At 46.1% G+C, this 122,602-nt stretch overlaps 3 protein-coding genes across 16 annotated transcripts; 2 read left to right on the forward strand and 1 right to left on the reverse strand.

The window, feature by feature from the left end:
• The first annotated feature begins 8,192 nt into the window (after positions 1–8,192).
• On the forward strand, positions 8,193–19,956 carry LOC146208840 (prostaglandin reductase 3-like). The gene is made up of 2 exons (XM_084596339.1): positions 8,193–8,809; positions 16,485–19,956. The coding sequence occupies exons 1-2, from the start codon at positions 8,459–8,461 to the stop codon at positions 17,253–17,255; spliced, it is 1,122 nt and encodes a 373-aa protein (XP_084452465.1). The 5' UTR covers positions 8,193–8,458; the 3' UTR covers positions 17,256–19,956.
• A 632-nt stretch (positions 19,957–20,588) lies between these two features.
• LOC146208841 (solute carrier family 41 member 1-like) lies at positions 20,589–61,503 on the reverse strand. Of its 14 annotated transcripts, none has more exons than XR_014705627.1 (12): positions 61,047–61,502; positions 51,252–51,674; positions 49,597–49,704; positions 47,578–47,649; positions 45,271–45,562; positions 43,955–44,105; positions 35,493–35,566; positions 34,795–34,929; positions 30,166–30,314; positions 29,365–29,538; positions 24,696–24,755; positions 20,589–23,509 (listed from the first exon to the last, which is right to left on the reverse strand). XR_014705627.1 is itself a non-coding variant. In XM_084596303.1 (12 exons), exons 2-11 carry the CDS (start codon positions 51,645–51,647, stop codon positions 24,724–24,726), a joined length of 1,587 nt encoding a protein of 528 aa, XP_084452429.1. In that variant the 5' UTR covers positions 51,648–51,674; positions 61,047–61,503; the 3' UTR covers positions 20,589–23,509; positions 24,696–24,723. The 14 variants fall into 14 exon arrangements, 9 of the variants coding, with proteins under 9 accessions (XP_084452429.1, XP_084452422.1, XP_084452425.1 ...); XR_014705624.1 differs by having other exon boundaries at positions 20,589–24,330; XR_014705628.1 differs by having other exon boundaries at positions 24,692–24,755.
• Positions 61,504–61,678: 175 nt separating this feature from the next.
• LOC146208842 (putative RNA-binding protein CG14230) lies at positions 61,679–100,492 on the forward strand. Its single transcript, XM_084596271.1, has 14 exons — positions 61,679–62,059; positions 62,143–62,221; positions 64,825–64,885; positions 66,114–66,308; positions 69,262–69,579; positions 72,558–72,767; positions 73,656–73,755; positions 75,092–75,224; positions 77,291–77,368; positions 79,189–79,367; positions 83,300–83,486; positions 95,891–95,994; positions 96,779–96,861; positions 99,924–100,492. The coding sequence occupies exons 1-14, from the start codon at positions 61,873–61,875 to the stop codon at positions 100,038–100,040; spliced, it is 2,031 nt and encodes a 676-aa protein (XP_084452397.1). The 5' UTR covers positions 61,679–61,872; the 3' UTR covers positions 100,041–100,492.
• Positions 100,493–122,602: the final 22,110 nt, after the last annotated feature.

Genomic DNA, 122,602 nt, shown 5'->3' on the forward strand with positions numbered 1-122,602 from the left:
CTAAAATAGTTAAATAAGTCAATTAGGGTGACGTCGAGATGTATCAAATACTAAATACTTAATTAAATCGGTCAATTAAGCTGACGTCGCGCAACCTGAAGTCGGGCCAAAAAAATGGTTTGAAGGGATTGGCGAGCAATTTGAAAGTACCAAAGACTAAAATAGTTAATTAAGTCAGTCAATTAGGGTGACATCAAGTATGTGACGTCACGCAACCGGAAGTAGAGCCGAAAAAGGGCATAGGAAGGGATTGGCGCGCAATTTGAAAGTACCAAATACTAAAATGGGTAAACAAGAAGTGAATTAAGCAACTAGAAGCAACCACAAGCAACCAACAGCAGCATCCATGCATGCTTTAGCATTACTTCAATGCAGATTCTGCAGTGCTCTTTAATTGTTTGTGATACTTAGCTTGCTTTGTAATGGTTCTTCATACAAGAATACAGTACTGGAGACGGAAAAATGCTAGACTTCTTAAACCATACTGGTAACAAATGTTATCTTCACCGAAAATTCCAGTTTATCGTAAAATATCCGTTTTAATTTCTGCAGCATGTAAAGACCAGCTTTTATTATCTTGAAAAATAAGTCCAAGAATTTTTTACAGGTTACTGGTTGTAGGTGTTCACCATGAAATTGTAAGTCTATCGATAGCTTCATTTTGTGGTCCAAAAATAATGTGCTCTGTTTTATTTGTATTCACATATAAATGATTAAGAATAAGCTATAATGAGAATTTGCTTAGCCAGTTGCCCCTCAAAGATTATTTATGTAGGTTCCTGAAAAAATTGCTTCTATAATCTGCATACGGTAGTATATCAGGCGTAAGTTGAACATCAACGATATCATTGATATAGAGCCCTAAAATGGACCTTCATGAGATCTCGTATCTTATTGCTCTGTAACCTGACTTTAGCTTCTGAATCTATCGTTTTGTTTTCGACTGTTTAGGTAACCCTTTATTAATTCGGACCCAATGCTATATTTGTATAATTATGTAGTTTTATAGTTTTATACTGTGTTTGAGAGAAATAAGTGTTTTCTTGAAGTCAAGATGTACTCTTAAATAATATGTTCGTTCGAAGTTGGTTCCTTTATTACTTTTTATGTTTTTCGATAGACTTTTCTTTCTGAAAGCTGCATCGCTGTTTTAAAAATTATGCACTTTTGTTTGGAGAAATTTAGTAGGTGACTATTGTTAGCTAGGTCCTTGGTTTTCAAAAATACAAGCAAGATTAATGTTGGTCGGCAATTGTTTATATCGTTATTATTTTCCACTTTGAAATTTTCTGAAACTTTTGCAATTTTAATCCAGTCAAAGCAGAAAGCTGGGCTAGTTGGTGAGTCATGATAAATAAAAAGACTAGCGCAAACAACACAGACACAGACATATAGGCACAGCGCTCGTCCTGTCTTCTCCTATGTCTGTGTCTGTGTTATTTGCGCGTCTTTTTATTTATGATGCAATTTTAAGCTCGTCAGCGAACATGGCAGTGGACAAAATTAAATTGCGTATGTGTGACAGCGGGTTACTGGTACTGCTTGCTACTTATTTTACGAGTTCGACACTGAGATCATGTATTACAGAAGATTTGGCATTTTAACTGTAGTATAACGGTGCAGATTCCTTTTGAGTTTATAGGAACCAGCAAAAATCAGTCGTTAAATGTTGATATTATACACATTCTGTGATCACCATTATTATCTATGTTGGGGTTAAGTGCTCCGGCTGCAAAAAAGTGATCGTCATGTCTGCTTGCACGTAAACATCCTGTGTAGGATATACCTTTGACTTACAATTCAGTGATGTCCTTTTGTCATTTAGACATAACTTACGGTGTTCCAAATCTTTTGAGGATTGCTCGACATCTCAGTAAACGTGTTTTCGTAATAAACCGCCTCGCGTCGCATGCTCGCGGCATAAAAGTGAATTCTGCTTAGAACGCCGGTGAACTTTGATGCGTTCAACGGAATGCTGGTTGTGTTCAATGAAACGCTCGGTAGCCAGCAGCCAAACCTTGTAGGGCTCGTGGCGCGCCGCGCATTCGAAGGCCGCGCCACTTCCCAATGCTCCCTGCGCGGTGCCCGTTTCCCTCTCCCCGCTCGCTCGGGGATAACCGGTCCCGCGCGAGGGTGCTATAAAAGAAGGCACGCGCCGCCGTCTCGCCCGTCTTGGTCCCTGGCTCCTAGTTGTGGGCGATTTCTCTGCCCGAGGGATGCGCACGACAAACACACAGTGGGCCGTATGATAAACATCTTTAATCTCACAGGGATCGTCGAAGTCGGTGCTAGGTCGTCGTCCGGGTGGCTGCGGGTCATTTCCGTGGAGAGCGCCAGGAGCGAAGCAGGAACGAGGAGGCAAACGGCCCACTGTGTGTTTGTCGTGCGCATCCCTCGGGCAGAGAAATCGCCCACAACCTTTCGCTCCACATTCGGTTCAACAGCGTTGAACTCCTCTATTATTTCGATTATTCAAATAAATAATTCAATTACACGCTCTATCTTTTAGCTGGCATCATTAAGGCTTTTCATTGTCAGAAATATGACATATTTGAACCCATTTTTTCTGTTTTCATTTGTTTAATTCATCAGTTGATTCAATAATTACAATGTTTTCATTAACTCTCATACACTTATCCAACGCCAGCAACAATTAATCACTGGAACCACAAATTACTGTGATACGATTTTTTACGCAGCCCCCGATTATTTCCGACACGTGGTGCTGACGACTACCGCGACCAGCACACCGATGCCGCTTCCGCCGAACGAGGTTTATAAGCTATCGCTTAAAATTTCTAGTATGAAGCGCCAACAGTTCAGAGAATCGTGTCACTAACTAGCCCGCACGCAAGTTTTATTGATGCCCCATATTTCGTCTTGAGCCGCCGCGCCACTCGAGCTAAGCCTACTCCAGACGCGACCTTCAAGCACAACGTCATCATGGAAGGCGAAAGTGCCAGACAAAGCTGTTGACTCTCGCGAGTTTCATCCGCGGGACTGCTCGGACATCTTCAGCTTTACCACCCGCACCCAGAAGCGTCCACTGCAGCAGAATCACCAGATATCCGCCATGCAGACCGATGAGGCTGGCAAGCCTATCACAGATGCTATGCCCGCAAGCGAGACAGGCAAAAAGCATTTAAAGCCCAGGCATTAGAGTAGCGGCACGCCGCGCGCGCTGCCGCTCAAAGCTCACGCCAGAAGCCACCACTACCGACGAAAGATTACAAAGGGATTTTTCGCTCCCTGAGGACTTCACCTCGCCTTGGTACCACCACGACAGCTCCGCGTTGCAATCTTACAAGGAGCCCACCCGCACATAGCTGTCCACCCTACAAATCACACCTGCACTATCAGCATGCCACATACTGGTCCAAGTCACCCGAATGCAATGCCAAGACATCAACTACGCCATAGCAGCCTGGATTCCGGTAAAAAGGTCCCCAGAAAAAAGGTCCCCGGAGGAAATGTCCCCGGAAAAAAAAACGTCCCCTGAAAAAAGTCCCTTTGTACGAAGTAGGAAATAAATGTGTCGATGTATCGTCGGTCTTTCGCCTGGCCTGTGGCTCGGCTGCCCGGGGAAAAAAGGTACTTGGCCTAACTTGGTGGGAAAAAATGGCCGCAAGTGAGCTTTCACACGATGGCTTAGCAAGAGGACATTAATGGCGTCGCGCCTTTTCGCTTATTTGACCTTGCATCTTCTTTTTGATTTTAGCTTGAACCTGATTTGATTTTTTTTTCGACGTGTTTTCTGGTTCCACGTACTGTAGCTCCTCATTTTGCTATAAAGGTGTAGACTGTGATTCTACATGGCGAGCTGCAATGATCTATATTCACGCGGGGTGTTCACAACAAAATTGCGAGGGACTTTAGCGACTAAAGTAGTGAAAGCCGAGTGCCGCATTCTGCTACGCAGCTGTTGCGCATGTAGCGATGAATGCTGCCAAAGTAAAGTGAGCGACTAGTGTTTCACATTCTGCTAGTGCATTAAGCTGTCAAGTGGTGACGAGTTTCTGAATGTTCCAAGCATTCTCTACACAACGCCTAGGAACGTCTAAGTTCGGTTAATTAATTAGCTATAATTACGCTTTAACTAGTTAATTAGTTATTATTTAATCCTTAATTAGTAATTGATCGTTAGCAATTGAAAATTAGATCAATAATTATTCATTATCTGGGCATTAAGTGAACTAATTAGTCATTAATTAGAGCGAAAGCTGCGAGTGTTGCCGCGAATCTTTCTGCAGACACCTAGATTTAATGTGCCGCCGTCACAACGTTCGAACGAACCTTCTGTCCGCCGAGATATCTGTCTTCTTCTGCTACTTCCTCTTCTTTTTCTCCTTCTACTTCCTCCTCTTCTTCTTTTACTTTCTCTTCTACTTCTTCTTTTTCCCCTTCTTCTTTGTCTTCTTATTTTTCCTCTTTCCTCAAATTCCTGACCCAGCCCTCGATCTATACCGCGTGATAGTTGCTACGCAACGACGCATACGGTGCCACGCCAACAGCTTGAAAACCTAGCCAGTGTAGCTTTCACTACAAAAAGATGATGGCAGCGGAAAATAGGGACCAAAGGCAAGTGCGCATCTGGATCATTCTGCGCTTCAACGACGTTCAGTGCTAGAATAATCGCTTTGTAGTAGGAGTATGCTCATGGCTTGACCTGACTACATGATAGTGGCAAGATCTGATACTCCGACAGCGACCTTGTATTTATCTTGCTTGCTTGCTGACCATCGCCTTCAGGGGCGGACGCTGGGAATGGTGTTTCAGGGTGGCCATCCTAATTTCCCTCTCAACCCCTCTAATGCAGACGTGGCCACCGGATCGGTTGACCCTCATCACTAAAAGATCTGCAAGGGTGTTTCAGTAGCACTTTTTCTTGTTAGGGGCGACTGAAAGCTACTAATCACGCATCCAGAAGACCCACACCCTATAAAATGGTTACATTTGTTATCGAAGTTGGCACAGAATGCAATAAACTGTTCATTTTTTGCCAATTTAGTTTTTGGAAGGTTATATTCTCTGGACAAAATTTCTCCTTGGGGACCTTTTCTCCTAGCAGCCCCTTCCTCGGGGGCATTTTCTTTCAGCAACCTTTTTCGGGGCCGAATTTTCCGGTCACGTTTTTACCTATACCCTAGCAGCCTATACATCCCTTCCCCGGACGGCGCAGTGAGAGGGGTGATCTCGATGCCTACTCAAATTAAACCCCTAGGGAGCTACTAGAGGATCTCGTCAAAGGCAACCACCGTGCTACCATATAGTCACCATAGGCACTAGACGCATGTACACTATTATGTATTAATTACATTTAGAGAAGGACCGGTTCCTCGCACAGTACTTTATGAAGTGGCTCCACCGGTTACAGAGGCCACATGAATGCTTGTATCAATTACTGCTGACAACCAGGCCACAGAACAGATGTGTGCTCGCTTCTACGCACGAATAATTGCTCGATATGTGACCAACCATACCACAATGAGCCTAACCGTTCCTGTATTCCACAATGTATATTATGCGGCGACGCACACATGACGGGCACAGGGAAATGCAATGCAATGGGTCGAAGATCTATGTACATCCACCCCTGCACTTCAACACCTCTCTCGCAAGGACAAGCCAGCAGGAAAAGCTACTCAGAAGGTGGAGCACAACGTCACTCACTGCACGTCGCGTCGCAGACAACGCCCAAAGGAACCATAAAAGATGTCAAGAACCGACCGAGCGGCTGGAGCCATTTCCAAACTGACCCTGCCACCCCAGCTAACGCGACAAGGAACTTAGGGCTCTGTGGGTAGAGGCGAGCCGCATCTCTTCCGTCATACAGACCCACACCAACCCTTAACAATTCGTAAAGATCCCCAGACATAAAACCTCAATCGTGGATCCATATCCCATATCCTGGATGCTAGATATTCGCATGCCAATGAATGACCCTACACTCCTTCCCATACCTCACCATCCACCGAGACCTTCTCACCAAACCTCTTTCTCGCAACATGCATCCCCGGCATCACGGGTTGCACCGCCGAGCCCGAGCAGAGACGCTCCATAAATACTATGGCTCCGAAAGGGACGCCATATGGGTGTATTAGGAGGATGCTGTATGCACAGGCATAGCCTCCTTGTATAAAGGAGACTATGGCACAGGTGAGGGAGGGGTTAGTGGTCATCACCAATTCCTCCCTACAACATCTTGCGACTGTCCCAGTCTCCTCTTTAGAGACAGCCGAGGAAGCAGCCAGACATGGAAACAAGATATAGTTCATTTCTAAAGCAGCGAGTCTGAATTTCGCGCGCGGTTGAGTTAAGTCTCCGCGTTTAGCCTACTGAGCCACGGCCGGTATCGAGGCACGCGCATTCAGTCTGGCCGTGAAGCTCGCCCGCCGCCAAACCGCCCCGCCATGTGCAGCTTGGTGCCTGCGCTCTCTGGGAATCCGAAGTAACGAGGCTGCCAATGCACTAGGCCGAGGTTCTCAGGCGCCGGCAGCCTCCCATCCGGGATTCACGCGAGATCGCATGCATTCCTTTAGTGATAGAGCTAATGCAGGCCTTTCTGACCTCACAACTGCTCTACCCGCGCCCCTTCTACCCATCTCTAGATAACTACCACCAGACGCGCAGAGCGCGGACGGTCCGCGCGCGTCAATTACAGACAATGTTTTTTTTTAATTTTTACACACGTATTTCTTCAAGAAACACGCCACTAACAGTTCTTGGCTTCATGAAAGAAGCTTTGTGGTCGGAGAAATGAAGAGAGCAATTGAGTTATCGGGAGGTTGCGGGAGACAGCGTGTGCGCGACGAACAGATAGCAGCGACTGACTGATGCCGCTGACGCCGCTAGCGAGTGAAACGAGTGAGAACGGGATGCACGCACCGTGATCCGCTGATAGCGAGCCGGCGTTTCGGCAACCCGAGAGTACCCTCGCCGCCACGCAGGTTCGAGAGGGGGACCCCTCTTCTTCTTTCTGCATGGCTGCGACGGTGTTCTACGTTCTACGCAGTCACGTTGTCTTGACTCGCTAGCGGCGTCAGCGGCATCATTCAGTCGCTGCTAGGGGGCGGAGCTGGTTACGAGGCCGACGCGGCCGACGCCGACGCGTAGCCCAGGAAAGGGTGCCAAAGAGCTGCGCTGGACCGGAGCGTGGACGGTCCGCGCGCGTCAGCACGGATCTGCTGCCACGTGACCACGCGTCACCGTGCCCAAGTCAGCGGACCATCCGCGTGTACCCTCCTTCCCATCGGTGACGGCGCACTGCCGAAAACCTTTCTACCGAGAGTTTCAACATGGACGCCGAGCGAAACCGTCGTCTCGCTGCTCTGGCTGTTCTACGTGAAGTGTGCGAGGACGACGAGGAATCGAAAAAGCGTTCATTTATTGCAAGCATCTTCAATATTCCATATCGGTGGGCAGCTCCCTACGAGCGCTAAAAATGTGACTGTCGCTTCATCATTGAGCGCTTTTTTCGCTGCTTCACCCATAATCAGCACTAGAAACGAGTAAAGCTACAACTCTGGCACACCCACCAACGCACAAAAAACGATGCACTGCAGTGAACACAGAGCGAACGACGCAGCGCATGCACAACAAACAATACCCGCTCGAACTGAATACGAGACGAAAAGCGCGGGCGTAGTAACGCGGAGGTAGCAGCGATAAAGCAAAAAGCATTCCTCCATGGCGTATGCTCGGTCCGCACGAGTGCTTGGCGATCCGGCTTGGCGATCCAGGGCCCCGGACGGCCACGCCGCTCTCTCGCCGTCGCTCAGAGCAGTAACGTCGGCGTCACTTCGGGCGCGGGTAGCGAGGACGCGCGCGAACCATTCCCGTGTGAACCCGCCGGATCCGTCCGAAGTGCCCGAAAAAAAATGCACTGGGTCCGTCCGAAGGAAGTACTTTTAGCCTTTTAGTAGCCACGTCCTTTTGTAAAAGCAGATCAACGGGCGATTTCGAACTTTACAAAGTCTAAATGAATTAGAGATAGCTTGAATTCGAAAGATAATTAATCTCCGATTTGATGTAAAAGTTAAATATAACATGTGAACTTGATAAGCAATAATGCGACTGTTCAAAATTCGCGCTACTCTTTTTTTACTGCTGGGCAATAATGTATTGGCACAGCTACAGCACAGCTGCCGGTGCTGTGGCTGTCAGCTTCATGCCAGTTTCCTTGATATATTCTCGCTATTTAAAGAGTTAGCTGTTTGCCTACTGATGTCTGCTGTAAGGACAATAGCGCCACAAGGGGCGTCAAAGGCAAAACAAATAGTTGTGTTTGAGCACGTGCGCCGCCGCCGCATCCGCAGCATACGAGTCCGTCAGGAACAGGAGTCCGCGCGATATCAAGAGATACAAGGCCAGCAAGGGGCGGGCACTTGTGCTGCAGCTAGTCCCGGAAAAGTGTTGCACCGACGTTGCGCCCACCTGCTGATATACGACTGGGAGTGCCATGCTTGTCGTTTGCACTTCGGCCCGAGCGCTGTTCCGGCGCTGCACGGCCGCCGACGTCCGCAGAGCGACCATGGCTACCAAGAGCAAGGTGCCTGCCGAGTACCGCAAGCTGGTGTGCATCAAGAAGACACCTAAGTTCCGTGAAGCTGTCTCCATTGTGACGGTGCCGACGCCGAAGCCGGGACCGGGCGAGGTTTTGGTGCGCACCTGCTACGCCGGCGTCAACGCTTCGGACGTGAATGCTACTGCGGGACGGTACGAAGGCGCGGCCAAGGAGCTCCCGTTTGACCTCGGTTTCGAGTCGGTTGGCGAGGTTGTCGCGGTCGGTCCCGACGTCGAGGGACTTCAGGTAACTTCGGCTAACAAATATCTGGGGTTGTTGAGTGTGTTGGCCTGTGGTTTCTTCTAGAACCAGCAGCAAAACTACTTTGTTGCTTTGTAGATGAACACTGCCACCTAGCTTTTTTGCCCAGTGGCAGTGGGTACAACATAGCCATGGTTTTGGGCTGGCATCTACTGGCTTACGAGAAAACCTTCTTTCCCTGTGGGTTACCAAATTGTGTGCAGAATGTCGATGGTGGTTCCAGCTGATAATTATTTTAATGTTCAGTTTCCATCTATGTTCAGGCGGGAGCAACTTGTTGCCATTGAAGCAACCGCATGAGAATGTATCATATGTCGGAGAGTAAAACTGGAAAAATTTGATGCATATTACAAGCATTTTCCTCGTAGAAAGAAACGAGAGGTCAGGACAGTCAGAAAACCATGCATTTTACTAGAGCTACTTGTGTACATGAAGCAAAAAAAAACAACAAACTGTACATCTCCTTTGTGGCATCGGAAAACATTTTCATTCCAGAGCAATTCCAGATATACGAAAGTAAGATAAAAATGATATAAAGATGAAGTTAGCAGTGCATGATTTACTTCAGTTCAGTTGATCGTCCCTGCCTACTTAGAAAATCTTGCTTTTTCTAAATGAGTTAAGCGAATACAGGCTTTCATAAGGTCGCCCATGATGAATATCAACAATTACTTAGTCAAAGCATTTAATTAAGACTATAATTTCATGTCAGGTGTTCAGCCTGCATCAGACTTCCACCAAACTTTCATCACTCGGTGTCCTACCATTTTCCTTCAATTCGAATTGACGAAAGAGAATGAACATTCCATGGATTATCTAACTCCACCTGATATGATGTCAGTCAGCAGTGTCCACACAGATTTGCCCTGCTAAACATATCTTTGAATACATCTTTGCCTTTCATTTATATAAATTTAACCGTGTGTAGGAAAAGCAAATTTATCATCTAATATGTAAGTAGCAAAGTTAATTTCACTTTACAGCAAGTTCAACAAGAATGACTTTGAGCCAAATAGTATTCATTATTTTCTAATGGGCTGGGAAAAAAAGATCATACAAAAACGAATGGAAATGTTTCTCCAATTGCATAACATCACCACCACCACCTCATCATGTATTTGCCTGCAAAATATTGGCATATTTTATCCTTCCTCATCAAAAGGTATATATGTTGTAGCATTTTGAAAGCAACATGTTATTACCAAGAATTTTTCTGGGCTTTATGAAAGTGTTTGACATAAATGGTTGATCACTATGAATACTTTCAAGAAAGTATGCATTAGGATGACCATGTTGATTTTCCTGCTGAAGGCATCTAAGGTTGTAGGTTTTTTACTGTATCGCAGAGATAGATTACCAAAAACAGTTGAACAAGTTATATGGTACACATTATTTTGCTCCTACCTGAATTTTACCTTATATTAGTTTGGGCAACAACTACGCATTCAGACTCAAATAAAATATCCACTGTGTACTAACCAGCAGACACAGCCCAAGGTCTGAAAATTAACCTTGGTATCGTTACATAGTAAGTCTTCATACACTGTAGCGCTTGAATAAAATTGGGTAAAAAAGGTGTTGGTACCATTTCCTTTACAGCTTCTTTGCATCAGTCTGATTCGCCTTATCCTCACTGCCGTAGACCTAAGCAGTTTGCATCCATTATAAGAACCTAATACAGTTAGTAAAGAGTTTGATACCAGCTACTAGTCTCACTGAATAGGTTTATTAAGACTTGTGTTAGCTTCCCTGAAATCACTGTGTCCTATCTCTAAAGTATAGTCGTTCATTTGGGTCATTCGTTTACATCCTGTGGTCCTCTGTGATGTGCTTATCAGCTTTTATTTGTTCCTTGATGCCTATAGCTGCATGCTGCATTTTCATCAGTATATAATTCCTTATATTCTGCACTGTTGCACACATTATTATGTTTATTTCATTGAATCGACTGCTGCATATTGAATGTGTCTTACACGTTGTACTGAAAAATATCAATAGAATTGTGCTTCTTGTCTGATTGCTTTACAGGAGGTGAGAACTTAAAGTGGATTGCTGCCTTTTTTTTCTAACATCCTACTACAACCAAATCATAACTGATGGAAATAACTTGATTATTATAATGAACTAATAGGATTTTACCGTAAACTTTGTGGCTTTTACTTGCTTAAACTGCTAATCATTGCCAAAAGTTGAAACTTATTATGACAGTCAGTCAAATGAAAACCATTGAAGGGCACTAAAAAAAGGGAAAGATGGTGCTAGTACCCTGCACTTTTGTAGACATGTTCCTAGCTGTTTGTCTGATGTTCACTAGGTGGCAGCATGGCACAAGCACAGAAATGCAAGCACACTAGCAATGCAAAAATGGCTGCCCCACCTGTAGAAGGATGTGCTTCTGCAAGCACGAATGACGTGATGCCACTCAGCGGGCAAATGACACTCAGGCTTTATTGAGCGCAAATATATATATATAGCCAAGGAAGCAATTGTGCCACCTAGCAGCACATGCACATGCTACATCCCCCCTTGTTTTAGACATCACAAGTCCAGTCTTTTCGCCCTCCAGATTGGTCTACTAAACCTCGACACACGAATGGATGAACTTGAAAGTTGTGACTTGGGTGAAGCCGATGAAGTCGAGGTGGGAATAACTCTCGTCCTGTAGTAGTAAGTTTGCTACCGGATGGCTTCACTTCGGGCTCCTCTCTGGCGACAGGTTCGGCAGGGCCCTCAGACCCTGGGGACGAGGTGTAGCTGATTATGTTGGAGGACATTCTCGCGATTTCCACGGCGTATGATCGGGGATGTTGGGCTGGTTCCAGAACTATCGAAGACTTGCTCACCAGTCTGAAGTGGGCACTGCACTTTAGCTGCATGCCTCCGGTTGAAGTCCCGTGCCTGCATCCTCCGATTAGCTCAATCACGCAGGTTAAAAGCCTGACGAAGGCCAGCCTGGCTCAAGCTGCTGTGCTGTCTTAGGAACTCTGGTTTGTAGCCGTCTGCCCATGAGAAGTTGTGCAGGGCTCACACCTTTGATGCCAAGAGCGTTCCTGTTGGCTAGCAATGCCAAGAAAGGCTTTGTGCAGCAGGTCCTTGACGGTTCGCACCATCCTCTCCACCTCACCATTGGACTGCAGAAAACATGGGCTGCTAGTGACATGCCTGAAGCCATAAGCCTGTGCAAAGGTAGAGAAGTCTCATAGAATTAGTCTTATGGATTTGTCTATGAGATCTGTGGACTATTGTCACTGCGGACGACCTTTGGGATGTCGTGGTGTGCAAAGACGCCCTTGATGGTTGCGATGACTGCCCGTGCTGTTATAGAGCGTAGGCTGATGTCTTCAGGGAAGTGTGACCTGTAGTTGACCAGCAACACATAATCTTGGCCATTCAGATGGAAAAGGTCTACTCCTACATCCTCCCAGGGAAGACTTGGAGTCTGCGAAAGCAGCATCGGTTCTGCGCGTTGGACTTGTGTTTCAGCGCACCTGGTACAGTTAGAGACTAGCATTTTGATGTGGCTGTTGATTCCAGCCCACCATACTGACTCTCGAGCAACGGCTTTGCATCAGTTAATACCTTGATGCCTGTCGTGAATGGGGTCAAGCATGGATCACCGAAGAGCCAACAGCACAACAGTGCAAATTCTCTTCAGACATAGCCCTTCACAAACACTGAGTACCTCCTGATGCTGCCAGTACTCCTTAACGTGAAGCGGCAGCCTTGACTACCGAGCCAGCCTTTGGTGCAGTATTCAAGCAGAGTGTTGCACTCATCATTATTGGCTTGGGCCTGGCAAAGCTCTTTTTGACTTGTGGAGACAAAGTCCCGGAATCAGTGAAGAATCCCTTCAACAAAGAGCTTGACTTAATAAGCTTGCCCTGACAGTGAACCAGCCAATGGTGCACGTGAGAGCGTGTCAGCAGTGGCTAACAACTTGCCGGGTATATACAGTACTTGGTATTGGAAGCGCATCAGCTGCAGTCGAAAACGCTGAATCTGCAAAGGAAGCAAATCGATAACCATGGTCCCCATGAGCGCCAGCAGTGGCTGGTGATCAATCTCAAGGAAGAAATTTAGTCCACGGACATATTTTTCGAAACGAAGTACTCCCCAGCTTATTGCTAAAGCCTTCTTCTCAGTCTGACTGTACCGACGTTCTGTTGCTGTGAGTGAACACGATGTGAAGGCAACTGGATGACGCTCACTAGATGGCTGTCCCTGTAGCAAGACAGCACCAAGACCAAAGGAGCTGGCATCGGCTGATACTCTCGTTTAATACGCAGTGTTGTACCGAGCAACACAATGGTCTGAGCAGAACAGTTCCTTAAGCTTGGTAAAGGCAGACTGTTGAGCGTGGCCCCAAGTACACTAAGACTCCTTCAGCAGCAAAATTTGGATCGGTACTGTCATTTCTGATACGTGATGCAAGAAGTGTCCAATGTGGTTAACAAGGCCCAGAAGTCTACGGACACCTGTGACTTTTTGCAGCGCCGGAATGATTTTTATTGGAGCGACCTGGTCTGGGTCATGAGAGATTCTGTCGGCACTGACGATAACACCCAGAAACGTAATGCTGATGGCTGTAAAAGTGCACTTCTTGCGGTTCAACATGGCCCCTGTTTTTGTGAGCCAAATGAGAACTTTTTAAATCGACGGTCATGCTCTACACGCGTCTTGCCAAAGACGAGAATATCATTGATCATGTTCACAACACCCGACTGCCTTCCTGGATATGGGACATCTGTCGTTGGAAGTTCTCCGAAGCAGTCGCGATCCCAAACAGGAGCGGGAGAAAACAGTAACGCTTGAATGGAGTTATGAACGTTGTGCACACTTGCAACTCTGGAGACAGCTTGATCTGGTGGAAGCTTGACGTGCATTCAACTTGGAGAGAACAGTGGCATCCCCCCTCAGACCAAGGCATTTTTCGACTGTGGGCAACATATAGCCTTCCCGCAAAATGACTTTGTTGAGGTGGGTCAGATCTATGCAAGGCCTGTGGCTGCCGGTAGCCTTCGGGACCACAACCAGTCCAGCACACCAGTCCGTAGGTGTGTTGAGGTGACAGATCACACCATCCCCTTCCAGCTTGTCCAGTTCCTGCTTGACCGCATCCCGAAGTGGTAGCGGCAGGTGCCTGAGTATGCTTAATGAGAACAGCATCGCATTTGGTTTTATCCGGATAGTGTAGGCACCTGGAAGCGTTCCACGTCCTTGAAAAAGACCACGTTCAAGGCGCAGCTGCCCGGAGGCTTCTGAGGTGCCACCTAGCGGCACATGCACACACTACAGCAACTTACACCACGAAGGAGCAGCATTTTATTTGATTTCTCTGCAGTGAAGGTATGATACGTGTCGAAGTACAGTGATACAGTACAGTACGGAGGTGCATGTCTGTAACGGAATCAAGTGCTTTAGTGGGCAAAGAAGTTGGTGAACGATGTGACATCCATAGCTGACGCTTCTGGTCTGGGCCAGACAAATTGTGTTGTAACTCCAGAGACCATTGCAGCCTTTGAGGCCATCATGATTGAAAACCAGTGAGTGGTACTGAGTGACATTGCAGCAGTTGTAAACAGTATTCATGGTTCAACATTCACGATTGTGCATGGTGTGCTCCAATTTCACAATGTGTCTGCAAGATGGTTGTCCCGACAACTGATGCCCAAATTGAAAAGGGGATGTATGTCAACAACTCTTGTGGAGCATTGAAGAAGGTAGTGGTGCCTTCCCTGCAAGAATCATCACCGGGGCGAAACCAGTGTCCGCTGTCATCAGTGAGAAACAAAGATAGAAAAGTAAGAAATGGAGCTATTCTTCATCGCCCAAACCAAAAAAGTTCTGAACACAACGGTTATGTTGACGCTCTTTCGGTGCTCAGAAGGTATTGTCCAGGAGGCTACACTTTGCAAGGGTCCACTCTGACTTGTGCATCATACTTTGACCTTCTAGATAACTGTCTCCCACCTACTGTCAAATCAAAACGAGGTTGACTGTTGTCTGAAGGTGTTCCGCTAAAGATGCACGGGCCTCATACCGCCCAAGCAGCAGTTGAGAAAACAGCAGACTCGAAGTTTGTGTCTTCCACACCCACTGTATGGGCCATACTTGCCTAAGTGACTTTCATGTGTTTGACCCCATAAAGAAATGATAGATCGCAAGAAGTTCTATTCTGACTAAGAGTTATATGACATGACATGATGCATATGTGGCTGTGTGTACCTCCCCCCCCCCCCCCCCCCCTCTCCAAATTTTTATCTATGGGAATTAAAAGACTTTGGAAGCATTGGCAAACTTGCATTGAGTGTGGGGGCGGGGGGATTGTGTCGAAAACTGACAGAGCGTTATTCCACGCATGAACAATAAATAATCATTCAGCTGATCATCATATTGGCCATTATTTCTCCATGAATGATTGGGACACCATGTTTGATTGTGAGTGTACAAGCTCCACATAAATTATGTGTAGGGGCTAGACTGTTCTGTGAAAAAATTAGACTGGAAACAATAAAAGTAGTCCAATTAAGTCTAAAATTTGGATTTGACCAGGAAAAAGGTCAGTTTTCTTGGAATGCAATGCATAGGTAGCTGACTTACTTTTAAGTTAGGAGCTAAAATTGAAAATTAATTGGGTAGAGAAGCAGCAGCAACATAATCCGAAATTTTTGTATAAGCTATGCAGTTGTGCCATTTATCCTGTTGGCCCATAGTTTACATGCTTCTGCAAGCCAGGAAGCTCCACATCCACACAACCTGCTAGCTAAGCAGGTGTCATCATTTGCCTCGAGTAGTTAGTCTGTTAAGTAGGTTTATCAGCTGCATGGAGGGCATTGGCAGGAAACTGTCCACCCCAGTCATAAAGATGTTTCATATGCTATCTACCATGATGATTGAGTGGCAGTTACATCATTGCCATCAACACACAGACCCTGTCACTTCACCAACAACCAAACAGTCTAGATCTCAAAGAACAGAACTTTCACTTCCATTTTTGTTTGCCAACTATGTCGTTCAACTTCAGCTTCTTTTTAAAAGATAGCATCAATTGCTTGTTCAAACACTGCTGCAAGTACTGCCTATTGCTCGATTATTAAGAAGTAGACTGTTTGTGTTGACAGAAATAGCTGGTGCTACATAGAGTGCTACTTTGCAGTGGTAATTATGGTTTTAATTAACAATTTTAGTAGTTGTCATGTAATGCGTAGCTACTGTCTGGCTACATGCAGTATGAAGAGTCACATAAGGCATCTTAATTATTGCACTGAATGAAGGATCAGTTCGGGTCTGCTTAACCATTAATTTCTTTTTGAGCAAACCGCATTTCCTTTTTCAGAGGCACTTAGGGATACTGTTTAGCTGAGGGTGTAGCTCCGTAGATAACGCCACAGCACTGCAGAACCCTACCATGTCACCTGCCAATGCGGCTATGAAAATTCCTGATTGTTTGGTAGGTTGATGGTGCCACTACTCACATGACCCGATGGAACGCTGGTTGGTCGTTGGTATGCGTGTCATGATGAGACCGCCGACCTTTTGGCTAATAAAGAATTTCATAACACATGGCACCAGCCTTTTCTCAGAATGTGGGCTCTAATGTCATCTGGAAAAAAACCTGGCCAACTGCGCCAATTAACTGCATGTGCACTTTTGACCGCAGGTGGGCAACTCCGTGGCAACGACCAACTTTCCCCGGTACGGCGCGTTCGCCGAATATCAGTGTGTGCAAGCGGAACGTGCGTACCGCGTGCCGCAGGCTATACCTGAGGTGATTCCCCTGCTGGTGAGCGGTCTGACTGCATCCATCGGGCTCGACCAACAAGGTCGCATCCGTGCAGGTGATGTGGTGCTGGTAACAGCGGCCGCCGGCGGCCTGGGCCACTTGGCTGTGCAGTACGCACGGGCCGCCGGTTGCCGCGTGGTGGCCACCTGCTCATCAGACGAAAAGGAGGCTTACCTGCGCAGCTTGGGCTGTGAGGCGGTCATTAACTACCGCACCCACGACCTGGCCGCTGAGCTGAGCAAGGCGTACCCCGACGGCATCGACGTTGTGTGGGAGACTGTCGGCGGCGAGACCTTCAATGTGCTCTTCAGGAAGCTGCGCCCGCGCGGCCGCCTCGTTGTAGTGGGTGCCATCCAGGGCTACCAGGGTGACCAGCCCTTCCCTGAGGTAGACCTGACCAATCTGCCCTACAAGTTGCTCGCACGCTCGAGCACCTTGGCGGGCTTCTTGTTGAGCCACTATGCCGACCTGTTTCCCGAGTATATTGGCAAGCTGTACATGATGTTGCAAGATGGCAGCCTTGTGCCCAGGGTCGACCTTGGGCAGAACGCTGAAGGTGGAGAGCTCAAAGGCATCGAAGGTTGTATCAACGGTGTCGAGTACTTACACTCAGGCAAAAGCATTGGCAAGGTAGTTGTCAAATTTTAATGACTGCCCACAGATATGCCTTGACCTGTAATACTGGCTGCTGGAGGTAAAAGCTGGAATTGGCCTAGGACAGCAGAGTTCACTGCACTGCATGTAATAGGCATGGCCTACCTTTGATCAATCTGTTAAAGAAGTCTGGTGGTGGTGGATGAACTCCCTTTCATATCCTTGGCATGAAACTACATCTCACTGTGGTTGTGGGCCTTTTTGAAATGGTATGCAGTCTTCGTGGCAGCATGGTATGAGGAACCGCGTTTGTTGTCCAAGGTTTAATGTGACATGGCACAGCTCAGGCTGTATGCATAGAGTATTCAGATTTTTAATGCTAAGGCGAGCTTGGGAACCTGACTCTTTCCAGTTCTCGTATCGCATTCTAGCAGTTCTGGCAACTTGAAGATGTTCAATGTTTCCTTTTTGTCCATGCCCATGTTTGACCATGGGTAAAAGCCACACTTTACAGAAATAGCCTTGCACGAGACTCTGTCAAGCAAATTGCGGCACTGCCATGTGTTGCAGCTGCAGCAGTGCTGCTTGGTCAAGTCATGTGTGATGCCGAGTGGACGCTTTGAAGAAAGCGCCGCCATGTGATTCCACTTTTGTGGCGATTGCTATACCGGTGTTGCTGAAACTTTTTTCTTTTACCTGAGGAGACTGTGAGGAGTCTGGTTGTTGTTTTATGCACTGATCACCCATTAATTCGTTCCTTGGAAATTGGCATCATTTTAATACACTGTTGTGGATACCAGGAGAAAAAGGCCACTACTGGTTGTGCAAGCTACATATTTGCTTTGAATGGCTGTGCTGTTGTGAATATTCCAAAGGGTGGTTTTGCATATGGACATAAGAATGAGCACGGAGTGCTATGCCTTGTGTACTCATTCTCCATCGTGGCTTGCATTTGTGCTAGACACCCGAGTGCCTTAACCAGGGAGTGTTATATTGAGCTCACCATTACCTTACTGCACCTCAAAAATGTGCTTCATACATGTGCAATGTTGAGAGAGTGCAGATTTGCTGCCCTTTACCTTATATTAGAATTGTAAAGGCTCATGCATAAGGGTAAGTCGTGAACATTCATGGCATGAAAAATTCACAAAGAAGAGCAAACATGGGCCTTGTTTTCTTTTTTTTTTTTCACACATAGTGACAAATTTTAGTCCAATGAATAATAGATTGTTGAGGGAGATTTAGTGTGTCTTATAGAGCATAGCCCTTGTGCAGTGGTTCTTGAGAGGATTTGCTGAACCTCTCAGAGTATTATTTATAATATCACAGAGGCCCGTTAAGTTGCTAATGCTGTTCCCACTTTTCTATGCAGCATACACTGTATACCCGACAGTTTCATGCAGCATAATTATGTGCAATATATATGTGATTTTGCAACATGTCCAACAGGTAGCGCCTTGTCTGTCATTGTTTTGTTTAGGTAAAAAAGATGACCAGGGAGTTTAGATTGGGGCTAAGCATGAAATTATTGCTCGCTAACACTATCAGCCTTGGTTCTGAATTCGAATGGGTTATCTTGCTTGTATGGTTTTGCCTGATTTAGACTGGTTTAGCATGGTTGACATACCTGATGTATGTCACTCAAGCTGGCAGGAGCGACACAGGGTAGAAAGCCCCACTTTAACCAAGTTGTAGGAGTGTGCTGTGCATTGACCAGGGGCAGCGTGTCTCATGGTTCCAAGGGAAGGGTCTCATTCGGTTCGATTCTCACCGGAAACATGCTGCTCGAATTGGCAGCCCCTGCCTGTTTGGCCACCTTAAGTGGTCTCATGATGTCACACAATCCGCCGACCACTTAGTGTCCGGCCGTACCACCTGCCAGCTGCAAGAGGCATGCTCTTGAGGAGGACCAGACAGGACAGACAACTGTGTTTCAGTGGAGCGGAAGCCGTAGTGCTAATTCGTTAAAATAGTTAGTTTTTCCGTGTTGGTGCAATGTATTCGCAGACAAACCACGTCTGAAGCGTCAGCGTGCGTACAAGTAAGCTCACAACCTCCTTTTGCGATAAAAGATCATCGCAACATAGTGATCAGAGTGCCTAGTAGGTAACTTAACATACTGCAGTTACATGTGGGCTATGAGCGATACTGTAGTGGAGGTCTCTGGGTTAATTTTGACGTGTTCAAGTTTAAATCTGACTAAGCAGACGCATAGATATTTTGCACTTTGCCTCTATCAAAGTGTGGCTGTCGCAGTGATGATTTGTTCTCACTGCTTCACAGCTGGCAGAAGCAGTAGAGACAGTTGAGCAATGGATTCGAGCAAAGTAGATTCTGGAACTACAGTTGTGCAGTATGGAAGGGTTTAACATACTGAAGCGGCATGCAAGCTTAATGAAGGACACGGTATTAATTTTGACCACTTGAAGTCCTTTGATATGCACAGACACTGCACAGCACATGGGTTCCTTATGTTTTGACAGAGGCGAAACGTGGCTGCGGCAGCCAGCCAAAATCGCACTCTCGTTCCCAAGCTCAGCCTCCGAGCACCCCAAGCACCGGGTTGTCGCGGTGGGTAACACAAGGAGCCAAGTGGGGCTGTCCTGGTGCGCGAAATGTCCTTAATGCATTTCGAGTCTAAATGTGAGCAAACTGTTAGTCATTATGCATTTTCTTAAGAAATTGGTATGCCTTTTTGTGCAAATAAAAACAAAGGCAAGTGATCAACTGAGTGAAATAAACATATTTGCATGAATCCCTTCAGACTCACTTTCTCTCCTTTCAGGCAGAGGTTATAACTATATAGCAGGGTAGATTAATATTACTAGTGTTTCAAGACAGGGTATTCAGATTTTAAACCATTATCTTGTAACATGCATTGCCTTTAAAAAAGTTATAAATGAAAAATTAAAATTTTGTCAGCTTTCAAAGTTTTGCTGTGGGCACTGAAGCTTGCTTTATGCAACATGGTAGCTTAACCTTCAAATGAAGAGTGGTCATAAAATGAAATGAAGCATGGTTCAAATGAACATGCTCATGGCAGGTAATGCTAATTCTTTGCTTTTACGAAAAAAGAAATGTGAACACGAGAGCAAAATTAGCTGAGTATTTAGGCTCTGGTAATAATGCTGAGCCTGCCAGAGCTGTTCAGCTGTATATGGCCCTGCAAGTTGTAATGCCAGCCACACGTCCTTACACATACGGACTGTGTGATGGGCCATACTAAAGAAAATGCCTGCACAAATGGAATGTGATTAAACGCGCAAACAGCAGCAGCAAAAGCTGATGGCATCCATTTCGAGAAGTGAACCTCTGCTTGCAAAGACTGACCAGCAATGTTTGCTATGGTATGGCAGGGAGCCAAGGTTGTATTCAGACAACACGACACGAGTGAATGGAAATGTTTACTGGCTCAGGTATGCTCCACACCTGAGATGTTTGCTACGGTGTGGCAGGGAGCCAAAGTAGCATTCAGACAACACGACACACGAGTGAACAGAAACGTTCACTGGCTCAGGTATGCTCCACACCTGAGTTGCTGACAACACAAGCATGTTGGTAACGAGAAACAGAAAAAAAGTGGCCACAAAAGGATAGACGGGGTGCGGCGTCGCCAAGCTGGGAATGTATGAATAAGGCTGGCTTCAAAACAGTCCGTTTCCCGAGGGTACAAAAATACATGCTCAACAACAATGGTACAAAAATATCTTTGAATCTGCTGTTCAGGAACAGAGGTGGCATGGCAAACGTGCCTGCTGACTAGGCAGGGGAAAAACAAAAAGAAGAAACAGCAAGGTGCAACACGTTGTAACCGAACAGCTGAGATTGAAATTAACACAGAATGGGAAAACGAGAAGTGTACGCAGATTCATGTATCCAAGCTTTGGGTGCAGTAAGCCAGCACAAATGAACACCGACCGCTTCCAAAAATATTTTCGCACTGACCGCTCATCCTTGCTGCACGACACTCGAATACCAAAACTTGTCTGAAAAGTCTGGTGGCAAAACATATCTGCCAAGTGTTCAACACATCAATTGCAGCAGTAAAAAGCATGCAAATCTTTCTTCCTCTCGTGTTATTTAAATCAGGGTTTTACCATTACATACGTGCATACAAAAGGAGAATGAATTAACACTAAAGTGATGCACTCATTGGCTAGGCTAGGAACATATGACAGTCTCAAGCAGAGCCAGCTTGAGTGTTGAACAATGCCCATGAAGAACATGTGATGTCTGCAGTGACTAACCGTCTGATCTCATAACAGCATGTGCAATGCCCATCATCATTAGCAGCAGCAACCCAAATGCGTTGTCATGATTGTGTTCTTTCAACGGTACAGTCCACAGCTTCGGCTAGCAGCGCTACCTGGCAGAAAAAAGAGAAATGTAAATATAGCCATGTGCACAATTAACAGCACTTACTTCCATTGGCTTTTCAGCTGAATGATTTAGAGTTTTGGTTTTGAATGCAGAAAGCAGTGGTTCGAATATTCGTTTTTGTGATTTTATAATTTTGTTTTACACAACATTAAGAGCACACAAATCATTTAACCTTCCATGGATGTGTGTGTGTGTGTGTGTGTGACCTTTTGCACTGTCATCTAAGATTCTTTTCAGTTAAAATCATAGTTCGAAAGGCTGTCACGCTAGTTGGGAAGTGAGACCTGAAATTAAAGTACTGTACAGTTGAAAGAACGCATTTAATGCAACTTGCTTAGACACAAGTTGCATTACCTTTCCTGTCCCCCGTACCACACCAATTAACCCTGTCCCATGCCAGTTTATCCCCGCCAATGTCCTATTCTCATCTGAACTGAAAGCTGAACAGCAATTCTGAAAGTAAAGCAACATGTACATGCAAAGCAAAACAACAATTTTCCAAAAACCATGCGACCATCTTCTGTAACCCTGTCACAGGAATGAACTGCATTCATACTAGTACAGTGTCATGACGGCAGTTTCGCCCTAAAGGTTCAGCAGAATGAAGAGCGTCATTAAAACTGTGGGCATGCTACACTGTTGGTAACCAATTCACTTGGTGCAAGAGGAATAATACCAAAATGCCTTTCAACATTTCAGCATCTCGTGGCTGTGACAGGAAAAACAGCCACTCAACAAGGACACGCAGACCTTTTGCTTCAGATGCATCTTGAAAACCACACCATTAGTTATGACTATGCCCCCTCTGCAGAAAGAATGAAGGCCCCTCCCATTTCCCTCCAATTAACTCTGTCCTATGCTGATTATGACCACATGAATCACCACCACTTCTTGTTGTCATCTCTTGGTATACACTACATTGCCCTTAATTTTCCCTGTCTCCTAACCTAACCAAAAACGTTTCAGCAGTTGCAGGCCTACGTGACAAGGTGACAGATTGCACTACACCAGTTTTCTCTGCAATATGGCCACATACACACACTGAAGGGCCTTACCGCACAAGGCACCGAGACATTTGGTGCGTGTTACAATTCAAAACCGTGGGCATCATTGCGCTGCAAGAAAGCACTGCTATGCACCAGTTCAAAACTCACGTGCGCATTCAGGGTGCTAATACCGGCACCTGTGGTGAGGAACTAACAGGTGAAATTTTGATGCATGCGATTGTCCAGTATTGGTACTGTACTGGGAATGCAGTGGCCTCACATTGGACCGGCCATTACCAGCACATTACCAATATTGGGTCAATTGTTTGTGCTGCCTGAGAGAGTGCAGTGGGTGAGTCAAGTAACTATTGACTTGGGTGGCAAGCGGGACAGATTACAGTGGCCATGAGCTCGCAGCTTATGTCTGAAGTACACACCACCCCAGCCAGAAAAAAGGATCCAAACGCTTTCAATAAAACCGAGGTTATCACATTCAAGGAAAAAACAACATCCAGCAAAAATATGGGAAGCAACGTAAGAAAGTACCGCGGCAGGAAATGATCAACAATCCTCCAAATATGTGCAACAAGAACTCTGGCAAGCACCACTGGTGACCCAACAGATGCACGCTGATACAGCAAAGGTGGTGCATAAAATATTAACAGGTGCACATAATCAGAAACTCAGTGTGTTAGAATAAGTTAGTGTAAATATTGCTGCTACACAAAAAGCACAAAAGTCACTAATACAGCAAACAACAAAACAACTTTGAGCACCAAGACTTGGCACTCAAATATAACTTGAGCGATTAAAACCATTCTTCCTGTACAGAAAAAAAAAATCGTGAGGAGGCGGTGGGGTGCAAAAATATTACAATGAACAGGACGCAAGTAACGACCCCAGAGTCCCAGAGATAAAATTCCTGTGAACTGCCAACTGCACCTGCAAGACAGATTTAATAGTGTCAGTGGCAGCAAGGAATAGTCTTGAGGCCTAATGAAGGCCAGTGCAGGTATGCCTGAACTAGCATGCTAAGCCATGCATGTGCTTCCAGCTGTGCATAACATCAAAGGAGGGGAAGACTGACATACTATCAACATCATGCACATGACTGCTGCTTTTGCTAGGAACTCAGACTGCACTCGAGAGACCCCGCACAAGACCTTGGAACATGCAGATCTTGCAGGCTGCAGGTTTAGCTTGTGACCTGCATCTTGCATCAGTAGTGGCACTTGGCACAGCGCGGTCAATCGGGAAACAACCGTGATGGGAGCAGTGGTGCCTGCTCAAGAAATCGACACCACTTGAAGACAAAAGCGCTTTCTGGTGTTCCTCAAGGCTAGCCTTGACGAGGTGACAGCAAGCCATTGCCAAAGTTGAGCACTTTACATGCTTACACAGAGTTCAGCACTTTAACTGAAAATTTGGCAAATTGATGAAAGTTTAGCTTAATGAACAGTTCAGTCCAAAAGAACCAAAAGAAAAAAAAACAGAGAAACATAAAAATCAAAAACAAAAGTGGTGCTGTGCGTGTCTGTCTCCTCTTCCTAGTTCTTTTGTACTGTTCATTTTGCCAAGCCTGCTGTGCTAGCTGGTGCTGCTCCTTGATGACAGTGCCACACCTAGACCAGGCTGCTGGAACCACTGGAACAAGCCTGTTACCTTCACGGTACCAAAGGTTCCAGGCCTCTTACACATTGCCAGAACTATGATGAAGAGGGGAACAGCAGGACCCAAATTGCACACTTGCTTGAATTCCAACTCTGCAAGCACACACTTTCTGTGTGAGGGTTTTCTTTTTGCACAAGGGCAAGGTGGCATACTTATAACTAAACACTTCTGAACAACTGAGACATAACCAATAAAAGTAACCACAAGTGCAAAGAAAAAGATAGCATTCTGTGAAACCCATGAGCTAGTGCACATGCCTTTTACAGCTGTGCTTTGGAAACCACCAGTGAGCCATCGAGCCCAGCCGGTCTGCATGAGCAGTGCCACAGATGAGTTCCAGAGCCAAGAGGGCCAAGACGTTGTGCATAACATGCAACACACAAGGCCCCCCACCAGTGACCATAGTGCTCCTGCACCCGACCACCAGAACATCCAGGGTTACAAAGCACTTACTCACAGCTCTGAGCACCTTCTGAGAGGGAACATCAGATTAGCGAATGCGGTAACACTCCTGTCACTAAAAAGAGAGAGAGGGGGAAGAAAGCAGGAAAAAAGGCGTAAGCAATGCAAACCTGCCAGAATGGTTGAGAGGTTAAATAATTTTTGCACAGCAGAAAGGATGGGGCAGCATACGCACTTAAAAATGATACTACTACAACATGTGAAACGCAGCAGGGTCAAGATAGCTTTAGCAGCAACAGAACAACAAGGATAGTAAACAGCGGGATGCGGGACACGGGTGTAGTACACTGTGGCAAGAGCAAGAACTAGCAGAGCCTCTCATCTCGAAGTCGACAACCTCTTTCGAGCATGTGAAAGCTGCCCAGGCTGCCTTTGAGTTTCAGGATTAAAAGCAAGTTCCCTAGAAATTTCTTGCACAAGAGAGCAAAACACTGCTCGTACAACACCAAAGCTTTCGCAGAGAGATTTCCTCCTTTTAAAGACAGTCCTCGAGCATGACAAGCATAACGAGTAGTAGTGAAAAAAAAAGGGGGGCAGGGGTGGCAGTAGTAGTCAAGCTCGGGGTTAAGGGTGCTGCTGTGCGTATAAGCGAGAGCAAGTGCTATGCCCTGCAACAGCACCCGAGATACAAAAGTACAGATCGCCATGGAAGAGTTGCGAGGGGAAGACAATCGACTACCCCTGAATGACTTAGTGCTGGGATTCAGATTTCGGCCTACAAAGAGATCGGCTACATCTTTCTTGGCACTCCTGACACTTTACGTGGCAATAAATAAACTCAATCGTAAGAAAGCAAAAGGCAGGCATTTCAGCTGCTTGCTGCAGGCTGAGGTGCAAGCCACACTGCACCTTTAAGTACTGTGATCTGAGAGATTACAAAAGCACTTAACGTGCTGCTTAGCAGCAAACACTGCAAGGCCAGCGGGAAAGGTAAAGAGATGAAGCTGTCCAAGTAACAGCAAGACATCCGTAGGCAGCACTAGCTTCGCAAAGACAACCCAAGGCACCAGCACACCAGTAGCCACACACCTTCATCTCTACAACACAGGACACATAGTCAAGACTTCCCCAAGGTCTTGTCACCACATAAAGCTAAAATAACATAATTAAAAAAAAAAGAAACTTGTGTGGCGACATTTGCCACCCAAGCGCAAGCATTTGCAACTAAACCAAACAATCCAGCGACAGCCACCAGGACATCAGGGCTGTCTTTGAGTTGGGGCTTTTCTTTTTCACGTAGAGCTCCACTCTCAACCCCAACTTTAAAAATCAGTTAAACCTCACTTCCAGCCAAATCCCTTCTCTCTTAAAATTCACATTTCCATTGAAAACAGAGGTTCCAAATGGGAGCTAGGAGCTGGTGCAGGCCTATGTGAGAAAGGCCTTTGGCTTTTGAGGTTGACGAAACTGACCATCGACCACACCCACCTCTGAAGGCCAGACTTTACCACTAGATGATGCTTTACAATGCCAGCTACAAAACCAGCCCTCGATAAGCTAGATGTCACAATTTTTAAAAATCCATCAATATTATGCTGCCCGTGCTCAACCGTGTCCTTGAGCCATTGCTGTTCTAACCCAGCGACCATGTGCCCAAAAAGGGCGATTTTTTTCCATTCAATTTCGTGCGTGAATGTGAATAAATAATGAATGCAGAAATACTATGAATGCAAGCGATAATGAACACAGAGAACAAAGAACAGTAGGAAGAAACATGCCAGCTCGTGAGCAGTCGCTGCACTTGCTCGTGTACAAGTCCACCTGCTTTTTTTTCAAAATCACGAGCTTCAAACTCGGGGAGTCGAATGCAGTAATCACAGCCAGGACAAGCTGTGATCCTGGCTCCGAATACGACAGCCCTTGTGATCCATTACTCATGGCTTCTTTGCGTAACAAAGGCATTGTGTGCCTTGCAACAGAACGAATGCCTCTGGTTACCTCCCTCCATTGTAAGAAGAGGGGGAAGGTCACATAAAAAGGGGTAATTACTAGCGGTGTGCGAATGCCTGAAATATCAAATACGAATAAGAGTATGATATTCGCTTCAAGTCCAAATATAAAAGTTGATGCTTGTGAAATCCCACCACTTTTAAAATTCCCGAATATTTGCTAGTGACAGAACACCGCGCTGACTTTAATTTTATGTGGCAAAACCACATTACCTCGGCGACGAAAGACCGAGTACAAAATGCCAAGGAAAAAGTATGTTCACTGCGTGGGCCGATCGCATCCGAAAGCTCCTGGGCTTGACCTCGCATGAAATTCCACATATTACAGCTGATGAAGATGTAGGTCGCCAATCATCTTCTCCCAACAATTGCAACACAATAGTGAACATATTTTATCTCACTCTTTGAAACTGCACACTTCTCATGAGCTATTCAATAATTGTGCTATACAGCTTTCTCATAAGGCTTCACCGCGTTTTCATATTTTCGGCAGAATTTATATGCGGGGGAGGGGTGCACTTGGCATTTTACAAATGAACTCAAATAACTCTTTGGATGGTCCCTGGAAATCCGAAATAATGAGGATTTAATAGTTATTATACTCTTTTTTTGTTGCCTCATATGTGTCAATCATCATCATCATCAGCCTGACTATACCCACTGCAGGGCGAAGGCCTCTCCCATATTTCTCCAATTAACCTGCTTCTGTGCTAGCTGCATCCACTTGACCCCTGCGAACTTCTTAACCTAACTTTCTGCCGCTCCCTGCTACGCTTTCCTTCCCTTGGAATCCAGTTCGTAAAATATGACAAAATCTTGAAAGAATGCGAAGTAGTTTATTGCATGTGCATGCAACCGTTTTCAATTGGATCTTGGGACTTCTGAGTTCCTTTATGTTATCTCTGCACATCTACGAGATCACTGCTCAAAAAGCCGACCGGCAAAGACTTCCCATTACGTTAAGTGATAAAAAAAAATTTTTTTGTCCATTACTGCGGTTTGAACTGATTTGTTAACTACTTCACACTTAGTGTAGTAGAAGTCTACTCACAGCAAGTAATTTGCCTTATGTGTCACTATAGGAACGAGCCTGGGCTGGGCTTCACCCCGAGGTTTGCGGGCCGGGCTCGGACCTTAAATTCAGGCCCGTGCAGTGCTTTAATTGAAAGTCCCCCATTGCTGATATAGAATACAGCATCATAGTTTGCTTTGCTTCTCTTAAATTAATGCTGCCCCGGTACTGCCATCAATTGTATTGGGTATTGGCCATTGTGATGTTTCGAAATTTTATTTCCGCTCACTGTTCTTCTAGGTTAATTTTTTGATGGGGTTGCATCGTTATAACACCTATGAATAATTTTTTTTTTCTTGCATCCATGTGTTATCCTCGCTCTGGGAGCATGCTGAACCATGGCATTTTGACGCAATGTGGAGAAGGTATCGGCAGCCTCGACAATTTTGAAGAAATTCTTTGACATTCCCTACACCTCGCACAAAGCTAAATCACTTGATGAAAACGACAAAGTGTTGTTGTTGCGCTTAGTTCCCATCTCAAACGTGCAGACAACCGCATTTCAGACAATTATTAGATAGAATTATCCTGAGTTGTAAGCCGTTTCCAGCTGTTTTTTGATGACATTTGATAATTCAAAGTTTCAAATAATTCGGTAACTTTCCTGGTCCCCGGAAAGGCAAATTAACAAGATTTTACCGTACTCGAAAATTTCAGCATCCACACACCATTAGTAATTACTGCCTATCTCCTGAGTGGGTGCCTGAACCAAACGAGGGAAGTGAACAGGAGCGGTGAAATTAGAGGGCAGAAAAAGGTACTGCGATTTGCAAGCACACAGCATGTGCAGTCTGAGATGGGACACAGACGTGGACACGATTGACACTCTTGAGCATGGGTCCACGTTGTTGTCGTACTGCAGGAGCAAAATAAGCCGACAGAGCACCAAGCTGAGAAGAAGCTGGAAGAAGAAAACTTTCCACCAAGATTTCCAAAAAGGAGAAATCGTGCCCAACATTTTCTACCTAAAGTTTTGTATATGAGACCCTCAGTGCTGTTGTTCTGAAGTAAACGCTTGCAAAGCTTAGACACCTAGTAGAAAGTGGATGGCTGAGCCAACATGATGGCGGTTGCAGTTTGCCAGAGTCGCCGTTACCCCATCTCGGGTTGTTTTTCCTGTGCCAGGAAGAAGGCGACCCACATGACTGCATCGGCTAACACACAGACCGCACAAAACATTGGCCTAATGTTGGAAGTATGTTGGCAGTGCCTGGTCCTGCATAGGACCAGTACATTACCAACACATTCCACTATTGGGCCGATTACATCAGCTTCCTGGGCAAGCTTTTGCACAGAAGCTATGTAGGCTTGGCTGCACCAACCAGGCCCAGAGACCCAATGACATTAAGCTAAAAGGGCTGTCTCATCAGGCCTCCACAGCAATGAGCACCAGTGGTGTCAGTGTCGCCTTCCCATTGCATGACTTTTGCGCGATATCTCTTGTTGCCGAAGGGTGCTGTGCCGCTGAAGGTGGGGAAGCCCCACTCTAGTGCCAGTGGTACAAGGATGGGACTGGGCTTGCGGGGTGGTACCAGAAACGGGCATAATCGTGAAGAAGATGCTATTGGCCAGGGCCAAGGGCCCGACGAAACACAGACTTGGTGCCACAGGGCGGAGAGAGGAGCGGGAGGTCAGTCACCCACGTCAGAGTCACCGTCCCCGATGGCGTCAAGCAGCAGGAAGGAGAGGGCGAGCAGTGCGGTGCCTGCCAGGTCCCCGAGGGCTGTCAGGTAAGGGATGGCCGAATTGTCCGGGTCCACTGCCCGGCTCCACATCCAGTGAACCATCACGTGTGCCATATACAGAAGCAACAACACCTGCACCAGAGGCAAAGTTCTCCCTGTTAACGCTTCTGAATCTCTAAAAAGCCCTAAGCATACAGTCAGCTCCATAAGTTTAGAATACAAAAGCAAAAAATTGCAAGGGACTTAAGCGACTAAAGTAGCAAAAAGCGAAAGCCTGATTGCCGCATTCTGTCACTACGCAGTAATTAATTAGTTAGGCATTAATTAATTTGTTGTTAATTAGGTAATCATACATTAATTGGCTTCTTTATGAATTAATTACCCATTATAAGTCATTATTAAATTAGTCATTTATTGGTGTATGGCCATATAAGGCACGCATTCACACATACTGTGGTGGTGCTCTGTGATTGGCCGAGACCTCTATGACATCATCCCACCTCGGCCAATCAGAGCTGCCGCAAAAGCAAGACGCGCTTTGTCCACGACAACATGAGCCATTAAAGGCTTTCGCCTTAAAAAAGAGGTCACTTCCTACGTGGCCCCATTTATGAGGGCCTTCTGCCGGTACTCTAGACAGGTGTGGGTTGCAGTTTGCAGTCAGTGGGGGCAATTTGGCATTCCTTTTCTTTGTAACTGGTTGCACAGGAAAGGAATGAGTGAAGAGACCAAAAACGAGGCAGTCTCTGCCTTTCTCACCTGGAAAACAGCGGCAGTGAGGTAGACAACGAGGAAAATGGGGGTGACCGACGTGTGGCCAGCCTTGAGCAGCCGGATGCCATAAGTGAACACCAGGTGACCCGGCACCACCATCAGCAGCAGCACACGAGCTGTGCGTGCATGCACACCTACACATGCACAGGACAGCATCAGGAAAATGATGCAGTGCAAACTTGCTAAGGTTCACTCACTTACTTAGCACTTGAAAGATCCTTAACTCAGTTTTCCTTAAACCTCATGCATTTGATGCCCACTTAGAAGACAGTGGTTTATTGGGAATTTCTCGGCTCGTGTGTGCCCATCAATTATACAAGGCTGGTGGGATCTCTCATAAGGAGCCACATAACTACACTTTGCACCGCAAGGAAATTTTTCTGGTGTTCCTTAGACAGTGACTATGGTGACACATACTGTATTTACCCAATTGCAAAGCGCACCTTTTTAGGCGAAGAAAGGTGCTAAAATCGCATGCAATTTAGATTCAAGTACAAACTGAAGCTGGCCTATAGCTGCTAATTGTCATCACCACAATGCCAGTGCAACAGCTCACACATGGTTGGCAAACAAAGCAACACATGTGCTCATTGTTTTCGGCATCACAGGAACCATTTGCAATCGCTGTGTTGTTGCTGTCCGATTGGTAGGCTCTGTTGTCCGAGAATCAGTGACGCAGTGGCGATGAAGACACGTCGCATCAGCCATGAGAACAGTTTTAAGAGTAAAGTTACTCAACGAGCTGAAGAGAGTGGCAATAAGGAAGCAGGCCGTCATTTCAGCATGCCTGAGACTTGTGTCCATAACTGGCTAAGACAGAGAGTCAATCTTTGAGATCAAGACATCAAGCAAAGACCGCCACGGCCCGCAAGCGGGGAGGTTCACAGACCTTGAACATGAGCTGGCTGATTTCACGAGGTAGCTGCGGGTGATCACATGCCCGTAACTGCCGAGGTGCTGAACGTGAATGCCCTTGAGCTAAGCTAGTAAGAGCATGAGTGAACAAGTTCACGCGAATAAACAGCCCGTTTCTACCTAAATATAGGAAAATTCTTACGTGCTTTATTTCATTCGCGGAATTTATATGGTCAGAGTTTGCAGTTGTTTTTTTTTTTGCTCACGGCAATCGGCCATGTGCACGTTAAAATCATCCATCTTTATTCCCTAATCCCCCCATGCAGAGTAGCATGTCAGCGAACATTAACACTGGCTAAAATCTGTTTCATTAAAAAGTCCTCTCTCTTTCTTTTTAGAATCAGGGCTTCTAGATTTTTTTTTTTTTTCTCTTTACATCACGCAAATTGGGTGGGTGTTAGATTCGGCTGCGCGTTAAGACTAGGGTAAATATGGTACGTTCGCATAAGGTGCATCAAGCAATGAGCATGCTTGCAGCTTGAAGAGACAGCCTTCTCCGCTCCTGCAACGAGCTGCCCCAGCATATCCGCACAGCCCTGCTGTTCACAATAACCAGCGCACGCTAGAGCCAGAGCAGTAGAAACAGAAACTCGCTCGCGCCGCAGGAAGCATGAAAACAGTGGAGAGTAATAAGCCATTGACTGGCAACGACCACGTAGGTCTCCACTTGGCCCAAAAGCTGCAATGCCAGGCTAGAGAAGAAATATCTCATGCCCTTTGGAGAGTACTCATCACCCATCACTGTAGCTTGACACATGACCTGGCTTTTTCACAGTTCTGACTGCAGCAAACTTTTGTTTTCCTCCACGCGCCGGTAGCTGCCAAGCTGCGTTGCTGGCTGATTGGCGTCGCTACCAGCTATGAGTTAGCCCCATCTCCTGGAATTGTCGCCTTGACGCTTTCATATGCATTACAGCCATCCTAAACCTCGGTTCATATTCTGAATTTGCGTCAATTTCAGAAGTACCCAGCCTTGAGCGCCATCAGCAACAATGCTTCTAGCTGCAAAGCACTATTCGCAGAAGTTCTGCAGCGAGTAGGTGCTGTAGAAACTGTCGCCTCTCATAAGCTTAGAGAATTTTACAGTTTGTTCTGATAGCAAAACTGTTAGCTCTACCCAGATTCAATGGAATCGAGTGAAAGTGACTCCAATAACGAAGCTGAAGACGACCCAAGTGCTATCAATACACGGTCCACATGTGTGCAAGACGTGCTCTGCATCTCTGCCCAAATAAGCTGCCCAACAGAGCATCTGGGAATCGGTTTAAGTGCCTTTGGAGCTGCATTGCCATAGTAGCTGCAAGAATGCCCCAATGGCAGACCAAAATTACGGTCTCCTGAGGTCATATGTGAAAGAAGCAAGGAATGAAATGTGGGCTGTGCAGCAAGGCTGATTTTCAGACGGGGTGAATACCAGAAAAAAAAAAAAAAAGAGAGAAAGAAGACGAGAACACAAGAGGAAACAGTTTAAGGGACAGGGGCTGGCCTAGCAAACTAAGGAACAGACTTAAGGGTAACAGCCATGTAGGTGCCAAACCAGGAAAAGGATTAAAGATTCTTTCAAGAAATCAGTTTCCCTCATCGTCATTGCTATAGATGATGGGCTCATATGCACAAGAATCACCAAGTTTTGATGCTTGGAAGATCTCAAAAATTTTATGTGCCCTGCGCATTCTATTTTTTTGGCCAAGAATTGTAACACGTTTGAAATGTGGAGTACCATTGCCGGTATTAAACCTACCACAATGTAAAGCAAAATTACCACTTTCCCCAGCACCTTATTCTGTGCTTGAAAATTTCTTTTTCATGACACGGCCACCTGTCTGGCCTATGTAAAATTTTCCACAGGTGAGAAATACCTTATAAAATAAAGGACCTAAGTTTTGAAATTCATGTACACCACAAACTGATGTATTTCGATTGTATTTTTGTCCCAAGACAGTATGCGATTAGAACAAATTGCCATATGTCCAAACGATGTTTTCTTTTCTGTTATAATAACCACTTCAGTCTTGTGGTGCTGTGAGATTTTTTCTGTTTTGCTTTGACTTTGGATGACACTGCTTATATTATGTTTTCTTTTATGTATACACCCTCCCCACTGTAATGCTTCTTGGTGCTGTGGGTAAATAAACAAATAAATTAATAAATGTTTCTGTACTTAGGTGCAGCATTATTTTTCCACCTGATTATACAGTGCATCCACTTATAACGATATCAAAAAAAAAAAACAAAAACTTCCCTCATTATAACCTGTTATCATTTTACCTGAACTGTCAAAGAAAAGTCTTGTAAAACCACCCGCATATGCTTCGATCACAGTTGCCATTACTGTTACTGGGTGGTCGAAAAAAAACAGACAGTAATGTAAAAAATCTATTTTGTCATCAATTAAATTCACCTTGTTGCGAAATTGTTTTTTGAAGTCTTTTTTTATTTCTTTTCAATGATTCAACCATTGCATAATTTGGATGTTTTTCTACATCCCTGAGGTTCCAATTAATGCTATTTTGCTTTATTGAGAAACCAGTGCGTTACCAATAATTTCTTTATCAACCACGCAGGCAGTTGAGACTGCTGGTTGAGTAAACACACTAATGACTTTCCCCCATATTTTGTGCTGCGCTGTGCTTACTGTATGCATTCGTGTGCACACATATCCACAAACCTAATTGCATTTAATCCCGGATCACATTAAGGTGGACTTCTGACGATTTGAACGAAACTCCTAGTCTATCGAAGTTTGAAGTACTAACGAGTCAACTATTCAGTTGATGCTGAGTATACTGAACTGAAAGGGGAATGCAAAGCAGTTTGATATATATACAGTTGATGCCAAATAAGTCGAATTCGAAGGGGATTGTAATATAGTCGAGATATATGAAGTACACCGAAAACATGACACGAGCTGAGATTACTTGTAACCCAGAAGTGTGAATATGGTGCACTTAAGCTGGCGGTGCGCTGGTACCACTCACTGGGTGTCCCTAGGCCTGGCCCACTTTACATCGAAGCTGCAGCTGACAGGGCTTTGAGAGAAGCCACTGCCCATCAAGATAGGCCTGATTCTGATATTGGTACACTATAAACACATTGTATTATGTCAATTAAAATTGGGGCAAAATTGATCTCTGTGTCACATTCAGGGGTGAAGCAGGACTCACGAGAGCTGCTGTAAGTGTTCGGGTAGCTAGGCTCGCTTTGCAGCATCATAACAGATTACACTATATTAAAGGTTGATAAATATATGAACAGTTTAATAGTTCTGTGTGGGATTTTCAGAGTGTGTTCTAGCAGTTTGGCATAAGCAATATAATTCTATATACCTGGGATCAACTGTATTTAAGCTGTTTTTGGTTGGGGCGTAGCGCCACTTTGCGTGTGGTTTTTCTGCAGCTCCAAGTGGCACGCCTTAACGAGGTTTCACCGTATCTGTATGAGACACAGAGTAATGGTCAAGTTTAATTGGTGTCACCCCCATGAAGGCTTAGACAGACAGAACCAGGAAACAATACTGCGCCTTAGGAAAACCCTTCAAGAAGTTATCCTCATCACCACCACAACCGGGTATCAGTTTGCTGTGACAGCAAACAGCACACTATCTCACTATAGCTCAGGTTGACTCCGCTGCTTTAGTAGCAGCTTTTGAAAAATACTCCCGAGGCTATTCCCCATGGGTGAAAGTTCAATTCGACTCACTCTTGCCAAAGAAGGCGGTGCAGGGGTTGAGGCACACGTCTGGGTCCGAAGCGGGCAGGAAGCCCAGCGTTGCCCTCTGGTGCAGGAAGGTTGAGATGCGGCTCGCCTGCACTGCCACAAGGTTGCCGCCCACGCCTGCACATGCACACAATGTAGCCTGCATTTCATACTCCCGACCTCTCGGTTGAAACAACAAACCGCCATCGCAAACATTGTATACTGCTCAAGCGGTACGAGTGCCAGTAGGCAAAACTGGTGCAATGTGTCGCTGTGCAGCCCATGAGCGAAGAATCAGAACTGCCTGCTGATGAAAAGAAAGACCTGCATCGACGGAGAAGCAGGTACAGTGGCACCCTCAAGAAGTGAGAGAAAGTAGTGCCTCTAATGAGCACGAGTCGGTGGATTACATCATTGAGTTTATGCAATGTGGCATGCCAAGTAAAGGAAAATGTGTATAATGAAAGAAATATAAAGCGTAAAACATCAGAAAGCCAGCCAAAGTACTAAAGCAAAATCAATGGGCGCAGTTTTCAGGCAATGAGATGTGTCAAAAGGAAAAAGCACCACGTGGAAAAGGCCATCTGAGCATCTGTCAGTTTTCTAAAGGCCACCAAGAGCACCTGCCTGTCCGGTTCCTAACCAGAGCCGCCTTTAGGAGGACAGCAGAAGGCGTAAAACAGGGTGCAGAGCGTACATACCGTTTATGACGGGCTGGAAGACAGCAATGCCATGGAAGCGCGTCACTGCAAAGTCCAGAATGCAGCCTCCCACGCTGCATGCAGAAGAGATGCAACCATCAATACTGTCAACAATACATGAAGGCTCTTTTATATGCTGTACACAAACACCCACTGTGATTTCTCATGGGAAGCATGTCCAATTTTTAACTCACAGTTTTTTCAGATTTATGGGCTAACCTCCATTATGACTGCCATAAAAGAAGTGCAGCTTTTGTCAGAAGTTTCGAGCCTCGAAGGAAGGTGGGGGGGGGGACTGTTAACTTTTCTTGCCGCCTTTATCATATGCGAAAGTCCTCGCCGTTGGAGAGGGCAGAACAGGTATAGCTCTTACTTGAGGTGAGCTGAAAGACTGGGAATGCATTACAAGCTGTACGGTGTAGCTCTGAAACAAACTCGCTGTGCTCTCAACTTTGGGCAAAGGGTGTACTATCGCGCTCAGTATGAGCTACACCACGCAAGCGCGTGGCCGTGCTCTGCAAGGTTGTACAGTGGCGCCAATTTTGCTGCGTTTTCGGGTTATCTAGAGAGGGTATAGCTGTTCCAGCAAGCGCGCTGGAACCCCTCTGTACCATCGGCCCCATTTCTATGAAACACATGTCATTTGTTTCTTGTTCACTTGGTTTTCGCTGAAGGAGAAATTGTAAGATCATGCAGCATGTTTGCCACGGATGAGATATAGGGTGCGAAAGTTATCAAAGGCTGAACGCTTCCTTTGTCCAAGAAGGCCTTGTGTCGGGAGGTCACTGGTCAATCAAAAAGGTTTGGTTGGCACTAAGACAGCTTACATGCTATGAATGCGAAAGACAGAGATGAATTAAGAAGTCGACTAATGTGGAATGAAATGTGCATTAAGAGGCTAAAGTAGGTTAGTAGTTCTTAAAAGGATTTGCAGCGCTAAAGAAAGACACAGAGAACAAGAAGCACAAGACAGCGCTACACTTTCAACAATACTTTAATTCATGCAAACACACAATATATGCAGCAGGTGATGGGAAGTTATCTTTAGACGAGCTATAATCTTCCATATCTATCTATTCATTACTGTGCAGCATCAATGTGACAGAACTCACGCAGCCAAACCCAGTTCTTCTAATGTGATAAGAATCAATGAGCTGTCGGGCAATTGCGTCCTTGCATCTTTTTAATAGAGTCATTTCATACAAAAGGGCTCGACACGTGCCATCACTGCATTTTCTGGAATGTAAGGAAAGGTTGGAGCCGGTGCCAGTCCTTAGTGAGTTCTTGTGCTCCCGTAGCCTATCATTAATACATCAGCCTGTTTGGCCAATGTATATACCTTGCTGCAAGTGAAAGGGATGCTGTAAACTACTCCCTCTGTGCACGCAACATAAGGCTTTCTGTGCTTCTTGTTGCACCCAGGCAATGCTTCCCTCTCCTTGGACGTTTTCCGACACAACCTACCAAGCATACATGGAGCGGAGAATGCCATAGGAACCTTAAATTTTGTGGCTACCTTCTCAAGTTATGGGCTACACGGTGTGTGTACGGGACCACTACAGGTTTAATCGGTTTTGCAGACTTATCAATTTGTACACCTCTTCCTGCTTTCACTCTTTGCACAAATGTCTCAGAGACAGCAGATACTAAACTAGTGGGGAAACGACTCACATTGATGTTGCACAGTAATGAATACGCCTTTTTAGATAAATATTGTCACGGACAACAGGGCTAGACTTGACTAAAACGCCGGGACGAAGCTGTACCAGCAGGCGAAGTTCGGCACACAGCACGCGAGAGTCAACTTCAGTGTCCTCTTCTTCCAGGTGTAGCAAGAACATGGGGACACCAGGTGGCATTACTCCCCCTCTTAAAAAAAGAGAAATAAGGGACGGAGTGCGAGGTAAGGTGTTCTACGCGACAACGAAACAAGTGCATAGCGCACTACCGCGTGAAATAGGGCTTCATGCGGACGACGTGCACGACCTCGGAGCGTGGTTGCCGACGCGAGGGCTGCACAGTACCCACTGGGAGAACTTCGTATGTTACTTCCGTGACTCGGCGCAGAACTTCGTAAGGTCCGAAGTAACGGGAAATCAGTTTATCACACAATCCGGGCCGACGCACCGGGGTCCATACCCAAACTTTCTCTCCGGGATGGTAGGCGACGTGTCGATGACGGAGGTTGTAGCGGCGTGCATCCGTGCCCTGCTGTTGCTGAATGTGAATTCGGGCAAGTTGACGTGCTTCCTCAGCGCGCTGAGCAAACTGTTCGGCGTCTGGCATGAGTGGATGATCATCTGTGCAGCTCGGAAGCATAGCATCCAACATCGTCTGAACGTCACGTCCGTAGACTAGGCGAAATGGTGTAAAACGCGTCGTCTCTTGGGTGGCCGTGTTGTAGGCATAAGTGATGTAGGGGAGAATTTCATCCCAGTTTTTGTGCTGCGAGTCTATGTACATTGCGATCATGTCGGCGATGGTTTTGTTGAGTCTCTCCGTGAGGCCATTCGTCTGCGGGTGATATGCAGTAGTTTTTCGGTGGCTGGTATGACTAAGCTCGAGCACGTCGTGCATGAGCTGTGCCGTAAAGGCGGTGCCTCGATCGGTTACGACTAGGGACGGTGCGCCATGACGCAACACGATTTGCTGCATGAAGAATTGAGCGATCTCAATTGATGTGCCCCGCTGCACTGCCTTGGTTTCCGCATAACGTGTGAGATAGTCGGTCGCGACTATAATCCATTTGTTACCCGTCGATGACAGCGGAAATGGGCCCAGTAGGTCGATGCCGACTTGGTCAAACGGCGTCCGAGGTGGAATAATAGGTTGGAGCAAACCCGCGGGTTTGAGAGGTGGTACCTTCCGACGTTGACACTCGCGGCAGCCTCTGACGTAGCGATGGACGGCGTCAGAAAGTTTAGGCCAATAATAGGCTTGACGAACTCGAGCGAGTGTGCGTGCAAAGCCTAAGTGGCCGGAGGTGGGCTCATCGTGGCAAGCAAAAAGGATGTCGTCGCGAAGGTCGGCCGGCACGACAAGGAGGTGCGCTCGATCAACAGTGCTGGAGTTTTTCTTGAATAAAACGCCATTCCGAAGACAGAATGCAGAAAGGTGCCTTCCAAACTGGTGGGGGACGTCAGCAGCGCGACCCTCCAGATGGTCAATGACAGGTCGAAGGTCTGGGTCAGCTCGCTGTCGGGTCATTATATCTGAGGCATTCAGTAGTCCAAGAAAACTTCTGTCATCCGTGGCGTTATCGACAAATCCAACGGGTGCCCGCGACAGCGCGTCAGCATCTTCGTGCTTCTGACCAGATTTGTACACAATGGAGTAATCAAATTCTTGAAGGCGAAGGCTCCATCGTGCTAGGCGCCCTGATGGATCACGAAGATTGGCCAGCCAGCACAGAGAATGGTGGTCAGTAACGACTTTAAACGCGCGTCCATAGAGGTAAGGCCTAAATTTCATAGTTGCCCACACAACTGCGAGGCATTCCTTTTCAGTAGTGGAATAATTTGTTTCAGCGCGGGAGAGCGTGCGGCTGGCATACGCAATGACCCTTTCCACGCCAGCTTGGTGTTGTACGAGTACAGCGCCAAGGCCGATGTTGCTGGCGTCGGTGTGGATTTCGGTGGTAGCGTCTTCATCAAAGTGCGCAAGAACAGGAGTAGTTTGCAGTCGTCTGCGTAGCTCCGCAAAAGCCTCCTGTTGCTCGGCGGCCCACACGAACTGTGTATCATCCCGTGTGAGGCGGGTCAGGGGTGCGGCTACCTTGGAAAAGTCGGCGATGAAGCGGCGGTAGTACGCACACAAACCCAGGAAACGTTTTAAACTCTTCTTCGTGGTAGGAACGGGAAATTTTGCGACAGCGGCAGTTTTGTCGGGGTCTGGCCTAACGCCTGCGGCACTCACAAGATGACCAAGAAACTTCAACTCTTTGTAGCCAAAGTGGCACTTTTCGGGCTTGAGCGTCAAGTCAGCTGACCGGAGGGCATCTAATACTGCTCGAAGGCGTTCAAGGTGTTCTCCAAAGGTTTCAGAGAACACGACAACGTCGTCGAGATAAACTAAACAGATTTGCCATTTGAGGCCAGCGAGAACGGTGTCCATCATGCGCTGAAAAGTAGCCGGCGCTGAACATAGGCCGAATGGCAGCACTTTAAACTCATACAGTCCGTCTGGGGTCACAAAAGCTGTTTTTTCGCGGTCCCGCTCATCAACCTCAATCTGCCAGTACCCGCTCTTCAAGTCAATGGAGGAGAAGTACTGGGCGCGACGAAGCTTGTCGAGCGAATCGTCGATACGGGGCAGCGGGTAGACGTCTTTTTTAGTGATGTCGTTCAACTTTCGATAGTCAACACAGAAGCGAAGGGTGCCATCCTTTTTTTTCACAAGCACGACAGGGGACGACCACGGACTGTTGGAGGGCTGGATGACACCATCACGAAGCATCTCCTGAACCTGTGTGTGAATCGCTTCACGTTCCGTCGTTGAGATGCGGTACGGCTGCTGGCGTATAGGGCGGGCATCGTCGGGAGTAATTATACGGTGCTTCACAAGAGGCGTCTGCCGAATTTTCGATGATGTCGCGAAACAAGCACTGTATTTTAAAAGGAGAGAACGTAGGTCGTGCTGCTGTGTTTCCGAGAGATCTGCACTAATATCCAGACGATCAAGGGATGGGGGCACATTTTCAACTTCTCCGAACGTAAAACATTCAGAAACGTCCGCTAAGGCGTCGGCGAATGCGATAGCGGTAGCGCGGAAAAGATGGCGGGGCTCGTTCGTGAAGTTAGTCACCAGGAGCTCAGATTGGCCGTTACGGAGATGGATGAGACTCCGCGCCGAGGTGATGCCGTGGGTGAGCAAAAGGGACTGGTTGCCCTCAGCGACCGCTGTTCCGTCACGCAGTTCATCGCAGTTAACGGTCACAAAAACACTGGAACGTGGCGGAATAGAAACGCTCTCAGCGGTAATTCGAAGAGGGGCGTGGCTTTGGCGGTCTGCGGTGTCAGTATCATCCGCTTTCTCAGTTGAAAAGGTCACGGTACGCTTCCGGAGATCGATAATGGCCCCATACTCCCGAAGAAAATCGACACCAAGGATACAGTCACGGGAGCAGTCAGGTATTACAAGGCAACTTACAACAAACGTGGAGTTGCGAATTTGGAGTCTCGCCGTGCACTGACCGCTCGGAGTTACGACATGCCCGCCAGCGGTTCGAATCTGCGTGCCAGACCATGGCGTCATCACTTTTTTTAGAAGCGCCGCTAGCTTCCCGCTTAAAATCGAAAAATCAGCACCAGTGTCTACCAATGCGCTAACCTTATAGCCGTCGAGGAGCACGGGTATATCCAGCGAGAGTCTGTCTTCACGTGTACGAACTGTCGTCGGGGCCGTCAAGTCGCGGTCACTCACAGGTCGCGTTGTCGGGGGGTCTTCGTCGCGTCGATTTGAAGCGGCCTCGCCCCCTGAGGTCGCTGTCTTTAGTTTTCCCGGCTCGGACTTGGCGACCGTCGCTGCGCCATCCCGGATGAGCTGGGCTGCGAGGATAGTCGGTGTGGAGACGGAGATCGTGACTGTCGTCTAAAAGTTGGCGCCATGCGCTGCTGGGCTACGTAGTCCTCAATATCCCGGGGTCGTTGGCCTAAAGGAGGGTTACGCATGTCGATGGGGAAACCCTTCAGTCCCAGTTGTCGATATGGGCACTGTCGATACAGGTGACCAGCTTCTCCGCAGTGGAAGCACAGGCGCTGCCGATTTGGGGCACGCCACAGGTCTGCCTTTCGCTGGGGTGGTCGGCGGTTGTCGATGTACGGCTCGGGGTGGGCTGAATAAAGTGAGCCTTGGTCGGGTGGCAGAAATTGCGTGGAATCAGTCGGGGGACGTCGCAAGATTTCCGCATACGTTGGCCGACAGGCCTCGGTGGAAAAGGATGGTGGGTTAGCAGCTGGTACCGAAGGCCGAAGTGCTTGCTGGAGTTCTTCTCGGACAATACTAGCGACAGAGCTGACCGTCGGCTGGGGAGCACCGAAAAGCTTCTGGAGCTCTTCGCGCAAAATGGAGCGGATGATGTCGCGAAGAAGATCCGGACTAGCCCCGAAGGCCGAAGGCGGCTCAGTGAGCGAAGCGGCGAGTACCGGCCTGTCGTAGGTCGCAGACCGCTGCTGGAGCATCCTTTCCATCGTGATTGCTTCCGAAACAAACTCGGCAACTGTGCTCGGCGGGTTGCGCACGAGCCCAGCGAACAGTTGTTCCTTAACGCCGTGCATGAGATGGCGCACCTTTTTCTCTTCGGGCATGGTCGGGTCAGATCGTCGGAACAGCCTAGTCATGTCCTCCACGTACATGGTTATGGTCTCGTTCGGCATCTGTATTCGAGAGCGTAAGGCCCTTTCTGCTCGTTCTCGGCGATCCGGGCTGGTGTAGGTGTCCAGGATGCAGCGGCAGAACTCGCGCCACGATGTTAGCACGCCTTCACGATTCTCGTACCAAGTACGAGCGCCATCTTCCAGGCTAAAGAAGACGTTCCTGAGCTTTGCGGCGTCGTCCCACTGATTAAATGCGGCGACCCGTTCAAACTGGGTGAGCCAGTCTTCGACGTCTTCCGTCTGACAGCCGTGGAAAGCCTTAGGCAGTCGTGGGCTCTGTAGAGTGTAGTACGTTGGAGTTTGCATGACAGGTCGAGGGGCGGCTGCGGTGGTGAATTCCAACGGCCCGTGCTCAGGTGGTAGGCCTAGGTTCCTCCGGCTAGCGCGGTGAACAGGAGTGTCGATTGGCACAGGACCTGAATCCTGGGTATGCGGAGGAGTGCGGGACATATACTGGGATCGATACCCAGCACCTCCACCAAAATATGTCACGGACAACAGGGCTAGACTTGACTAAAACGCCGGGACGAAGCTGTACCAGCAGGCGAAGTTCGGCACACAGCACGCGAGAGTCAACTTCAGTGTCCTCTTCTTCCAGGTGTAGCAAGAACATGGGGACACCAGGTGGCAATATGGAAGATTATAGCTTGTCTAAAGATAACTTCCTGTCACCTGCTGCATACATTCCATGTGTTTGCATAAATTAAAGTATTGTTGAAAGTCTAGCGCCATGCTGTGCTTCTTGTTCTCTGTGTCGTCCTTTAGTGCTGCAAATCCTTTTAAGAACTATGAACCAACAAGCCCAGCTTGGAGTTTTGCTAGGTTAGTAGTCACCGCGTGTATATACTGCAAAAAACTAATGACCAACAATAGCCATTGACGTGAAGTCGATTTTTGGGGAACAGTTTTTCTAGACACCTCCACCGCTGCTGAGTGCTTCTCTTGATATTGGAGCATAAAGACTTTTGCCTTAATATATATTTTCGATATTGCAGTGAAAACGAAAGCTGCCTCAATTTCCGTTTGTTTTAAATTTATGAAGAAATTTTCAGGCATGGTCACAGATGGCGAAGGGAAGCATCTTTTTAATAGTCAAAGAAGTTATGAAAGATATAACATCCACAAATGTAATAGGTCTTCTTTTAAATGGAAACCCTGCTACCATAAAAAAATCTCTTGCTAAAGTAAACATATAATAGAAAGTGAGTTAAAACCTCATTAGGAGCAGGAAGAAATACACGAATTGTGCGCAAAAATAAAATTCAACGAATTGTAACGAAATACAGATTAGAAGTAAGTAAATTGGAACTGCAAGACATATACAAAAGCACGTCTGTATGGCTTGGTTAAAGAGGGGCTTTACAAGTATCAATGTCAGATGGTCTTTCACATAAATGGCTAGTTGACAGCTCCGTGCTAAAAAGTGTATGTGATAACAAAGGCACAGCTTATGAAATCATTGATTGATAGAGTAGCAAAGTGAATGGATGCAAAAGAGAAGATTCGCTGACAGGGGCGTTCACGTTACCTTGGGTATTGAGCCTTTCCTTTTCTGTGGGCCATTTATTATTGCTATTGGTTCTAATTAATTACCTACTTAAACCACATCAACCATTTTGTCATTTGCACACATTTCCTTGACACTTTATGTTACCACTCTTTTTCCGGTGTACTAACTAGTTCCGCTTTTACAGTGTCGGCAAAGTCAAGGCCAAGTGAAATCCGCCTACTAGCCATACAATGCTTACACATTAATAAAACCGCAGTATTTTACACCAGTATGACCACTGTTTCTATTTGTTCTCATAACGCACAACGATAAAGAACCCCATGTTATCTTATTACCTCATGATATTGTAATTGCGTGGTGGACTCATCTATTTTACCGTTACAGGGGACACGAGCTGTAGCTGAAATGAAAGGGCCAGCTCAATACTGGTGCTGAATGTACATAAGGTACCAGCACCTCTTGCTGATCTCTTAGCACAAAGGAGCACAGTTTTGTTTGCCATTTACAGGCAACAAAGCTAGAGTGGTGCTGCCTGGGCCACAAGGAAAAAGAGTGAGGGAGAGAGAGGGGGGTCCCACCTGGAGATGACCATGGCCGAGATGACGGGCGTCCAGCCGGTGTACAGCACCTCCTGGGTGTGGGGGTTGGCACACGCCAGCATACCCCACAGGGGCAGTAGCAGCACCATCGACACCAGCACCAACACCACCAGCCATGTCCCACGGGACTCTGCACATACTGCACTGTCACATTTTGCCTCACCTCTCCCATCCTTTATTCTCATGCACACTGACTGTCCCTTCCTTCCATTGTGCAAGTGTTGCGTGACAATCCTTTCGCGGCCATGCTCAGAGCTGGGAAAAATCCAGGCTCTAACAACAGTGTCACGGTGGAACTTGCAGAGATGGTCAAGGAGATAAATGAACCTTGCAAAGCAGAAACCAACTGATCCAGCATGACTTGCAGCTTTGCTCAAGATTTATAAGGTATAATGTCCCAAACAACTCTGGCAATGAGAGTGAGTGTAGTGGAGGCCTCTGGATAATTTCGACACCCAGGATTCTTCAATATGCACCGACACTGTGGAGTGCACGGACACACCCCATTTCGCCTTCGTCGAAACGCGGTCGCTGCGGGCGAGAATAAACACATGTCTGCTTGCTCAGTGGCCAAGTTCTCTAACCACTGAGCCACCCAGTGGGGCTCAAGCTTTGCTTGAGTTTGCTGCTGTTACAGATGCCAACCAATGGTTGGAAGTGGCAGAAAATCATGTTGGGAAGCTCAAACATCTGTGGCAAGAGCTTGGCAGCATCTAGCCATTACTAAAGCATGTGGAACGAGAGTGAAAAATCTTCCCCCCATGCTCGCTTTCAAGAAACAACAAAAGAGAGATCTTGGCATTATGCCTTGATATTCTAAGGTATACATCAGACAATTCACATTCAAAGTATGTGGCTGATTGAACAAAAACTCGTGGCCAAAAGTAACCACTGCATTTTTGTGACTGCAATGGCAAAAGCTTTGGCTGTACGAATAGGTAAATTCTGGATGTGAGGCAAATCGGATAATTAGACACTGAGTTTGAATTGAGTCAAACATTTTCGTATATTTTTGAAATACTGGCAAGTTAAATTACAGACAAAACCTTGTGTGAAATGTATCCAGGATGAATTGTACAGGACGGACCTGCATGAAAAACGGGGAACTGTCTATTGCTGCTGAATACAGTAAGCGCTCATTTATGGAGGCTTTGTTGCATATTAATTTTTCTGCCGTGGAATGGGGCATGCAGAGAAGGGTGTTGTGTTTATCAGTTTGATGCTGTTGGCCAATGCAAATGCCGGCCTTCCGATAACAGCTCCAGCACTGTAAAATGGGACGTCGTCCCACTCACCGAGGCAGGAGTGCAGGAAGCTGGCGACCAGCGCCAGCAATGCCAAGGTGGTGAGGTCGCCGAGGGAGGCAGCGATAGGCGTGGCCACATTGTCTGGGTTGACGCTACACTTGCGTGAGCCAATGACCACACCAATCATGACCAGCCCCAGGGCCAGGCTGGCCACGCTGGCCGTCAGCAGGCTGCTGGCACAGAGCAGCAGCGCGTGCTGCCACACGAACACACCCTCTGGAATCCAGCCCATCACGACGGCAAAAAGGGATGCCAGGAAGCCCACCACCGTTGCCTGGCACTGCAATCATGCAGCACGACACATGCGCCATATCAGTGTCCTGCTTGTACACCTTGCATTTGGACAAGCAACTACGTTAGTGCAGCGCACCCACTAACTACCCATTGAGCAGTGGATCTCCCATGGATCGTTCGCAAAACATCCCAACGTCCAGTGGTGTTCAAATGTCCATTGGAACGCAAGCACACACTGGCAAAAGGCACACCAACAAAAGTAATCTACTATTGGTAGAAGTGCTGATGGGTATGGCCACCGGTACTAAGCCCACAGCATAATAGGAGGGTGCTGAGAGCGGGTAGCAGATGCACAAACTCTAAAGTGAACCTGACAAGGGAACATTTTTCGATAAACTGGTGCTGGAAATTAACACTTGTATGCTCATACCGTGTGCATCTGCATTTAAAGGCGAGTGTTGCTCAGGGTGTGCAGTAACAAAGTACAATGCAACTGTAGAGAGAAAAAAAAAAGAAACAAGAAGAGGTATGCAAAGAAATATGATGCAACAGTAGCACATCAATATGCAGCACAGGCCCCACTCACAAAAGGTGGCTGCATCCAACTATCCAACATGCAGTGTCTTAAGTCACAGGACCCACTGCGAACATGGAAACAAAAAGGAAGAGGAGCAGCATACTTGTATGACAAATGTGAAGCCAGAGTTTATAGTGCTAAGGTAATCTCGCTCCCACCAAGAGAAAGCAATAGCACCTAACAAGCACTAGGGCTATAAGCTGCAGTCATCTGTTCTCTCGTACCTACAGAGAAAGAGAGAGACAGAACTAGAGAAAAGACAATAGATACTTAGTACAATGCAAATTATCCTGAAGGTTTGCTAATAGCATAGATTTCAACAAGAGTGGCCAAAAACTAAAACTGGCTGCATGGGAGAAAATGCTTTTGTAGCGGCATTATATGTAAACTCATACTGTATATTATTATTAGTAGACACAGAAAACAAGCTAAAATGTGTCCTGACATTAGCAGTCCTGTACTTTTAAACGCTCTCCAGTCAGAGGTGACACGATACACAACTGTGGAACACTGATGGCTCATGCAGAAAAAATTCACTGCAAGTGCTGCACCGAAGGAAACTCTGAACTGATTCTGTTTGGGACAAGGTCCCAATGCTGACAGTCACACTGAATCAGCCTGAACCACACTGAATGACAGTAAGTTTTGTTCTGTGCCAGGTTGTTTCAGATGGACAGACATTTGGGTTCACGATTGAACATAATGGGGAATTTCCTGCCCATAGGTGCAAGACTGAACTTTTCAGATGGCGCCTCTTCACAGTGCCATCTGGGCACGAGTACTCAGCGTTGCAGAGCGGCTACTTACAATTGACCTCATCTTCTTCTTGACACCTGAGTGCATGAAAAACATGACCACTTTCAAGAATGGCACCAAGAAAAAAAAAATCAGCACCTTGTTCGATGAGTCGCTACTAGGCCACTTTACTGCTTACAAAGAAGCCAACATCAGCTTCCTTTTTTTTTTTTTTCTGCTATCAAGAAGTGACACAGTCAGACATCCTGTGTGATGAGTTGCTTTGACTGATAGGACTACTATGCACACCATCATCCCTGTCATGTCCGTCATGTCCGCACTCACAAACATGGGATCTACAAATTCACCATGGATAGGGCTCCAAGCTTGCAGATGCCCGCTCGTATCAGACTGGAATAACACACATCCCAGTGTGTGACAGTTGTGGATGCGATACTCTGGTCTGTTCCATGCTCGGACCTGCACGCACCCCTCTCCCTTTCAACTTCCTTCCCCAAGCTGCAGGCACGCATACTAGTGCAGTGGCCCACCGTTGGATGCTGCACACAGTCTTTTACTACCCAATACTGCGCTGACCCCAGATCCATAACTTTGTTCGAGGCCTGCGATCCGATCTCCCTGGGTGCACAATTGTTGCATGAGTAGTGCCTTCCTCGGGTCTGACAGCACCCCGTTCTGCGCACACATTTGTTGGTGATGTCCAGGAAGAGGGCAGTGGTTGTGGGTACCTGAAGCAAGGCCAGGTTGCCCGTTGCCATTCTCCACTGCTCGGCCGCTGTGTCCATCTTGCCCAAGTTCGCCTGCACATTAAGAGGGAAATGCTTTTAAGGAAGACACCCCCCAAAAGGCATCTAGGGTACATGCCGGCACGTGTCTTACATGCACGTGTCGCTATGATAATGAGGTAGAGCTAAGGAGTACATGCAACGCAAGTCTGACGGCTCTCATGGAAATATATACAACTGGTAAAATTGTGTTTAGAGTAGCTCTAGAAGCTGAACCACATCACTTCACAAGTGTTTTTGAGGAGAAAAAGACAAGGGTTAAACATTAGCGCGTTATAAGAGACCTCAAATGTGATATGTATATGCAAATCAATTTTGCAACTCAAGAAGACTTATATTAAAACTGAAAATTTCTTCTAAGGATACTATAAAGCAGCAGACTAAAGAAAAGGATAAAAAGATAAACAATTTTTTTTATTCTTTCTTTCCCGCCAAAATGGTCCATGCCGATCTTTACGCCCACGCTCGTAAATGTGCACAGAATACCAACAAACATGCCAAATGGTTTGGTTGATAGTTCAGTAGTATTCACAGCATGCAAAAATATGCTGCTATATATAGGTGCAACATTGTCAATTTGCTGGCAACTGAAACAAGCAGACAAATGTGTCCCATCGACATACAAAAAGTTGAAAACGAATGCCCTCAAATATGAATCCCAAGGCACCTTTTTTTTAAATTTTTTAAATACAAGCAAGGACACAAGGCCAACGGATTGATTCTAGGCAAGCTTCCATGTTCTAGAGGCAAGGTAAAGAAACTCATACTGCTAGCTAGAGAAGCCATGGAAGCTTCTCTACACCATACAGTGAGAGCCATCACATTTTCAGCAATTACAGTAGAATCCCGCTATAGTGAACTCGGATACAGTAAAAACTCGGATATAGTAAAATGAAACTGAAGTCCCAGTTCATCTTCCATAGACAACTGTACGTGTTCCCCCCCTTTATAGTAAAGATATTTTTGATGAAAATCTGTTAACACGCTTGGCCATGGCGACGACTCCCACGATATGACATCGCCACCTGCACACTACCTAGAATTGTGGGGAAAAGAATTTTTTTGTATTTAAAAACAAAGATAACACCGAGTGTCCTTTTAAGTGCCTTTACCATCAGGCTAAGCAGCATTCAGAAGAAGCCTACTTTACGAAGGCCTTGAAGCCATGAGGGAAAGCATGCAGCGTGTATAAAAATAAAAAAGTAAAGCTGTCTACAAACATGGAAAGGAGGCGGCGCGGTCTGTTCAGAAAGTAAGGGAGAGTAAAAGTGCACTAAGAAATAGGGAAGGGGAAGAAACAGGCAAACATTCCCAGCACTGTGCAGCACAAAGCATGAGACAGCGGAGGCAAGAAGTGGAGGTGCAGCATATGCGGTCTTGCAGCACTTGACTGCCATCTGCATTTATCGTTTATTGCCTTCTAAAAGACAGAAACAGCAAAAAGTGACACCATGTTCATGCAAGGCTTTTGATTTTCACATAAAATCAAACTTGGTTGTACTATTTGTAGCCACGTCCTCATGCTTAAGAGGTACTTCCACTAGATGTAAAAATATTTTGTAATTGAAAAAAAATTGCATGAAGAGATGATAAGAGAGAGATGGAAGCTATTTCAGAGTGGCCATTTAACTACCAAACAGCATCTTAGGACCATATCATCACCAACAACTGATATAGTAAAGACACTGATATAGTAAAGGTTTTTGCTGGTCCCAGTGACTTTACTATAAAGGTGTTCTACTGTATGTATAAAAAAGGTCTCCATCTGAATGCAGGCAGTTAACTATCTTTAACGTATGGCTCCATCTAGCCTGCTTAGTATATGGCAACAAGAATTGCTGAATAACCCCAGCTCTACAACCAACATGAATCTCTACACAAATCCCTCACGAACACTTAAAGTAAGGCACTAAAATATATAAAGGCCCGGCGAAAGGAGAAAACATTTTATGCGGCACCCACCTGAGTGGATAGCCGTGATGCGAGTGTCATCTCGAGGTTGCCCTTGAGCCCCAGAAGCGCTGGTACCAGGATGAACAGCTCTGAAACCTTCTTGAACACTGGCCAGTGCTGTGCAGGCAGAAGAGAAAACAGAGGCACAAGCTTGAAATACCTGCAACATCTGACAATGATGTAGTAATAACACACACTCTGTCGTGTGCTCTGAAGTCCATTTTTCCAAAACGGAAATCCTGACACTGCATGCCCTCACTACTTGTAGGTTACAGTAGCTCCAACAAGAGGCTGTAAGCCTCACAAAGTGCCAAGAACACTTGTGTAAGGGCTGCACTTTCTTTTCGACCATTTGCTGATGCGTGGCCCTAGTGCAAAGCCGGAATGTAGTGATTTCGGTGCTCTTCGTTGTGAAGCCACAAAGTGGTGAGAGTGGCTCGTACAATCTGTGCGCCAAACATGTCCACAAGCGCTGAGGGCAACACTGGTCCATCTGACGGACCATCACTCTGTGGCATAGGCATTTTTCCATGCCATAAGCCATCACGTTGTTCTGCTCTCATTGCGCTTTAGCTGGATTTATGCACTCAGGCCACTTCTTGTGGACACCAGTATGAGAAAAGATAGGGCCAGTTTACAGTAGTCAACTTTCAAATCAGAACACAACGAACAGCATTGATACTGCAAAAAAAAAACTAGCTGCTACCAGCTGCTCGTTCTGGGAAGTGCCAAATTGTACAATCATTTTGGCATACAGAGCATCGTGGAGCAGCCATGAAAGTCAATGCAGAGAAAAGCTCAACATGGTGACTCTTCCATGCTGCATGGCTTCTAATTCTTGAGATAGGGCTACAGCGCTGACTCTCAGAGGTCTGTGCCAGTTTTGAAACGAGTGCTTGTAGCGTCAATGCAGCTAGAAGATTACTGCAGTTGGGCAATAACTGCCCTCAATTACAGGTCTTCGCATATTTTATCAGAATGCAAGTGACTTTCTTGGTGGCTATAACACTGTTTTCAAGTGTCTTCTGCCTTCACTTAGAATAAAAAGGTGGTGCAATAAGGGCATTCGTGTTTGTGGTGTCTTCCTTGTGTGGTCATCCTTATTGCACTACCTTTTTATTCTAAGTATGTGTCACCAACTGGTAGCTGCAAGTTTTACAGGAAAGGGTTCACTAGAGAGGCTAGCAATGAGTGATGCTAACAAAAAATGATTTCTTTGTTCATCAGTGCACATTTTAACTGGTAAAAAAATTGCGCCGAATTATGGGCTGTTTCCTTGCCTCTGCGCTCCTAATGGTCGTTTTTGTTCACGCTCTCTTCCACTGCACCCTTCTTTCCCCTTGGCACATCACCTTATAAAAGGTGCCCCCTGGTTTCAACAAAATTTAGTTGTGAGTAGCGCCTGTGTCTCGTCATCATTCTTGTGGTATGCATCGTTCGGTGCAATTTTTTTTCACCAGTTCAAGTATGCACCAACTAGCGCAAGAAAAGGTGTTAATCAGTGCACATACACAGGAAACAAATGCTCATTCACAGCTTCTAAACTTAACCAGGTTTCTTTTAGGCAATCATATCTGAATCTTTTAGGTAATCATATCTGAATCCCAATCTGTATTGCAAATCCCAACCTGCCTGCATACTGAGTCAGCTGTTCAAAGGCTCACCTGAATGATGTCCAGCACGAGTCCCGCGCCGACTGTGCCAAAGCCAGCGATGAGAAATGGCACAAAGACCTGCACGGCCACCGACCAGAGGGGCTCGGGTGCATCTTCCACCACGGCACCAGTGCTGCCACCCTTGGCACCACCCACGCTGAGCCGACGAGGCAGCAGTGGTTCCTTGTCCACCACCACCACCTCTTCATCAGCTGTCCAGTCGCCCTCACCCCCCGACTCAACATCATTGCTACTTTGGAGGGCCGACGTTGTGGCAGCCAGGTCGCTAAGTGGCTGGCCTTCCGCCGTGGCCTTCTTGTTGCCCGTCAGCCGTGGCACCATCCTCTGCCTCAGTCCCCGTGGGCTAGGCAGTGGCACAGGGCCGGTCGGGGAGACGGAGCCCATCGCCCCAGCGTGGGCATTGGCAGGCTCCTGAAATGATGCCGACACATCAGTGGAGATAGGCAGGTGAAGGAGCCACATGTACACCAAAGCCAGCACATGGGCAAACGATCACTGCTGCACATGCTGTTCACTGGAGAGCCACACAGGAAGCAATACAGCAACTGCTGAGGACAACAGTTGTAAGTTGTTCTTGAGTCGCGGTGTCTTTCACGCTCATACATTGTTATGGTTTTTTTTATTTATTGTTATAACATGAATCCTCAACCTTGTATTTCTGGTTGATATTAGTGACCTATGTATGAAGTAACGGCTACTCCTACTCCCTTACATAATGCTCTAAACTAAGGGCCTTTGGGCCAAATAAATGATGATGATGATGATGACAAGTTATGACACCAAATACAGCTCAGATAAAGGAAACAGTTTTGCAGAGGCAGCTCTACATGTTTCATCCTTGATTAACTGGCCAATGTCAGAAATTTGGTCTAGTTTCTTTCCGGCATCTTGGACCCTCAACCCTTTGCGTAGTCACGTGCTTTACACAGAGATGTCTTCAAATGAGATGATTTTAATCGCCCCTTTTTGTTACTGCTCTAGCTTTCATTTCTTGACAAGACAGGGATTATGAGCAAAGCAGTTGGAGCCCACATGGGCAGCACATACTAATCGCAAAATGGAGATGTTAGTTTCTCAGTTTCTCTCAATCATTTTAAAGCAGAGTCCCTGACATCATGAAAAGGAACATTTCAGTATTAAAAGGGTATTGAGGACAATTCCATCCAATTGCTGTTTCTTGTAAAAATAATTTTTTGATTCTTTCTGATCAAGCTGACATTTGACTGGCAGCAAGAAACACAATTACAGCCGAGAGGAGACTTCCCTCTTGTCGACTCAAGCTCATGACATAGTCAGCGAACAAGACGGGCTGCCATCATTTTGCCATGGTGGTGTATCGCATACCTCCTGGATTCCACACCCAAAACTCGATATTGGCAGCACCGTCTCGGGTGAGAGTGGTCGCTTCACGATTAGAATAAGGCCGACATCTATTTAATTTATTCCCAAATGTCCCTGTAGTGCTCCCTCAAAAGAAGAAAAGAGAACAAAATAACTGGCTGCAGCACTAGGCTCTCGAAAAAAATCCGAAATGTCGGGCTCTTCTGTGAAGCTCAGCTCTTCGCTGGATACAGTTTATGAATGCCTCATTTTTGGAATCCAAACAACCAAATAGTTAGGCTTGCATTTTGCAATTAAATGTAAAATATTAAAAAAGGTAGGAACAACAGTGCACAGAGAGAAAAAGCAGAGCAAGACACATTAACAGGCCTCAGCATCTTCCACAGTAATAAATCAGCAACATGCAAAGCATATTCATAGTTTTCTGCATCTCAACGGATCTGCATGCTCTTTGAGAACCACCTAATCCAAAAGAGGGGGGGGGGGGGGGGGGGGGGGAGGCTTTATCAGGTTCAATCTTGCTTGCTCAAGCTCTACTATTATGCTGGACTAATACAGGCAAAGAAAAGAGAACCAACAAAACTGCACATGCGTGCCAGAATAAGACGGGATGCGCTACATGCAAAAGCCCCATAGTTTGCTCCTCTCACTCTGCCTTCCCGTCCAGATGACCAACATTTTCAAAAGAGGTGACAGTGAACAGCTTCCACGATTGGCAACAATGCAATCTAGTATTTCTTGTTGTACTTGTGTTCATTTTGTGCTCGCTACACTCTGCTGCGATCCATCAGCATTATTCCCGTTTCCACAACCCGTATCTTAATGGTGGAAAAAAATCCATGCATAGAAGCATTCTCTGCAACCTTTTCATGTTACCACACCTCAAACAAGCAGAGTCCTCACCACGACCACTTTCCACTACTGCTTTCCAAGCTATGCAACTATGTTTCACACAACTACAATGCTAGTCCCCCCAAAATTGGGACAACAGGCGAAAAGAGACAATATAGGCGCTACCAACAGCCAAAGCTTTTATTGTGAATGAAGCAATAAGGAGAAAGAGTTGCAAACAACTAAAAGACACAAAGGCAAGGACATAAAACAGCATTAGTGCAATTTCATGGCTCTGCTAGCTGTTTAGAAAGGGTGCCTCATTTGCCAACAAGTTAACAGAAGTTGTACAAGTGAGAGTGCCAGAAGGGAGAGTGCAGGCACCACGCCTTCCTAGGTGCAAACTCCCGACAAAACGTCAGGATTTGCTCATGCATAAAATAAACCAAAGCATTTGCAATCGGTAAAATAAGTTCAAATTGTGTTAACGCAACTTCGGCAGTGAGCTTGTTAGCAAAGGAAATAGCCTACACAGATAGCTAGCAAGACCACCAAATTTCACTGGCAGCATTTGACATTGTTGCCTGTGTGTATTTTTTTAATGTGACAGCGTGAAGGGTCCTTAACAATCATTAACAAACATGAGAGAAAAATTCTGGTTGGCTGAGAGGGTCAAGACCTTATCGCAACTTCCCTGGATCACAACATCACAGCCAACTGACCTTGCGTGGGGATTTCGGGCACTCCACAATGCTTACGCTAAATGTGACATCAGACGTGGAATAAGTGACTGAAATGTGACATAGCGCGATATGTAAAGGTAATTGCTTGCCTCACATGATTCAACTTTATAAAGAAACTGATTTTTCTGCAAGACAAATTTCGAAAACATTAAGCAGGATCCAAACCCGTGACCCTTGAACTGTGAGCCAGACACACTACTGACTAGACCATGCAAGGCACGCATGTATGGCTTGGGAAGTGGAGCTTATATGTACGTCACGTGGCGTTTCATGTAAAGTAGCATCTTACGACTGCACGCTTTAAATATGTGTGTAATTAGAACACAGGCCGCTGTTGCATCACACTCTCAAGGCAGAGCTCAAGTGTCCCTCTAATATTTTTTTTTCTTTTTTGTATTTGCAACCCTTTATGTTGACTGTTCTGCTCGCAACAGAAGCTTAGCTGCTAGCAGTCCTCATGTCTTTTCCCTCACTCTTTCATTTCACCATTTGCACTAATTTTGCAGCGATGAAAAACAAACAAGTCCAACTTTGTGTGCTGACATGTCTCACACGTGGGTTGAATTAAAAACCTCGAGCTCGCTGCAGTGTTGCACGTGGTGCCGGCATGATGCAACCTGTGTGAAATTCTTGACACACAATCCACACCACCCAACCTAGCTAGTGCTCTTCAGCGCCCCTTGAGCAAAGCAGCTGGTTCATTGCACAGCTTGAGATGGCTCCTGCCATGCCTGTCGCATGTTAATGTTAAGGTCTCTTGTATGGTTGATATTTACTGCACAATATGTTTTGCTGAAAACCGAGATGAACACGTGGAAATGAAGAAATAACAATACACTGATGTACCAGAGATCAGGGAAGACAAGAGCAAAAAAAAAAGGGCAATTCCAATTTTTAATGCAACACCGCTGAAGGCACCATCAGCAGAAAATCTGGCGTTGTTCGTGTTGCGAGTGAAAAAATCACAGGCATGACTCTGGCAGATGGAAGTTGGTAGGTCATGTGTAAGCACCGATTTGTCAATGGCTTGTCTGACGTAAAGAGACCATTTGATATCACAAAGTTGGCAGAAGCTGCCAAAACGGGTTGCTCATTTGAGGTGGGATACGAATCAATCTTCCAGCGGCCGTGGATGCTGAGTCCGGCATGCAACTCCCTAGGCCAAGCAGGCATGTTTGTATAACTAGGTTAAAACGGGGCTTTATATTCAGAAAGCCCCATTATAATGAGCCTTTCTAGGCTCATGGGCTGTTGAAATGTCCACAGAAAATTTCTACAGGAAATATTTGTACTATATATCAGTTAACAAAACAATCTGTTCCCACTGGGCATCGAACCACTATCCCTCTGATCCCCAGCTGAGCACGCAAACCACTAGGCCACGCTGGACTCGTGAGGAATCTATCATAATTCTACTTGTCTAACCTGACAATAATGGTAGTGATGACAGTGAAAACGCAGGCAGTGACAACAATAATATCATGGAGGAAGGAAACAACTAAGGAGAGGCCCTTGCATTCCCAATGCATTTAAGAAAGTGTGGCGGAAGTGACGTCAAAATTTAGGGTTAGCCAAGTCGGGCCATTATCAACGGCGACGCTGTTGCTATGAAAACTTGGGCCACTAGCAACAGTGTTACTAAAGGCCCTAGGTACGTGAGCGTCGCGGAGAAAGAGAATGCGGAGGGTAAAGGAGGAGGAGAGACGTTGCAGCGTCCGGTTGCGGTGCGGCCGCACCGGCTTCAAAAAAATTATGTCAGGGCCTCTCCTAAGTTCTTTCCTTCCTCCGTGGATAATATTAACAATGACAATGACGATGCATTTAGTTGATAACGCTGATAGTAGCGATGATGATTATGACAGTAGGGATGACAATGATGCAGTTAGTGAAAACAGCCCTGTAAAGTGGTATTCACCATTTTTGCTCTTCAGCAGTCCTATAAATTTTTTATGCTGAGTGGTCATCTACAAATATTATCTAGGTAGGCAGGTAGCTTAAGGGATTGGTAATCCGCCTTTTTCACAAAACGTGGCGCCCTCTGGGACTGGTAGAAAATTCGCCTGCTGCTGGTTGAAAACGTCCTTTGGAGATGCAACCGCCAGCGAAATGACGGTGTGTGTTCTTGACAGCTACCGCCATCTATCGCATATGCCTGTCGCGAATATTAACTACACATGACCTCCTAGATCGGCTACAGCTGCACCGATCGCGGAGGCCAAGAACTGCGTATGCGCAGCTGAGGTTGGTGGTTTGTTTTCAACCAGGGCAGAGGCGCGCATGCGCAGAGCGGCCTTGTGAAAAAGGCGGACTGAGCAAGTCGAGACTACATGCATGCAAATGAGGAACTGTAGGGAGGCCACAGATGGGATGATAAATGTTGCGGCATCATGCTTTTAAATGTGGAGCTAAAGTGTCCCTCATAATTTTTTCGGCAGTCTAGCCTCTGCCAAATGCCATAACAGGTTAACGTCAGTATGTTGGCCTTCCTCTTGCCACCAAGTTTTTTGAAAATACACGTGCTTTGCACTGATTTTGAGGGAAAAATTACAGCTGCAAGTTTATTATGAGTTTTTTCATGTTGTTCCTTCAACAGCGTCACACACAGTTTGCAGAAAAACATGAGTAGATGGTCATGAATGTAAATTATGTTGATAATTTATTAGAATGGACCAGGAAGAATAAATATACGGCTTACTTAGTCAAATGCTCATTTAGTCGCAATGAAAACTGTAAAGGTAAAAACAATGGCCAATTATTTTTCAGTTAATGCGAGACAAGCAGAGTGTATCTGGGACATTTTTTGCCTACATACTCTCGGTTGATAAGGATGTAATTATCATGCCCTTTGATGTTCAACACTGTGTCGCATTTCAGGTTTTATTTATGAAGGTCTGGTAAAATAGCCCTGTTATATAAACAACCTTTGGCTGTGCTCTTGAAGTTTTACTGAAATATCTGTATAACCGACTGCTGCATATACGCACACTGTTGCTAAACAAAGAAATGCTGCTGAGTGAGCACCGAGTAGTGTAAACCCGGCAGTATGCAACACTGCAAAAAGACACCGTTAGTATACACTGCACATTAAATGCTAATAACTGTTATTTGCAATCACTGCTCATAGTGTGATGTTGATAAGCAATACCTACAAGTGTTGAGAGAAAAAGTGCTTGCTGTTTGGAAAAGCATGATCGATGCTGCTGTACATCAAATAGGCCAACATGGTCGGGAATTTTTAGTTTTTGTTTTCCTCTAAAGTGTTGAAGCAAAGGTTCTTCTTTTCTTCACCACTACGCAATAAAAATGTGCATTTATTAATTGTGCTGACATGATTTGAGAAGCTCAGCTGGGTACTTAGAAAAACTAAAGGTGTGCTATTAAGCAAGTTGCAGCACACTGTTACTGCTCGCACCCACAAAAAAAAAGTGATACTTCCAGTGGTCTCGCACCTGTGATGGCTGCTAATCTTGCTGCTACACATTACAACAGGTGACAATGTATCGCTCTGGCCGCTTGAGCTGCTGCGACAGCTCAAAACAGGTTTCTGCATCGCCGCGGCAGAAATTGCTAGCATTTTCGCTTGCATGTGAAACAGACTTTATTCGATATGAAATCTATCCACGGAGCAGACATGCAGACAAACTGCAGGCATGTATTGTTTTACATATTACATCTGGCATGGGCAGTCATGACTACCTGCATTCCAACCACACAGCTATTCTGCTTATTGATTGAATGGTTGGCCATTTTTCTAACAAGCAGTAAATGGGCAAATGCAACACAAAGCTGATGGCATTCGAAAGCATAGTTTAAAATGGAGAGGGGAGTTGTTTTCATCCCCGTTGGTCTCTCACATGTGCCTGAAAACATTGCAAACTCTGATTATTTTTACACTGTAAAACCTTATTTCATTTCTCTTAAACTTCTCATGCTCATTGCAACCTTTGTTGCTAGAACAACACTGTACACTAATGTCAAGCCTGCATAGCATTTTTGGGAGCGCAATAAAGATTGCATGAATAAAAGTGTGATCCTGCAAGGTTTGACACTAGTCGCAATATTGTAGTCAACTCCCCGACCGAAAAATTGATTGCCTCGCAGCTCACCAGATGGCACAGCCTGTCAAATCGGCTACTACGCTTGCATCAACGAAAAATACTGCTGCCCATCACTACAGTTTTCTGCCAATTCCAGAAAATGGATGCAAGTTCCAATGATACATCTGTCATTGAAAAAGACCACCAATCACCTGCTACCTTGTTGCTGGGATTCGAACTGAAACAGTCCATTAGTCATGTGCAGGAAAATGTTTTTACGACTTGGACAAATACGGAACATGCAGTAAACTCATCGGCAACTTTTTTTGGCAATGCCGCCAAGGCTAAAGGCCAGAACATTAATTCTTTCCCTATGCAGCAGAATATAACTCCCCACCCTCTGGTTACAGTTTCAGCTTGAAACATAGCACATTAATAATACATTGTATTCAAGGTGTGTTTCAAACACAACTGTACATTTTAAGCATGAGAGTTATGCCAGCCAAATACAGTTTCTTTGAGTAACACGAATTGCTCAGCATGGCCAGTTGCAAGAAACGCCCATATAGATGGTGTCAGATATGCCAGTGGAGAGCAAAGCAGCCAAGCAGCGAGTAACATATGCTAGATGGCTGTCCTGCAGCCTAACTATAGGCAGGGTGACACAATTACAAATGTTTCACCCTATAATTTACTGCCTAAAAATATTGTTGCTGAACATATTGCCTAGCAGCAGCAATACAAAGCTTTTACAAAATTCTGCAATGAGTCAAAATTACTGTAGAGCCTCATCTTTGAAATAGATAAATTCTAAAGTATATTTCAGGGGCAGCGATGAAGGGTAGCCTCCTACAGCTGAGAAGGGCTCAGGCCATGGCGGCTACTTTCCAATGGAAGTCGAAAGCATATATGAAATGAGATTGCAGCACGCATTCAAACGCCCATCAGGTTGAAATAAATCCACGACTATTCGCTACGACATATGCCACAGCTCTGGTGTTTACGGTACAGAAAAGCCACTTTTGAAGGTATAATGAGAAGAAACTGAAGCTGGCATTCCAACCACAAAAACCCTACTTCAATATCAAAACAAAACTCTTTCATAAACCAAGAAACGGCCCACAAATGAAGCACAGATGTGCCACCATTAGCCAACTTAGTAAGTACACCACGTGTGTCAGCACAGTTTTTTAAATGCAGAATCGGAAGCAAAGGCTCTCCAATCAATCTCGGCAAATAGCCCATAAAGAAAGCTTTCGTGTCATTATATGTGTATTTTTGCTGATTGTTCCTAGGGTAGAATGTGTAATGGCATCAACAATGAACCTTATAGCTTACTCTATCAAGGAAATGTGCCTGTTTGGAAAAAGTTTCAAACTGAGGTCATTGGTGTGAGCGAATATCGAGACGACAGTGCAAAGGCGGGATGCAAAGACAAAATTTTATTGCCTTTTCCTTGTCTACTGCCTCTCTACAACAACTTCTCCAGCATGCTTCTTAGCTGTCGATAAGATTCGCAGTAGTTTGCGTTCCAACATCCTCCTCTATTTCTTTTTGCACAGTTTTTCTCACTCCCATTCATTTTCCTTAATTTTTGTGCTGTCGTCCACCCAAGTTTAGAAACAGCTTTCATCACTCTGCCTCTACTCTATAGTGCATTAATCCCCTTTGACCAGAGTTGCTTTGGGACGTTAAACACCACAATCCAAACCAAATCCCCTTTGGTGTTTCCTTTGCTAAGTGGCTTCAATTTCCAGAATTAAAGTTTTGTGTTTGCAGCCTGTTCAGCCTGAGACTTCCCTTTGTCTGCAATCTACATGCCATCAAAGGTGTCAAGTATGAAGAGACAGTTTCCAAATGAACAGGAAGTAGAAAAGCTTTTTACTAAGCTCTTAACCTTCCTTGGTTTCTCCAGTTTCCTCGTTTTCATGACACTTTTTGCCTTGCACGTGTGCATACTCTTTCTTTCGAATACTTTGCGCATGTCAAAGTATCCAGCAGCTAAGGCATTTGGCTTCTGACCCTAACTTAATTGCAGGACATTGAATGCTGACTTAATTTTGATGAGGGCAAAACGCAAACACTTCGATGTGCTGCGAGATGTCAGAACACATTAAAGAAAGGCAGGAGGTTGAAGGCGATACGCCCAAAATACATCCATTCATCATTCTACCTGACATAAAATAACTGTCTGTCAGCACTCACACTGTGCGGGTCTGTTTCTGTGCCCTGTCTCTGTGCGATTTCCTAAACATAAACTGTTGCGGTAGCATGATGTACTGCAGGCAAGTTTACAAGGCTCAAATTGCTAGCTCTACCAGCCACATTCTGATGCCATAATTTACAAACAGCATTATACTGACGTTCAGATGCACAAAGCGGTAAAACTGATGCCGCTTCCCAGACTGGGTCAGATGAATTATTAATCAAGCAGTCGTCGTGAATACAACGACAGCTCGTAGCACCTAGTTTACTCAGTTGCAACAGATGTCCTGCCAACGAAAACAGATAAGAGCAGTCGTGTTTCACATCCGGGTTTTCCCCAAGCAAGCACAGTGGTCCCGTAACTGCGCTTCGCAGGTGCGCTCGAGGAGCGCCGCGCAAACGGCACAATGGGCCAAGCGAAAGCGACAGACGCGAGCAAAAAGCGCCCTGCTCGGTCTGCCGACGACCCGCCTCGCGCCAACACGTCGAAAAGCACACGACAGTAATCGCACAACAGCTGTCAGCGAACGGTGGCCAAGGGTACAGCGTCGTAAGCGTTGCCACGCACACACACACGAAAGCACGCACACCGAACAACCGAGGATCGCGAAGATCTGGCTACTCACTTTGGCCGGGCATCGTTAGTATCGTTGGAAGGTGTCCTAGGCGTGAAGGGTGTTACGAAGGGTAAGTGCAGGCACCGGCTATGGTGCCAAGGAATCGCACTGCACTCGCTCAAGGCACTGGGAACGCCTCAGAGACCGCAAGATCCATCACGGCCGCCTATTTGCAGCGAGGTGCAAAATCCTCGCAGCGGAGACAGCTGCATAACGCACTTTCGAGTAACAACTGTTACGCGTACACACCGTGTCACGGCAGCTTTGACAATGTCTAAACCATATGGAACAATGCGATCAGCTTCTCCTCACCTATCGCGACTGGTGGATCACTTGTTGCTCGTTCTCGATGCAATGACGCCAACAGCACACGGCAAATCACTCGGCAAAGGACACCCGCCCTCCCACACCGCAAAAAAGCGGCTGCTGCGGTTGCTACTGCTGAATGGTTGGATTGTCTTGCTTAGCTTTTGTTTATTCAAATGACGTCATCCAAAGCCTGTTCAGCGCTTTTATATTAAGCGTGGGTATTGTTACTTTTCTAAGTACAAGCAATAAAAGTAATGGTCATAAAATTAGGCAGCGAAGCTCTGTTTTAAAAATTAGTAACGTCGCCTAGCAACGTGTACAACAAAACAACAATGCTAACGTCATAAACATGGCGCCTAGCACGTGTAGTAAATTCGTGTGTCCGTCTGCAGCTCGGTGAGGTGCTTCGGCTGTGCATCGCTTGTGTGCAGCGTTTCCGTGGCGCTCCTCTGGACGTGGTGTACCTCTAGAAGGCAGCGGGAATTCCGCCTGAAGCTTCTACTACCCAGCGATTCCAAGAACGACGATGAAAAAGCGCCTTTTCGTCGGTAACCTCGGGTCCACAGTGACAGATCGTGACCTCCGGGAGAAATTTGCAAGGTTCGGCGACGTCGACAACGTCGAATTGCACACAAAAAGGGACGAGTCTGGAAAGGCTTTTAAGACTTTCGCCTATGTAGATCTCAACACCGACCAAGTTCAGCTCGTCAACTGTGAGTCTACCATATGTAATACTCGCTCGGCCGGTGCACAAGTTTCACGCCTTGATTAACGTCTCTCTTTTCTTCCTTACTAGGCATCAAAACTTACAACCACGCCAAATGGAAAGGCAGCAATATTGTCGTTCAAGTAGCGAAGGAAAGTTACATCCAAAGGTGGGCGCTTATGTGATATCGGCGAACAGTTTCAGTGAGTGTGATGTGAAGCAAGTTTCTGTTCTGTGGCCGCATATGACTTTCTTTTTTGGCCTTTCTGTAAGACACAACAGCGCAAAGCAGACGCGTATTAGAAAGAACACAGTACTAGCGCAAACTTTCACAAAGTTTTCATCTTCTTTGAGAAATGTGTGCATCCATATAACAACGTGAAGAAAAAAACAAATGGTGCTTTTCTGAGTTGCAGTGATCAGCGAAAAATGGTACGCTAGTGAGCACATTGAGTATACCCAGCTCAGAAAACTGTGCAACCTTTGCTACGTTGCACACGAACAACGGGTCACCACAACTGCAAAGGTCTTTGCTCTGTGTAAACACCGAAACATGTCGACATCTTCTACCAGCATTGCTAAAGCTGTGATAATGTTTCGATAATTGAATATTAAGGCATCATGTCGAATATCTATGTGGTCTTTTTAAGACATTAAGCTACGTAACAAGTGCCTGATTGCTTATAACGAACTACATTTTTAACGTGTTAGCATTAAAATCCAGCATTGGCATTGTGAGCGATAAATGATAGGCATACCTCTGGCGGGTGACATAGCCTTGCACCAATTTGTTGGTAGGTTGCATGTTGTCATGATACCACATGACGTGACTGAGTTGGCAAGCACTCTTTACGGAGGCTGAAATGTGAATTGAACCTTGGATCCTAAGCGAGACAAACTACTCCTGGACCATACAGGCATGGTCATATATCTTAGTTAAAGCAGAGCTTTATATCAGTTTTGTGTAATCTTGCACATAATGTGAGAGCTAACGACTTTATGCTAATGATTATCTGCAACCTTAAACCGAAGTGAAAACCCAAATGTTGGTGCACCTAATTCACATTTTGGTAATGTGCACCAACAGTGCAAACTACAATGGACTAAGAAAGGGAAGGTAAGACACAGGCGGTGACAAACAACAAAAGTTTATCTTTTTATTTGTTGTGCTTGTGATAAAAATAAGACAGACTAAAAATGGCACAGTAGTGGTGGCTTAATTTCCTTTAACCATTCTGTTATTTTTCACAGGGTTTAATTAATTATGAAAATCAGTTACATTTCTGATGAAGTAAGTGTAATATCGTAATCATTTGCTCATTTTCTTTAACATATACTGTCTTTGTCAGAAACAACCGAGCAGCCACGCTGCTTTGCCGGCTGGCACGGCTGTGTGGTTACTCTTGGCGAACACTGTACTCTTGGCAAAGGTGGTACAAGGCTGATAGTAAGGTAACTATAGCATTTGGTGTTTAGCACCCCAAAGCATTACAAGGCCATGTGATGCGGTGTTGTGCAGCTCTCAAAATTGAACTCGACTACCTAGGGCTCTGTAGTGTGTACTGACAGCGTGAGGATGTCGTTGCACTTTGCCTGCGTTGCAATGCTGCTGACATAACCGGGATCCGGTCCCATTGTCTTAGGGTCTGCATTTGAACACCCAAGCCACTAAGACAGGTCACATGATAGTGATTGTTGAATGAACTGCACGCACCATCACGCACCAACTGTGGCATTGTGAAGTATCCTCAACACATTTTTGTTGTCTTTAATCATTGACTCAACATGTACTTTGTCACAACCTTAGCAGATGCTGAAAACACAATGTTTGCGGCCAGGCAGTGTCCAGAGTTCAATTTATGTGGGTCATTGGGGTTATAAGGAAACTACAATGCTCCACATAAACTGATAAAGGGACAACTAGTTTTCTGCACGGTGAGGTCATCCCAGTGCAGATCCTGTCTGCCGTTTGTTAGGAGGTGTGATGGCTTTGAAATAACTATTCATTTCATTAATGTCTGCTCGCTTTTTTTTAAAGTCAGCGGAAGGGACGCTGCACAATGTGATCTGGTCTCCACTGTTTTGCAGTATCTTTGTGTCCATGTTAAACTGTTGAGGCCTGGGGTCGGCCGCAATATTCTGGACCTACAGCTTCTTTTCAGCATGTCACATGGGCCTGTCGTGCGAGCTGGTTAAGGATAGGTAGCCACTTGTCTGTAAATCTACTCGCACTAGCCGTATAAGGAGGGTCACTGTTCGTCTTTGTTTGACAAGCACTCTAAGGAAGTTTTGCCCTTCCTCAGTAATGTTCAGTACTGTTTCCTTTGTGTGCTGCTGTTGATTCTGAGATGTGGCTGTTTTGGCAGCAGAGCACCAGGCATCATACGTCACAACTGGTTTCGTCAGAGCGTGCAACCGGGACTGCGAGACCCAGGTTGTATCAGCTTTATCAGAACAGGTAGACAAGTATACGCAAGTGCAGCCTCTGTTAGTTGTGTTGAAAAATAAAAAAGTGTGATCACGATGCGCTGTGATCAACCATAGTTTAGTGGAATTCTGTGTTTCATGAATCTCTGCTGCAACATCTTCAAAAAAAACTAGTCTAGTACATGTAATCTTTAAGCATGTGAAACGTGACACCATGTTGCGCCTTGTCGTGCTTATGGTGTCTCTTTGCACTCTATTTCTTATGTATGTGTATACGTGCACAAACGCGTGCCAAAAAGCTCAGAGATCTTTTGCCCTTATTAACAGAACCACTTTTATTTACAGGATCCAACGTGAGGCCAGGGCACACGCAAGTCAGGACGCCAAAAATGCACCATCTGATTCTGTATCTTTGCTGTAAACTCTTGCCTCCAAGCAAATTTTTTTCCAGCGGTTTCTCAAATCGCTAACAGAGCAATAACAATAGATTTTAGTTGGTAGTTCACTGCACAAAAGACTGCACTAGAATGAGCAATAAATTTCCCAGTTTGATGTAATGTTTAGGCAACTCCCTCAAAGCAGAGTAGATTGGTAATAAGAGAGCAATGGTTTTGTTTGCATCCATAAAACCTAGTCATGCAGTTACAAAGAAAAGATATACTCTTCCACAGAAACTGCATACTGTAAGGTGAGTCATCACTCACCTTCGCACTATCTGAAATCTGCATACTGTAAGGTGAGTCATCACTCACCTTTGCACTATCTGAAATTGATAAAGAAAAGGGGGATGGGCAGTATTTCTGGGACCAAACAAAAAAGAAAACGGAAAAAAGCTAAAAAGCATTTTTTTTTTCTTCGTGTTTTCATATGAGGTACACTCAGTTTTAATCACGGGATGTTGTCTTGCTTGCAAGACTCGTAAAACAATATTTGACAGTCCCTGAAATCCACTCTTTGTTTTGTGAGAGGGCAGCTCAAAAAAAAGCAGAATTCGAAGCCATGACTGCAGTCAGCCTTTGTCCAAAAGTGTAATGCAGTATAAAAACAAAACAAAAAGAAAAATGTTGACCGAAAATTATAAAGGTAAAAAGAAAAAATAAGTAACCAGGCAGAAACTGAGAAAGAAAGGCATCTATGTTACAAGCTAGCAAAGTGCAGAGTGCATTGAGGCGTGCTTTGCAAAGCGAACTTAAAATAAAGAAATGAGAACCAGCAAACGGAAGGTGCCAGGGCAAACGCCGAAAGCAGATACACCAACAAAATAGTTTCTGTCTCTCTTTTGTTCTTGTTTTTTACAGTCACACCATTTGGTAAGGTATATTTTGCGAATTGTGAGGGCTGCAGCTTACGTTTTCTAGGTGGAGGTGATGACTCGATGATTTCGACATAACAGTAATATTTTGCCTAAATGGGGTGGGGGGAAGGGGGGGGAGGAGGGGGGAGGCAGCAACTTATGATTTTACGGTTGTTGAAGAAACAATATGTGCCTTTCATTGACTGTGTGCTTCTGCATAAATTACTGCTTTTAAGGCAAGCTGGAAGTGTACTTTATACACTGGAAGGGTGGGAAGCATTATGCAGTGTTTGTTCAGGCGTGGCTTTTCTGTATGCTTCTTGACTATGCCCTCTTATAGCAAGCTGAGCCAGCCCCTGCAAAGATTAAGCAGGAGAAACCTGACTGGACAGACAGGGTGCGTATCAAGACTGAGAAGGCCAACTGGACAGAAGATGTGCGAATCAAAGTTGAAAAGCCCGACCTTCCTTCGAGACAGAGATGGCAGAGTGACCGGAGAACTCCTCGGGGGCCGCTTTCAAGAAGTCAGGAACAGGTATAGGAGGAGATGGGTCACTACCATTCTCTTTTGTTCAGCCTGTTTAACCTGCACTGCCAGTAAAGCTTCCTAGTAAGAATACTATGGCATTGCACTAATTCAGCTGCCATGGGAAGTGCATTGATTTTTGCAAATCTGGTTCACATCTGCAAAATGTTCCTTGTGGTCCAGAGCACTGGAACAGCTTTCTCCAGACATAGGTTGATCAACTTGTCACCTAATTTCCCTTGAGTGCATGCTAAACAGACAATGCAAGTTTAACATTTCCCTGGAATGACTGTCTCAAGTCACAGAAAGATTTTTGGCTTAGCGTTTAAATGAGATGCTTTTATTGGAAAAAAATTGTGGTATTGCGTGTAGCATTTTAACATGAAACTTTATAGTTGCGCAGCTCTCATAGCTAGGGAGAAAGTTGAACGGCATACTGTGTTTGTACCTTAGGCACATGATGACATTTATTCAGTTATTCAGTTAAAAGTAGCATCGCGGCTATGCGCGCAATCAGGCACCTGTTGCGATAGTGTCCATATCCTGGGTGAGCCTGCCTGAGGGAAAACATGACAGAGGTTGCATCAGTCTAAAAAACAGCAATTCAGAAGTATGTATGTGTACAATGTATACATCTCACTTGAGTCCAAGTTGGTAGCAGCCCTCCGTTCATTTAATGTCCATCTCTTTGATCAGAGGCGTCCATGCTGAGCTCTCTTATAGTGACCAAAGCCACTTCCATTGGAAGTCGCCGTAAGAAAAATGGTTTACGTGGATATTCACTCTTGCAACTAAAATCCGGAAGACATCCACAGCAAAACTTATTTAACTTTAATGCATATAAAATGCCAAGCTGAAGACCTCTATGGACTCTGTGACTGTCATTGTGTTCTTTTGTGCTTCCAATATGCCATTGTTATACTGGCGACTCTGCAACACCATTTACGAGCAAATCCAGAAGTTGAGTGAAAAAAGCGATCATATAGGAAGCATATAAGTTGGGACTTTAATTTCAGGGTTAGCTGTATGCACGAGTTAATGAAGAACGCTTGCATTAGTGAATTTCGGTTAATTGTGAAAGTTTCTTCCTGGCAACTGCATGTATGAGCCATCGAGCTGGCACACCTGGCCACTTGCAGCAGAGAGTCGGTAGATCTCAGGTCTTGTTATGCCGGACGTGCTAAAACATTTTACTGAAATGGTTTAGACAGTGAGCTGCTTCAGCTTTACATGGAGCTAACTGTAGCAAATGCAATGTTGATGCTGGAAAAACTTTCAAATTTCACATTTTCCTGGTCTGCTGCTGCCGCACTGTATAATCTGTAACTGAAGGAGGGGCTAGGCAGAACCAAACAGCCTTCTACCTGCAAAAGTCAGCAGAAAGATTCACTGCTACACTCAGCTGCATAAAAAACAAACATATCAAGCAGCTTTGAACTAGTTCTTTGAACAAGAATGCAGTGCAGTTGCTTCTACTTTTACATTTCAAATACACATTGGGAGAGTAACGTGAAGGTAAAAAAAAAGAGGTTAAGTGGCAAGGTTTGCTGCAATGTGCAGTGTATACTGATGCACTAGCTTTTTGCCAATGCGTCACTCTAAATACGAGCAGGGAAGAGTCCACACTACTTACTAGCATCTACGGGATATTAGGGAACCGCTAAGAGCTGTTGTTCTTCGCTGGGCAGCTACCATCGCTCACACGAGGCAGATATAGCATCCGTTTCAGAGGTGCCTTTTGTGACAGCAGCTGGTCACTACCAAATGCCAAGTCATAGAAGAATGCATGTGCCTTTCCTAATTCGAAGAAGACAAACTAACCCCCTTTTCACTACACCCACATCTGTCTTCTTTGAGCTTCTGCTATTTTAAATTAGTGTCAAAGCATCCTAGCTCTCAGCTCTGTTCAAACTTCCATCTCAGCTTCTCCCTTCTTCTCATTTTTGACGCTCCTTTTCTTAGTGAGTGCGAAATGCTAGCAATGACACTCTGAATGCACATCTTTTCTCGATGAGTTGAAGTGCCAACAAAATAACAAAGGCAAGAAGAGTCTGACCTTGACTGCATACATGGCATATAATATGACCCCCTTAAGCTTAGTGCATGAAGCCGCAAGAACAATGGGGATTGAACTATGTAATAGCTCATGTCCTTATTATTGTGGAAAGGTCAAATGGTCACAAGAGCCACCAAAATGGTGGTTCCCTGTAGACACCAGTGCAAGATGCTGCTCCAGCACTCTTTGCATGGAATGGTATGCTACTGTGCAGCTCGGTCTCCAGTGTCTGGCCACTTGTATCTTGCAGTGGGGTTTTATTTTCCTGCACTTGTTGGCATGTAGAAGATACAGGGAAAGGTGCCCCTCCCAAGGGAGCACTGTAACAAACTTTTGACACTAAGGATATGAAACTGAAAAGTTAAGTTCACATTTTTCCTTCTTCCACTTCCTCATCTGCAACCTTAAAGGAAAAAAAAGAATTAGCAGAGACACTTTGGACTGCCTCCATATATGAAGGCGAAGTCTTTCTGCTTCTCTGGCGACACCCTCTCCATGCCTTTTCTGACGGCTTCTGCTACACTAAGGCACATAGCATGTTGAAAAGATTGAGGTATATGATTGGCGGTAAATATGTCACATGAGGACCACATACACAATGTTGAAATCTTTCACTGTGCCAGTAAGGCTAATGCATCTAAAGAATTCGCCTCTCCTCGCCATAGATGTCGTCACTTCTTTGGCTCACAAAGACTGCATGTTCGTCGTGAATTTTTACTTGGTCTACGCACCTCTCAGATAGATGGAGGCAATGGTATCCTGCTGCACAAACTGACTAAACCAGCTTGAGAACACCACTGTTTTTTTCCACCTGAAAGGTGCGTAAATATATATGGAAGCTTTTGCAGTGAAGCGCTGATTTAGTATTCGTGTGATCAGCGTGTACAAACTGGAGACCTGTTGTAGGTGACCTCGGGCGAGTTTGCTGAAGAGAAGGCATTTCTCTTTGACAACGAAGAGCGGCCCAATGGCAGCGTGCCTGTGCCCCAGTGCAAGGCAGATGTGGCGCTCTTGCGGCATGCCTGGGGACACCGGCTGGGCGCTGGCTTTGAGGATACATATGGCGATGACGACCTGGAAGTGGTGCCTGCCAGCAGGGACCCTGAGCAGGAACGGGAAGCCAAACGGCAGGCGGCCAACGCCAAACGGCTGGCGACAGTGAAGGAGCGTTTTGCCCAGAGCCACACGCAGCGACGCCTGCTCCAATCGGCACTCAGCTCGGTGGTGAGTCTCAGCATCTGCTGCTGTGGAGCAGTGCTCTTTTACTTTGTTCCTTTCTAAGCTGCTTAGACTCTGTTATTGTTGTTCAAAGATGAGACTTTGCAGGGTGGACATGTTCATAGTAAAGCATTCAAGCAGAGACACAAATTTGTGAAATTATAAAAGGCAGGAAGAGACCGAAAATGTTAACTTCTCATTTGTGGAAGATGAAAGACTACCTAGATCAGTTGAAGGAACACTGATGACAGTGAGTTGTCCCGTGCTCTCTTGCATAAGGCACTTTATACAGTTAGAGCTAATTACAATAAAGTTAGACTTCAGATGAAAATTTGTTCATTATATTCGATATTCATCTTAAAAGCTTGCAGATAAAATTCTGTGGATAAGTCTGCTAATCGATTCAAGCAAAAGACGCTCTAATATGGACAACAGAAAGATGCAAAAATGCATAATGTTTTTAATTAAATGCTTGGCATAAACATGAAATCTCACTTTTTGTTCAGTGTTGGCGAGCAAAAGGGGACACATAAGTAGGAGTGTTGCCTCCGCATCCATACAGGTTACTAGTCGATCCTGGATGTATCGAACTCGAAAGGGATTGCGAAATAGTTGATATGCTGATAATTCAAATAAGCCCCTCTGTAATCCAGAAGTGTGAATATGGTGCACTCGAGTGCACGTTAGCAACATGCGTTCATGTAGCCACTTCGTATGCGCGAGCTCGCTTGCCAAATATGCGGCGCAGATAGATAGAACTGTCACAGTGCTTCTTGCTTCTCGCGGCATAGGTGCCTCTGAAGTTTGGGGCCCACATCAAAACTGCAGTGGACAGTGCTGTGGGAAACGCGATCACGGATCATATTGTTGCGAAGAAGAAGATCGACAGTGGCGCGAGAGGAGCCCTTGCACTAGGCCAGACAAAATCACCATACATCCTGTCACCATGTTGTGCCATCTTCTTGCTTCTCACCACGTAACAATATAACGTCTACTTCTGGTACTGGTACCTGTAAGCGCAATAATAACTCAGTTAAAATTATGGTTCAATTGATTTCCACCTCACCTTCAGCAGCGAAGCAGGCCATGCAGGAGCGTTTGGTCAGCTAGAGTGGCAGCACCACATGACACCAATGTTGCGATAAAACAAAGAAAGTATGGCAGACAAATGGCCACACTTAGCAGGATCCAGCTTCACCTCGCCACTTGGTTTTGTAGCGTTAGCGCAATCAGCATCTTCCTTAGATTATGTTTGGAGTGTGAATGGTTCAGCAAGACTGCCATATCTAAAAAAATGGGGTCCATTACATACTAACTCAGCACTGCACCTTTCATGCGGAGTGTAGAATATATCTTCTGTAACCAGATTGCATGAAGAAACAAATGAACACAGCACCTGAAAGTAGAACCACCACCTTTACTTGTCTGTACTCTGTCTATACTCTGTAAGAGCTCTACTAAAACACATCTGCTGTTCAATTGTAACAAAGGGTCCTCCTAGAATCGTATTCAACAGCAAACCTCAGGCCACCATGCCATTGCTGAAGTTTTGCTACAACTCACTGTTTACGTGTTGGAAGAAGTGAAATTTTTTCACAAAACAATTTTTTTCCCTGCTGCTAAAACTGAAACTAAAACAGCTAAAAAAAAGATTTTTTTTTTTTTTTCTGCTACAAAAGGTGATAATGCTGCACAAAATTTCTGTTATTAGAAGCACTTGTCAATTCCTTTGTTGTTAATATATACTCTATTTACTCACGTAACGAACCCAGTCGCACATTAAACCTAACTCCCACTTTTGTCAGCGGGAGTTTGCTTTTTTTTTATGTGTATAGCTTTTCTTAGCGGGTTCCTCAGCTTTGCCCTATCGTTGCCGTCTGTGCCACAGACCTTGGTAAAACATCAAGATGTACCAAGGTTAACATCACAGCATGCTTATCTTTTGATAAGAGCTTCTGGGGGTTGGCATGCTTATAACTTTGCAGAGCGCTAAGATGCTGTACTTCTTTGACAAGAGCGCTAGCATCAGTGGCTTGCTCGGCACGCTGCTATGTGTCCGGCAGCACCAGTGTCTCCTTAGAAAGCTGGCAAGCACTTGAGCATGAGAAGGATGGGCCAACGGAAGATAAGTCATGTCGGAAAGCTTTTTCTATGCGTAATGAACCCTCTGAACAGATTGATGTCAACCGTACTTTAAAAAAAGCGGCCTCATTATGTGAGTAAATGTAGTATATAAACAAGCAAGTTTTCTAACTGGTTTATGGATATTGTGGTGTGATCAATTTCAATGTGTAAACAATGATTTATGGTTCTTCGCTTATGTGTTGAAGCATTGCAGTGAAGCGCACAGTGTGAGGAAACTGCGATGTACTATTCGCAAATTTTCAGTGTATTCAGAAATTCCAGATATTTCGAATATTCATACACCCCTATATTTTTGTTATTAAATTACTCCAGCAGATTTTAACTTTCCTTCATGTTTTCACAGGTGTGACGTTACAGATATGAAACCACTATATATTTTTTTGTAATATTTGTAGTTAAATTAGTGTTTCTTGTTCCTAATATATTTGACGCAATATTTTCATAATCTAGAGCAATACATTCGTTCATTTGTTGTAACTGTTAGTGGCAATAAAGATGTCTTGGAGTTCTTGTTGAACATTGCAGTTGTGACCCCCAACATTCACTCTGTGCAGTGTTTTTACGTATGGTGGAGAACACTGTCAACATGATCATCACTATCTTTTCCTTACTCTTAAGGACACTGACCACATTAGGAGGGTAGGAGATGTGCGAGGGCGTAAGTGGTCATGCATAAGCACGCATAAAGCTAAATAATTAGCTGAGCAAAAAGATTAACGTGACTGTCGAAAGAGAAATATGGGAAAAAATGTATCAATTCAGAAATGCCGGTAATAAGGCTTGAGCGCATTGCTTTGTGCTAATACAAATTTAACTGGGCTCTCTTCTTCACTCCCAAGGACGGTGTGGATCGCAAGAGGCGCATTGTCTTTGAGGACAGCGACGAAGAGGAGGAGGATCACGTCACGGCACCTGTGAAGCAGCCCCCTCGCAGTGCAGGGCAGAAGAAGCTGGCACTCTTCGATGACGAAGAAGCAGAGGAAGAAGAAGATGGTGACCTTCAAGACTTTCGACTGCGGCCACAGTTTGAGGGACACAAGGGACACAAGGTGGGTGGTTCTGCTCACCCACTGGCTGATGGTGGCGGTGGTCGATTTTAATGGCACAAAGTATCGTCAGGACTAGCTGCAAGTCATAAGTTTGTACGCGTGCCTGGTCTCTCATGTCAATAAGTATCGAAGTCTGAAAAATGCACAGACTTTGAAAGAGACAGACTGCCGAGTTACAAACAGTAGCTGTCTTCACCGAGAATCCTCATAGCTGTACATTCTTTTTATACTTTCTTTGCGATGCTATTTAAAGCAACGATAGAAGAGCTGGTCATTTCTTTGCAGACCAGGACAAAAGCTCACAACCCTTTATCTTAAAAACCTTTAGGGTTTGTGTAGCGAAAGCGTGTCACATTTTTACCTAACTCCAAAATGAGTTGCTAAGTAATGCTACCTTGAAGAAAAGCACATCCTGTCTTGAGCCTTTGTTTTGGCTGTCATAATATTGCTGACCTTAGTCTAACCCTGTCTTGTTGAAACCAGTGTTTCCAACAGCCCAGACAAGGTGTAGCCCCTCCAACTTATCTGAATTGACAATGGGCTTGTACAGAAGGAAAACCCCGGCAACTTGGCAACATTTCTCCAGTTCCACACCTACAGCAGTGATGAGTTCAAGCACCAAGTCAACCTCTGGATTCTACCTTTTCAGACTGCTCTCATCCCCTCAAATGGCTGTCAGCTTTTCTCTGTGGCTGTAACAGGACTCATTTGAGTTTACATTAGAGTCTGGTAACTGTAAGGGCACCTGAAGGGATAATTAAGAGTTTTACACTGATGAGCAACGCAGACCAAGTGGCTTTGGATGCGCTAGCTCATAGCTAGGCATGGCATGCTGATGGATGTGTAAAATGCAGCTAGCGGCCCTCCTTGCCTCTGTCGATGGTCCAGGTTCTGGAGTTGCAGTCAAAGTTTGCGGCGGATGACCGGTTCCGCCTGAACGAACGCTTTCTGGAGAGTGATGACGAAGAGGCCGGTGCCGGCAGCAGAGGTGGGTGCACAAACTGCTGTTCATGTCAGGGCTCGTTTCATTGACACATCCTTTGATGCTGCATAGTCGGGGGGCAGATGCCTCAAGGGGCATCCTTACTAACTGAATTTGGAACTAAGTTATGTGTCATGTTCAGGGGAGGTACAAAAATTCAGTGGGAGTACAAGTTACTCTGTGTAATAGGCATGTGTGAATAATGAATTTTCAGTTCGAAGCAAATAGTTATTTTGTCCGAACAGTTTTGAAGCGAAGTGAATATTTTTAAACCAAACAGAATAGTTTGCGACTGGAAATGTGGCAGTAAAAAAAAAAAAAAAAAAAAAAAAAGAACTTTGTTATTGTTTGTCGAAAGGTGTTTGCAGAATTCATTAAGGCAACTGAAATAAAAATTGAAAAAAGTAAAGTGAATATTTTGGAACTTGCATTGGGTAAATTCTTTCCTCCTCTCAAGATAGCCTGAGTTGCTTATGCGGCAAAAAACCCATTACAGTTCTTTCCTCCAATCTCATTTGCATCACATGGGGCCACGTAACCATTCTGCAGGTGTGATTGTGCTTTCTTATCACTGCTACAAAGAGCCTTTAGCTTGATTGTTGCGTGAAAGACGGAAGATGCCAATGAAGGCATCACGCACGCACTGAAAGTGGCAAGCGGTGTGCGTCATGCCCCCAGTACCAATCGCGATTCCTGGCAAGGTTCCTTGCGTTGACTAACCCTAGGCCAACAAAAGCGCCAGTGGCACATTCGTTTTTGCGAAGTAGGTGAGCAGCGCGCCAAGGTAGGTAATGCTCCGTGCATGCGCCCAGGGCATACATAGAAGGTCGTTGGGTATGCCCAGATAGTTTAGGCTGCATCAGGCGGAAGCAAACCATTGGCTTGGGCAAACACGACGCGTGAGAAGACGCAAGCACGCGCTTCCACACCATCAGATGTGCCACTGTGCAAAAGTATGGGGTATCTCTATCATTAGAGAGCGGGATTGAATTGCATTCTTCTAAGGCAAGCACTTGCGCTTAACCATGCGAAAAGTTGGCAGAGAAGTGTGGAGGAGGTACGCCTCTATGCCAAGACCATAAGCACAAGAAAGTGGCATTTGTCTTTACAGCGAAGACCGTGCACCCGTGTAAAGACACTTTGCGGTGCCGGCTTTCTGATTGCAATACTACGTGAATTAAGGGGCGTTTGTTCTCCTCTAGTTTCATACCACTGGCAGACAACAGATAGTGCTGCCATCACTTTTCTGCGGTGGCCTGACATTCCTCTAGTTTTTGTTCCTTGACCACTGTACATGCTTTTTATTGAGAGCAATCAAATCCTATTCATCCATTCCTCCCAGAGAATGACCATGGCGACAGCCCGCTTGACCCTGAGTCCCTGGACCCCGAGAAAGAGCGAGCGCGTAACCTGGACATTCTCAGGGACATCCTGGGGCCAGAGGAAACTCTGAGCCGTACCAAGCCCATTTTCAAGTGAGCTCTTTACTGAGCAGCAGGTCGAGCCAACGTTTCGACAAGTGGACTTGTCTTCCACTTTTCGAAACTTTGGCTCGACCTGCGAACTGAGGCTTCCCCCCACTCTACCCCTGTTCAGTGCTCTTTCATACAGTGTAAGCCATCATCTTCTCGTTCTACCTGGATCTTCTTCACTGGACAGGTTCCCCGCCGCAAACGTTCCTGCATTATGCAGGAACGTTTGCGGCGGGGAACCAAAAGTGCACTGGTCAGGTTTGAAATGCAAATAGGAATAACTGCTACCTGTTTACAAGGGAAGGAGCCATATCAACTGCAGGAAGCAACTCTACGAACAGATTTGTAATGTAAGGATTGTAGAGGTAATGACCAGTTGACATGGGAAATCTTTTGTATCTGGAGGGAGGGGTGACCATAATTGTGTTAGCCTGCTCTGTAAAGAGTGCATATTTGCCATTTCATTGTTGATGAGCACTGGGTGTCTGATTTGTTTTTTGTTTTGATTTTTTCTACACCCCGGATGCCCCACCCACATCAGCATTTGTGTCGGGTGTGGGTCGTCTCTTTCCTAGCGTTATATACTTTAGCTGTGTGTGTATGGTGCCATGTCAGTCTCCTTCCTTGTCCATTTTCTTTTCCGTGCTGGCTTCATGCATTGTGGCTCCCATTAGAGTGTTTGTGGCCCGCAGAGGAGTGTGGTATGAGTTCAGCTGCAGGCTTGTTTCTGACTGTGTACCTTCTGATCTTCTCTCAGTTTCAGTTATTCATCTCAAGTAGGGATGCTTGAACTGTTTTCGTGGGTTCTGTGAGCCCCCACAGTCGAGTGGCCAATCTAAGTAAGGGCTTCAACTTTCTACAGTGGAAAATTTTAGCTTCTGTGAATTAAATACAAAGAATCCATGAAATTTTATGGCAAATATCAAATTATGCTTCAGTATTCACCTCGCAGTGTATTCAGAGCTTAGAAGGTATTTGTACACACTCTGCATGCTCATACTTCATTTTTGGAAGCATTGTTGATAGGACATACTTCCGATAACAAGTTTCATGGTCCTTTGGAGTTTGTCTTAATGCGGTTTACTGTAGAAACAAGGCAGTACTATATGAGTGGCTGGGAAAGAGTATGAGTTTTTCAGTATCAGTTGCTGGGAAAGGGAAAGCACTGACAGGATTGAGCAGGGTGAAATAAGCACGGAACAGCAAATGGGTGCAGGACTGGTCAGCTGAGCAGCGGTGGCACAGTGATGATGGCAGCAGCTGCTGTGCGCATTACAGTATCTGAAGTTTGGCTTCACTTGGTTCTGATGCGTGCGATTGAAGCATTGGTGTTCGTAAATAACATCGATCTTTCTGTTCCTTCCATATTCTAGTGTGCCGTTTGCATTTTTTTGGTGGGCCCTCGGCTATGGTTGCCCTGAGCAGTTTGAGATTGCATTATAATCGTAATAATATTGCTTAAATTTCATCCTTGTGCTACTCCCCCCCTTCCCATTGTTATTCATGCAAATAAGGTAAAATAGTAAATCTTTTCCTCTATAATGTCGCTCCAACTAATGTCTGTAACAAAAAGGGCAAAAAAAAAAAAAGAGAATGCAGCTAATAACACATGATTGCACCAAAAATGCCAAAATTCACGAGTTTTTGTAGAGTCGCGCACAACTCGGGGCCTCAGTCCTAGCCTCTGAGTCACGTGCTGGGTAGCTCCCTTGATGTTCTATCTTGAGGTGTGGAACCTATTGAATGCTGATTTTAGTTTGGTATGATTAGAGGAATCTCTCTTGTGGACTGTCTTCAGGGACTAGAATATCTTGTGAACTATAAGATAGGATAGGATAGGAAAGACTTTAATTTCTCTAGAAAGGGCTTGTGCTAGTAGCAGACAAGAAAGAAGAGGTCCATCTTCCTTCTTCTCACAGGGTCAGTGCCCCTATTCCAGGGCTCCGCTGAGCTTCGCTGCTCGCTGGGCGTGCTGGATCAGACCTATGAGTGTTTTTTGAATTTCATTGGCAGATTGTCTTGCTCTGGCTGTAGCCTAAGGGGGGTGTGGGGTTCTCCTCTTTTTTTAGGGATGCCACGCAGCTGCGTTTTGACCCAGCCAAGGAAAGTTCTGCCAAGTTTGAGATCAAGCCCGAGCCCAAGCAAAAGTAAGCCCACACCTACCCTGAAAGATGGCAGTTGCCACTTACCAGCTGCCACCCTCAAGAGGGCAATGTGGACTATTTCATCTTATTTTTCTTCTTGTTAAATGTCTGTTGCTCGGCTCTTAGTGAGTACATTGATGTTTTCCTGCCAGAAGATGACGCATTTAGTGCTGAGAAAATTATACTTTAAAATGTTCCTGCCATTCTAAACTACTCATGTTTATACTGAGAAGCTATTTGAGATCATCGTCAAAATTAATCTATATTTACTCGATTGTAGCTTAAGCTTTTTTTTCTTAAAATGACAAGTGCATTAAAATAGAGCGCAAAAATAAAACTACGCCAGCAACACCCTATTATCATAGACGTGACAAAGCGAGGGCTAGGTATTTCTTGTGTATCAGTACTGCATACTTAGCCCACTGCAGTTACAGATCCCGATAGGCTTCTTAAGCACCTGAAGTATCCTGTCAGCAAGGTACCGAACTTAACTGATGTCATCATGTGAGCGGTGGCAGCGAAGAAGAAACAAAAAGGCAGCCTCATGTGTGATGGCATGTTACAATCGGGCAGCTCCGCATGCTCTTGGTGTGTCTGAAATCTCCGTTTTGGCGTAAGCAGGTTGACTTGTCCATCGCTTTCTTCTCTGTGATTGGCAGAGGGAGGTTGACTTTGCAGTGTTCACAGTGGGTCAATGAAGGGCTGCTTTCCCGAAATAAAGGAGCTTGCCGACTTCAAGGAACAGCAGCGAGCTGACCAAAGGCATGTGACTTGAAAGTTAAGGCTATGCACTAGCGAGGCACACAGGCCTAGTGCAGACGGTGTTCAAAGCAAGGAGGTGCTTGATTGCAAACATTGCAAAAGGCTTGGCTTTTCGCCTTTGGGGGGCAAACGGGCATCTCCCAGAAATGTGATTGGAGTGGTGCGTTTTCTTCACCAGTACATTGGAGTGTTTGCAGTAAAGCCTGGTTGTTCCTTGTGAGAAGATTAACTTTTTTATTCAAGTGTTATTAGCTGGTGCTCTTTACGATTGAAGGCATTGCACCCATCTTTAAAGGTCAGAAAAAGAAAGAGCTTGTTACAGTCGAGGAAGTGGTGGTCAGCCTCAGGGATCGAAGTTTACAAATTAACATCATCACAGTTTGCTTGCTAGGATGGGGTGGTGGTTGTGGAGGTCGTGACACATGTATATTTCATTGTTCCCCATGTGGTGTCTTGTAGAAGCTTTGTTTCCAGGGAAAGTAGCGTCTTGATCATAGAGCATGACAATATATAGATAACATCCTCTTTAATTTTACCTTGTCCTCAGTTCAGGCTCTGGCTGAGCTTTCAAGGAGCTCAGCTTGTTCAGTGCAGCTCTTCCGAGGAGTGCCACCAAACACTGTGACACAGACAGAGAGAGGGAGCAGACCAGTGCGCTGTTTACTGGCGATGCAAATCTGTGGTGGTGATATGAAGCCTTTACGAAGCCTTTTGAAAATGTGCCTTTTGTTAATGTGAGCTTACCTGTAGTGGTGCTTTGTCAAAAATGTGCAGCGCAAGGGCTCTACATGTTTCCTAATCATTTGGTGGGTTGGGTAAAGGTAAAATTCTTTTCACCTTCAGTGGAGAGAGTGAAAACAGTGGAAATACGAAAACGGACCACTCCCATTGCCCAGAAGTGCTTCTGATGGGGCGGTGTGATTTTAAAAATGACTGTGTCGTGTGCTGTTGCTTCTCTGCTAAAAGGTCGTCATCTGAATGCGCTGTCTACTGGCTTATAAGTGCAACCCTAGCCCAGTCGGCTCTTCTCTCTGACCTTCTAATGGCTTGGTCACCTGCAGAACGAAGCGGAAAAAGAAACAGGAGGAGGAGGAAGCAGCTGCTGCAGTACCACAGGTATCCAGCGAGCAGTTCTACGAAGTGACCGGTGGCCTGCACGATGCCCTGGCTAGCCGCTCGACTGGCTTCAGCCTCGCACAGATGTTCGCTGGCAAACTGCAAGATGAAGACCTGGAAGCGGGTGAGCGAATCCTTGTCTTTTATTCATTGATTACGTTAGCAAGGCTGTAAAAATAGGTTTAGTTCATGGTTTGTGGGGTTTAACGTCCCGAAGCGACTCAGGCTATTAGAAACGCCGTAGTGAAGGGCTTGGGAAATTTCGACTGCCTGGGGTTCTTTAACATGCTTTGACACCGCACAGCACATGGGTGCCTTGCTTATCGCCTCCATCGAAGAGCGACTGCCGAGGCCGAGATTCGATCCCGCATCCTTGGGCTAAGCAGTCAAGCGCCCGAATCACTACAACACTACGGCGGGGCTGTAAGAATGGGATTGGTTTTTTAATCTCGCCAAGCGCGCACTTGCGAGATTGTTTCATCGCGACGGCTGTGAGACCTGCACAGCTTGGCGCACACCTTGGCCGTGTGAATGCTAAACGGGACGAGTCCAAACTTGTGTCCACACCTGCATGTTCCTGGTAGCCGATCTTCGCGGTGGTCGTGAAGTGACAGAAAAAAGGGATGTCAGTCTGAAGAATGTTGATACAAGGAATATGGTGCACTATTATGGCGGGGCCTCTTGCTCCCACATACAGTCACACACCTCTAGTACAAAATGGCCTGGTCAGCAAAGGAGTCAACCTAGCCTGACCAGTCTCCTGTTATAGCAACGGGTTACGAGCGTCACTGCACTGGAAAGTTTGCATGTTCTCAGTCACACGCCTGGCATTTCAAAACAAACTTGCATGCCATAGGCATGGTGGTTCCTTCAGCCATAATTTTATGCTGCCAGCAGATGCTGCAACATCTTGGAATGAAACCAGCTCGTGCTTACAGCATGCATGAAAAATATCACCCCTCTTTTCCTGTTGGGTGAAAGCCCCATCCTCCAAAGGGGCTCTAGTCAAGTGACACCAATGAGCGCCGTAGCAAGCAATAGCAAGCAATCGCAGGATGGGGGGATGAACGTGCATATGTGTGTGCCACTTATTCGCGAGTGGTAAAGGGAGCATTGCTATCATGCGCAGTGTCTCCTTGTATATCCTAGGTCGATAGGCTGAGTTGGAATCCAAACGGTTCTGTTTGTATAGATTGTTGCCTTCAAGATATCAGGTGAGCCTGGTGTGTATTGCCTTTTCTATGACTTCCCCTATTTCAAAAGGTGACAGAAATGGGCCGTAGATTCTTAACGTTGATGTATTTGGCCAGTTTGAGGGGTGGGTGCACCCTCACAGTCTTCCACTCAGCTGGTAGCCTGCCCATCCGCGAACAGTTGTTGACATAGTTCCTGAGCAGCGTGAGGGCTACCTTGTAGAATGCTGGTGAATAGTCCTACTGTGGCCACTACACATATCTAGAATGATGGCTGATAATAAGGGAGTAACTACTCAATGGCATCCACCCAAGCGCAGCCATACGGCTACAAAGGAAAGCTATACAGCTTTCTCATAAACTTCACAGTTGAAAAAAAATTCGTCCTGGTCCAGGGGTTGATTCTGGCAGTGGTGCCAGGTTCGATCCCCGGACCAGGACGAATTTTTCAACTACGAAGTTTCTGATAAAACTGTATAGCTTTCCTTTGTAGCCGTATGGTTGCATTTGGGTGGATGCCAATGAGTAATTACTCCCTTATTACAAATCTGCTCCACCTTGGGGGATTCCTCTAAATATTTGACCAATGATGGCTGAGTGTTCGTGTAGATTTCCTGCATTGCCTGTCCTATATATGGAAGAGAGGGATGGGGTCGATTGTAGCGAAGTATTTCTTCATGATGGTTCGCATCAAAGCTGTATTGGAGCTGCTGTAGCCATGGAAAGCCCTGGCAAGGTTTTTCTGTTGCTTGCTCTTGGAGTCTGTGGGGGTTAGTGAGGCATGTGAGTGAGCTCTGTGTTTGCTTGAAACTAAGGTTACCTTTCAGGGAATCACATTTGGCGAGCTAGCTGGACTGGGTCAGGCTCCATGTGTATTCCTCCGCAGTGCGTCATTTGAGTGCGTTCTGTAAGGCAGAAGATCGTTGCCAGCCACACTGCCAGCATGATGGACCTTTTAGGCATGAACGTGTGAGTGTAGTGGGGTCAGGGCACCTGGAAGGTTCGAATTTCTCTGCAAAATCAAATTTCTCTCTCTCTTTCTCTGTTGTGACACTAGTGGCACCATTGTTTAACTAGGCAGGCATCCAACAGGTGTGGCAGGTGGGAGTCAACAGCAGAGTGGTAAAAAAATGTTTTAACGCAATAGTGTTAAATGCCCCGTTCACCAAAAAAGCCGACGTCGGCAGCTGTCCGTCGCCGTTGGCGTTGTGAGTGAAATTAAGTGTATGGATGTGTTTAGAGCACATGTGTCTGAGGTCAGGTACCCTGGAGACAAGATTTGTGGTAGCTGAGTGCTCAAGGTTGGTTTGCTCTTTGCTGAAGGCAGTACAGTCAGTAAGTTTGGGGGTAGCTTGCATGTGTCAGTGCATTTTCGCTTGCAAGCTTGATGGTCAGAATGAAATGGTCACTGCCTAAGGTCTTAACCCATGTTGCGGGTTAGCATGAGATCAAGGCTGCTCTCACATGTGACACCATTGCCAAGTTGGGTTGGTTGGGATGGATCGTTACACATGGTAAGGTTAAGATTGGGTATGGAGTCTGCAAGGATGCATGCCTCCTCGTTTGTTCTTGGGTGCCCCCAGGACAGGTGGGGCATATTGAAATTGCTTGCGATGAGCAGTGAAGTGCCTTTGGCAGTGTTGAGTACTTTAGTAAACACCTTAGGTCAAGGATAAGCAAGTTGGATGAGTTTATTGTAGGGGTGTTAAAATATTGAAATTTTGCAATACAAATCGAATATCTGATCTGGGAGACTATCTGATCTGGGCAGGTTGGGACAAAGTCATCACTACTCGTAATCTTCCTTCCAAACAGAAGAGTTTATTGGGATACGAAAGTGTGGTTGATATTATTTTGTCTATGATTCTGCTGGAACCCATTCTTGCTCTTTTGGTGATAGCCTTCTCATGGCTGAGCTCTGTGATTACTAGTTGGATTCGATTATACAGTCAAATCTATTTATAACAATACTGTTTTCAACAATGTATTGGATATAACAATAGGCAGCTTTAGCACCTTCAGCTTTGCATGTGTTCTATGGTAAAATAACTCGCATATAACAATGCTGTAACAGTAGATTGTCGATTATATCAATTAAGTTTGGTCACCGAGTGCAAACCCTAGGAGGAGAAAAACTTGCAAACACTGCGACCATGCCAGCCGAACCACATCACGAAGTCCTAAGAATGGCCAAGACATCATTTGTTCCAAAAAGTTTTCGCTCAGCTGTGTGCAGCTGTTGGGACCCCATGCAGAGAGGTGTCAACAATATTGGTATGAAGCAGTTAAATTAAATTTAACATGATTGATTGCCTGCATATAAGTGAAAATTGTAGGCTACTTCCTCTTTAATAAGCTTTCTCAAGTGTCTAATGTTTTCCTTTTTGTTTTGGCTTAGCCTGGTTATAACGATGATTGGTTATAACAGTGATATTTTCATGGCACTTCAGTATTGCTACAAGTGGGTTTGACTGTACTTTACCCTTGTCCTGGGGCATGCTGGATAAGCCTGCATGGCTGGTCAATGCTTCATAAGAACTGCACGCTCTTTCTACATGTGTCAAGGTAGATGTGTCAAGGTGACATGTACTCTGTGACTACACTCTACATGTTTTTGTTTTTTTGTTTTGTGACCTGACTGAAGTCACAAATATGGTCACTCGCTGTCTATCTCCTCCCTCCAGACCATTGTGAACAGTTGCCTAGTGGTCCGTTTGGGCAATAGCTTAGTGAATTGAAAGGGGATGGAAGTGAGACACTTTGTCCTCTAGTCGATGCACCTCGGATGGCTATTGGTTCTTCTTCCATTTGTGGCTTGCGGAGGAGTGTTAGCCGGTCACTGAGATCTGTTGTCTGCCCACAGAGCCTTTTGCTGGTGGCAGCAGTGGCGGCGAGGCATCGGACCAGGAGCAGGCCGAGTACCGCAGCCGTGTGGGGGATATGAGCCGAAAGAAGGCAGCCCCGCAGGAATTCTTTCGCACGGACACCTCCGCCAATGACGCCGGGGGTGATGCCCAGCTAGTGGCAACCAAGGAGCCAGTGGACGATGAGTGAGTTCTTTCTTTTGTATCTCTGTCAGCCGGTCTCACTGAGTTCTTTACTTTTACTCTCTCCTGAAGGGCAGCAGCCCAGATTGAGTTTGTGTAGGAGTTCCTCGAGGGGACGAGTGTGCTCAACAAATGTTGACCAATGCAGGAGTACTGTAGAATTATGTTAAGGTGGACTTGGCTGAGGTAGATTCTTATACAAAATGAAAAATGTCAGACCATTGTTTGGTTTTCCATAGGACTCAATGTAAAAAAAAATCTGCTGAAGATGAACTGTTTGGATAAGTTTAGCTTTTGCATTGATCCTGCATAATGGCATTTTGGTGCATCGGTGCAGCTCTTTTGAGGAAAAAAATATGTAACGTGTGTCTGCTCAGAAAGTGCTCCCCACAAGATAGCTTCTGCGCACCATAGCAGGCAACTGTGGGGAAGCTGTCTTGCTGGAGCATGCTTTCCTGCGGTGAGAGGGCCGCTTCCTTGCCAGTGTGGAAAAGACAAGGCCCTTCGTGTCTACCTTGCCTTGACAGAGATCTTGGCATAGCATGTGCATTACAACATGCCACATGCTGCCTCTCGCAGAAGTAAAGGCACTCATGCGCAAAGTGGGCCTGCTCACTGACTTGAGGCTTAAGAACTCCAGGGCCGCATTTGCAACTTACGCAACATCAACACACTTAATAGTGTGGCTCAGAGATGGCCAAGTATCGGTGCTACGCACATTGCCTGTGCAGCATGTGAAAAAGCATGTTGTGTGCCTGCTTGTAGAGTGGTTTAACAGCTCTACTGCTGGAGGAATAGGGTACGAAAGAAACACATGCCGAACTGCTGGGCACATTTCAAGCACCTCGAGCAAGATGGTGAGCAAAGATATTGTTACGGGGATGTACTTAATGTAACGGCACTGCGATGGGCTGAACTCGGCGCTATGACTTCAGTAGCCATGCAGTATTCGCTCTGTCAGCGTCGTCCTCTTTCTCAGCGCTTCGTCGTGCCCGCGTTGCTCGGTCGTCGTCTTTGTCAGTGAGCACATCACTTTGGTCCCGCGTTTCCCGGTAACACTACCCCCCCTCGGCAAAAGGCAACGTCCCGGTGCTTATTAGGTGTGCGGTGTGGAGGGGGAGTAGTATGGCTTGAGGTGGGCGACATGTACGATTTCGGAAGTGGGTGTAGCAGTCGGTGACTTTGGGTGGAGCGGTGCAATCTCATAGGTCACGTCGGTCACTGGGCGTAGTACACGGTAAGGACCTATGTAGTGGGGCAGAAGTTTTTCACACAACCCCACACGACGGCACGGAAGCCAGAGCAACACCAGAGATCCGGGAGGATAGTGCACATCGCGGTGGTGAGCGTCGTAGCGGCGTTTTTGAGCTTCTTGAGAGATGGTGAGATTGTGACGAGCAATCTGGCGAGCAGCGTCGGCTCGGGCGATGGTATCGCGGGCATAGGTTGTGACGGGGCCAGCGGCGGGGAGCAAAGTGTCGGAGGGCAGTAAGGGGTCTCTTCCAAAGAGAAGATAGAATGGAGAGTACCCAGCAGTGTCAAGACGCGAAGAGTTATATGCAAAGGTGACAAATGGCAGACTAATATCCCAGTCACGATGACTGTCGGATACATACATTGCGAGCATGTCGGTGAGTGTGCGGTTAATACTCTCCGTAAGGCCGTTCGTCTGAGGGTGATAAGTAGTGGTGAACTTGTGCCGAACGGAGCAAGAACGAAGTATTTCCTCAACAACTCGGGAAAGGAAACAGCGGCCACGGTCGGTAAGTAGTTGACGGGGAGCACCATGGTGAAGTATGACGTCGTGCAAAAGGAAGTCAGCAACGTCTGTGGCGCAGCTGGTTGGAATGGCGCGAGTGATCACGTACCGCTTGGCATAATCGGTGGCCACAGCGATCCATTTGTTTCCTGACAAGGACTCGGGGAAGGGCCCTAGGAGGTCAAGGCCAATACGAGAAAATGGCTCAGTCGGGATAGCAATCGGCTGCAGGTGTCAAGGTGGTAGCACAGGGGGTTTCTTCCGGCGTTGACAGAGGTCGCAAGCGGCTACATAACGTTGGACAGAGCGGTAAAGACCAGGCCAGAAGAAACGCCGGCTCACGCGGTCGTATGTGCGTGAGAGGCCAAGATGACCAGCTGTAGGGGCGTCGTGCATTTGTTCGAGAACGGCAGAGCATAAGTGTTGGGGAACGACCAGCAAGTGCTCAGCGCCATCAGGTCGCATGTTGCAGCGGTATAGCATATTCCCATGAAGGAAGAACAGGGCGAGGGAAGAGTCACGGCTGTGTGTGCGGAGGCGGTCGATAAGAGAACTGAGGGTTGGGTCCAAGCGCTGTTCGTCGGCTATGTGGGAAAAGTCCGATATAGAGAAGACACAGGGGTCCGACTCATGGTCAGTAGAGGAAGGGGGATCGACGGGATAATGGGACAGACAGTCTGCATCCTGGTGGAGCCGACCGGATTTGTATACAACGGAAAAGGTATACTCCTGCAAGCGCAGTGCTCAGCGGTCGAGGCGGCCAGCAGGATCCTTGAGGGAAGAGAGCCAACATAAGGCGTGGTGATCGGTAATTACAGTGAACGGTCGGCCAAACAAGTAGGGTCTGAATTTTCCAACTGCCCAAACGAGAGCCAGGCACTCCTGTTCCGTAATAGAATAGTTCTGTTCCGCTGATGACAGGAGACGACTGGCGTAGGCAATCACACAGTGTTGGCCGCGTTGTCGCTGTGCAAGAATGGCACCAATCCCGTGGCCACTGGCGTCGGTGCGAAGTTCCGTCGGGGCAGACGGGTTGAAATGGGCCAACACAGGAGGATTGGTGAGAACAGCGATGAGGGTGGAGAATGCGTTAGCCTGCTCTGGTCCCCATGAGAAAGGAACGCCTTTCTTCAGCAGATTGGTGAGAGGATGAGCAACAGCGGCAAAGTTTGGGACGAACCGGCAAAAATAAGAGCAGAGTCCTATAAAGCTGCGGACATCACGGGGTGAAGGGGAGATGGAAAAGCACTGACAGCAACTTTGTCGGGATCGGGTTGCACGCCGGTGGTATTCACCAAATGGCCAAGCACTTTAAGTTCGCGCCGACCAAAACTGCACTTTTTTGAGTTCAGCTGAAGTCCGGCACGGCGGAAAAGTGCCAAGATGGAAGAAAGGCGACGAAGATGGCTTTCAAATGAGAGCGAGAAGACAATCACGTCATCCAAGTAACATAGGCAAGTCATCCATTTGAAGCCGCGGAGTAAGGAGTCCATCATTCGTTCAAACGTAGCAGGGGCGTTGCAAAGTCCAAAAGGCATAACCTTAAATTGGTAAAGTCCGTCGGGTGTGACAAATGCTGTCTTCTCGTGGTCTTGTTCGTCGACAGAGATCTGCCAGTAGCCACTACGAAGTTCGATGGAGGAAAAGTAGCGGGCTCCATGTAAACAGTCCAAGGCATCATCTATTCACGGCAGCGGGTAAACATCTTTCCTTGTAATCTTGTTCAGATGTCGATAGTCGACGCAAAAGCGCCAACTGTTGTCTTTCTTTCTAACGAGCACGACAGGAGATGCCCAGGGGCTGTTCGAAGGTTCGATGATATTGTTGCCCAACATCTTGTCAACCTCCTGCTGGATGACTTGGCGCTCAGAAAGGGGCATACGATAAAGCCTCCGATGCACAGGTTTTGCATCGCCGGTGTCAATGCGGTGAGTCACAACTGATGTTTGGCCCAGAGAACCGGCAGCAAAGTCAAAAATGTCGGAGAAGGCTAACAAAAGGTTGTGCAGGTCCTGAGCGTGTTCGGGGCTGAGGTCAGAGGCAATCATTGCGGAAATAGGGTCGGTAATTGTGGTGGGGAGTACGGGTGTTGGAAGGACGCTTGAATGTGGGCCAGGAGTGAGTGCACAAATGGTGCAGTCTGTGAGAGGGGACAAGGTAGCAAGGGATATTCCTTTGGGGAGAACTTGGGGTGACAGACTGAAGTTCAGGATAGGAAGGTAGGTGCTGTTCTGTGTAACGTGTACGATGAGATGAGGAAGAACGACGTTGCGGTCAAGAAAGACCTCGGTGATAGGGCAAGCAACATAGTCACCGTCAGGAACAGGCTGGAAAGGTGACAGAGGTAGGTAAACAGCAGTCAGGGGGCAGGCGAGCGAACTCAGTGGAGCGAAGGCGGGGTGTAGATGGAGGATGTTCTGAGCAGACAGGTAGGTCCAAACGAAGAAGGCCGCTGGAGCAGTCAATAAGGGCAGAGTGGGCCGTTAAAAATTCAAGGCCGAGGATCACATTGTGAGGGCACTGGTTGAGGACGGTGAACAAAACAGGGATGTGATGACCGGCAAAGGTGACTCGGGCAGTGCACAGCCCAGTGACGGCAGCAGTACTGCCATCGGCAACACGAACGGTGGGCGATGCGGCGGGGGTCTGTACTTTCTTGAGGCGACAGCAAAACGATGAACTCGTGATCGAGACTTGGGCACCAGTGTCAATGAGGGCAAAGACGGGAACACCATCCACGAACAGGGAGGGGAGGTTACAGGGCAAAGAAATGGGCAATAGAGGATTTCCAGGTCGGGGTACCAATGCAGCGTCACCTCCGGGAGCTGCATTGGCTAGTTTCCCGTGAAGCGGCCGGCAGAGGACGGCGAGGAACTGCGGCTAGGAAGAGGTGAACGGGAACTGCGGGCTGGCGGGGAAGGAGAGCGACTGGACACAGGAGGAGGCGGAGTGGTATCGGTGCGGGGCGGCTCATAACGAGGCGTAAAACGGCGGTGACCGTAATCGGAGTAGCGGTCAACGTAAGGAAAACGTCGAGGTGGTGATGTCCAGCAGCTGCGGCAGTGGCGAGAGATGTGGCCAATACGTGAGCACGTGAAACAGATCGGCCTGTCATCAGGGGTGTGCCACTCATCAGGAAAAAAAAATATTTGGGTAGTACGTCTAAACTGTGTGCTTAAGGTCTGACGCGACAGCATTAATGGCCCCCGTTAAGCATCTCTCCTTGCAGATCTCTGTTTGCATGCATGGACATGGCTACTCACTTACCTAATTATTAATCCTTTAATTTGTTCCTCTAATACCTCACACATGCTCTTTATCATACCGTTGAATGTGACAGCCACCCGACATAGATAAAAAGCCCGCTTAAGGAAGCTGTACAAATGTGCTTGCACATCCTGATAATGATAATACAGTCGAACCCGGTTATATCGAACCCGGATATATCGAATTTTGGTTATATCGAACTTACGGAATATCCCCTTGAAAATTCCATGTAAAAGTATAGGAAAGCCGCGTCATATATCGAACTCAATTTCGCCGGTCGTTCGATATATCGAACTCCGCACCACGCACTGGAAAGTGTGCCTTCCCCAAAGACGATCGCATCACCCTTGGCCGTTTGCCGCGTGACGTTTTCAAGCCACACGCGGAAGGAATGAGAGGGGACAGTTCTGGACAGCGCCGCGCCCATTCCCCAAAGGCGCGCGCATCTGCAGTTATCGTTTTCCGCGCGCCAACACATGACGTTTGCAAGCCATGTGCGTGGGTGTGCCCATTCTTTTGCCGAGCTCTCTCCTTCAGCACGCGCTACGCATGCGCCAAGCCAGCTCAGCCCGTTTTCAGACAGACGTGGGACGCTTTCTCCAGCGTGTGTTGCGAACCCTCTGCGCGCGGCGGCTGACGTGGTTATGGCGCCTGCGGACGTTAAGAAGCGGCAGCTCTGTTGTTGGTTTGTTTTTTTGCGAGAGCCATTCTTTCTTATCGTTGTGCTGTACGCACGACGTAGCGTAAGATATGGCGGCTGCGGACGTTAAGAAGCGGCAGGCTTTTTGTTTTTTTTTCTTTTGCGGGAGCCGTTTATCTTTGCATGTATGAATCAACGGAAGCACGCCGTCAGCTGCTGCGATCATGACGCCCGCCCCAAGCGCGGCGTGATGAATCGAACCAGGCTTGTGATATCAATCCATCACGGGCACTCTGCCAAGTTCGCTCCCCGCCACCGGAGGAGCTATAAAAAGATAAACGCGCCCTGACGTTATCGCTGCGCCACATCTCGGCACGCTGCCAAGAAATGAGCTGTGGATGCGATGACCGAAACGGAGTGACGCGCGCCATCGGCATGCAAGCGAAAACGCTCGCGATTTTCTGCCGCAGCGACACAGAAACCTTGTTTTGAGCTGCAGCGGTGGCTCGAGCGGCGAGCGGGACGCAGTTCCAACAAGTTGGAAATTTTTCGCTCTGTCGCTGTCGCTGAGATCGCTCAATCACTTGCATGTGAACGAGCTGGCCTTAAAGCATTTTTTTTTTTTTTTCAAATTCTCGGGCACAAAAGTGGAGAGAGGGTTCATTATGCGAGTGGGTTGATTACTCGGCAAATACGGTATCGTTTTTTCGCATCGTAAGTGCCGTCACAAGCCAATTTCTGTATATCGAATTATCGATATATCGAGCTTTTTCGCGATCCCCTTCGAGTTCGATATATCCGGGTTCGACTGTAATAATAATTGGTTCACAGGAGGGGGAAAGGCGCAGTATCTGTCACATTTCAACTATGCAACCTGAACCATGCCGTAAGGGATGGGAGGAAGGTGGGAGGGAAAGCTGAAAGAGAGAGAGAGGAGCCATAGTGGAAGGCTAGGGAGTAATTTCGACCACCCGGGGATCTTTAACGTGCGCTGACATCACACAATACACGGACGCCTCTCCATTTCGCCTTCATTGAAACACAGCCGCTGGCCGCCGGGATCTAACCCGGGTACACCCGCACAGTAGTCGGGCATCTTAATTAACCACTGCATCACTACGGCATGTCTTAGGAGTAGCGTGTTCGACTCGGGACGCAAAGGCTGATGCTGATCTCACCCTGCCACCTTAAAGGAGAGACCCTAGTTGGCAGCTCCTGCCAAATCAACCGTAACATGATCGCTTGATGTTAGGCAACCATATGACCAATCAGTGCAAGGCCCTGCCAGAGCCATACCCAAGAGTACTCGCAATGACAAGACCGGATTTTCTGAAGAACAGAGCCTTTAACGTTGTTGCTTTAAAAAATAGCAACCATTTGTGGATATATTCAGACAGTGGAAAAGAAAATTAGATCAATGTCATTTTCAAGTGTAGGATAATAACATGAGCTGGTTTCAGGCTCACCTCACGAATAGTGCAATGCTCTGTTTGCAATTATCTTGTCTCTGCAAGGCTATTTTATTGATTGTTTTTATATAACACATATTTAGATGTACCTAGCATGCTCACATCATTCTTTTTTTCTTTGGGGCATTTTTTTCTAGATGCACTTTTGATAGGACAATTTTTAATCGCTTCCAGTTCATCTTACGTTGGAGATGAAATGAGTCTGCTATAAAAGCATTGTATAGTGGTGTGCAAAAAGTGCGAAAGAAATGGAAAATTGGCAAGAAAAACGTGCTGAGGTAGTAGTGACTCCTACGTGTTCATCCTATTTCAGATGTAGATCTGAGTGAACAGTTCCCTTTCTTAAGAAGCCAGTGACATGGCGAAGTTAACGGGTATCAGTTTCATTCATTAATTGCCAACTTGCTTAGGAAAATTAGTCTGGGGTTAGCTTTTCCTAATTGGAGAAAGAATATTGATCACAGTGGGCAGCTTTTTCATTTAAGGCTAATGCAGTACTTGATACTATTGGGACGCTGGCACAGGCCAAGAATGAGTGACCGAGTCCCGTGAATCCCAAACCAATACTGATCTTTATTTTTTCTTTTGGCTGCTAGGTGCCTCCGTGCTGCACATTCTCTTTCTTTACCTGCTCCCCCTCTCTCACTGGGAAAGGGAAACTATCAGCTTTCGCCGCCTTTTCATCTGCAGTGAAGAGCGGCGCACGCATGTAGGTCTCTACAATACTAGCACTGAGATGAAATGTTTACGCAATAAATTAATAATACATACATAAAGGGCGGATGCTAGTTAGATTCACAGTAACATATGAGGAGACATTGTGCTTTTTGAAATCATGGAGCGTGTAATACCCCTGCCACACGGCAAATTTAATGTCATTTCCATCGAATGACATTTGTTTGCTGCCACACAGGAAAATGTAATGACATTCGATGAAAACGACATTAGGCACCGAATGAGTTTGAGGAACTTATTCGAATGCGACTAACGAGGGCATGTGTTATCTCAACACCAGACTCAGTAAAAATATATACCCAAAATAAACTGCAAAAGTGCCACAGGCATTATAATACTACGGTAGAATCTCGGTGATACGAACTCAGCTGATACGAAATTTGGTGTGATACGAATTCATAAAATTCCCCGGCCGAATTGCATTGCATTCAGTGGGCAAAAAATCGGATGTTCCGAACACTTTTTCTTTTCGCTACGGGTGATACGAACTTCGGTATCACGGCCGGTCGAGGCCCACGCACACACGCACAGCGAGAAAAGCGTGCGCAGCGACGCAGCACTGATAGCACGGATCACGCACACACACGCGAAAGAAGAAAAAATTTACAGCGGGAAAAAACCGGCTTGGCAACCCGCGGCAGCAGCGAAGTTGGCGAAGGAAGGCAACGATATCTTGCCCCCCCTCCCGCTCTCTCTCTTTTTCTCCCCTCCCCCCGCATTTTGTTATTTTTTTTTAGTTGTGCGCACGGCCTTGCGGCCCTCTCCACATTTCTCCGCCGCCCCGCAGGCCACGCTCTTCCGCTTTCCGGAGTCTCCGCTGCAGCGGCAACACGTTGCTACACGTTGCTTCGTTTTCTCGTTTGTTGAGGCTGACACCGCGTTGATAGCGTGTCGTTTTGTGATCATCTCGGCAACGCAAAAAGGTACATCATACTGCAATGTCACGGAAGAGAAAGGCGCTGACCTTTAAAGACAAATTGGAAATTTTAAATAAGGTGGACAAAGAGCCCAAGAAAAGGCGCACTGACATGGCCAAGGAGCTAGGCCTGCCGCTGTCAACGTTGTCAACGATCGTTGGTCAGCGTGACCAAATTATGCAGAATGTGCAGCACTTTGCGATGAATTCTAAAGAAGCCAAAACTGCCCACCATGTGAAGTTGGAAGAGGTTCTTCTAACGTGGTTCAGAGAGGTCACAGCGGCCGGCGTCAACATCGACGGAAAAGTGCTTCGTGAGAAGGCAGCGGACATCGCACTCACACTTGGAATTGGTGACTTTCAGGCCTCCGGTGGATGGATTCACCGGTTCAAGGTGCGTCATAATCTTTCCTACAAGACCTTTTGTGGCGAAGGAAAAAAAGTCGACGCCTCTGCCGTGGAAGACTGGATGACAACCACACTGCCGTCTTACATAGCGGGATATGAGGCACGTGAAGTTATTAATGTAGATGAAGCAGGGCTGTTTTACAATCTCCAGCCCGAAAAAAGTTTGTGCTTTAAAGACGATGCTTGCCGGGGCGGACAAAAGAGCAAACAACGTATCACAGTTTTGTTTTGTTGCAAAGCCGACGGATCGGAAAAGATGCTGCTGACAGTCATTGGCAAATATCAAAAGCCCCGATGCTTTAAGGCAGCCAGTCGATTGCCCTGCGTCTACAAGGCAAACAAAAAAGCATGGATGACGTCTTCTTTGTTTATTGAATTCGTCACGTACCTCGACCGCAAGATGTCTTGCCGCAACAGAAAAATAGCTTTGCTGCTGGACCAGTGCACCGCCCATTCAAAACAAATGACACTACAGAGTGTTAAGGTGGTGTTCCTGCCCCCGAACGCAACAAGTCATTTGCAACCACTAGATGCTGGGATTATAAGGAATGTTAAGCACCATTTCAAAGCTTTGTTGGTGCGCCGCCTCCTCGCAAAGATTGAAAGGAAGGACGTGAATCTCCAGATCACTCTTCTGGACGCTGTGCATTTTCTTGCAATTGCCTGGGATCGCGTCGTTCCTACGACCATCGCCAATTGTTTCGCGAATTTTGGGGTTTTCAAATCCGCTGTGGCTACTGCCTCGCAAGTGCCAGACCCGATTCCCATCGATGTCTGGAATCAACTTGACGTCGACTGTTGCGTCGACGATTTCGTCACCGCGGACGACGACCTCGCCACCTGTGGTCTCCGCACGGTTGAAGATATTGCGGAGGAAGCGTCATCACAGCCTGGCATTCCACGCAGTGACGAAGATGACGACGACCAAAGCGTTGATGACCCACCGCCGACGGCAGCAGAAACGATGCACGCCTTCGATGTTCTGCGGCGCGCCGTGACCTCCGAGTCTGTGCGGGAGAAGACAGCGGCCCAATTTTTCAGTTTTCAAAACTCTCTGTTATCAGATCTCGCGGAAAAGAAGGTGCAGAAGGATATATGCGATTTCTTTCAACGAAAATAAATATTTTGTACCTGTTGGAAGGCTTGAAAACGGATTTTGCTCGTTTTTTGGTGATACGAAATTTCGGGTGATACGAAAATTTTCGTCTCCCTTTGAATTTCGTATCACCGAGATTCTACTGTACTGTGCATCTGCAATTTTGTAGCTAGTCATTAAATTATGTGAAACATGCCAAATAGCGTCGCGAAAAAAAAAAATTCAACCCTCGCTACCAGCCAACCAGCCATTGCACTCAGCGCGAGCGGCAATGGCCGTGGCTGCCGCAGTCCATGGGTGCAGGCACAGCGGTTCCCTTTCACCACCGTCAGAAAACATGTCAAAATCTGTTGACATTAAATAATACGCGGTTGGATAAAGGAACCTCAAAAATAATCTTTACTGAAGATCGGTGATAAGTAACCAGAGCGATTTTCTGCTCACAGCCCCGTAGCAGCCGCAGTGCCGGTGTGAGGCAGCTCATCCGATCTCGTGCTGTACGTAGTACGTAGCTCCAATGCGTCGACGAAATTACACATTCCGTTTACCGTCAGAAAATTTATGACACCATTGAAATTACAGTAAGCAGCTCCACGAATAGGCAACTGACTATTCCCAACGCGCCGTCCGCTGTGGCTTCGATGCGAAACCATTTAGGCCTAGCGACGACCAGGGCGTAGCGCACGGCCAGAGCGCCGTCGTCCACCGCTCTCGCGGGCAGCACCGTTTCGGTAAGGTCGTGGGATCCGGCGCAGCAAGTGATGCTATTTTGTTGTCTGCTTTCTTGATGAGGCTGGGGTCCGGCATTTTTCGACGGGCATTTATGCCGAGCAAACGATCTTGCGCTGACGAGACTCGACGGGGCTGTGGTGCGCTACGCCGTCGGGCGGTACTCGAAGATTCAATAAAAGCGTCGTCGGTCAATACACTAGCCGCTGCCTATTTTACGTGTTGCACTTGGAGTGTGCAAAATGTACGTTGTTGAAACATTTCGTCCACTTTCTACACCCAGGCACGGACGCGTGCGCGTACCCTACCCTTTTGTAAGCAAACGCAACCTGCGCAGTAGCTAACTTCGTAATGGGTAGTCTTTTTTGTTCATTTTCATAATGGGTAGTCGTAATCAACAGGTTGGTTACGAGTCATGCAAGACATAAGTATGATTTTAAAGGCTGCTTTCGTTCACAGCGCTCATGATTCTCGCAAAGGCGCACCAACATTTGTGTATCTATCGCAATTGCCATCATTTGCAAATGACATTAGTTTTGGTCGTGTAGCAGCGCGTCGAAAAAATGACATTAAACTGAACGAATGTCATTCGGTGGAAATGACATTAACTCTCCCGTGTGGCATGGGTATAAGTGTAGCTAACAGTTGAGCATGAGCTCCTGGATTCAGCCATACACTTGCGGCTAGCCAACATTGTGTAATTCCTTACGATTCCCCCCCCCCCCCCCCCCCCCCCCTCCTTCCTTTGTGGGTTCCAGTGTCAGCCACCGCGCATCTCCTAGCCCATGTCAGTGCCTATTGCCATTCTGAATTGAGTGCCGTCTGACTTGCTAGAGCTGTTGTGAGGTGTTTTCCAGTTTTATTGCTTGTTACCCTATGATGTGGTTTGAATTTTGTATGGCAAGAATACATTGGCATTATTAGCAGTCAACTTAATTGTTTCTGGTTTAAATAATGAAGACATATAGTATGGTGAGGCTGCCCAAAAATAATAAATAATATATGCTTCTGCCTGTGCCACTGCTATAATGAAGACAGTGAATACACACATATGACAGGATGAGCGTGTTGATCTGTTTCCTACAGAAGTGCTACGTCACATTCATAATATGGCAAGTCATGGCACGTGCAGTTTAACATCCCACAGCGACATCTGCTATGAAGGATGCCGTAGTGGAGTGTTCCCAATTAATTTGGACCACAGGGGGTGGTTTCACTTGATGTGCACTGACGTTGCACAGCACGTGTGAATCCTGTGTGTTTCATCCTCATCAAAACATAACTGCCACAACTGAGGTTAGCAGTCAAATACCTTGACCACTCAGACACCACAGCAGATGCATAGTCTAAGGCTGCAAGTGCAGTGAATGCCTGTGAACGTTGCGCAGGGGAGAAACGAAAGAAATGTTCAAGAGGATGGACGACCACCGTTTCGCTGCAGTGGTTGACCGACCCCTGTTCTTCTTTGTGCCCAACGACCGACGCCTCCTGGGTAAGCCTCCTTGTCACAGCCATGACCAGTGTCTGGAAGTGTCCGAATTGCGCACATTTTTATTCCCCGAGATGCACTGCGCAGAATAATTTTGAAGGACGGAAAAAGCAGTGACAGGGCTTCATTTTTGACACTGTAGATTTTGCTGCACTTACTAGCTGCCTTGGTACCTCAGCTACCTCTTTCTGGAAGCTATAAGTGCTTTTTTTTGTTATTGTTGTCTTTTAAAGGGTTGCTTACTGCTTTTGGCAGCTTGATGGCACCAAGCTATCTGTCCTGGTGCACGGTATTTTTCTGATAGGAATGTGTGGTGGCCTTCACGCAAGGGGCATCCATTCTGCTTGAAGGAAGCAGTCCTGCACACATGTGGCTCATATTGTATCACAGTGTTTGTGCAGGCTCAGTGACTTGCCAACAGAAGTTGCCGTGATGGCATGCACTGCATGGCCCTTTTTGCTTGCTTGAGGGTTTTGCTACAGCAGCAGTACTAGTGAAGGACAGGCTTCCCAGTTCAGTGACATTGTTGGCGTAATACGAAAGAGGGGTGCGTGGCGGGAAAAAGGTGCCCTTCCTAAGTCTGTGACAGCCTCTCTGTGAAGCTGCCATGAGTAATGCTCGCTCCACTGTGACCACTACAAATTGTCGTCTCAGAATGTCACGTTACACAGGCACGGCAACTGTTGGCGAGTTTTATTATTTCTTTTCTTTCCCATTCACGTGCCCATTAGAAGCAAGCAGTACTACTTTAGCAAGTTGCTGATTAACGCACTCTTTTCTATTGCAGAGGGAGCCAAGTTCTTCCGGTGTCAGAGTGACCCTGAAACAATCAGAAACAACTTCTTTGATGGCAAAGCTGCTCTTGTCAAGGTTAGAAAAAAAAGTTGTGGTGTCGATGGTATCTTTTTTGTGGTGTAGCTTTATATAACCGGTTTGTCAAAACTGTTTAAGCATGCAAGCTTTAAGTTGCCTGCTTGAAACATTAAGGAAAAGGTTTAATTTTTTTGTTGCATATCCACCTGGTACCCTTGAAAATGTCAGCATTGTAGCATTTTCTTGCCGAGGTGCTTTCCATGTGACCGCAGATTTCTTTATTTCTTTAACCCATTTGCAGTTAAAGATGGTCATGCGTTGTCCATCGAAGAAACAACCAAAGTGAAAAAAGAGAGCGGAATGCAGTCCGTCAGAAAAATGACTGTTATGAGCTAATGATAAGAGATGATGCTACAGAATAATTCTCTTGGTTTTGATCAGCAGCTTTTATATCAGATAGCAGTAGCTGTCCACTAAGTTTACAAATCGCTATGTGGAGAAAAAAAAATCTTTCAGCCCGTCAGTTTTCGTGTTGAACTTGGTGTTGAAGAAATGCAGGAGTCTCACAGGTGCTGAAAATGATGTGGATCTGTTTGTTAGTGACGATGATTTAAATTGCTATGGAGAAGACAGCTGGTAAAGCAGTGGTAGTGTTTGACGACAGTCCAGTGCTACTTGACTATACAGTTGAACCCCTTTATAAAGAACATGCATGGGAAGCAGTTTTTGTCTGTTATATGAGAGGTCCCTTATAAGCAGCGTACCACATTCCCGTTTTCTAACCAGACCTTATTTCGATGTGGGCATCCTATATTGCATTTGCTTGGTGGATTACCACACACTGAACACACCTCGCAACTTTCTTACATTTATTTGCTTTGAAATAGTTGTAAACCTTTGCTTCACGGCTGCATTGATGCTGTTTTTCAACACAGCTTCTTCGAGCTTCACAATCAAGCGAAGAGCCTCATGGCTGCTAAGCCAAAGCTGTAAAACCTCGGTGATACGAATCCGGTTGATACGAATTCGCGAAATTCCCTGGCCAGAGTGCATTGTGTACAATGGGCAAAATTTTGAATGGTCCGAACACTCTCCCGCTCCACTGTGGATGATACGAACGCGTGAACTGCAACCGCGCGCCGCAAAAAGCCACACGCCAGAAAAGGCTTTCAGGGGCGCGTGGCTGTAGCATGGCCGACAAACCGCAGACATCTCAATCGCCATAGTTGGCGGCGGCGGGTGCGCACGGACCGGACATCGCCAGCTCCGCGATCGCGATCCGCGAGCTGTTTGTGGCACCATGCGGCCCACATGTCGCCATCTTCAGTCATGCTGTACGCGCCGCAAGAAGCACGCGGAGGCGGGTGGATCGCACATCGCCGGCATCACGATCGTTTTCTATGCCGCGAAAGGTTTGCTGTGGCGCGCGGCCATGAGTAGTAGTCGGCGGCGCACGGGCCGCCCATCTTAGACTTTGCGACCGCTAGTCGCGCTGTATACGCATCGCGAGTAATCGTGAGCACGCTGCGGTGGTGTGCGGCTGGCACGTCGCCATCTCTTATGCTCTACGCGCCACGAGAAGTCCGCGGAGGCATGCGTCGCCGACGTCGCGATCGCCTGTCGCGCTGTGTGCGCCGCGGGTGGTGAGCTGTGACCCCGCGGCTGCAATAAACCTTCTCGGACATAAACAGATATGAACGACTGCCTTACCCATGCTTCTGCAAACTTATTTACGTTCGTTTTTATGATACGAATTTTTGGATGATAACCCCGTGAGATTCGTATCACCGAGGTTCTACCATGTTGGCAAACCGTGTTTGCAATTATTGCATTCTGCCATCGCGACTTTACGCGGCATCGCAACTAGCAATTCGCAGTTACAGAAAAAGTTACATGTCTGGTAATACAACAAGGACTCAAGTGCCATGAAGTCATAAAAGTAGCCAGCTTACCACCAAGGTACTAGAAGCAGCGAAAAAAATAAAACACCATAATTATGACAACATAGATGTCTCTCTTGTTTGTTTTCACCGTGACTGCAACTGAACCTGGAGATGGATGGGGCCGCATCTAAAATGTCTGTTACAAGTGAGACAGAGTACTAAAAGTCAAGGCTAGCCTACAGCTGATTGTCTTCTACATACAATGTCTGTTAAAAAGGAGGTCTAGGTAATGGGAGACATAAAGCTGCCAACAATTTGGGTGAATAGTGTCTTTATAACTGACTGTCTGTTACATCAGTGTCTCTTATAAAGGAGTTCGACTTTATAACAAAGGTATGGTGGGCATTGACCATGAAAACCAGTATCAGGCTTCGTTTATGATATGGAGCTATCCGCCAAAGGCTGCACATATATATCTTTTTTTTTTTTTTTTTTTTTTCCTTTGGACTGTGCTGTTGTAAGCAACTAAGAAGAACTGTTCCTATGCAGGCTGGAAAGTTAATTTACTTGTACAAATTGTTGAACAGACTGTGTTACGTGGGTACTAGTGCAAACGTAAACCAACTGCAGCTCCATCTCCTATGCTTTTGAGTCCTGTGAACGGGCACATTTTGCTGGGATATACCTCCCAGCACCGTGAAGCAAAACCTACCACACAGATGTATGATCCGTAAAGTTGAGTGCTAAAGAAGCAGGGGCCATTCAAAGTGCAAAAAATGCATCCCACTTTGCAGGCTTGAATGCTTTGAAATTTTCCACACATAGAAGAAAGGTCAAATCTCTGGTGCATGCATGTTCTGACAGCTAAGCTGAATAAAACAAAAAGATATTTTTCTGTCGCATTTGTAGCCTGAAATATGCTCGACCCAGGTCTTGCTGTGCTCATGAGAAAGAAAGAAAAAGATGGCGTAAAGTGCTGGGCAAAGAACGTAGTTGAAACAGCAGGAGCAAACGTGTTAAGTGGTCATGTTGGGTGATGTTTCAGGTATGATAAGCTGCGCTTAAATATGATAGTGCATGTAATTTCTAGAAAGCTTTGTAAACCACCTCTTTTAATCAGATTTGGGGATCTTTTGGTATTTTGGAACCAGCCACCCTCATTTACTAAGCAACAGCTAATGAGAGCTTGACTGCTTTGCAAGCCTGCAGCTACAAGTACTTTGTCTCTCTATGCAGCTGATGCTTTCCAAGCGCAAGATGGCGAAGCGGGCGTTGGAGCGGAAGCATGGGAAGAAGCTGGGCAGCCAACAATGGAGGCTGGGCAAGCTGCGCAAGAAGTCAGGGCCACAATAAATGGGGAGTAGCTTCTGGGGCATTCAGGCTGTTCTTTTTAATTGAATTGTTTTTCCACACTGCAGCAATTTCTGACTTTCCATTTGTACATTCGGGAGGTGTGACTTGAGCAACTCTAAATAATTTTAAATAATTTTCAATTAACGGCATTCTCTGCCAATGTCATTTCTTGTATGCTGTAACATGGCAAATTCTAATTTCATTTCATCAAAATGTTCCCAATCAGACGAGCTCCAAGAACTAGGAGCTCATTCACGTTTATTCTGAAGGGTCATGTGTTATTTTGACATTAGAGCTGCTTCCCTTATGGGTAAATGTGCGGAATTAAGGATGTGAAGTAAGAAGAAAACAAATGCCTTTAACAATTTTACTGAATGAACATGGCTTTTTGATGCTAAAAAAATAAATGGGCATTTAAGCTTCATCATTAACAGTATAAGCATCTACATTAACCTTTTAACCGCCAAGCACATCTTCGTAAGCCAGTCCCCAAACCATCTATCCTCGTCCCGACAGGATAGTTCTTACTTTGAACGTTTTGGGCCAGCAGCGCTTGTCTGCGGCTTGGGTCATGTGCCACTCGACAGATGGTGCCAATGACTCGTGAATTACTGTTTGTTCTACCACTTGAACGTTTTTTTTTTTTTTTTTCAAAAATTGTGACTACAAAAATGGAATCTGGTGGACGCGGCGCATGTATTGCTGGCCCGCCACCGCGGAAAAGAGGGCTGTTCATCGTCTTCATCCTCCGATGAGGATTCAGTCACCGAGGTTTACATTGTTTCAGGTGGCAGTAAATAGTGAATGAGGAGTTCTCCTGATGACATCTCAGAAGAGGCTGCTATCACAAGTGTGCTTCAATGGATGAAGATCGAAAGCAATATTCTGATGAAACCTCCTCAGTGTAACTCTGACATCACACATCAGAGGAAAAGCAGCAAAATTCCTGGCTGTGCTCCTTTCCTGACTTTTTATTATTACTTAGCTGCTGGTAGCTGATTTTTTATATAATAAGCTGTAATCTTCATTATGATAGAACGGTTGCTTGGCGGGCTAGTTGGTTCATATCTAACTTGTATTACAGCGCGAACCACAAGAAGGGACGACGACAGACAGAGTGAAAAGTGCGCTGACTTCCAACTGTTTATTATTCTGATATGCCACGCATTTATACACATTTGAAGCTTCAGCAGGAAAGAGCAAGAAAAGCAATCAGCATGAAAGGCATAGGCGATAGGATAAGGCCCTAATCACCATCAATCCAGAAACTTCAGCTCTTTCTTGGTTAATGCGACTGATGGCATGCTTACACGCCTTTCCTCTGTACGAGTAATGTTCACCGCCTCAATTATCTCCCTGACACACTGATCATTGTGTCGAGCAACGATTGTGCTTTTTTGGAACTCGGGCACGCAAGGGTTTCTGCGGCGACGTGTAGACTCATCGCCACAATTACGACAGTGCGTGCTAAGATGGCCCTGGTCACCATCATTTACATTCTTGTTGTGTTCTTTCAATCTGGTATTTATACACCTGCCGGTTTGTCCAATGTATTCGCGTCCGCAGGACAACGGAACGCGATATACAACACCTTCGTCGCAAGTGACAAACTGATTCTGGTGTCTAATCATGCACGATTTTTTCTTTTTGCTATAGCACGGGTTAGTTTTCTTGCATAGATCTGATAGTTTGAGTGGGGCCGAAAACACGACGTCAACGCCTGCGCGCTTTCCAATCTTCTTCAGGTTGTGGGAAGTCTGATGGATATACGGAATGACTGCTACTCTTTTGCGTGCGTCCGGGCCTGTCACGGCATTCTTTTCAGATTGCCGGACTTGTTTCATTTTCTGGAGCAGGCCCTCGGCCACAGAAACTACAAGGGCCTCTGGGAACCCCGCGTCAGACAGACGTCTATTTTGCAGGGCTAGACTTTCTTTAAGCATATGGTCACAGGATTTAGTCAGGGCATTTACAAAACAATATTTGACAACGCTGCGTTTTACAAGCTTCGAGTGAGCAGATACAGCTGGTAATAAACCTTTTTTCCCCCGTGGTTCATACCCCCAACAAACATGGTTATTATAAAACTTTAGTCTTAGCTCCAAAAATCTAATGGAATGGTTGTTGGGCATTTCATGCGTCAAAATTAAAGGTGATAAGTTCCGCTTGAATGTGTCAAGCACGTCTTCAGTTGTTACATGAAAATCCGCATTGGCATTGTCAATTATGATTAAAAAGTCATCTACAAATCTAAAGACTTGAACAACACTTGTACCTTCGAGACATCTTTCAATTATTCTGTCGTGCATGGCTAAAAACAAGTCGCTAAGGGCCGGGGCAATACATGATCCAATGCACACTCCGCGTTTTTGCAGGTAAAAACCTTTTTCCCAGGTGGCAAACGTAGATCGCAGGTACACATCAAGCAATTCTAGAACGCCACTAACATGTAAACCACAACTGTTCTGGAACGAAACAGCACCCATCCTATCAATGGCCTGTTCAACACATGATAGCAGGGCATCATGCGGAAAAGAGTAAAAAAGGTCCTTTATGTCTATAGAAAAGGCCGATACATTTGCAGTCTCATGCTGCCGCAAGTATTCAACAACCTGTTCAGAGTTCCTAACAAGGAATGGGTCTTCAATTGTTAGCATGGCCAACTTATCCTGCAGAAAAAGAGCTAAACATTTCTGCCACGTTTCCTTTTCTGAAATAATCACACGAAGTGGACAGCCATCCTTATGAGTTTTTGCGGAAAAGAACATGTCTAAACAAGGTTTTTCCTTGTCCTGAATTAGCAGTTGGAACAGTTGGAAGTCGGCGCTCTTTTCACTTTTTCTGTCGTCGTCCCTTCTTGTGGTTCATGCTGTAATACAAGTTCATTATGATAGCTTGACTAAGTTTCAGTTCAAATAATTTCTTGACTGTCGGACACTTTCTTTTTATTGCTATAATAGTCGACATCAGCAGTTAAAAATTTAAGTAATTTTGGTTCAAAATGTTTCGACAAAACAAAATGATGAAAGAGTTATGGTGAGGGTCCCACTCCAGCACTACGAATGCTCCATTTTAGACTGTGTTCAAGCGAGCATTCTCTACGTTGTTCTCGTTTGAACAGCACAATGTAAGCATCATCTGAAAGCTTAATATACATGCTGTCAATTGATGCATACCGATTTAGTGTAGTGCCGTTATCAACACAACAGGCAGTGTCGCAAAAGGTGAATTTGGTAGTTTTGTTGATACGGCCCTTTTCTGAGAATGTTTCTGATGAAACTGCTTCAACTAGGACAGTTTCGTTTGGTTTGCATTTACAGTAGATATTTATCTAGTACCAAGTGGAAGCAGAATGTTTGTTTATTGAATTGTATTTTATTGTCAGCCTTTTAAATGTATCAGAATTTTGTCAATTTGGACATGAATACCTTGTGTGTATCAGTGCACTGCAGCAATATTTTTATCACTTGGGACGGACATTATACCAGTGCAGTATGCAAAATTTAGTCGTCTCAGCTTCGTTAATTCCTTTATATTGCCTTTTGTTCTATAATACTGCCTCATAACCTTAATTTTACTATTAAACCGCTTCATTAACAGTCTAGAATTTAAACGTGGCAAAACTAAAATAGTCGTTCTAGTATCAAATGGAAGGTAAATCGAGCGAGAACTATTAGCACAATATTAATGAGCCTTTAAATTTGATTTTTTTTTCTGCACAATATTTTTTTTTAGATAATTGCCTTACACAACTACGTCAGCCCTGCTTGAGTTTCCTTCCTTGTAATATTGTAGTACTTCAATATAAAGTTAGAATAATGGGCCCAAACCATGGCAATAATTAGTATTTGCACCTCTAAATGCTCTTTAGGCGGTTTTGTTGCTAGCTTCATGAAAGCAGAAGCAACAAAACTTGCAAGTTCTTTAAACTGTCAGTAGAAGTTCGCATGGCTGCGCTCCCTCAAGCTATTGAATCAATCATCCCTCTGCACTCTTGCTAGTTTTGCGCAGTGTCATGCTTAATTTGTTGCCATTTTTATTCATGCTTACAAGTTGTCAGTTACATTGTCCCCGTGGATCAAAGCGTATTAGTTCTTGGCTTGAATGACAATAGTGTTAGTGCAACAGGAAGGGTTGAAGTGGACACCCAGCTTGTAAAATGCTACTTCGAGGAAACTATGTACGCATCTCAAACCAAGAAAAACTTTTTTCCTAAAGCCTTGCAGTGTGAAAAATTCTGGCACTTCATTCCTTGCAAAACCAAAGCTTAGCGCATTTCCCATTCAACAAGCTCAGTGAAAGAGGCATCTGCTCACAGCTTGTAGGGCTGACTGCAGTGCCAGATTCGAACTGCCTGCTCTGTTGTGCCGTGTAGTGAACTGCTTTTGGTTCGTTGCTCTCAAAATAATGATGGTGCAATCGGCAATGACTGTCACCTTCCTTGCACAATGCTGTGAACCAAAATGTAGTACTACGCCCCGCTGCAGGTGTACAGTGGTTGGGGCGCTCGAATGCTGTGCCCAAGGATGCTGGCTCGTATTCCAGCCATGGCGGCTGCTTTATGATGAAGGTGAAAAGCAAGGCGTTCGTGTGCTGTGTGATGTTAGTGCACATATTAAAGAACCCGAGATGGTCGAAATTTCCGGAGCCCTTCGCTAGCGTCTCTCATAGCCTGAGTTGCTTTGGGACAATAAACCCCATAAATCATTCCAAAATAATGTACTGCATTATGTAGAAAACTAGATCATGTCGTTTAAGTCGGCGACTATAGTCACCGGAACACACCATACCGTACCGCCCCTACGATTCAGAGACCACTCTCCTTTCTGAAGCTGACGCGTATGCCAAGGAATGCCAACAATTGGTGCCCTCGATTTCTACGCAGAACCAGGCTCACCAAAAGCACAGTCAGGACATTTCGAACCCTCTCCTTCATATCCCTCTGGTACACTCCTTTGGCTCTGGATATCTTTCATTCCCAGCCTTGCAATGAAACTCCTTTTGCATTATCATGGACCTCACCGCATTCTGGAACAATCTTCTCCCATAAATTACTTAGTGAAGCTTCTCGACCCATCTCTAGACCATCTTCGCCGCGACCAGGAAACTGTACATGTCGGACCGCCTCAAACCGTAATATGATCCGCCTACCTATCCCTCACTCTGAGTCGCCAGGACGGCGCCTTTTTTGGTGGGGCAGTAACTATAATGGATCCGACAGCCTGGCTAACACTTGGGCGCTGGTCCGAACCACTGTCTTCAGTCACCGTCTACCACCCTGAACATGAAATAAACGCCTCATGGCTGAAATACCTGGTATAAGAAAATATAAAGAGAGGTGAGAGAGTAAGAGCAAGAAAAAATGCTAATGCCTTGTGAGGATCTCCATAATTTTGCTGCAACAAAGCAGTTATTCTGCATTGCTGTATGCTTTCCCATTATGCTGCCTTGAGAGTTAAGGAAATGTCATGATAGAATGAATAACCTTTGTCGACATTCAATTATATGCGGTCCTGTCCAATCCTAATTATATGCATCAAAAGATAAACATTCCCAGGCGTTATTGGCACCCAGCATCCTGGCAAGCTACCAAGTCGCGCAGTGGACTGCGATAGAAGGGGCATGAAACCGAAGGACGTGCTACAAAAATAAAAAAGGTAACTTCTCAACAAAATATGCGAGCGGGCTCATTATGCTAGCACACATGAAACATAGGTCAGGAGTGTTATTACTATGGCTGCTGTCACCTCCCGCTAGGACCTTTCACTGCCTCTTGGAGAAAAAATTCAAAACCATGCGAGTTCATATATTTTTGCAATTTTATTTTTGAAGCTATGTGCAAATACAATCATAATTGATGTACAAAATGCATTATCTGTATAATGTCTTAGCTGGAAATAAAAAACAAATGTTATCATCATCATCATCAGCCTGACTATACCCACTGCAGGGCGAAGGCCTCTCCCATATTTCTCCACTTAACCCTGGCTTTAGGGAAAAACAGTCAGACGTTCCACCAGTGACGAAGAACGAGGTCAAGAAAGCATTAGAAACTATGAAAAGGGGGAAATCAGCTGGAGAAGATCAGGTAACTACAGATTTGTTGAAGGACGGGGGGATATCGTGCTAGAAAAACTGGCCACCCTGTATACGCAGTGCCTGCTGTCATCGACGGCACCGGAACCATGGAAGAATGCAAACATTATCCTCATTCATAAGAAAGGGGACTCTAAGGACCTTAAAAATTACAGACCAATCAGCTTACTGTCTGTTACGTATAAGGTATTTACTAAAGTAATCGCTAATAGAATCGGGACAACCTTAGACTGCAATCAAGCAAATGATCAAGCAGGTTTTCGGAAACGGTACTCTACTATCGATCATATCCATACCATCAACCAGGTGATAGAAAAATGCTCGGAATATAACCGGCCCTTATACATAGCATTCATTGATTACGAAAAAGCATTTGGCTCAGTTGAAACCTCGGTGGTGATGCAGGCATTGCGAAATCAGAGGGTAGACAAGCCGTACATACGTGAAAGTGCTGGAAGAACATGTTATCATGCTGGATCATCTCAATGAGATTTCACTGTATATTGTGTAGTCCTATTCGTAAAAGGAAAGTTGCCCACTATGTGCTCCAGGGACCTCAAGCACATAATTGTCTCTCATCCTCTAAGAACTGTTTCTGTGGCAACTGCTTTATAGTTTGAACTGCACTCTGCTGCATCATTATCCCAAGCAAAAAAAAAGTGTGTGGCAAAAGGTAGGGCCGACCTTTCTCGCCGACCAAAAAGTGGCCGGCCGACCTTCGGCACCCGAATGAGGGCCGGCGTCGGGGATTGACACTGACCTAACGTCGGCCGATTTTCGGCAATCGACTACGGCCCGACCTTTTGGCCCGACGTGATCGACAACCTGCCGCACGTGGGCCTGCCGTCTGCCAGCGTTACTGAATGGTCGGCCGCTCGTCTGCCCTAGCATTTTGTTGACGAAAGACCGTACGTCGGCCGGTTGCTTCCCGACGCCGGTTAGTGGCCGGCATCGCCCCTCGTGCAGGTATCATGCCATGCATTTAATATATCGTGGCCCATGCATATATAACGGGGTAGCACATACAAATGCATCAAGAAAAGCAGTAGCTTTTCTGATGCCATGAAGAAACAAAAGCTGCAGTATTTGGTGAAAAATTTATTTGTCAACAGCGTTCAGAAAAAGCTCGCGATTTGCTTTTTAATAAGCGTGGATGACTGCGCGTGTGCCACATATGGAAGATGGGCTTGAGGCTTGGTCTCCTTCTTTTGGCAGCCTGTCGATCACTTGATGTCTGCGACTGGTCGGATCTGCGGCAGGTTCCATCTTGGTCAGCTGTATGAAGAAAAGTGTTTTAATTAAATATTTCCTTTTCGCCTAGACTTTTACATTGCAGGCAAATATAGGGTGAAAAGGTAGAAAAAATGTTTGCTCACTGCCACCAACTGCACTATCACATCAATATATTTTCTGCGCTTGACTTCATGCGACCCTACTGAAAACGCATTAGCGCAAAGCCGCAATAGGTAATCAGGATCCGTGAATCCGCGAGAAAGGCGCGATCACTTTGTTTTGCTGGAGTCATGATGTTGCAATTTGCAACCGTAGCGCACTCAAACCTTATCCTCCCGAAGCGCGTTCTTGCATGCTAATGCTGCAATTTAATAATTCTAGCAAAACCAACTGTCCGCGCTTGTCATAGAGTGCGTATGAGGGATTCCAACGCGGCAGAACAAACAGTTTCCGCGATATTTACATGAAACCTACAATAAGTTTATTCCGTAGAATACAGCTTAATTTTCTCAAACTAGATGGAACTTTTACAGCAAAAGCGCGCGGATATTTAACGATAAGTCATCTGATTTATTTTCGTTATTTAACAACCGAGCATTATTTTAAAAATTGTCTCATCAGCCAAGACGGCTATTTAGACAGCCCAACTCTTAGAAGCTTATAGAACCCGTTCTAAATTTGTAAAGAATAACTGCCTGGGGGGCGAGTTGGTGCATGATGAAATTGAACGGCGGCGCAACACGGAAACGGACACAGACAAGAAGGGGACACCACATGCGCACACTACCAACTATTTATTAAACGGAAAGGTGGCATATTTATACGTCCATCTCAAGCATCACACTCATCGCCACAGTCCGCTCCAAACCCTACACGTGAACGCCGAGCAGCACCAACAGGAAATCAGACAAGATATTTCTAACCTCAGTAGATGAACTATTAAAACCGAAAAAAAAAAAAACGGAGGGAAAAAAAAAAAAAAGAAAAAACCATTTTTTTTTCCTTTTTTTTTTTTTTAAGGAAGACAGGCCATATTTAATAGCAAATGCAGTCTGGACCGAAAACAGCAGAGTAAGACATTAGAAGCGACCAACCCGAACCCTAACAAATAAAAAATAAAACGATAAAACAATCGTAGCAAAAGCAGAGTCAAAACAGTTAAGCAAAAGCAGTCAGAACCCTAAGCCAACAACAAAAGATGATCGTAGCAAAAGCAGAGTCAAAACAAATGAAGCAACAGCAGTAAAAGAAACTAGGCCAACAACAACAAAAGACGATCATAGCAAAGGCCGAGTCAAACAAAGGAAGCAAAAGCAGTCAAAAACCTAAACCAACACCAACAACTCTGCTTTTGCTACGATCGTTTTTAGTTGCTTTTAGGTTCCTGACTGTTTTTGCTCCCCCTTTTTTGACTATGCCTTTGGAATACGATTGTGTTTGACTGCTTTTGCTTCATTTCTTTGACTCTCCTTGAGCTACAAATGTTGGTGTTGGTTTTTTTGTTTTATCGTTTTATTTTTTATTTGTTAGGGTTCGGGCTGGTCGCTTCTAATGTCTTACTCTGCTGTTTTCGGTCCAGACTGCATTTGCTATCAGATATGGCCTGTCTTCCTTTTTTAAAAAAAAAATTTAAAAAAAAGGAAAAAAAATGTGTTTTTTTCCCCTCCGTTTTTTTTTTTTTTCCGTTTTTGATAGTTTATCTACTGAGGTTAGAAATATCTTGTCTGATTTCCTGTTGGTGCTGCTCGGAGTTCACGTGTTGGGTTTGGAGCGGACTGTGGCGATGAGTGTGATGCTTGAGATGGACGTATAAATATGCCACCTTTCCGTTTAATAAATAGTTGGTAGTGTGCGCATGTGGTGTCCCCTTCTTGTCTGTGTCCGTTTCCGTGTTGCGCCGCCGTTCAATTTCTTCATAAATTTGTAAAGCTCGAAACAAGTTAGCTGAACACCTCATGAGCATGTAAGCACCAGGAAATAATCCGCACGATGAAAATACAACTGCTAGCCCAGAAAGCAAGCGCACAGAGCAAAATCAATGTGAAACGGCTCAGATCTGTGTGCATCACATATATAATTCCAAAATCCACAAAATGAACGCACTGGCTCACTTACCTTGCCAGCATACCGCATCACTCAATCATCAATTTTCACGTATATACATCATTACAGCAGCAAAAAAAAAAAAAATAATAATAATAATAAACACGGCATAAATCTTGTACTCAGTCCTGGCACGAGCTTGCTTGGCAGTAGCGATGATGCTAGTACAGCTTCTGATCGCTCCTATGGCGAAGGGTGCTGCAATATTTATATCAGTGATAGCATTTGACATTTAACTGGGTTGCATGCGTCCCATCGATGTGAGTCGGATAATCGAATTTTCCGAACAAAATCAGCGCTAATACCTGTCCGGCAAGTGCACCGCCATGAAGAAGCGAAAGACCAGCGTTTTAGTGTAGAGGAGACCAAGGACTTCGGGCTTCGGCGAAACGAGCTTCCACTGTCGAAGCCAGTTTCCAGATCAGCTGATATCGCCTCCCTGCACGATCAGCGCAAGGCGCGCACACCAATTACAGAATATGCATTTACAGTAACAAGATGCGCATAAGTCTCAAAACAATACATAATTAGTTGCAGTACATTATCGTATAGAAGAAAATCAGCGATAATTTGACTTACCTGGTGATATACATGTCAGTGCATGCACTTCGATGTGAAGAAGTGAAAGACGGGCGTTTTGGGGCAGAGGAGATCGGACCTCGGACTGCAGCGAAAAGAGCTAATTCCACCGCCGCAGCATCGTTTCCAAGTCGGCTCAGCACGTCTTCCTGCGCAATCAGAGCGAAATGCGCACACATCGATTATAAAAAAAAAAAAAAATGTACGTAGTAATAAGATGCGCATATATATACGCGCTCCAGAAACAGTTGCAGTATATTGTCGTATCGAACAAAATATGTGCTAATTGGACTTACCTGATCGGTATAGTGAGTGTCCCTCCATATTAAAAGGCGAGCATTTTGGGACAGGAGATACCCAAGCACCCAGACTGCAGCAAAATGAGCCAATTCTGCCACCGCAGCCAGCCGCAGCCTTGTTTCCAAACGGCTCAGCAAGTCTTCCTGCGCGATCAGCGCCCACACCAATTATATATATATATATATATATATATATATATATATATATATATATATATATATATAGCAAAAAAGCTCCTCTGATCAAGACCGAAAGATCATGTACTTACGCATGTTTTGGTGAACTTCGGCACGAAGGATCTGTACAGAGCGGCTGCAATCATATGGGCTGTTCTTTTCAAACGCTGACTGCTGCAGGAGGTTGAGACAGATTGAATTTGCGCGAAATAAAAGCGGACGATAAAATTAGGCAGTAGGCATCGCGCGCGCCCACACGGACTCACGGAGGCTGGCCGTCGACTGAGTGGTGCCGCGCATCTTAGCTCGCGCGGGATGTGTTTTCCCGCCTTTTGGCCACGTGACCTCAAGAAGGGAGGAGGAAGGGGGGGAGAGAAGCTGCAAAAGCAGGGAGAATCTCCTGTGTGCAGTGCATGCAATTCTTTATTTTTTTTTTTTCGCCGCTATTTCTCTCTGCTTCGGCATTCCTGTCGCCCCCGCGGTAGGGTGCCTCGATGCCTTTCGCCTCCCCGTGGTTCTTTCCGCTTTGCCGCAGGGAGAAGAGATGGACCGATGGGGGGCAGCGGGTCCCGCGCAGCGAGAAGCAGTTTTCTTTCTTTTTCACGCCCCCTCCCCCCTCCCCTCCCTCGTCGTTCAAGAAGCGTCGAAGTAGTTTCTTTTCTTTTCCTTTTTCTACGGCTTCTGTAGAGCCCCCGTCTTGATACCAGCGGCTGTAGTTCTTTGCATGAAAAAAATATGGCTTGGAGTGAATGTATGTAATGTTCTTTTAACCGAATATCTTCCACATAAACCAAGTGTGGGGCAGTAGAACACCTGCAGCTTCATTTAGCCAAAATAGCAAGACCTGGCTACGTATATAGTGTTCAGCAACTTTATCGGAACCGTCTTGGAAACTTTTCCAAGACGGTTAAGTTGCAGAACACTGTATATTATGAGTGCTTTTGCAGAGATTACATAGCCCATGCGGATTTATACTTCCCAAAGCAGTACGTGGGTTATTTAGAACCCCTCGGGCTGTCATATTAATCGCAAACCACATTTCCGTTTTCGCGTTTGGTTTCCATCATAATGCGGCTTCTGCAGCTCGACTAAAGCCCGTGACCTCGAGCTCAAGCTGGTAAATACCGATTGAACCACATAGTAACTGCTGCAAGTTTCTGACAAAAATATATTTTGTCCATTTGTTTTAGGGATGCATGAAAATCAGTAGAAGGTCGCAGGGCAAAGTGCACCGGATCCGGATGAAAGCTCATAAAAGCTCACCGCCTCTTTTCTTGACCCCGTACGAAATGTAAACTCACGGAGGCTGCGAAACGAGTTTAAGGGCGTTTAGGATTGATAGGTTTCGAGGGCACTGGCAAAAGTAATTGACGGTTAACATATAAACCTTAAAGGCACGTGATCTCTTTGGTTTACCGTGGGTTTGCTTAGGGTTACGTTATAGGTTAACTTTATGATGAGGTTGTTTAAATTCAGAGGTTACCATTTAACCATAAAAAAAAAATGGACAATTACATTCGTAGGTTCATAGCAGTTACCGCGCAAATCTTAGGCACTTAATACTAAGTATGCTTCAAACAGACAATCAGCGCCTACCAGTTCACAAATTCAAGCATAAGTTCATGACAACTCGCGATCAACTACAGAGTGTACCATACCCGCCGCGGCTCAATTAGCGCGCGGTTAAAGCTTTATTTCAAAATATGTATAAATAACAGTTAATTTCACCTTCTATTGCGCAATGTATAATTCTATCAGCAGGCTCAAATGATATAGTGTCAATATATATCATGCACGCGGTATAACTCAATGTTGCATAAAAATAGCTGTTTCAATGATACGAATTTTCCACTTTTCTCCTGCTAAGCCGACTGCCTCATGGAACGTAGAGGGGAAACCTGCTGTATTGCAGGAGACTTTACTTTGATATGCACAATGTTATTTAATGATATATTATAGCAGCAGTGAATACGCGGCTGGGGAAAAGGGGATTCGAGGAACTTTATATATATTCTGGCATTTCATACCATATTTCTGCGTGTGAGGCTGACGTTGAAGAATTTAACAATGTAGACCGCCACTGGTGCAGGAGCCGATCAATCCTCGTCATGTTGCGCGGGATTCTCAAAACGCAATCCCTTTGAATTTTCTCAAAAGAACCAAAGGTTACTTCTTGCACAATGCTTGTGTTCGCAGGAAGTATACGTTCGACAGGCGAATCGTCCGGGCGATCGGCTCTTTGCGTGCCTTTCATTTTTATTTGAAAACTATCAGGACCACATTTGTGTTCTGGATAAAGACAGTCGGCCTCGGCATATTGATATATATAAGGAATAAAGCTTTCCTAATTCCCGTGTTTTAACTGAGGCGGGCAAATATTTGTCCCAAGCTATTCCATTTATCCTCATGTCGGCAATATACTCGAGTTTCGTCTATCGAGAGTGCAGCATATATGTATATATGCGAAGCGTTACAGCTCATTTGGTCCAAAAGCCACCTCGCTAACCCGGTTTTCGCTTGAGTATCGTCGGGTTTTGTCTGAAATATTCGGAATGTGGTAGTAAATATGAAGATGCGGTCCAGGTTCCCACCGGTATCTGTGACAGATGCTGCGTCTTTACTTTCATATAACCAATTTACAATTAACTGCGGTTGTCCTCCGAAATAGAGAGATAGAGAGAAGAATGAGAAGGCGTTGTATCCCGTCGAATGTTAAGGGGAAGCTTGAGCGTCCCCCTAATTTTTATTTCCTTTTTTCAAATATTATTAACTATTCCATCGTACCACTGTGTAAGGTCGTGGAACAATTTACTCTGTGCGACTGCAGACGTGCATAAGTGCGTGCGTGCGTACGTGCATGCGTCACACACGGCTTTGTGCCGATGTCGGGATAGACTATTAACTCAATAATCTCGGACATCTTGTTCATCCTAAAGTTATAGCTAATTAACGTATGCGCGAAACTTCTGATAAAGCCTAGTGCACACAGGTGCCAACTTTCCCACATCTGTGTTCCTTGATTGTTTATTGATCCAGCCTCCCAATGATACGACCCTGCATGGCTTAGCACGTGTTTTCTTGTGGATTCCTCTTGCAAAGTCAATCTACTTTGATTATATTTTCACTATAGCTAGGTGGTGGCGCCTATCTGGGTTCCGCCTTGTCTTCATTATGCCCTTTGTTGTGCGCTATTGGGCATCTGAGTTAGTGGATCACATAGGTTAAGTTGGGTGGCCTTAACTTTTATACTGGCTTAAAAGTAGAAGGCAGATGCTTGTAGTGCATGGTCAGGGGAAGCAGGCGCACGTGTTCGCATAGTTAGAGGAGATGTTTGTAGACGGAGCATGGATAGCCATAGCAGTATCTAATCTCTGCGAAGCGCTCTGCTATTCTGCGCCCCTATACATATGTGCCAAACGTATGCGAAGAGGAAGACGCCTGTTGCACCCAATCTCCCGCATGCTCTAAGAGACTTTCGGTGGCGCACTGAGTGTGGCGTATTCGATCCCCACCAAATTAAGACAGGCTTTACAGCTGGCATACTGATCCGTACAGTATCAACTTTGGTCAGGTCGAGTCTCACACACGTGTCCTTAAGGACTGCGTCGCAGCTTGGACATTCCGCTGCCTAGCGCCGTGAGCTTTTTCGTCGCACAGTGGAAGGCCGCGCGAAGCGTTCGAACAACGTGTAGTGAAGTCCGTGGGATTGATCATTTGGCAGAATAGGAACGCGGTCGATCGTATTCTTTCGGTGACCCCGTTGTCTACTGTTCACCATGCTAGTGCGTCTCACCTAGATATAGCCAGCTGTTAGTTCTTGGAGAGCAAAGCTTTATCCGGAGGTTGTTGACGCGGCACATCCACCTCAGGAAGGTCACTTGTACATCGAAGTGATTTGAACTGGGTTCTTGTCTTGAAAGACGCAAGCCTGCGGCTCACGCGTATATGTGTGAGCACAAAGGATCGAGCAATCGGCTGTCTGGAAATTTGTTAGGGGGTCAGAGTTCCCAAGGGAGTCCTGTTGCAGCTGCGCATTATTGATATACAACGTGTGACCAGAAACTCACTGCATTATATATTTCTTGCCGCTACCTTACATGTTCGGTACTGTTTGCTGTTTTACTGAAACATTATTTATTGTCCTAGTGTGCTTTGCTATTTCCATGTTTATCAATAAGATTTCTTTGATTCCCTGCTATGTAAATGGTTGAAGTTCACGCCTATGACGTCATGATTGTTTCTACTCTCTTATCCCGGTACTTTTCAAGCAGAAGTCTTAAGTTTCTGGACCTATGCAGCATTCCTTCTATATGCAGGGCTATTCTACAAGCGATCTCTCGGCTTAGTACGTACGACAGATAATTCGCTTTAATCACTTCCGATACATGTTCACGCCTTAAAACTAAAAGTTCTCCATATTATTAGTCTGCAAGCCACAACAAAAACCCGAAATTGCGGCAGCTGCTTCAGGAAAGAATTCTTTTCAATTAGCTTCTTTTATTGCGCGTACCTCGTGTAGCTCTCAATAAATATTCTTAATTTTCAATCACTCTGTCTAACATAGGGGTCTCAAGCTCATATTGATATGCAGGATGCGTTGAGAAAATATGTCTCTCGCGGATCAGGAGTGGACAGTAACAAGCAAGAAAATATAGAGGCCATAATTCAAAACAATCTGTAAAACAAAAGCGAAATACTAATAAAATAAATAAAAATCAACTGTTTCGTTCCTATGAAACCACACTCCCATTATTTGAGCAAAAAGAAAAAAGGAACAAAAAAAAACAGAAAAAGCGGAGCATCTTCGATTTTTTGTGTCCAAACGCGCCGGAGGAGCGCGTTACTTCAGGATGGCTTGGCGAAGTTACTGAAAGGATACAGCGGTTGAAAACTACTACAGTCACTTGTCCTGACAGTCTATAAATGCGAATGAAAGAGGTCTGGTTGTCCAGCGCCTAGTTATTGAAGGTAACAAAGTTGACTGTCTTGTAATTTTAACTAATAACGCGCAACTTTGGAAAACGCGCTTACATTTCCAACATTTCGTTCGCACGTACAGCGTCCTCGCGCGCTCGAGATCGTCTCTTGGTCGCGCTCTACACTTCTGCAATGAACTTGAAAGCACGCACGCACCACGCACCCACGAGCACAAGCTGCCGAGTCTTCCAAGAACTGTTGACAAGAAGCGGGGGAGGAGAGGGGGGTAGTTTCCGGTGTAGAATCGGACCGCTCGCTGCGAAAATGCGCCCCTCCGACTTCCGAAAAAAAAAAAAAAATGAAAAGAGCCGCCCGTCCCACCCCGGCAGGTCGTAAAAGAGGATGAATGGGCCACACGCAAAGAAACAAAACCAAATGACAAGGACGCTGGCCCGTTTTCTCGCGGCTCTTAGCTTTACCAGACTGTTTTGAGAAAAAAAGTATGCGATTAATAACCTGGACAATAAGCATTTTCCTTCGTTTTTTTTTCTTCATGTATTTGATCGTAAGACAACTTTGTTCGAAAAGAGCTCCTTCAAAAATAGTATACAAATACCACAAAACTGCATGCTCTCTTCAAAGTCGGCGTGTATACATCTCTTCTCTCGCCCAGTCAGGAACGCTCGCCACCAACTTTAGAGCTGCGGGGGTGACACAGTTGCCCCGCCCTTCCCACCATTTCCCCCTTCTTTTCCGCCCTTCCTTCGAAACGTCCGAGCGTGAGGTCGGTTTTGTTTCGTCCGGGTCTCCCTCCGTGTACGCAGTTCTCTTCTCCTGCTGCGAAGTAGTGTTTTTAGAATTTGTCTCTTTGCTTGCCTGCCGGAGCGTTCGCCGCGGCCAAGGCTTGCCAGTGCCCTACGCATAATTTCTGCCCCCGTGTGCTTTTTCTCTTCTGTCCGCTTCTTTTATTTTACACAATAGCCTTCTCCTCCCTTACAATGAGAAGTTGCGTCTACTCAAGTGCCCTGCCATATAGCGGACGCATTTCAGTGAGTGATACGGGCTAAATGGGGTGTACGGGAGCTTGTGCGCCAAAATATAACTGATGTTACAGCACCTACAGCTGCGCTTCGTAATAAGCAAACAGTACAATGACATGATCTACACATGAAATCGCGGTCACCTTGTGGCTTGCTGTTTATCAGAACTCGGTAAATAATTTTACTAACAGCTATAAGGTTCACTAAAAATGTGAGCGACAAGTTAAACAAACAATAGCATTAATTAATGTAACAAAACATTTACACTGAATAGCATGTATCATTTTGTTCCATACTAAGCGCAAATTACATAACATCGCGAAAAACCAAAGCCAAGTAACAGGCAAATTTAAAAAAAAAGTAGCAGTCGTGCTCTTCATAACTTTTTTTCAATGTACCGCCTCAACAGTCGGGCCAACGCATTGCCGCACTCTTGCCATTAACCTGGCGCCGTGCCCGGCATTTAGTCCGCCCAAAAAGTCGGGCCAAAGGCCGCTGCGAACTACTTGCCGAAATGGCTGGCGGCTACCTCCGGGCCGACCGCTTGCCGTGGTTTACTAGCCGACTAAGTAGGCTGCCGACCATTTTCCGAACGTCGGCCACACGTAAATGGTCGGCCAAGGATGCTTGGGATAGTGCAGGTAGTAAGACGAAGCTTGGGTGTTTGGTTTGGGGGATCCAACTTTCCAAAGCGACTCTGGCAATGAGAGACGCCGTAGTGGAGGATTCTGGAAATTTCGACCACTTGGGGTTCAGTAACGTGCACTGACATCGCACACCACACGGACGGCTTGCGTTTCGATCGTCTCCATCGAAAAGCGGCCGCCGGGGCCGTGATTCGATTCCGCATCCTTGGGAACAGTAGTCTAGCGCCGTAAGTACTGCGCCACCCCGGCGGGGAGAGCTCGAGGTGCTGAATGCCATTTGCAAGCCGAGGTCAATGAATTCTGTGCGGAAATGTGAGCCATTATCTGCGGCCATGCCAATAAAAAGACCATAGCCAGTAGACAGTCCGGTGCATATGACGTCACGTCGAGCATGCGCCGTTACGCAGGTGTTTCGCAGCTCTGTCTGGCATGGAGCTTGACAAAAAGTGCTGAGAGTATGTGCTTTGCTAGTGCGCCATGCGATGCTCCATGTGTGAAGTTAACGGTTTTCGCGTTTACGGTGCGGTGCATCTTCGCCGGCTGCGAGAAGCTGCTTCAGACGACCCCGAAATCGTTGCTTGGCGTGAAGAGGCCGCTAAGCGTGCGTCGGAGGCGCCTGAAGGGCGTGCAGAACGTCTGGCTAAGCGGCGACAGATAAGCCGACACCGAACACGTATACGGGAGCAAGAATCGCTTAAAAAATTATATGGGCATTAGGTTTCCCATTGTCAACGCAGCGCAAAAAAAAATTAAGCTAGCTTTATTAGCACTGAAGATGTAGGCGATCAAAAGTAACGTTCCTCCGCTCCCCATCAACGCAACCCAAACGCAAGCAAAAAAGAAAAAAAAAAAGAAAAAACAGAAGTAAGCGTGTCGCGCGGTGCCCCATCGCGTCCCGCTCACATAACTTGGGACGGGCGCGCGTGCAGATATGCAACCCCAACTGGCCGCGAGCGGTGGCCAGAAGCGCTTTTTAAAAAATTATTTGCTAATTATACGTCTACGAAAAGCTTGCAAATTTGACTTGAACAGGATTTCTTGCATTAGACAATTACAGCAACTAGTACTTCAGAGGAGCTTCATAACCGTGCAGTACAGCCAATCCAAAGCTAAACGTATACCCTCGCTACGTATATCCTGGCGAAACCACTGCTCGCATGCAGAGCTGAAGGTCAAATGATGCTTGGATATGACCTATATGGCAGAGTTAATTTTACATGTACTGCTCCTTTCCTTACTGTAAAGCATTCCATTAAGGGTAATTTGAAGGTCAAACCAGTCCTGAAAACCACCTCTACGGCGCGGTTCAGGTGTCCATAGAGTCCGTTTCGATGGTGGACGACGGATGTTGCGACGCGCGTCTTTATCTCCCTTTTTCTTTTTTTTTCTATTATCTTCTGTCCGCACGAGGCAGCGGAGGTGGCTCAGCTACAGAGCCAGCAGGCCCAATTTTCTTTCCCTTCTTCCTTTCAGTCGCAACAACAGCTAGGTGTACAAAGAATGTGTGAGATTCTGTCTTTCCTTCCTACAAGTAATTCTGCAGAAGTCATTTTGCATTTCTCTCCTGCAGAAATGAAGGTAAATCAGGCTTGGAAATCGATCTCCGTGGCGTGGTCCAGATGTATAGTGTTGTCTTAGATACTGCGCTTTCCTTTCATAACGTTCCATTAGGGGTCCATCTCCAAGCCTGATATGACCTTCAGCTCTGCGCTTAGAAAGGATATCTAAAACAAGAGTTTATAGAAATAGTGTCTCAATTTTTCTGCGGACACCTTTTTTTTTCGAAAAGTTTGCCACAAGGCATAAGTTGAGAAAGGGGGAATGGATGCAGGAGATAGAAAGTTAAAAGAAGGAGTGAAGTCCAGTTGCACTTAGGTATTCGCAGAGGTTGGCGATGTAGTGATTGTCCACTTCTCGTAATCACAATCGCGGTTCCACCGCAGGCCCACCTTCATGAGTAGCCGTTGTCTAACTGGAGCCGTTGCTGGACACGTCCACAACAAGTGACGCACATCACAGTTCGCAGGTGCAGTGTCACTGTCAGGGCACCTGTCAGTCACTGGCAGATCTTTTCTGTGGACACCTTAACCGCGCCGTACGGAACAAGAGAAAGCCGGGAGGAAACCAGATAGACGTTTGTTTTGGTTTGTAGGATTTAACGTCCCAAAGCTACTCAGGCTACGAGACAACCAAGTGGAGGACTGCGGATTTCGACCACCTGGGATTGTTTAACCTGCACTGACGTCGCACAGCACGCGGACGCCACGATCCGTTTCGCCTCCATCGAGACGTAGCCGCCGGCGGTCGGGATCGAATCCGGGCACTACGGAACAGTAGTCAGACATCTTAACCATACGTCACCGCGGCGAGGCATTTCGGTTGAGGCTTAGTTTACTTTCTCTCGGCAGACGGCGAGCCGCAACAGCCGTCGTCCACCACCTAAGCGGTGGCGGGTACAATGACGCCTACAACCGACAAAAAATTAGCTGGGGCTTAGCTTTGGTTAAGCCTGGTGTGTTGCGAAAGCAATGCGGCGACCTGGCGCAATCTTTCGTTCTCCTTGTCCATATAACGTCTGTCAAACGAGGTTGTTGTTGTGGCTGTAAGAAGGAAAAGAAAATGCACGGGCCTGCTACTGGCTCTGTAGCTGACCCACCTCCGCTGCCTCGTGCGGACAGAAGAAAAAATTCACAGTGGCTTAATCCTAGGAGATTGCGAAAGCAATATCCTTGGCTACGCCATTCCTCTTCATTGCTGTTCCTCTCCATTTTCTTGAGCATGTTGTAACCGTCTAGTTGCATTGTCGTGCTCCGCACTGGTTAGAGAGGACCTTGATAAGCATGTAGATACAGAGTCCTCACCATTCAGAGCAGACATTAAGTCCCAACCCAGTAAGTCTTGTTCTGCTTCGGTGGCTGGAGAAGCAGCACTCATAATAATAATAATAATAATTGTTTCACAGGAAGGGAAAGGCGCAGTATCTGTCACACTTGCTTTATCGACACCTAAACCACGCCGTAAGGGAAGGGAGGGAGGTGGGAGTGAAAGTGGAAAGAGAAAGGAGAGCCGTAGTGGAGGGCTCCGGAGTAATTTCGACCACCTGGGGATCTTTAACGTGCGCTGACATCGCACAGCACACGGACACCACTTCGTTTCACCTCCATCGAAACGCAGCCACTGTCGTCGGGTTCGAATCCGGGAACTCCGGCACAGTAGTCGGGCGTCTTACCACTGCACCACTCCGGCGGGGCAGAAGCATTCACTCGCCGAGCCGCATCTTGACCACGACGTCTGGCTCAACGCTCTTCACGTTGTTCCTCTGTCTCCGTAGATCGCTGTCGATTCCTGGCTTCACACTGGCGAGCCGCCTTCTCCCTCTGCTTCTCAGACAGCATGCCAGGGTCCCGTTGGCCGTGGCTGCAGTAACAGCGCGGCGGGCCAGCCATTGCTGGCGCTCCGGGCAAGGATCCTGCAGGGCGGCCTCCCAATCTTCCATGCAAGGGAGGAGGGGGGGAGGAGGGGGAGGAGAGAAGAGAGTCGAAGTGTCTCCAATGGAAGACGACACCACCTGTTAGACTACAGCACACCTAGTGGGAGAAGCGCGAAACGCCCGGCGTGGCTACGAGCCACACTAGCTGAAGAGCCGTAGCACATCATCATCAAAACGTTTTATTTCCACCGAAATGAGACTCTTTTTTGGACCCCCGGCACGCAAGCCTAAGGGAGCCGGCCCTACTCAGAATAAAATTTGTCGGGCTAGTTGGTTCATAGTTCAATGTAATAAAAAGCTGCGCTAATAAGACACGGACGAAGGAAAGGTAGGACGCACACAAACGCGTTTGTGTGCGTCCTACCTTTCCTTCGTCCGTGTCTTATTAGCGCAGCTTTTTATTGCCTACTCAGAAGCCTCGCAAACTAAGGTCTGGTGAAGGCACATTGTTGCTTCACGGCCTCAGCCGCCAGGCGGATGGCTTGTTGCTGTTGAGCGCGGTTCTTGCTCCGCAGCAAGGTCTCCCAGGCTTTCGGCGCCTGGGCTGCCAGCACATTCCCAAATTATGTGGTCTAGAGTGCCCCTCTCCTCGCATGTTATGCAATACTGGTCTTTCTCCTCTTTAGAAATTGTCACGTGTACCCAGAAGGGGCTTATATGATTTCCCCCTTGCAATCTTCTCCACGTAATTGCCTCCTCGTTTCCGAGGGAACGGTCGGGCGGCGGATAGACCCTCAGCTTATAATGTTCTGTGATCTCGTTGCATGAAATCAAGCTATCTTTCATGTATGTGCGAGAGGGCGACTCTACGGCCGCCCGGTGATAGAGAGCTCGGGCAAGCTCGTGGTGGTGGTGGTGGTGAAAAACTTTATATTTGGGAGCCTTAAGGGATTACATATTAATGACGGGTCGGCTCTTGGCTGCGTGTTGTGGCCGGAAGCTGGTGCTTCCCAGCGACACCCAAAGCCCAGTCCGTCAGCCGCTTTTGAACGGCCGGGTCAGAGCTGGACACCGCAGCCTCCCATCGCTCGAGGTCGGAGAGTTGCCAAGTGGCTGGAGGGTGGAATTCCGAGCATTTGATCATAATATGCTCAAAATCAGCTTTAGGTGCCCCACACAGGGTGCACTGTGGCGAGAACAGTCCTGGATGGATCAAAGATAAGAAAGCAGGGGATGGGAATGTACGGGACTGAAGCTGGCGCCACGTCACCTGTTGTAGCTTAGTCAAAGATTTATGAGGAGGAGGGTAGATGGTTCGTTGATCACGGTAATGGAGAGAGATTTCGTGATAGGATACCATGCGCTCGCGAGCATCTCCCCAGGCAGTGGCAGTCCCTGCTCGGCTGACGTATCCTCGAGCAAAAGAGTGAGCTGCTTCGTTGCCTGGGTGACCCGTGTGAGCGGGCACCCATATTAGTTGAATAGGGTGTTCGGGTGGGGAGAGGGAGGCGAGGAACCGGAAGGCTGGGGTAGAGATCCGACCGCGGGCGAAGTTCCGTACGGCGGATTTAGAATCGCTAAAGATGGTTGTGGCTCGGGTGGTAGCTATGGTGAGGGCAACCGCCGCCTCCTCCGCCTCCAGGGAAGTGGAGGCAAAAGTTGTACCGGCCGCGACCAGTTGCAAAGAGTTGGAAACAGCGCTGAGGGCGAACGCTGGGCGGGAGGGGTATGAGGCAGCGTCTACGTAAACGGTCTCTGGCTGGAAGCCATAGTGCTTGCGAAGAGCTTCTGCGCGTGCCTTGCGGCGAGTGACATGGTGCTCTGGGTGCATATTCTTTGGCAGGGGATGCACCTTAAGAACGCGGTGTATCGCAAGGGGAAGTATATGTTGTGTAGAGCAGTGACCGGGAGGTGAGAGATGGATGCGAGCAAGGATGTTCCGGCCGGTGAGGGTAGATGATAATCGCTCCAACTGGGCTGAGCGGTGGGCTTCCGTGAGCTCATTTAGGGAGTTATGGATGCCCATGTGAAGAAGGCGTTC

This window comes from Amblyomma maculatum, chromosome 1 (assembly GCF_055883805.1).
Source record: "Amblyomma maculatum isolate TAMU_Amacu chromosome 1, ASM5588380v1, whole genome shotgun sequence".
Classification (NCBI taxonomy): Eukaryota; Metazoa; Arthropoda; class Arachnida; order Ixodida; family Ixodidae; genus Amblyomma; species Amblyomma maculatum.

Excerpts from the sequence above, each read along its gene's own strand:
- LOC146208842 (XM_084596271.1), top strand. The coding sequence starts at position 61,873 with ATGAAAAAGCGCCTTTTCGTCGGTAACCTCGGGTCCACAGTGACAGAT. Across the intron at positions 69,580-72,557 it reads AATCGGCACTCAGCTCGGTG|GACGGTGTGGATCGCAAGAG; the intron begins GTGAGTCTCAGC and ends TTCACTCCCAAG. Across the intron at positions 77,369-79,188 it reads AAGCCCGAGCCCAAGCAAAA|AACGAAGCGGAAAAAGAAAC; the intron begins GTAAGCCCACAC and ends GGTCACCTGCAG.
- LOC146208840 (XM_084596339.1), top strand. The coding sequence starts at position 8,459 with ATGCTTGTCGTTTGCACTTCGGCCCGAGCGCTGTTCCGGCGCTGCACG. Across the intron at positions 8,810-16,484 it reads CCGACGTCGAGGGACTTCAG|GTGGGCAACTCCGTGGCAAC; the intron begins GTAACTTCGGCT and ends TTTTGACCGCAG.
- LOC146208841 (XM_084596303.1), bottom strand. The coding sequence starts at position 51,647 with ATGGGCTCCGTCTCCCCGACCGGCCCTGTGCCACTGCCTAGCCCACGG. Across the intron at positions 45,563-47,577 it reads GCAACCTGGCCTTGCTTCAG|TGCCAGGCAACGGTGGTGGG; the intron begins GTACCCACAACC and ends GCATGATTGCAG. Across the intron at positions 34,930-35,492 it reads CTTCCAGCCCGTCATAAACG|GCGTGGGCGGCAACCTTGTG; the intron begins GTATGTACGCTC and ends GTGCATGTGCAG.